Source organism: Nelusetta ayraudi, unplaced genomic scaffold (assembly GCF_046127955.1).
Source record: "Nelusetta ayraudi isolate G7.1 ecotype Tasmania unplaced genomic scaffold, CSIRO-AGI_Nayr_v1 ptg000135l, whole genome shotgun sequence".
Classification (NCBI taxonomy): Eukaryota; Metazoa; Chordata; class Actinopteri; order Tetraodontiformes; family Monacanthidae; genus Nelusetta; species Nelusetta ayraudi.
Genome location: NW_027466185.1, coordinates 16378086 through 16502362, shown reverse-complemented (window position 1 = coordinate 16502362; position 124277 = coordinate 16378086). Strand labels below are relative to the sequence as shown.

The window sequence follows — 124277 nt, the reverse complement described above, 5'->3', positions numbered from 1 at the left end:
TGGGGGGGGGGGTTTGATCTCCCAATGATTTCTGGGTGCGGTGCCACTGCTACCCACCGCTCCCTCGAGGGAAAAACTTGTCAAAGGCAGGTAAAAAAAAAAGGACTGATTTTTTTTTTTTTTTTTTTTTTTATGTATGTAGGTGCCTCACTTTTTAAGTTTGATTTTAAGGTTGGGATTTCTCTGCAGAAATCCCAACCTTAAAATCTTAGTCAAACGACATACTAGAATACAGCTGAACAATCAGTTTGGAACTTTTGTTCTGGAGGTTTCTTTGGGTTGCGCAAAAGTAAGGCCATCATTTGATGCAAAACGTATAAACAAACAAATAAACAAACACATCTAAATCTGATTTTTTTTTTTTTTTGGGGCGGGGGGGGATTGTTTATTCATTCTAAAATCCAGAAACACTTTAGTGCCGCCCCCTACAGCACAATGGTTTTATTTTTTAACGCTTGTTTTTGGGGTGTACATTTTTGTCAAGTCATTTGTGTAATAAACAATCGTACTGAACTTGTCTGATATTTATGAATGATTAAATAATGTCCTGGAAAACAACACCTCCAGTTTCTGTCTCCAACAGTTGTCAAGAGTAGTGGGGGGGGGGAAAAAGTTTTTGCACACCCATACTGAGTTTAGCCAAAGCAAAGTTTCAACAAAATCAGTGTCTTAGAAGCCCCAAAGTATTGAAGTCTTTATTGAAATGACTCGGGAAAACAATGAAAAAAAAGGATGAATTAAAGCTATTTTATTACATACATACCATTAAAATAATTTCTTAAAATTCGGTGGGCCGGTATAAAAAGCTTAACTGACTGCATATGGCCCCGAGGCCGTAGTTTGCCCATGCCTGGTATATCCATGACCTTCACGACCTTTGTATCAATTGAAAAGAAAAAAATCAGCAACGGTGAGACAGCCAAAAATATAAAAAATATTTATTTTCATTTCATCAAAATTGAAAAAAGTTCACAGTAAAGGATGAATCACTCCTCTGTAGGAAAAAAAGAAGTCAGAACAATAACACGGTTTGAGAAAACAAGCCTCTCAAAAACACACAACTCTTAAAAAAAAAAAAAAGAGAACTTGACAGCGTCACTTTAAAAGAAGTGGCGCTCTGCTCTGCTTAGGCTGTTGAGGCTCAACAGGTCAAACTGCCTGCGCAGCAAACTGGGAAACACTGCGGTGAAAACAAAGCCTAATTCAACAACTCAAGAGGATCCTGAATGCAACAGTGCTTGGGAAAATAGGGGGGACAAATTGATCAGCGTGTGTGTGTGTGTGTGTGTGTGTGTTTAATGTTTTAACCTAGAAAAAGAACATGAAGTAACAAACCAACAAAATAATTTGTTTACTCTCTCAACAGGTTTTCCTCATTAAATAATGAAAAGGAAAAAGTTGGTCCATTGGTCTGAGCAGGTCACAGCAGCTCAACACAACATCCCTCTTGAACTCTATATACACACACACGCTATAGACTGTTGTACCTGTTGTACCATCTGGCACCGAGTTGAGATACGAGTTTTGTTTTTCCCATCGAGAGTCAAGCGACATCGGCCAAAGACAAACTGATCTCACGCCCACAAACATCCTCACACAAGCAGAAGAAACTTGCAATTATTCACAAGGGGATTTCAGGGCACAAACGACTGAGATTTGAAGAGATCTGCGGAGTCTCCATTGAAAAGAGAAGAAGAATATCGTACAACCAACTCCATATTGAGAATATGTCAGACATTAGAGTAAGAAACACATGATGGGACAATGATACGACAACGCAACTGCGATGATAAATGTAACATAATTCGTGTTGCAAAGGCCCAGTGTGTAACATTTGCAAGGCATCCGCTGGGAGAAAAAGAAATAAAGGTACAATAACAATATTAATGACAATGATAAAAACATAATTTCTTTCCATAACTACTTTGCTTGCCTTCATTTTCTAACCAATAGATGCTCCACAATATGACACACTAGGCCTTTAGAAGCAGGTGTGTGAGCTTTGCACACACACACACACACACACACACACACACACACACACACACACACACACACACACACACACACACACACACACACACACACACACACACACACACACACACACACACACACACACACACACACGAGCTAAGCAGCAGACAAGTGAACAAGTTGCTCCAAACGACACATTGGGTGGCTTATAATGCAGCACTACACTGTGGATCCCTTTAGGAGGAAACACACAGAGACACATGGAAACATTATTGACTGTGTGTGTGAGTGTGTGCGTGTGTGTCGGTGGGTTGGTTTTAATCTATCAGGCCAGGACTCAGCTTTCAAGCAGCAAAGATGTGTTGGTATGGAAGAAATCAGTTGACTTTAAAATAATTTCTTCTGGAGGGGCAGAAAGAAACGCGTTCCAGTTCATGATTTCTCATTAGCAGACGCTAGCAGAGCTAGCAGCAGAGAGCTCTCCAATTCAGTGAATCATTGGCAGAAAAAAAAAAAAAAAAAAAAACTCACACCAACAAAAAGAAAAACACACAGAAACAACATCCCAACAACCGATAGAAAAAATATTCTACATTACAAAAGTCTCCCTGCCCTTTTTTGAAAAAGAAAAAATGAAACAGGTGAAATTGGAAAAATGTAAACAAAGTGTCAGTGAGCCGCCCCTGCACCAGTGGGCAGCCGCTCAACCAATCAACACGTCCGTGGAAAAACAACAACACAACACAAAAAAACCCTCCATGTTGAAACAACATGGATGGTTTTGGAGGCACTGGGTCTCTGCACCACTCCAGTTCCGAGTCGCCGCGCCAAACTTCCCCTCGTCAGTGTGTGGTGGTGGTGGTGGTGGTGGTGGTGAGAGCAGCGGGGGAAATCAAATCAAATCAAATAGAAATCAGTGTTGTCACCAACTGTGGACAAAACGTGGCGAAGAGCATTTTTACTGCTGGGATCCACGGCGTTCCCACAATGCAAATGTCAAACGTGCTTCCGTATTGAGTAACAAGCTTCACCGCCACCTGGTGGACAGAAATCGCACCGCGCTGAAAGCAGTCGTCAACTGAATCCTGAAAAAAAGTGTTTTTTAATAAACTTTGAAACAAAAAAGCACAAAAATATTTATCCTTGAGCCTGGTATTTGGTGGTGGTGGTGGTGGTGAAGGTGGGCAGAGACGCTACTCAGAGTCTGAGAGGACGATGACCTCCAGAGGGTCGCACTGGGTGGCCACGTTCACCTGCAACACAAACCGTGTTGTGTGTGTGTGTGTGTTAGAAAAGATGAAGAGCAAACGCTTGTTCACGCCTCCGCTAGAACCTGCTCGTCTCCACTAGGTGGCACTGGACATTAGCCCAGGGGCTAGGGATGATAACGATTAATCACTTGATTAATCGTCGATTAAGAATTTAATCGATTCAATTCAATTAGTGGCAGTTAATTGAGCATTTTTTCCCACAGGGATTTTTTTTTTTGTTAAATGGTGTGGTGTATACCTGTACACCTGAACGTTAGAGGTTACTTTTAAACAACTTTAAAAAAAACTTTAAAAAAAACAAACAGTTGAAATGCGACCCATTAGAAGTCAACTTAAAGGAGAAATGTTGCGGGAGGTATTATTGCTCTCTAATGTAAAAATGGGTACAAGTGTAGAATATCTTGAATATCTACAATCTTTTTTCGTTTAATCTTATTTACTATCCTACTTCTTACATATATTTTTACTCCAAGGTCTTAAAGCTTTGTGATTTTTTTATTCATTTATCTTACTTATTTATTTATTTTTCTACCTTTACTGTATTGTTTTTAGCCCCAGTGCTTCCCCGCAGGGGGGCGCAGGGTTTGAAAGGTGCTTTGCAAACAAAATTTGATTTGATTTGATTTGAAAAAGTTGTATATTTCTATCTAAAATATATTTCTATTTTTTTTTTTTTTTTTTGTCAAGTCATTTCAGAAAGTGAGCCAGCTATTTTGTATAGAATTGTTATACAGAGTGAATGAAACATTTCAAGCTTTATTTCTTGTGATTTTGGTAATGAGAAAATCAAATTCAGTGTCTCGGAAAATTCGTATATTAAAAAGAGGTGTTTTCCTGCAAAACGAGGCCCAGATGAGTATTGAGTGCAGAGAAATGTTCACACGTTTCTCAGACACTGAACTATCTGTACTATCATTATCTATAAGCCATAATCATCAACATTACAAGAAATAAAAACTGGAAATATTTCACTCAGTGTAATAAAAGCTATATAAAATCTGTATAAAAGTTTAAACTGACAAAAAAATAATTAACTTTTTCATGACATTCAAATTTTTTTGATGTGCCTGTCAGTACTTGGAGTACGCAACAGCATGATTATAATTTCATTCAGTATAACAGCAGCAATGCCATTGGCTGTTTACCAGCATGTTGCGGCACTCGCAGGTAGTTGAGCTCACCTTGTTTTTCTTGGGAGGCGGAGTCAGCTGCGTGCTGCTGACCAGCTCCTCCGCCGGCGTCGACTCCACCTCTGGAGAGCTGCAGGTGAAAACCCCCATGTCCAGAGGGATGTTCACTTCACTGAGGAGGACACACACACACACACACACACACACACACACACACACACACACACACACACACACACACACACACACACACACACACACACACACACACACACACACACACACGGTTAATGTCTACATGATATTGACAATGAATGAAGACTGAGTTTTTTCTAATCAAAAGAAGCACGTTGAACTTTTCAAGCAGTTATGCAGTAGAATTCTTGGCTTCATCATTTTGATAGCAAAAACACAGTTATTACTTGTTGCATTGATTATGCATCAAATAAATGTCATTAGTGAAGCGTTAGTGAATTATTTTGTTCATTGATCCCAGTCGGTCAATTGGTGAACGCCGTGACTCAAGTTTTTGTTTGCAGTTTTGTTTGTAGTTGGACGTTACTGAGAGCATCTGTTGGTCGACTGGTTGCCTATTCACACTTCACCACTAAGGAGAAGGGTTGGGGTAGATCTGAGGTGGTCACAGTGGGTTCTACAGTGTGCCAGAGGGGGGTAGCGGAGCAGCAGCAGATGGATGCAGTGTGTTGCTGAGCCCCCTCATAGGAGGAGACAATCTATCATGGGATATGTAGAAAACAATCAGTGTCTTTGAAGCCCCACGGTGTTCAGCACTTTATTCAAACGACCATTCTGGTTCCCTGGGGGATCCAATATGGCAAGAGAGTCATTGCATTGTCTATAATGCCACAGTCATCTAAATTACAGGACAGAAAAGCTTTAACATATATAGATATTTTTAACTATGTGTAATGAATCAATGTAAAATGACAGTTTCACTTCCTGAAACAACTGTCAGAAAATATGCAACTTTTTCTACCATATTGTAATTTTTTTTTGTTGATGTACGTGAAGGTACTTGCGTCCCTGCTTGGCTCGGGTTCTGCTCCTTCTCTAAAGCCAAAACGCCCCACTTGAAGATTTCTTTTTTTTTTACACTTTCGGATACTGAAAAGGCGCGAGACGAAACGACACGCTAAAGAGAAAAAGCTTCAGGGCGTCACTCTGGGTGTCACTCTGGGCGTCACTAACACAGTGTAAAACAGCAGCAGCTGGATTCTTTTCTGTTATTATCATGTTATTACAGTGTTGGTTGAGTCTCCACTGGTCTGGATCAAAAGAAAACCCAGTCCGTCCAGTCCCAGATTGAGACCAGACCCAGTTAAAATGCCTCCGAGTCCGAGACCCAGACCCAGACCCTTGGAAAGTGGTCTGGAGACCAGGACCAACCTCCAGTACTGACACTCTGGCAAGCAGTGGAACGGTTGAGTGTTGTGTACCTGTCGCTGATGACCGTGAGCTTCTGAGAAGTCTTCTCCTCCTTCTCCTCCCTCTTCCTCTTCTGGCTGCTTTTAGTGCAGGGTGGTGGCGACGTGCCGCTGGACTTCACTCTGCGTGTCGAGGACGAGGAAGCCACACTGGTGGCTACTGCCACGCTGCTGCTGCTGCTGCTGCTGCTGCTGCTTCTGGCCGCCGCTGCAGCCGAGCCCCTGCTGGAGGGATTGACGGGCTTCTCTTCGGACTCTGCCAGTTTCCCATTGGCGAGCGGCGCCGCCTGCTGCTGCTGCTGCTCCTGCTGCTGCTGCTGCTCCTGCTGCTGCTGCTCCTGCTCTCTCCCGTCAGACGGGCTGTCGGACGGCGGCGGCGGCGTGCTCTCCGTGTTGCTTCCGACAGACAGCGGGCTGAATCCTCGGCCGCTCCCCTCCCCTCCGTTCCTCGCCCAGTCTGCCTCCCCGTGGCGGGCGCTCGCTGGCGCCCCCTCTCTCCCATCCTTGTGATCAGCGACGCCTCCCGCGCTGTGTTCGGCCTCTTCGTTGTCGTCATCGTCTGAAGCGGAGAAAAGAAAAATAGTCGTACACACCCGTTTCTTCCTGATATCTCCTACTTTCTACACTTTGAGTGACAATTTACAATGTCAATAGTCCGGGAAAAAGCAGGGGTGAATAGCTACCGTAAAGAGTAAATTAAATCAATTTCAAACTGTACGGGGAAAAATAATGCAAGCATGAAGTTTATAAAAACATGACGGCGTGGCCTTCTCTATTTTTGGGAAACCTAAGCCAAGCATAATTCATGAGAACAAGGTGGGAGTTGTCGAAACCTACGAGTACTTGGGTACGCTGTTTGACTCCCAGCGGAAGTTCCATAAAAATACTGAGTCCACTGTCAAACAAGGCCAGCAAAGAATCCACCAACTAAGAACTAAACTCTTAACGTCTGGAACAAAACGTCGTGGATGTTTCATCAGACTTTCGCCGAGAGTACTTTCACTTCTTTTTTTTTTCTTCCTCTGGTTTGGTGGCCTGTCTGGAAAAGACAAAAACGGCCTTTTCGGTATTGTAAATGTTTGATCCAAAACCGCTGGTGTCCAGCAGGGGGCCCTCACTTCTCTGTGGGGGAGGCAGGTGGTTGAGAGCAGACGGAAGAGTTTCCCAGTGCAGCCACATGCTGTCCCCTGAGGTCACCTTGACGCCTTCAGGCCGAGCTGTCCCAGCAGCTGCCAGGACGATGCCTGCATCTCCTCCTCCTCCACCACCACCGACTGCCTGTCCTCTCTCACTACCTGACTACAAGTCATTTTAAACCAAACCGCTGACCTGGACCCGCCTGCTGGATGCTGGCTTGGATCTCCTCCTCGATGTCGGGATCTGATGAGTTGTCTTCCTCTTCCTCCTCCTCCTCCTCTTCTTCCTCCACCACCACTTTTTCCTCATTTACTCCGTTCACATTTTCATTTTCATTTTCGTTTTTGAACTTTACTCCCTGAAAAAAAAAAAAAAGCATGCAGTTGAACTTTTTTTTTGGTTTATGTCAATTTTAACACAGGTGTCCATCATAATAATTTGATTCAAAAATGACTCGCTAATGTAAACTTGCCCTCCCTCCCCAGAGCGACAGGTGCGAAACGTCTTCGTCCTCTTACCGCTTTCTGCTGTCGTTTTCTTCTCTCCTGCTCCTCCGTGTCGTCCTGCTTGACGGTGAACTTGGTAATGACCTCCTCCAAGCGAGAGAGCGACTCTTCCCTGTTGGCCTTCAGCTTCCGCAGCAGCGAGGGGTCCGACAGCGCCGGATCTTCGGCTGCAAGAGGCAAAAGCAGGGAAGGGGAGACGTGAATGAAGAACGACTTCAGCTCTGATTTTGGTTTACTTACTAATATATTTCATTCTACCAGATTATATAAGTTACTTATAACTGCACAGCCACTCTTGATCACCGTCTAACAAATGGCTGCTGCAGGCACTCAGGCTTCTTGTAACAAAACACAAGAAACTTCTAATTACCATTATTACTTAATTTCTCAATGGTACTACGCTTTCTCCAGATGAGAAAGCACTGCCATGGCTTGAAAACTAAACAGGTCAGCAGGTGCAAAGAGCGCCCCCTTGTGGGGAACCTGCAAATGGCAACCAATCAACTATTTAAAGGTCCAGTGTGTAATATTTGCCTTGATTTATGGTTTTTATATTGGTAAAAGCTTAATATGCAGTGCTTCAATACATTAAGAAAAGTGAATAACCAAAGTACAATAAAAGTCATTTGGTTTTCCAATCCGTACAATGGTTCTCATATATATAAGAACATGCATAGAACAATAAGGCTCTTGTTCCTAGTGAACTTCCATCTTGCAGCACCGTTCTTTAAGGAAGTCTGTCTGACAGTGGCCTAAACTTCCATGAATATCAGGCTTCCTTGAAAGTTAGAAGAAAGCCAGAATCCTGGGATTTACTGAATCCAGAATAAAGAAAAACATGAATATAAAGGAAGGTTAAGAACATAAAAAAAAAATAATAAAAAAAGTGAAACAACCGTTGTAGAGGGGTTTGTAAAACACAGAAGTCAGTGAGTGCTAAAGGCTGAGACGACCCAGCTTTGCAGCATTTACTCAATAGTGGCACTGCATCAGCTGCAATACACGGCGTCCATGAAGAGACTTCCACGCCGAGCTCAGATCTCACCGGGCTTGTAGGCGTCAGTGAGGTGCGAGCCGAAGTTGTACACCAGGTCCAGGTGGCGTCTCTCCTGGATGCGAGTGCCAATGTCCCTGAACGCCTCCTTGGCCAGCTGGTTCAGTTGCTTTCTGTTCAGGCCCAGTTTGTGTCGTTCGTTGGCGCGGGAGACCTGCCTGTGGATGTCCGGGTAGTCGGGAGGGTTTTCCCTCGCTTCCGGACTGTTGATGAAGCGCTCGATCTGATTGGAGGACAGAAGGGCACAGGAAAGTATGGCTTATTCAGGCTGATGCACGTCTAGGTTTTATTTTCAGTGCCTCCTATGGAGCACAGTGGCTTCAGTCAAAACATGAAAGACTTGACCTCAGGAGTAAACCTGTATTCTGTGTATGGTTGATTTGATGCTTATACAGCAGTGGAATAAAGTTTTCACACCTAAACTTTTACTCCATCTCAATTCTTCTTGTCATTGATTAAGTTGCCAGAGACGTTTTGTGTGTTTCAAAAGGTTTGGCTGAGAAAATCAGAGAAACACAAACTACATACTCTGGTAGTGCACGTACAGCGTGTGGGTAAATGTTGACGACGTCACCGACATAAACTAGAGGCTGATTCTTAGTGCAATATGGTGCATCACAGATGCGTGATGCTGACATGGATCTAAGCTGAGAGCTGCAGCAGCAGCTGGTCAGCTCACTTTGAACTTGAAGCACATGAGGACTTCAGGAAAAGATAAAAAGCTGTGACCTGCTGATGAACTGTAATATATTTGAACCACTGCGGTGGTCCTGAAGGTCTCGGATGACGCTTCTTACTCAAACCTCTCCATTTGTAATCTCCTCTGAACACATCACAACACATCTGCCGTCCCTTCAGCTCTAATACATCTGAGCCCAAGCAGGCGCACGAGGCCCCTGGTGTGCTGTGGAGTCAGGCTCAGTCTGTCTGTGTACGATTCCTGATTTTATTACCATTCCAGTTAGTTTTACAGTAGTTTAGCTGCAGCGAGACCTGCTCACTCGCTATGTTGACGTGTGCAAAACATCTTAATTAGATGGATTGGATATTTAGAATCCAACGTTTACATGGACACTAAGTGAAATGGTCCGATCATGATGTGCATATACATGCACCGAGTGTTTCACCAGGAGAAGTCGTCTTCGTCAGCAGAGTTGTCTCATTTTCCAGAAACAGAAAAAGATGCTGCACTTCCACTTGCACTCGTTAACAATTATTTAACTTGAATTTATTTTTTGATACTGTATAAAATAGTTCGTCATCGTGTCTTCCTTTTGCTGCGTGCGATAGTTTCACTACAGGCCCAGTGATCCAGCGATCCTGGAGGATTTGTTGACAAGTTCATCACTCCAGGCACAACAAACTGCAGTGCCTTCACTTTGATGGCACCACCGGGGTTTGGTGCAAGATTATTTTAACTTGCGCACGCGTTCGACACCTTGGTAAGCTTTCCAAGACGGGTGGGGGTGCCAGGCCAACAAGGCTGCACACTCCTGGTGCCTTTAATGTGGGCAACGCAGTCCCCAACGCACTGAGGACGCGACTCAAAATGGGATCCGGACCTTCCAGTGACTGTGTTTAATGAGGCCTTTTAAATCTGATTGAATTGACATCATAGAACAGTAGTAGTGGTAGGCCTACAAATCAGGATAAAATAAAATAAAATAAAGTGCCTCACCTTCTTGTTGATCTCCGGGTAGCGAGTGGCTGAGTAGCGGATCCTTTGCTCAATGACTCGGCCTGTCAGGGTGTTGCAGGACTTCAGTTCGCACAGCTTTTCATAAATCTTTATCATCTAATGGGGTGGAAGAGAAACATTGACGGTCGTCATTGTCAGACACTTCCAGATTGCAGAGCTGCTGCCGAGTTGCAGGCGACTGCCGCGCGCGCGGACCTTGCGCTTGAGCTTGTGCTCCTGGATGTGCAGAGAGTCCTCGGACGCCAGGTCGTCCAAGCTGAGCTCCGTCAGCTGGAGGCGGTGGATCTCTTCGTTGTAGAGCCTCAGCAGGTTCTCCAGGTAGGCAATCTGAGAACATCAAGACACCAGCAGTGAGGGGCAGCTTGTGCTTGCCTGGAAGACACTGGCGGCAAAAGTTTGGACACTCCTGATGGATTGAATGTCTTTTCTTCCAGTCTCATGACTATTGACGTTGCAGTTTCTCACTGAAGGCATCAAAACTACGCATGAACACGCATGGAATTATGGAGGAAATAATTAAAGTGTCAAATAACTCAAACACCTTTTATATTTAAATTCTTCAAAATAGCCACCTTTCATAAAAAGCATATTTAGAGTTATTGAATGTGTTTTTCCGAGCTGCATAATGACATATATCTTGCTCATATATTTGATGTCTTCAGTATCTGCGGTGGAGAAAGTTGTAAAGATTAAAAAAAAAACAACCCATGAGACATTGTGTCCAAACTTTTAGTGTGTTTTCAACGACTGAAACAGCAACAAAAGTTGGCCCCTCCTTCCAACCCTGCAACTCGATACTATTAGCATGTGAATGATATCGCACAAGGTCTTTATCAGTGTTGGAATCATATATTTAGTTTAGATGTTTGTGTTGAATAATATAACTAGTTTAGACGTTTGTTTATAATAACATGATTATTAATATAGAACTGTTTAATCATTTGGCTGACCTACTCATAGGAAAAAGGCATTGTTGCAGGAGGCTCAAGAAAGAACAAAGGGAAGAACATTCCTCACAAACTGGTGACCCTGGGGGACTTTGCGACCATCATAAAACTTTATAACCCGGTCATTTACAGGGGGGAGAACTCATGATCAATCGGAGGCACGGGGGAGAGAAACCTGTGACCTCAGGCATGTCGTGCACTGTATTATATCAACAGGTCACGCTGGAACCAATGATGGAATCATTTGGCTCCCTGCCAGATAAGGACTTGTTTACTGTTGCAATCAGTAATCAGAGACTTGGATCAAAGGCTGCCCCAACATCCAATGAGGCTGGGGTCTGGAGAACATCTGGGAGCATCTGCATGTTTTCTTTTTTGTATAAGAAGACTGGGTCAAGGGACAGATAGCAGTCAGACTTCATGCCCTGACAATACTTTGTTGTTGCTAGGGTTTTGAACTCGGCCCAGAGCTCTGTATATTTGTATCCTGAATTGATTTCTTTACTAAAGACATATTTAAATTGGCATTCTTCTCCTGAGACTTCATTCAACGAACACGCGGATCAGCAGCACGACACAAGGAAATATATCCGATCCAACATCAGTCAAAAAGGTAAAACCAGCAAAGTTCAGCCTGACCTGTTTCAGGGACGCCCTCCTCTTCTTTTTCTCCGCTTCCTCCGCTTCCTTCTTTGCGTGCACTCCGGCCTCTTGACCGCTCGAGGTGGACGGCTCGTGGTCGCCTGCGATCTGGGCTCCGCCGCTGCCCTCGCCGTCCACCTCCGCCGCTGCCCGGACGTCGCCCGCCGCCACGCCAGAGATAGACTGGCGAGCGCCCGCCAGGTTGCACGGCCCAGACTCGACTTTGACGGCGGTTTGCTTCCTCTTGGCCGAATGCTGCTTCAGCACAGTGCACAGCTCGTTGATATAAACGTAAATCTTGGAGTTCTTTTTCTTTGCACGAGAAAAACAGCGGCCCAAGGTGTTTCTGAACTCCACCGATGACAGGAAGTCGGGCGAGGCCTTGGCGTGCTGGCTCCGGAGATATGTCAAGACCTCCGGGTGCTCCTGAATTATGGCTGAGCAGTGTTCCACAAACTGGGAGGACAGAGAGAGAGAGCACAAGGGATGAGAAGGTGCCGCAGGACGTGGACGCGGGCCACTCGGGCGTCGGCCGGCGCTCACCTCAGTGAAGCGCCTGTCGTTCTCCGCCTGCAGGCGTCCGGCCTTCTGCGGAGGCGGAGCTCCACTCGCTGAGCTCGACGGAGCATGTTTGGCTTCCGGCTGGGAGGGCGAGGCGGAGCAGGAGGGCTGCGGGCTGGCCTCGTCGTCACCACCATCAAGCACTATTATAGTGTCTGCCATTGAGGCAGAAGACACCGCCGTCCAAACTGTCTGCTATTTCTGCCCTTACAAGGAACAAAAAAGGAAGAAAAGAAGAAAAGAATACATCAAGGAAACCAAAGCACATCAAGCTGAAACATTCCGCTGTCAAAATTGGAACTGTATTGGCGATGCACAAAGGAGGTAAAAACAAATTGGAGGAAATGTTGTTGAAGCACCCAGTGAGCAACACAACACAGTGTGGAAATGATCACAGACGGATAGGCAACATTGTAGAGGAGGAGAAGCTTAAATTTGACTCGATGCGTTTTACTTTCACATTTCCTCCTTCAGCCTTCTGGCGGCCAATTCCAGACCTGGAATTCCAGGTCTGTGTAAAAATTGAGTGTGAGACAGTCACATAAAACTCAACTAGAACACAAAATGACATAGTTAATGAGATTTTGACGCGTTCTTATTCGAGGATTGTGCCATTAAATGTTAATACCGGGGGCATAAACGAAACTTAAAGACACCTGGCAGCAAGTTTCGCACGGGACAGTGAGTGTATTAATTACACACCCCGAGGCTCAAGCACACGGATGTTAAAACTGCACATTCAGGGATGAAGCTATGATTAATGGGCACATTTGGGGACCAAAGGGGGGGACGCGACAACAAGAAACACTTGTAGAAACTTGGGCGACGCTGAGCGATCGGAGCTTGATAACAACAATGAGACAAACGGGAAGTACAGCAAAAAGAATCGCACAGACAGGATTGTGTCAACAATTTCAGAGGGTGTCATACTCACACATACCGATCTCCTGTGTTCTTCGGGTTAATGCAAAGTACCAAGGTAGCATGACGCATTGGATAATTCTGTGTTCCACTTAGCATTCCATTAGCACTGGGCAGCTAGTTAGCGGCAAGACATAAATCGTGTTTGGTTCAGTCAGAGAAACAGCAAAGCCCGATGAAATCCACGCGGTTTTTTATATGAGGTCGCGTGGAAAACTCGAAAAAGTCCCGATTCCTATTAAACAAACAATTTAAAATTCTAAGCAACTAAAAGAACGGTGGTTAACTTGACTGTGCTGTGTCGACAACTGAAGAACACGCGCTAAAGTCACGTCAGCATCAAGCCTTCTGAATGGTCAGCCGATGGTTCAAATTCAGCAAGGCTATTTTTCATTGGTAGGTTTCTCTCTACGGCGACTTCCGTCTCGCTTTCTCTCTGACACACACACACACACACACACACACACACACACACACACACACACACACACACACACACACACACACACTGGACCTTGAAGGAAAAAAGAGGGTATTATACTTACAAAACATTTATTTGTTTGTTTGTTACAAATTAAGGATTTATGAAGCGTCCCAAATTCTCACTTTGAATTTTTATGTTTGAAGATGAAAAAAAAAAAAAAATAGCGTAATATAACATTGATAACAAAGTCTAAAGCGCCATCTTGTGGAAAACCAGAAAAAGTTCTGAAATCTATATCCCTCGTTCTATTTTTTTTTTTTTATTGTGAACCATTTTCTTCAGCAGACAGAACTTGGATTTTTCACTACCAGTAATAATACAAGAGTACAGATTCTATTAAAGTCATTGTGTGAAAAACTAACAACTCACTATAAAAATAAAAAAAAAGGGTAAATCGACAGCATTTATATTGCGCTTCTTCCAGCACCTTTACGGTAACCCGAAGTACTTCACAAAGGCCTCTCATTCACCCACAAAAAAAGGAACGACAAACTACGTTTCCCCACTTTATTTAAAGAATAACAAATAATAGACATGAAAGAGCACAATGATTTTTAAATAATTCTTGAGGTCATTTTAAAGATGCAGATATCTACAGTTCATTTTAAATTATACACCACCATTGAGTCATATACATTATCTGCTTATTCTTTCAGAGATGTGCTTCAGTTCTATTTTAGCCAAGAGCATCAAATCCTGTTTATATTTAGCCTTTGAGAGCATCAGCTGTAATGTTTATTACCAGATACACAATGTTCTATTTCTGACTCCTTTGCACTTTTAGAAGCTCTCGTTATGAATGCATTGTTACTGCTACTGCGTAATCTGAAAAAGCGAAAGAAACTAGAGAGAAAGTGAAAGAAAATCATCACTAGTTCTCACTCACAAATGGTTTGTCTAGTCCTACATTTAATTTTCTTCTGTAAAAACAGCTGTTGCGTGGCATCTGTTAGGTTTGCTTCAGCATGAACAAAACCTCCTTTTTTGTTTAAAAAATGCATTCTCATCGCAGAACCAAGACGCAGTGTCCCGTCACCATGGCAGTTGAAGGGTGCTCCTTACTTGGTTTTCTGTTAGTGTAACAAATAAATACATTTTGGGTAAATACAAACATGTACATACACTAGGGGCAGCTGCATAATATTACAAATATTACATGACAAATAATACAATGATGTAAAGATAGGAATTGTGTGTGTGTTTTTGTGGCATTATGAAATTATTACCTTTTCTGGTTCATCTGAGTCTATGTGCAGAGAGAGAGAGATAGAGAGAGAGAGAGAGAGAGAGAGAGAGAGAGAGAGAGATATGGAAAAAAGGGTCATATGCATGAATCATAATATGATACAATTTCCTTCTTGCATACAATTTATTTCATTAGGTTTGCGCTTTAGATTTATCTCAATAGTGCACTTCACCTTGCAGCCACATTGATTGACGATGTAAAATATTCTTATAAATATTAAATTTTTTTGGCACATTGACTTTTGGATGATCTATTACCTGAGCTGGTGAAGGTCCAAGAGACAAACTTGATAAGTCCGTAAAGCACAAGCGCAACGCCAACCATTGCCATGGAGTCCTCAATGGAAGGAGAGCTGAAGCCTGAACAGACAAGACACTGACTTTAAGTCACATTCAACTCTTTGTTGACCTGCTTTTCATTTAAGAATTTTACGTTTAAAATAAAGTTACACACAACACACAACTGAATTACACACAACTGAAACCTATTAAGGTGCAGAGTCACACAGAGAGTGGGACTTAGTGTCAGCTTTACAAAAATCCTGGATTCTCACCATAGAGAAAATGGGAGAGCAGAGTGACTGCAAGCAAAGCATGACTGTAGCCTCAGAACTGGTACCAGGACTGAAGACTGTCACAGCAGGTAAGAACTGTTGTCTGTGATGCTCGGGTTCTATTGGGTCACTTGGCCCAGTGAAACGTTTGGACACAGCCTATGAATTGAATGTCTTTTCTTTCATTCTCATGACTATTGCCATTGCAGTTTCTCACTGAAGGCATCAAAACTACGTATGAACACACATGGAATTATGTAGGAAACAATAAAAGTGGAAAATAACTCAAACACGTTTTATAGTTCAATTGTTCAAAATAGTCACCTTTCATAAAAAGCATATTTAGAGTTATTGAACATGTCTTTGCTTTATAATTGCACATATCTTGCTCATATCTTTGATTTCTTCAGTATTTATCTGCAGTGTAGAAAGTTATAAAGATAAAAACAATTGCAAAAGAAGGTGCGTCCAAACTTGACTGGCAGTGTGACTGTGTACTTTGTCTTGTTCTCATTGTTTGCTTGTTTAAGGTGTTTTCCACTCTATGACAAAAATGTACTTTCACTTTCCAGTCATTAAAGGCCTCATGACGAGTGGCTTTGAATTCAGTTACTGGCGTCTGCAACCTGGTGATTATCTGTGGTGTCCTGTATTTTCCAAGTGTTTTGCGCGAAGTTAATGCCTGCCTTTCCAAGGTGCTATAAAAAGATGCAATACCCGCCATCAGGTTCAGCTTTGGTTAATCACACTGCGTGGACTAAATAATCTATGTCCTTCCCATATGCCCAGTGTTTGTGTCAGAAACAGCCAAATCTGCATAATCATTAAGCCAAACTTGCTACATGGAGTGCTTGTGTTATTTTGAAACTCCACATGGTGAAGCAGCATCGAGCTGCGGTGCTGCTCACTAATGGAAGAAGCTGAAGAAGTCAGAGTGAATGTGTTGAAATCCAGGTTAAAGACTCTTCTTTTCTCTTATTCTTATAATTGAGTGCTTTTGTTCCTCTTATATTTTATTAGCAGCTTTTTATTTCTATCATCCTTTATTTCTGCTCTATTTATGCATTTTATTATTTTTTTCTCTGCATTTTGTCTTTGAAGACTCTGTTCTTTCTTTTTTAAATGCTTTTAAGATGTTTGAACTTTTAATCATGTAAAGCACATTGAGTTGCCTTGTACTGTATAAATGAAACTGCCTTGCCTTGCCTATGTGGCGCCCTAGTAGACCTGCTTTTCCTTTGCGCATACAATGACGCTTACCAACGCAAAAGAATCGGGCCCAAAGGAGGAAAAAACAAAGATTCAAGGCGTCCATGAAAGAACACGACACAGTCGGTGACATTACCAACGACGGTGACGGTGGTGCTGGCCATTCTTGTGCCGCCTGCATGGACTGCCACACAAGTGAGCTCCCCTCCGCTGCCCAGCTCCACGGTGGTGGTATCAATGTCCAGCCTGGAGCTCTGGCTGTACGTCCCGTCCCAGGCCTGTCGGTGGCCCGTTACACTGCCCGACCCGAGAGGTCTGGTCTGTCCGTTGGCGCCTTTGAACTGCCAGCTCAGCTCCAGGGAGAGGGGGGAGAAGCCTGCCGCCTCGCACTGAACTGTTAAAATCTGTCCAGGAACAGCCGGCGGCAGAGGGGAGGGATGGAGAGAGAGGGATGGAGGTTCTAGAGGAGAGCAGGGAGGAAGAGCGGAGAGGGAGGGAGGAAACACTCGTTCATGATGGTGACATCAGAATACTACATATATAATAATAATATTACATAGTTAATAAGTAGTTTCAAATAGAAAATGTCATCATATTTGTAGTTATTTCAGTGCTGTCTGACTTTTGCCTGAGGCTGCTTTCCAAGCAGTACAAGCTGATTGATTATCAGAGCAACTGAGCCCCATCATTACATTAAAAAACTGCTCTAATATTAAGGAAAATGTGTAAATACAATACAAAGAAAATCATAGAACTCCGTCTCAGGGTATCAGCAGCTGCGTTTCCATGACAGTTTGTGCAAAAATAAAAGTGATGTTTCTACAATTTCAACAAAGTACAATTGCGATTTGCAGGTGTTTCCATTGAATGGTGTGAAGCGCATAAGCTGTAATTCTCGTTTTACGTTTGCTTACGCTTGTTTGCTGTCCAGAATGGTTGTTCTATTTTTCTCTTTGATGACTTGTTAAAAATATTCCTTCTCCTCCTCCGTCCAATCATAACGCGCCATTTTTACTGGTCAGTGAACTGGTCACGTGACCCCGTACGTCACGTCCGCTGACGTGTAAATGCCAAAAAAGTGTTTCCATGACACTTTTGTGATATACCTCTATATGGTGTGAAAAACCACCTCATGAGAGCGACAAAGCCTTTTAGTCATATTTGAGAGGTTTTTCCAAGTTGAGCTGCTTCCATCATCGGTTTTTATTGCCATATTTAGGCTTTGCACAGTTCTAGGGGTCATGGAAACGCAGCTAGTGACTTTGACGCTTCTATCAGAATATCTACACCAACAACTTATATCAATAATAAAGGTGACTTTGACTGAAATATTTCTGATATTTGATGGGCTGAAAAGCAACCATGGCTAATGTTATTACTTAAAACTTTTGACTTTTTAAAAATTCAAACACAGACCAAATATAAAGTGTATCGATGCCTCACCTATGACCTCTAGCTCCATGATCACTTGGGCCACAAGGTACGGCAGATACACCGTGCATATGTACATCCCAGAGTGCCGCACTTCCGCTTTTTGCAGCGTGAGGGAAGCGTCGCCCCTCTCGTGCACAGCATCAAAGTCAAGTGTGGCCCCTTCCTCCTGAATATCAGCCAAGCGATCAGTCTTGCCATTATAAGCCAGCACCAGTCGGCCCTCTCCTCTGAACTGGTAGCGCCACTCGACGGCGAAGCCAGACCTGGAGAGAGGCGAGGAGCGGTCAACCCAGAAGCCACAGTCCAGCGTCACTGGCTCTCCAAGTTTGGACTGCGCCAGTGGTGTTTTACTGGTCACACTCAAGATCACTGGAGAAAGGAAGAACAGGAAAAGCGACGTGTACACACACACGAGATAAACTTCATGTCCAAATAGACTGTTTGCACTGGGATGAGGTCAGACTTTACCGCTGTGCTCTCTGCTTGCCGTCGGAGCGCGCATGATACTGGCAACCGTGAGCTCTTTGTTCAGCCCCTGATGCATGGAGGAGAGCCATTCAGCCTGCAGGTAAATGGGGCTTCTCAAGGAGTCTGTCAGCGGTGACACCCACTTGAGGGTGGACGGTTGAGGCAGGAAGGGGTTGACTTCGCACAGCGGCTTCCTGATGGAGCCTTTTGGTGGGTTCAGGTCCTGCTGGCAGAGGGTCCCTGCTGGGTCTACACTCAACACGTGTATATGGAGTAAGTAGACGAGTCATCCATCGGTGAAACACAAGAACAACATTTAGGTTGATCAAATAACTGAGGAACACAATGAACTCTTTGTTTTGGTAACACTTTGTTCTGGTGGAATCATTATTGCACCCAATAACGTCACACAATGCATTGACTATTTTTTCTACTGGTTTGTATGCAGGTCCATCAAATTGACAAACTCACAATTCAAATCGAAAGCATTTAATGTACAGTACAGTGCCTGTACTTCAAAACCACTGTACTTCAGTACCTTCAAAACATATTCACCATAACATAGGAGGGTAACAGACATAATGACCAAACACAATGGCAAGTTAAACTCTCACCGGTAACATAGAAGACCTTCTCGGGATTGATGTCAGAGGGAATCCCACTGGGCTCGACACTCTGGCTGCTTTTCCTGATGTGAAGCAGGGATTTTTCCTGAGTTGTGGGTGCAGTCAGACCTCCGCCTCGACCCACCCTCTCTTCCACAAACCAGCAATCCAACACTGGACAGCTGCTGCTGCAGGCTTCACAACACAGGAGCAACAAAAAACAATGAAGTCATAAAACGACGTCAACCAAGAATATCATTGTTTCTATCATTTATAGCATTGCATTTCTAAATGTACCTTTTTTTTAAAAAATCTTTAGTATTGTAACAATTTCTGAGTGCTCTGACTTGTCATCTTCAGTTTTTGTACTAAATTTAATTGTCTTTTAGCAGCTTCAAGGTCAATTACATTAGTTGAAGATAAAGTTGTTGTTGTTTTTTTTTTTTAAGTCTGTGCCATATGTAGTTTAATATTCCACTGTGTGCATCCACCTTATCATTTGCTCTTTTTTGCTCTGTTTTCTGTGGGCTGAGCTTACACATTAATAGTGCTGTTAGTATTAGTCCAATATGAATATAACGTAACAAAATAATTGGATAAAGTGTTTTAACTGAAGTAAGATAAACACAACTAAATGGATAGTCTTTATATACAAAAGCTAACTGAAATGTTGTACATTAAAATGTTGCGGATGAGTTTAACGACAGTATTTCACATTAACTACAGCAAATGAAGGGAACAGCTATTCCATTTATGATAATAAACTGTATCATTACACGACCCGTTTTGGGATCAAGGTGAAATAGATTTAACTGTATTGATGATGATATGGAGGGAAATTGAAAGTACTCGCCATCACATAGAAGCATAAAATTACAGATTACATTAAAACATTCCCAAATTGCATCTTGTGCGCAAGACACTGTTGAAAATGTATTGGTGTTACTCTCCAAACACATTGTACTTTCTGCAGTAATAGAAAGAAATGTGATTTATGAGGCAGTTTTGACTTATGACGGTGGTTTATGAAGTTTAGAGTCTCGATGCACAGCTAGTTTGGGCTTTGAAATGATCATCGTTGCTCTTTCAATAAATATTTCACCGTGGAATGAGGCGCTTCATTATTACGGTGATCAAGGATGAAACTGAAAGTAAGTGTGTCGCATTCTTATTCTTCTCTATATTATTTTCTTATGTAAAATTCTCCTTAAGACAGCTGTATTGCACATCGTTTCAAATATCTTAAGATATACAGTTTAGGGTGTACAGTAAATCGTTTTGTTACGACGGGAGCGCTTCCTTAGAGGAAACATGCTGCTTCAATCTCAATTTCTTTACAATATGTCCACCACAGTAGCAAAGACATACTGACACGTTGACGGTTTCGGCTAAAACATCCGAAAGACGTCGCAGACTGTAGAATCTCGATGCATACACAAAATACACACGCTACATTTCCCGACGCAGCGCCGTGGCAAACAAGCATTACCTTGTGCGAGGCACATAAGTGCAACCAAGCTCAGTTTGTAGATAGTGGAGAAGTCTGTCATGATTATTATTCCGTCTTTCTGCCGTTTGGTCTTGCAGTCCTCCGAGAGAAATGATTCCCTGGTCGCTGGTTTTCCCCTTTAATCGCGGGCTTCGTTTTAGTTTCACTTTCACTTACAGCGAGTTTAAGGACGTTCCGAGAAACGAAGGGCCAATCAGAAAACACACTGTTGTTTAAAGCAAAACCAGCGCTGCGATTTAATAATGGTCTCGATTTAAAAGAGATGAAAAGCAATTACTTGGAAGTAAACATTTTTTTTTTTTAAGTGTGCGGCTTAGACGCCTGAGCGGGGACGTTGTTTATTTTCACCAGTAGATGGCACCCACCGACAAGACCATGCCTCAATGCACGACACCGACAGATGCAGTTATGTTGCCGCATTTAGGTGGTGTCAGACAAACAGCGCAGAGCAAACCGGATGTCATTTACTCACTGATTAAAATGGCACCCATCGAAGTGCGCAAGAGCAGGAGGGCTGAACTTGGGCGAAGTCGGCAGAAATTTCCGTCGACTGCACTGGTACACAGCCAGATGTTAAATATTTTAACTTTTACTTCAAGTCGACAAACTAATTCACAACTGCTGTACTGAAACAATTGAGAAGAATTTCGAGTGAGTCAAACTGAACAATGAATTCGCCTCCGAGATTAAAGTGTTCAAACGCATTTTATCCAATGGGATGTAAACAAAACAGCACATATTGGAGCACTGATTATTATTATTATTATTATTATTATTATTATTATTATTATTATTATTATTATTATTATTATTATTATTGTTATTATTATTATTATTATTATTATTATTATTATTATTATTATTATTATTACATGTTATTCAGCTTTTTTGAGTCACGGCACATTTCTTTTTACATTGAAAAAATCCCACACCACAAACCAAAATTATTAAAAAGACAATGTAGTCACCTAATTTATTTATATTCACTCAGAGTTAAACCTGGGCCTGATTAGATGCACACAAAGCTGATATTTTATTATTTAAATTTTTATTGATTTTCAAGGAACATATAAAATAAAAGGAAAAAAAAGAGGAAAAAAGAAAAAAAAAGTGCAGGTTCATAATGCATACATCGTTTTTTTTTATGTACATCCATAACATGTCATAAAAAAAATTAAAAAAAATCATACCATGTATGGCAAGGCGCAGAGGGCCCGGGCGGGCTTCAAACCCTAGAATCCCGGGTAATAGCCATGTGCACTTAACCATTCGGCCAAAGGGATATCCCAAGTAGCCATGGATTCCTCATTTGTGTGGCAGCCTGTGTGGAGCACGAGGACCTGTGAAAAGAGAGGGAGAGATGTGACAGTGGCGGTCCTGTCACAATGCCTCCAATTGATCATGCGCCCTGGCAACTTGGCAAAAGGGCGAATGGTTAAGCGCACATGGCTGTTACCCGGGAGTCTGGGGTTCGAAGCCCGCCCGGGCCCTCTGTGCCTTGCCACACATGCAAACAAATGTAAGAGTCCAAAAAAAAAAGAAAAAAGAAATCTGGTCCAGAAATAAAATAAATAAAGTGTTGCATTCAGTTTCTGGTTTGCCTTGTATAGCTCAAAAAAAAAAAAAAAGTCTCATGAGGTCGCTCTTTCTTCTTCTTTCCTTTTCAATTTATGAAGCATAGCTTCATAGGATGCTGTCTCCACCATAGCATCCAACCATTCCCTGAGATTAGGGGTTACGTTCATTTTCCACTTTCTTAACAGTACTCTGGAGGCAGTCGTCAGACCCACCATGATAACAGAGAATTTTTTTTTTGTTGACACATTTGGTAATTGAGACCTGTCCCCCAATAGACACTTAAATGGAGTCAGGGGAATAGTTAAACCAGACCATCCACTCAGAAAATCCACAACTTCGACCCAAAATTGAGCTACCAATGTACACTCCCACATACAGTGCAAAAAAATTCCCACTCTTGTTTTACACTTACAACACTTATTGTCCTTTAACAGTTTCATTCTGTGTAATCTTACAGGGGTGTGGTAATATCTATGTATGTAGAATTTTACATTGAGTTAACTTTCCCCGTGCTTCTCTTACATATTTCCCACAACCTGCTACTATATCCAGCCATTTATCGAGAGGGGGTTGTAGCCAATTCAGTGGTCTGGCACGGCCCAGTGGTCTCTACCACTAGGGGCGCTAAAGATACTGGTCGTGACCAGCGCTACAGTGGTCTGTGCTGGGCTGCTTGTTGTCTGTCTGTTGTCTGGGTCAGTTAATAAGTGGTCCGTGAAACTGTTTTGTCGAAGCAACTGTCAATGACTGTGACCTATGTACATCGCTTCATAAGTAAAATCATAAATGATGAGAACCAAAAAGTGAGGATTCTGGACTTTATTCAAGCAACTTAAAATCAATGACAAATTAATTACACAACCTTTAAATGATCACCTGCCAAACCAATCAGACACAATATTTCCCGTTTAATATGTCTCTTTCTATAGAACTAAGAACACATCCTATAAACTAAATGACTGCATGAAATGCAAAATCTAGAAGAAACTTGATTTAAAAAAAATCACTTATATATTGACTAATAAACAGAAACTATAGATGTGATGTGAGTGAGGAGAGGAGCAGGTAGACACAGGTACAGCCTTGACATCATGTCACATGGTGGTGTTTAGAAATGACCAGAGATGTAGCTGCTAAAGTTTAGACTCTATCACATATTAACAAAGAAAAACCAGAACCTCCAAATGACAGCGAGGACAGTGAGAGAACAGAGGACAAAATATCTTCAGCGCAATGTTAATTAAAAAAAAGATGAAAGGTCTAAAGTCTTAACTTCAATGGTTAAAAATGGTGATGATAATGATTTTTGCTTTGAGAAGCCTCTGGTTGTGATTTACCACTGCAAATAAAAGGTGATTAAAGTTGAATGGTGAAAATTAGACTGATGCTATTATAATGTTTTGTTTCCTCACAGGAAGTGACACCCAAATGTCTCATGAACGACAAAACAATAAACCTACATTTTCCCATTTATTACTTCCCACAGATGATTTTGTGAGTGTGTTTGTATTGATGAGCATCAGCTTGTTGTCTTGGTTGTGAGAATGACAGCAGTAGTTTAGAGGGCAAAGTGCTCTTGATCCAGAGACGCCTGCAGAGACAAACAGGAGAAGGAAAGATGAGATGATTTCAGGCTGGACCTGCTGATGTGCAACAACTGGCTGTCAGACGCTTCAGCCACTCACCACCGTCACCATGTTGTGTTTGTGGTTTAAGCCTTGGGATTCAGTTCCTCCAGAACCTCTCTGCTCGGCACAGCTGGAAGTTTAGACAGAGACTGTTAACTCACAACTGAACCAAAATACAAAAGGGCAAAGAAAATATACTGGAACAACAAAGAACATTTTTAGTCAGTGTGAGCAGAGTTTAGTTTGAGAAAATCAGATAGTGACAACTTTCACTTACGAGATGGTTGATGTTTGGCTGGAGAGAAAGACAGAAAAGTCAGCAGTTATCCTTTAATCAACCAACTGGACAGCAGAATCACAATCATGTCAACAGCTTCATTCACTGAGTTGAGACAAGATCTAAAATTAGAATGAAAGAAGCTCACCTTTCTTCAGTCTGTAAATGACGACTGCAATGACACCAAGGATGAGAGCCAGGACACACGCTGCAGCGATGGCGATGGTGACAGTCTTGTCCATGGACGCCTCTGCCGAGCAGAAAACAATGACGTTAAAAACAATAAATTAATATAAGAGTAAAGCTCAGATGAAGAAGCAGAAAGATGAAAAAAATCAATTTTCCACAGTTTGTTCTCTGCTCGTCTCGCAAAATAGAAGCAAAAATACTCTGACGATGAGCTGATGACATCATCAGTCCTCCAAAATGGATGTGTGCTTCAGTCTAACACTATCCTAGCCTTAAAAAGACTGAATACAATACACAACAACAGGAAGCAAAACTTGACACTGAGGCATCAAAACAAAGAACACTGAGTGCAGCAGTATTCTGCTGTATTCACATTGAACGCGTTTTTGCCGCTGTCTGCAGCGCAGTATGGTGCAGACGAGCGCAGAGCCCTGTGAAGACATCTTGGTGAGTCCAATAGGAGAGCAGCCGGTTCACAGCCAGTTCTGGGGGGGGGGGGAGTGCCCAGATGCAGAGCACAGCACCAGTGTTTTAAATATGTGTTAAAACTTCTCTACATCAAACTGTGCCTGACAATATATGAACATAAAGTTGTTGTTTTCTCATATATCTGAGTGTCGGGACGTTATCGCCTTGATTCACATTCTATTTTATACTCTAAACACGGAACGGACTTTGCACGAGTTTACGGCAAAATGGAGAGCAACACACTGAGTAGCAAAGCAGGAGGATGACAGCGCTGTTGTGTGCAAACGGTGGCACAATGAGTTTTCGTTCCTCCGCAGTTATTCAAGCCTCAGGTGCCACCTCAGTGCAAAACACGTAGCAGCTATTAGCTAGTACGAGCACCCGAGCTAACAAGAACGTCAGAGCGCCGAAACCAAGCAGAGTCGCCAACCAGATGCATATCTTTAAGCTAGTCTTGAGTCCCAGAGCTCGGTGTCATATCAGATGTTACACTGGGGACACTGCGAGACACAAGATTTCCCTTAGTTGTTCTCACTCCTGCTCTCTTCCTAACTGGCGCCCTGCGCTGCATCTGGCCACTTTTTTCAGAACCGGCTGCTCTCCTATTGGCCGCGCCAAGATGTCGTCACAGTGCGCTGCGCCCGGATTATATATTTTTTTAAATCAGGCGCAAGGCGTAGCGGCGGCAGGCGCCCACCTTGCGCACCGCTCAGGTCGTTGCACGGCGTTGCACTCTTGCGCCATGGCAGCACGCACACAATGAATGGCTGCGCTGCTGCCACCCTGCGCTGGCCGCGTTCAATGTGAATTCAACATTACTCTCAGGTAACTGTGATACCCATCTTCACCACCAGGGTTCCCAGCCTTACCCCAGTTGGTCAGGATCTTGTCTTTGTGCAGTTTGGTGACCATGTCCTTCTTCTCACCAGCCAGCTGAAACACACACTGGTACCCCCTCCAGTCTCCAGCTTGGTCTGATTCAAGCTTGAGCTCAGCACTCATCTGGAAGCTTCCGTCCTGGTTGGGGAGGATCTCTCCACGCTCCACCCCCTCATGGAGCTCCACCCCGTCTTTGGTCCACGTGAGTGCAGCTCTGCCAGGGTAGAAACCTGTAGCGTGGCAGCTGACTGGAGAGGACGGAGTCTTCTGGAGGAAAGACACTGAGGGGAGCTCTGCACAGTGAAGACAAGGACAATTCACAGGTCACTACCATTCTACTGTCCTACTGTCCCCTTCATCATCATGTGTTTGACTGCACATGAAGACGACTGGAGCGCAGCTGAAAGAAGAGAAAGGAGGAGGAGGAGGAGAGGACGAGAGAGAGAAAGAGAGAGAGAGAGCATGAGAGAGGGAGGGAGAGAGCGAGGGAGAGAGAGAAGAGAGAGGGAGAGAGAAGAGAGTGAGTAGGAGAGAGAGAGGGAGAGAGAGGGAAAGAGAGAGAGAGAGAGAGGAAGACAGAGAGAGGGAGGGAGGGAGAGAGAGAGAGAGAGAGAGAGAGAGAGAGAGAGAGAGAGAGAGAGAGAGACATCAGGTGATCACACTGTTGCGTCCAATCAGCAGCATCAGGTCATGTGACTCTACCTGTTCTCAGCAGAGAGCTCCTCCCCAGTTCCAAGTACTTCTTCACCCAGTCAGGACACTCTGTGGTGTAATAGTGTTTCCATCTTGCTATCTCATCATTGTCATCCCACTTCTGTTTGGTTCTGAAAGCCTGCTGTCTTGCAGCGACCCACGACTGAGTCTTCAGGTCAAATGATATGAAGTCTTCTCCATCATAACCGAACTGGTAAAAACCATCAACCTCTCCAGTCTCATCGTCCCACTCACAGCCGTACATCCACTGAAAAAGATGAACACCTGAGAGGGAGAGAGAGAGAGAGAGAGAGAGAGAGAGAGAGAGAGAGAGAGAGAAAATTAGATTTTTTTTAAAAGTGATTTTCATGTCAATAAAAACAGTTTCAACATTAAAAAAAAACATCTCAACCAACCAAAGACAAAAGTGTCTCCCACAAAAAGCTCTCAGCTCAACTTGATGATGCAAAGAGGTTGAGAACCAACTTCCCTTCAACAGCACAGCATCAGTGAAACACCAGTGAGCCACAAAGCCTCCAACATCATTCAGGAGAGAATCAAGAGGAAAATCAACTGGGACTCTGGACTCCAGCTGAGAAACAAACATGGAGCTCAGTCCCTCACAGCAACATTGTCCACCTGATGGTTCCTGCTGCTGGAGATGCACCACGGCTCCTTGCACCACAAACTTTCACACCTGACACTTTTTTCACATCTTCTCTCCTTTCTAAGCTGCACCAAAGCAAAAGTGCTTCCACACCAGACTTGGTGACATTTGAGGAAAAGACTTTGTGCTTGTGGACAGAAGAGACACTGAGCAGAAACAACAAGTGTGTTTCCAGCCAGGACTCCTCCCATCAGCTCACCTCCTGTTGAAAGGTGCATTCTGGGAAATCTCCCCCCCCCCCCCTCTCTCTCTGCCTTCAGCACAACCTCCATTTCCTGTTGGACTCTGCAACAGCAACGTTGTGCTTCCACTATTTCACCTCTGGATCTCTGATAGCTTTGATGTCAGCAGAGACACTGAGAGGATCCTGCTGACAAAGCTGCTTCATTTCCACTGGAGCACAATCCACCACTGGCTGTTGGCTCACTTTCAACACCTTCCAAAAGGTTCAAGGGCCAGTGTGCAGAATGAAAACACTGCAAGTCGCCACAGAATGTGGTGAGCAGCCGACAGCTCCCATGTTGCACTTGTTCAAACGCTCTTGAAAGCAGTCAAATCCATGCAATCTGCCCACACAAAGAAAAGCCTTGTGTCTGCTCTGATCAAGGCTTTCTCTCCACACATCACTTCAACTGACTGTGTTCACCTCATGTGTGCAAGTCAGGTGAGGCTGCAGCTCTGTGTCCACATGATCCTTGTGTGTGCACTTCAAATCACCTCCTGGACATCCAAAGACTCCTGCTGACTCCAGAGTCACTGATTCCATTCACACACTCAGAGACTGGACTTTGCTGTGACCACCATCAGTCGGCCCTGTTCTACTTCCTGCACCATCACACTCTGCTGGGAGGCTTCTAGAGGAGAGCAGCTCTCACCCCCCCCCCCCTCATTCACACCATCACTGATGTTGCATTAACACTCTTCAAACAAGCGTCACATCTCTGGCTCTGTTTCCACTCAGCCTGGAGACTCTCAGTTGCAACTCTCACTGAAGCTGATGTGAGGAAAGAGAAAGTTGGAGCCTCTTCCTTCATCACTATTCACTTGTTTCTGTCCAACATGCAAACATCTCCTGCTCTCTTCCACTTGAGTCCTCTTTGTTTGTAGGAAAATCCTCCTCCACTTTAACTCCCTTCATGTTTTTGTCTCCTGGAGAAAAGAGGTTCAACTTTCAGCAGTCAAGCTTTTCTCTCCTGACCAGCAGTGACTTGAATGGGAGACACATCAGTGCTGTCAGTCACACTGTCTGTGTGTGTGTGCACTCGCTCTGCTGACCTTGGCTGCTCACATTGTGACCTTGACTAGTTTCAGTGGCAGCATCTTCTGCCTGTTCAGCCCACACTTGACCAAGTTTCCATTTTTCCTCTTTAAAGACAAGGGTTTTTCTTTCTTACCTTGACATGTTTGGGCAGAAGTGCTTCCAAACATGTCAAGGTAAGAAAGAACCCTTGTCTTTAAAGAGGAAAAATGGAAACTCTGAGGAAAGAAGACATCATGGACATAATTGATCCACACTTGACCTGTTTGACCTTCCTCACTGCCTCCTCTGCTTGTGTCTCCTGCAGCCACTTCACCTGTTTCCTGTCCACCTCTGGCCTCACCGTCATCCTCACCATCATCTCCTCTGGACCGCCTCAAACTGCTCTCTTTGGCCCAGGACCGCTCTTGACAACATGTCCCTCTTGACCGCAGCCAAAACACTTCACCAGTCAAGAGTCCTGGGAATGTGTGAGCACTGAACACATCATCTCATCTCATCTGGAACCTCCTCCTGATTTTCAGCCTGAGGCTCATTTTTCTTTCACCGCCGACGATGTTAGAAACAAACTCAGGACTCGGGTGGAATCTTCTCACTGCTTCTGTTGTGAGAGCAACACTGAGCACCACCTGGTTTCTCACCAGACTAAAGAGAGAACATGGATGATTGTTGAGGCTCAGACACACTGTGGCAAAGTGGATCCACTAAGAGGATATTATGGGATGGTGTGACTGAGTGATGTCAGCCAGCTGGACTGCAACGTGGTGCTGAGGAGGCGGCAGAAGCAGCTGCAGTCAACTGACAGTCCTGCACTGCAGCTTCCTGCTCCTCCATCAGCTGAGCTGCATAAACAGTCATTCAGTGTTCTATCCAGGAGGGGGCGCCATCGAGACACATCATCTACGTTCATCAAATACACTGAGAGGTGAAGAGTGGCTGTGTTTCAGTGTGTTGAAGACATTTCATCAGAAGAAAGAGAAACAGAAACAAACCTCCAGTTTGGTTGAAGCGCCCCTTTACATTCTCAATGCTGTCTTTAAACCCCTGCTGGGCACCCTGGAGACCATTATTCTGTGTCCCCCAGTACTGAGGATCAACTTCTAGAACTCTCTTCATCCAGTCCTGTTTGGGTTCCAATTTCTCAGTGTTACTGTCGTAGTGGACAAACTGAGTCTCATCCACCATCCCAACAGCCACAAACTCTGGGAAGTTTTGGACTCCAGAAGACCCAGTGTAGAAATACTGCATGGAGTGTCTCACTGGAGAGAGAGAGAGAGAGAGAGAGAGAGAGAGAGAGAGAGGGAGAGAGAGAGAGAGAGAGAGAGAGAGAGAGAGAGAGAGAGAGAGAGAGAGAGAGAGCATTAGAAACCACACAACAGTGTCATTTTCCAACTCACCCAATGAGGGAGCAGCACGAGCTTCAGCTTCCTGACAATGTTTGTACTCAATATTTGTGATGATTTTGTGACGCTCAGATAAAATATCCAACAAACGCATTTTATTGGATATACATTGAGCTTGAAACCTCACAGCAAATCAGAAATGCTGCAGGTGACACCAGTGGGATTGTTCCACCATGGAGGCAAAACAACTTTATCCACTTCGTCCATAAACGCCACATTCTGGTCTTTATGTTTGAAACTACTACCACTCAACTTGTTTTTCCTTAGAAATGCTGTTTGCTCAGTTTGGTTCCCATCAGCAGCGCCTCATTTTAGCCAAACATCACTTTTATCGGTCTGACTTGAAACCGGTAGTGTAGCGGGAGCTCCCTCGAGTGGCTACAAGGTGTATTGCAGCCATGACTCTAAATATTATGTCATTTCTCAAATTTATGGCGACCAAAATAAAACCTCGACTGGGTCTCAGGGAATAACTGCTCCAAAGGTAGAAATGAGTGGTAAAATAAAAGACCATAAAACTAATAAGAAGCTAATTTGGATGAATATTCCTCCGAGGAAAGACAGAACAGGAATAAAGACGCCACATTAGAGCTGAACTACACTCACCGAATAAACATCAACTCATGGACAAATATTGTTGGATACAATTAAATAATTTGTTCCAATAGTTGATGGAGACATTCTAACAGAGAAGTAAAACCGAACAACATTTTTCTCTCCATACTTTCGCTTTAGACAGAAACGATCTACATATCAAAGTGTACTAAAAGTTGCCGATGATGAAGAAGTTTGTGTTGCTTACCAGCGGAGGCACGATGGCAGAGGAAGAGCAGGACAATAACCCTCATTTTCAACGAGTCACAATGTTTTTGTTTATTTGTTTGGTTAAGTCCATCGACACACGGCCGCGATCTCCGTCGTTCAGAAATAAAAGTGATTGTGCGCAGGCGCAGCGTTTTGACAGCCACTAGGAAGGCAGTATTTGATGCGTCATTAATAACGAGGCAGAGTTGAATGAAACAGGTTTGCACAAGAAAGTGAAACTCAGGACGGGGGCCAGTCGTAACAGTAACTGCAGTCCATGGTCTGTGTTTTTAGTGTCATAATCTGACATTCAGAACCAAGACGCAGTATGCTTCTGAACTTATTTGGACATTGTTATTGATTTTTGATATTGTTACTGATTTCTTGTTACAAGATATCTATTAATTATATTTTTGAGGCCCATGTTTCACCCCACATGATTTAAATAAAATAAAATAAAGTAAAGACTAGGACAAATGTAAAACAAAGAAGTATAACAGTAAAAGGTGTAAACCTGTGGAATGATTTAAAAATAGAAATGAAACTATGTATAACACGTATAACATGTTCAAAGTAATATTTAGAAATAGTATCATTAGTAAATACAACACAAAATTATGAACATAAGTACTATTATTATTAGTAGTACTACTACTATTGTTGTTGTTGTGCAACTGTTGTTTGTTGATGTTACAAATGATAGATTATCATTATTACTTTTAATTATCTTATTTGGTTATCATCATGTCTTTTTGTCTTTCTCCTACTTTATGAATGTAAGAAGGGTAGGAAAAATAAGCAAAGCCTTCAGCCTACACCTTTTCGGTCGATGTATATTATTATAATTATTGTTTAGTTTACTGTATAATAATGCATGTACAGTATTGAAAACTGGCCGAAATAAACTCACTAAACTAAACTAAACAATACACTTAGGCAGTAAATCAATATAAAGTTCATAAAGAACAAGGAAACATGATACAGAGCAGCACCACTGAGTGACCTGTCGTTTGAACTTTGTTGCACATTTATTAGCCTTAAGACGGTAAATCATATTCACATTGTTTTGTTCCCTACTGCCCTGTTCTGTGCTTGTTTTTGAACATACACCTTTAAATGCAATTTTGTGAATTCATTATCACAATAACCTTTTAAACTGTTTCTTCTGTTGTCCTCTATATTTCTTTGAATTTGCATCATTCTGAGCTTTTGTGTCAATATTTAAGTAAACTACATGTCAATTGATGTGTTTGCATTAGAGCTGTCAGTCGATTAAAAAAAATTAATCCGATTAATCGCAAGGTTTTGTCTGCATCTTTAGTCTCTCTTTTGAACGGCAGTTTTTCCCTCTTGGACTGCAGCAATGATTAACTGGCTCCTGTCCTCTACTGCTTAGTGTTTTTTCTTTTTCATCTTTCTATAATTAAAATAGAAAAACAGTAGAGGCCCAAGTCTACTGTACCTCCTGAGCATTGCTGCATCTTGCACCTCTGACTGTCACGTGTGGGGTAGCTGCAGCCCAAAGCTATAATTCACTGACGTTTACTCCGCTAGTTGAAGCTACCCTGCTCTGCCTCATCATCACTCATAGACCATGTTGACATGCACAGCTTAATAGAGTATATATGTTAACATAGTCAGTCATATTTCTGGCCTTCTGGGCCTCTAGAGTTTGGGCCTGGTGACATCATGCTTTGGAGGAAGCGGTGGGTGGATGCTCCCAAGACTCCCATGTGGCTGACTTCCACTTTGAAGGTGAATATCTACAAATGTATACTGTAAATAGGAACTAAAATCATAGGATGTGTGACACGACGCCAGTGTGTCTTTTGGTAGCAGTAAAAGTGTTGGAGCAGAAACAAAACGGAGGACAGCTACACAGGCACAGGCACAGTCACAATAACCTACATCCAGGGATAACTGAACCCATAAGCCATTAAAAAAAGAATAAGCAATACAGTGAAACCAACACACAAACTATGGCAAATTACTAGTACATCCCAATCATAAGATTTTTCCAAAACAAGGAATGCAAAACAATTTATGCGTAGGTCATGTTGTGATACACCGTGGACATGGGAAAGAAAGAAAGAACACCAAAAGGACTGCAAGAAAGAGACATCAGGACGACTTACAACAGGCGTGGGCAAACTACGGCCCGGGGGCCATATGTTGCCCATTAAGTTTTTTAATCCAGCTTGCAGAATTTGAAGAAATGATATTAATCCAATGAATTTTTTTTTTTTTTAATCCTCCTATGTGGTGGCTCACGTAAACATTCCATCCATCTGCTGCTGCTCCAGCCCCCTCTGTCACATTTTAGAACCCACTATTGCCCATGAGTCAAAAAGTTTGCTCACTCCTGTCTTAGGTGAACACTCTAAATCCTAAAGTTAGCAGTGTCAGACCACTGTAGAAGAAATGACCACAAGCCAATATCACAGGATCAGAGATTTTAAAACAAAAACATGAGAAGGCCAGAGAAATTTGAAAACGGACGAAGTGCACCATCAGTGTGATGGTCAATAGGCTCATCAATGGGATGAAGGAGAAGCAATCATGCTCTCACATTCTTTGATAAAGGCATTCTATTCTATTCTATTCTCCAGGAGACGCTGGACGGGCACGGACGACCTGTCATAAACCCATCTGGTCTTTCGGGCTGACAGTGTGGACGCAAACCAGCTGTTGGCCCGGCAGCAGCAGTCAGTGAACGGATCTGAGGCAGACCGCAGTCGAGACTCGACGCTCTACCGATATAGACGTAAAAGACGGGCAACAAAGTTCAAGCTGACTTTTCGGCGCAGTTGAATCTCCGAATGAGACTGCGAGAATTTAGCGCGATCTCTTAGCCAACGGTTTCTGACAGATCAGACACCTATGGCGACGAAAGTTGTATTTGTGACGTGAAATGATGTGAAACTGACCTGCGTCACCGCGGTGTTGACAGGCGAGCGCCAGAAGAGACACAAACACCAGGATCTTCATGGCGCATTGAGGTCGATGAGGCGTCACAACAAGAGTAATTCTAAGCATTCGCTGGAGAAACCTAAGAAAATTAAGTTGGCGCTTTCATCTCTACCGTCAGCAGTGAAGGACTGAAGGAGTAGGAAGCGACAGAAGTTGATGTTATCGTCCACCTGAGCCAATGAGAATTCAGTGCGATATCTGACGTCACTCATTACTCGGTAAAATAGAGCCGTAGAGGTTGTTGACGAAAGTGAAGTCGAGGCAAAGTGTTTGAGCCAGTAGTGACGCCTGAGTGAGGACACGTTTCAGCGGAAACGGAGAGTGAAAATCTGCTGCTGACGTCTTGGGTGATTTAAGGCTGATTCGATGTAAAATGAGGAAGAGTTTTCATTGTCTGTGAGCGTCGACTGAGATCTGATGATCCAGAAGAGTCGTTCTGATCTATTCCTTTACTTTTGAGCGAAGTTACATTTGAAAAGGTGACAAGGAGCTCCCACTACTGGACAAAACAATGAGTTGCAGTTTTCTCCAAAATAGTCAGTGTGAAGAACCTCGGAATAATTCTATGTATAATATTACCTCCCGTTCATTAAAACGAGCTGTGCATCTTTTTTTTTTTATGTTGTTACATTAAAAAAAAAAAAAAAAAAAAAAAAAAAAAAAAGTGCAATGAAGGTTTGACTTTTTTTTGTTGTTGTTACATCACAAATTAGTTGAAATGTAGATTGATTACGCAGAAGAGATGACTCTTCTGGGGGCTCGCCTGGATGGTAAGATATGGTTTTTAACACAACTCAATTTTGTGATGCGCTGTGTTTTGTGTGAGTCCCAAGTGTTGTGTTGTGTTGCCCAAGTTGCTAGAAGCTGGAGCTAGCATTTAAATCTCCCTGCAAGTCTTCCGTGTCTGCACTTCCCCTCTGTGTGTGTTAAAGAGCAGCTAGTGGTTACTACGGCATTGGTCTAGTTTGTGATGAGGTCGCTAAAGTGTTATAAATGCCAATTGCAACGGGATATTCCACATTGTGTCGGGTTTAAAATTGCTTTTTGAGGTTTTTCAAGTTGCACTTTCAAATATTGGGTCGGGCTTTGGGCGGACCGAGATCTCCCGATGAACGCACAGACGAAATTTGGAGTCCAAGTAAACATCGTTTTTGGTTGAGATGTGTTTTCAATATAAATGTCGAGATTTCTTAATATTTTCAGCACCATACCAACTCGCAGCGCTAGAACTTTACGGGCTCGCTCAGAACAGTAAGTAGTTTAGTTGCGTTTATTTATTCATCAGTTACTACATCAATACAAACAAGTTATGTCGTTATGCCTCCGAATAATCAAACGGTATTGATTTACTCCGATCAAAAGTGGATTTGAAGTCAACAATGCTTATTAACTGAAACTTCAAATTAATGTTGTTATCTGTTCACATAAAAAACAACAACATTTAAATTACATGACGGTGGCAGACGCTGTTTCTAGTTTCTCATATGAAAAACAACTGTCCACTGATCACCTCCTGGTGGTGGATTAGATGCGATCAAAGGGGAAACGGGGTCAAGGAACCAGTGAACCCAAACAGGTAGTTGTGCAGGTAAAGTTGGAAATGCTTGATGACCGTCTGTCAAATCTTTAACCGCCACCTTCCAGAAGAGCTTTTCATCGGATCTGAGTGAATGTTGGAGACACTGAGTCAAAATGGAATGGACTGTTCAAGCTGAGGTCAACAGAAGGTCATGGATGCCTGTCAGGGTTGCACCTTTAATAAGGCCAATTTTAGTGATTTTCACACTGGACAGTTCAAATATCACTTGCACAATAACTGTACTTACATTGAACTATTTTTTACATTCAGATTTTTAAGATGGTTATCCTTCCATTCAGGTCTTTGCATCTGTTTTCCTGGGCATCATGGTTCACCTGGAACTCCAGGGACCGCTGGGTCAGCAGGTTTTCCAGGTTGTGACAGATTTCTAATTGTTTTGTGTGCACTTTATAAATGAACAGGACCTCCAGGCCCAGAGGGGACAGATGGTCTTCGTGGGTTGAGAGTGGATGATCCTCCAGGCAAAGTTGTCTATACTGGTGATACTGGAGCAGGTCAACTGGGACCACACGGCACTGCTCGGCAGCCGGGGAAGACAAGTGAGCCATGGCGCACTCACACATGTTTTGGTTCATGTCTGACATATGAAGAGAGGAAGGAAAGGAGAGCCACACCCACACCATCTAATGGGGTTTGTTAAATTTTACTTTCCTTGTGCTGGTGAAAACATAGCTTGGCAAACAACATGGGAGTGCAGTCAGACACCAAGAGCCTCAGAGTTCAGCTGGAGTTGAAGTGGTTTCATTAAGGACAATGCGTGGCTGACCTGAGTTGTTTCACTCATTCACGGTTTCACTGGCTGCATTTCCATGACAGTTTTTCACAAAATAAATGCGGTATTTCTATAATTTTGACAAAATACAACTGTGATTTGCAGGTGTTTGCACTAAGTGGTGTGAAGCACATAAGCCGCAATTCTCGTCAAATCTTGCGGGACAGGATTATATGAGATGGTTGATGTTTGGCTGGAGAGAAAGACAGAAAAGTCAGCAGTTATCCTTTAATCAACCAACTGGACAGCAGAATCACAATCATGTCAACAGCTTCATTCACTGAGTTGAGACAAGATCTAAAATTAGAATGAAAGAAGCTCACCTTTCTTCAGTCTGTAAATGACGACTGCAATGACACCAAGGATGAGAACCAGGACACACACTGCAGCGATGGCGATGGTGACAGTCTTGTCCATGGACGCCTCTGCCGAGCAGAAAACAATGACGTTAAAAACAATAAATTAATATAAGAGTAAAGCTCAGATGAAGAAGCAGAAAGATGAAAAAAATCAATTTTCCACAGTTTGTTCTCTGCTCGTCTCGCAAAATAGAAGCAAAAATACTCTGACGATGAGCTGATGACATCATCAGTCCTCCAAAATGGATGTGTGCTTCAGTCTAACACTATCCTAGCCTTAAAAAGACTGAATACAATACACAACAACAGGAAGCAAAACTTGACACTGAGGCATCAAAACAAAGAACACTGAGTGCAGCAGTATTCTGCTGTATTCACATTGAACGCGTTTTTGCCGCTGTCTGCAGCGCAGTATGGTGCAGACGAGCGCAGAGCCCTGTGAAGACATCTTGGTGAGTCCAATAGGAGAGCAGCCGGTTCACAGCCAGTTCTGGGGGGGGGGGGGGAGTGCCCAGATGCAGAGCACAGCACCAGTGTTTTAAATATGTGTTAAAACTTCTCTACATCAAACTGTGCCTGACAATATATGAACATAAAGTTGTTGTTTTCTCATATATCTGAGTGTCGGGACGTTATCGCCTTGATTCACATTCTATTTTATACTCTAAACACGGAACGGACTTTGCACGAGTTTACGGCAAAATGGAGAGCAACACACTGAGTAGCAAAGCGGGAGGATGACAGCGCTGTTGTGTGCAAACGGTGGCACAACGAGTTTTCGTTCCTCCGCAGTTATTCAAGCCTCAGGTGCCACCTCAGTGCAAAACACGTAGCAGCTATTAGCTAGTATGAGCACCCGAGCTAACAAGAACGTCAGAGCGCCGAAACCAAGCAGAGTCGCCAACCAGATGCATATCTTTAAGCTAGTCTTGAGTCCCAGAGCTCGGTGTCATATCAGATGTTACACTGGGGACACTGCGAGACACAAGATTTCCCTCAGTTGTTCTCACTCCTGCTCTCTCGCTAACTGACGCCCTGCGCTGCATCTGGCCACTTTTTTCAGAACCGGCTGCTCTCCTATTGGCCGCGCCAAGATGTCGTCACAGTGCGCTGCGCCCGGATTATATATTTTTTTAAATCAGGCGCAAGGCGTAGCGGCGGCAGGCGCCCACCTTGCGCACCGCTCAGGTCGTTGCACGGCGTTGCACTCTTGCGCCATGGCAGCACGCACACAATGAATGGCTGCGCTGCTGCCACCCTGCGCTGGCCGCGTTCAATGTGAATTCAACATTACTCTCAGGTAACTGTGATACCCATCTTCACCACCAGGGTTCCCAGCCTTACCCCAGTTGGTCAGGATCTTGTCTTTGTGCAGTGTGGTGGCCATGTCCTTCTTCTCACCAGCCAGCTGAAACACACACTGGTACCCCCTCCAGTCTCCAGCTTGGTCTGATTCAAGCTTGAGCTCAGCACTCATCTGGAAGCTTCCGTCCTGGTTGGGGAGGATCTCTCCACGCTCCACCCCCTCATGGAGCTCCACCCCGTCTTTGGTCCACGTGAGTGCAGCTCTGCCAGGGTAGAAACCTGTAGCGTGGCAGCTGACTGGAGAGGACGGAGTCTTCTGGAGGAAAGACACTGAGGGGAGCTCTGCACAGTGAAGACAAGGACAATTCACAGGTCACTACCATTCTACTGTCCTACTGTCCCCTTCATCATCATGTGTTTGACTGCACATGAAGACGACTGGAGCGCAGCTGAAAGAAGAGAAAGGAGGAGGAGGAGGAGAGGACGAGAGAGAGAAAGAGAGAGAGAGAGCATGAGAGAGGGAGGGAGAGAGCGAGGGAGAGAGAGAAGAGAGAGGGAGAGAGAAGAGAGTGAGTAGGAGAGAGAGAGGGAGAGAGAGGGAAAGAGAGAGAGAGAGAGAGGAAGACAGAGAGAGGGAGGGAGGGAGAGAGAGAGAGAGAGAGAGAGAGAGAGAGAGAGAGAGAGAGAGAGAGAGAGAGACATCAGGTGATCACACTGTTGCGTCCAATCAGCAGCATCAGGTCATGTGACTCTACCTGTTCTCAGCAGAGAGCTCCTCCCCAGTTCCAAGTACTTCTTCACCCAGTCAGGACACTCTGTGGTGTAATAGTGTTTCCATCTTGCTATATAATCATTGTTATCCCAATTCTGTTTGGTTCTGAAAGCCTGCGGTCTTGCAGCGACCCACGACTGAGTCTTCAGGTCAAATGATATGAAGTCTTCTCCATCATAACCGTACTGGTAAAAACCATCAACCTCTCCAGTCTCATCGTCCCACTCACAGCCGTACATCCACTGAAAAAGATGAACACCTGAGAGGGAGAGCGAGAGAGAGAGAGAGAGAGAGAGAGAGAGAGAGAGAGAAAATTAGATTTTTTTTAAAAGTGATTTTCATGTCAATAAAAACAGTTTCAACATTAAAAAAAAACATCTCAACCAACCAAAGACAAAAGTGTCTCCCACAAAAAGCTCTCAGCTCAACTTGATGATGCAAAGAGGTTGAGAACCAACTTCCCTTCAACAGCACAGCATCAGTGAAACACCAGTGAGCCACAAAGCCTCCAACATCATTCAGGAGAGAATCAAGAGGAAAATCAACTGGGACTCTGGACTCCAGCTGAGAAACAAACATGGAGCTCAGTCCCTCACAGCAACATTGTCCACCTGATGGTTCCTGCTGCTGGAGATGCACCACGGCTCCTTGCACCACAAACTTTCACACCTGACACTTTTTTCACATCTTCTCTCCTTTCTAAGCTGCACCAAAGCAAAAGTGCTTCCACACCAGACTTGGTGACATTTGAGGAAAAGACTTTGTGCTTGTGGACAGAAGAGACACTGAGCAGAAACAACAAGTGTGTTTCCAGCCAGGACTCCTCCCATCAGCTCACCTCCTGTTGAAAGGTGCATTCTGGGAAATCCCCCCCCCCCCCTCTCTCTCTGCCTTCAGCACAACCTCCATTTCCTGTTGGACTCTGCAACAGCAACGTTGTGCTTCCACTATTTCACCTCTGGATCTCTGATAGCTTTGATGTCAGCAGAGACACTGAGAGGATCCTGCTGACAAAGCTGCTTCATTTCCACTGGAGCACAATCCACCACTGGCTGTTGGCTCACTTTCAACACCTTCCAAAAGGTTCAAGGGCCAGTGTGCAGAATGAAAACACTGCAAGTCGCCACAGAATGTGGTGAGCAGCCGACAGCTCCCATGTTGCACTTGTTCAAACGCTCTTGAAAGCAGTCAAATCCATGCAATCTGCCCACACAAAGAAAAGCCTTGTGTCTGCTCTGATCAAGGCTTTCTCTCCACACATCACTTCAACTGACTGTGTTCACCTCATGTGTGCAAGTCAGGTGAGGCTGCAGCTCTGTGTCCACATGATCCTTGTGTGTGCACTTCAAATCACCTCCTGGACATCCAAAGACTCCTGCTGACTCCAGAGTCACTGATTCCATTCACACACTCAGAGACTGGACTTTGCTGTGACCACCATCAGTCGGCCCTGTTCTACTTCCTGCACCATCACACTCTGCTGGGAGGCTTCTAGAGGAGAGCAGCTCTCACCCCCCCCCCCCCCTCATTCACACCATCACTGATGTTGCATTAACACTCTTCAAACAAGCGTCACATCTCTGGCTCTGTTTCCACTCAGCCTGGAGACTCTCAGTTGCAACTCTCACTGAAGCTCATGTGAGGAAAGAGAAAGTTGGAGCCTCTTCCTTCATCACTATTCACTTGTTTCTGTCCAACATGCAAACATCTCCTGCTCTCTTCCACTTGATTCCTCTTTGTTTGTAGGAAAATCCTCCTCCACTTTAACTCCCTTCATGTTTTTGTCTCCTGGAGAAAAGAGGTTCAACTTTCAGCAGTCAAGCTTTTCTCTCCTGACCAGCAGTGACTTGAATGGGAGACACATCAGTGCTGTCAGTCACACTGTCTGTGTGTGTGTGCACTCGCTCTGCTGACCTTGGCTGCTCACATTGTGACCTTGACTAGTTTCAGTGGCAGCATCTTCTGCCTGTTCAGCCCACACTTGACCAAGTTTCCATTTTTCCTCTTTAAAGACAAGGGTTTTTCTTTCTTACCTTGACATGTTTGGGCAGAAGTGCTTCCAAATATGTCAAGGTAAGAAAGAAGAACCCTTGTCTTTAAAGAGGAAAAATGGAAACTCTGAGGAAAGAAGACATCATGGACATAATTGATCCACACTTGACCTGTTTGACCTTCCTCACTGCCTCCTCTGCTTGTGTCTCCTGCAGCCACTTCACCTGTTTCCTGTCCACCTCTGGCCTCACCGTCATCCTCACCATCATCTCCTCTGGACCGCCTCAAACTGCTCTCTTTGGCCCAGGACCGCTCTTGACAACATGTCCCTCTTGACCGCAGCCAAAACACTTCACCAGTCAAGAGTCCTGGGAATGTGTGAGCACTGAACACATCATCTCATCTCATCTGGAACCTCCTCCTGATTTTCAGCCTGAGGCTCATTTTTCTTTCACCGCCGACGATGTTAGAAACAAACTCAGGACTCGGGTGGAATCTTCTCACTGCTTCTGTTGTGAGAGCAACACTGAGCACCACCTGGTTTCTCACCAGACTAAAGAGAGAACATGGATGATTGTTGAGGCTCAGACACACTGTGGCAAAGTGGATCCACTAAGAGGATATTATGGGATGGTGTGACTGAGTGATGTCAGCCAGCTGGACTGCAACGTGGTGCTGAGGAGGCGGCAGAAGCAGCTGCAGTCAACTGACAGTCCTGCACTGCAGCTTCCTGCTCCTCCATCAGCTGAGCTGCATAAACAGTCATTCAGTGTTCTATCCAGGAGGGGGCGCCATCGAGACACATCATCTACGTTCATCAAATACACTGAGAGGTGAAGAGTGGCTGTGTTTCAGTGTGTTGAAGACATTTCATCAGAAGAAAGAGAAACAGAAACAAACCTCCAGTTTGGTTGAAGCGCCCCTTTACATTCTCAATGCTGTCTTTAAACCCCTGCTGGGCACCCTGGAGACCATTATTCTGTCTCCCCCAGTACTGAGGATCAACTTCTAGAACTCTCTTCATCCAGTCCTGTTTGGGTTCCAATTTCTCAGTGTTACTGTCGTAGTGGACAAACTGAGTCTCATCCACCATCCCAACAGCCACAAACTCTGGGAAGTTTTGGACTCCAGAAGACCCAGTGTAGAAATACTGCATGGAGTGTCTCACTGGAGAGAGAGAGAGAGAGAGAGAGAGAGAGAGAGAGAGAGAGAGAGAGAGAGAGAGAGAGAGAGAGCATTAGAAACCACACAACAGTGTCATTTTCCAACTCACCCAATGAGGGAGCAGCACGAGCTTCAGCTTCCTGACAATGTTTGTACTCAATATTTGTGATGATTTTGTGACGCTCAGATAAAATATCCAACAAACGCATTTTATTGGATATACATTGAGCTTGAAACCTCACAGCAAATCAGAAATGCTGCAGGTGACACCAGTGGGATTGTTCCACCATGGAGGCAAAACAACTTTATCCACTTCGTCCATAAACGCCACATTCTGGTCTTTATGTTTGAAACTACTACCACTCAACTTGTTTTTCCTTAGAAATGCTGTTTGCTCAGTTTGGTTCCCATCAGCAGCGCCTCATTTTAGCCAAACATCACTTTTATCGGTCTGACTTGAAACCGGTAGTGTAGCGGGAGCTCCCTCGAGTGGCTACAAGGTGTATTGCAGCCATGACTCTAAATATTATGTCATTTCTCAAATTTATGGCGACCAAAATAAAACCTCGACTGGGTCTCAGGGAATAACTGCTCCAAAGGTAGAAATGAGTGGTAAAATAAAAGACCATAAAACTAATAAGAAGCTAATTTGGATGAATATTCCTCCGAGGAAAGACAGAACAGGAATAAAGACGCCACATTAGAGCTGAACTACACTCACCGAATAAACATCAACTCATGGACAAATATTGTTGGATACAATTAAATAATTTGTTCCAATAGTTGATGGAGACATTCTAACAGAGAAGTAAAACCGAACAACATTTTTCTCTCCATACTTTCGCTTTAGACAGAAACGATCTACATATCAAAGTGTACTAAAAGTTGCCGATGATGAAGAAGTTTGTGTTGCTTACCAGCGGAGGCACGATGGCAGAGGAAGAGCAGGACAATAACCCTCATTTTCAACGAGTCACAATGTTTTTGTTTATTTGTTTGGTGAAGTCCATCGACACACGGCCGCGATCTCCGTCGTTCAGAAATAAAAGTGATTGTGCGCAGGCGCAGCGTTTTGACAGCCACTAGGAAGGCAGTATTTGATGCGTCATTAATAACGAGGCAGAGTTGAATGAAACAGGTTTGCACAAGAAAGTGAAACTCAGGACGGGGGCCAGTCGTAACAGTAACTGCAGTACATGGTCTGTGTTTTTAGTGTCATAATCTGACATTCAGAACCAAGACGCAGTATGCTTCTGAACTTATTTGGACATTGTTATTGATTTTTGATATTGTTACTGATTTCTTGTTACAAGATATCTATTAATTATATTTTTGAGGCCCATGTTTCACCCCACATGATTTAATTAAAATAAAATAAAGTAAAGACTAGGACAAATGTAAAACAAAGAAGTATAACAGTAAAAGGTGTAAACCTGTGGAATGATTTAAAAATAGAAATGAAACTATGTATAACACGTATAACATGTTCAAAGTAATATTTAGAAATAGTATCATTAGTAAATACAACACAAAATTATGAACATAAGTACTATTATTATTAGTAGTACTACTACTATTGTTGTTGTTGTGCAACTGTTGTTTGTTGATGTTACAAATGATAAATTATCATTATTACTTTTAATTATCTTATTTGGTTATCATCATGTCTTTTTGTCTTTCTCCTACTTTATGAATGTAAGAAGGGTAGGAAAAATAAGCAAAGCCTTCAGCCTACACCTTTTCGGTCGATGTATATTATTATAATTATTGTTTAGTTTACTGTATAATAATGCATGTACAGTATTGAAAACTGGCCGAAATAAACTCACTAAACTAAACTAAACAATACACTTAGGCAGTAAATCAATATAAAGTTCATAAAGAACAAGGAAACATGATACAGAGCAGCACCACTGAGTGACCTGTCGTTTGAACTTTGTTGCACATTTATTAGCCTTAAGACGGTAAATCATATTCACATTGTTTTGTTCCCTACTGCCCTGTTCTGTGCTTGTTTTTGAACATACACCTTTAAATGCAATTTTGTGAATTCATTATCACAATAACCTTTTAAACTGTTTCTTCTGTTGTCCTCTATATTTCTTTGAATTTGCATCATTCTGAGCTTTTGTGTCAATATTTAAGTAAACTACATGTCAATTGATGTGTTTGCATTAGAGCTGTCAGTCGATTAAAAAAAATTAATCCGATTAATCGCAAGGTTTTGTCTGCATCTTTAGTCTCTCTTTTGAACGGCAGTTTTTCCCTCTTGGACTGCAGCAATGATTAACTGGCTCCTGTCCTCTACTGCTTAGTATTTTTTCTTTTTCATCTTTCTATAATTAAAATAGAAAAACAGTAGAGGCCCAAGTCTACTGTACCTCCTGAGCATTGCTGCATCTTGCACCTCTGACTGTCACGTGTGGGGTAGCTGCAGCCCAAAGCTATAATTCACTGACGTTTACTCCGCTAGTTGAAGCTACCCTGCTCTGCCTCATCATCACTCATAGACCATGTTGACATGCACAGCTTAATAGAGTATATATGTTAACATAGTCAGTCATATTTCTGGCCTTCTGGGCCTCTAGAGTTTGGGCCTGGTGACATCATGCTTTGGAGGAAGCGGTGGGTGGATGCTCCCAAGACTCCCATGTGGCTGACTTCCACTTTGAAGGTGAATATCTACAAATGTATACTGTAAATAGGAACTAAAATCATAGGATGTGTGACACGACGCCAGTGTGTCTTTTGGTAGCAGTAAAAGTGTTGGAGCAGAAACAAAACGGAGGACAGCTACACAGGCACAGGCACAGTCACAATAACCTACATCCAGGGATAACTGAACCCATAAGCCATTAAAAAAAGAATAAGCAATACAGTGAAACCAACACACAAACTATGGCAAATTACTAGTACATCCCAATCATAAGATTTTTCCAAAACAAGGAATGCAAAACAATTTATGCGTAGGTCATGTTGTGATACACCGCGGACATGGGAAAGAAAGAAAGAACACCAAAAGGACTGCAAGAAAGAGACATCAGGACGACTTACAACAGGCGTGGGCAAACTACGGCCCGGGGGCCATATGTTGCCCATTAAGTTTTTTAATCCAGCTTGCAGAATTTGAAGAAATGATATTAATCCAATGAATTTTTTTTTTTTTTAATCCTCCTATGTGGTGGCTCACGTTCCATTCCATCCATCTGCTGCTGCTCCAGCCCCCTCTGTCACATTTTAGAACCCACTATTGCCCATGAGTCAAAAAGTTTGCTCACTCCTGTCTTAGGTGAACACTCTAAATCCTAAAGTTAGCAGTGTCAGACCACTGTAGAAGAAATGACCACAAGCCAATATCACAGGATCAGAGATTTTAAAACAAAAACATGAGAAGGCCAGAGAAATTTGAAAACGGACGAAGTGCACCATCAGTGTGATGGTCAATAGGCTCATCAATGGGATGAAGGAGAAGCAATCATGCTCTCACATTCTTTGATAAAGGCATTCTATTCTATTCTATTCTCCAGGAGACGCTGGACGGGCACGGACGACCTGTCATAAACCCATCTGGTCTTTCGGGCTGACAGTGTGGACGCAAACCAGCTGTTGGCCCGGCAGCAGCAGTCAGTGAACGGATCTGAGGCAGACCGCAGTCGAGACTCGACGCTCTACCGATATAGACGTAAAAGACGGGCAACAAAGTTCAAGCTGACTTTTCGGCGCAGTTGAATCTCCGAATGAGACTGCGAGAATTTAGCGCGATCTCTTAGCCAACGGTTTCTGACAGATCAGACACCTATGGCGACGAAAGTTGTATTTGTGACGTGAAATGATGTGAAACTGACCTGCGTCACCGCGGTGTTGACAGGCGAGCGCCAGAAGAGACACAAACACCAGGATCTTCATGGCGCATTGAGGTCGATGAGGCGTCACAACAAGAGTAATTCTAAGCATTCGCTGGAGAAACCTAAGAAAATTAAGTTGGCGCTTTCATCTCTACCGTCAGCAGTGAAGGACTGAAGGAGTAGGAAGCGACAGAAGTTGATGTTATCGTCCACCTGAGCCAATGAGAATTCAGTGCGATATCTGACGTCACTCATTACTCGGTAAAATAGAGCCGTAGAGGTTGTTGACGAAAGTGAAGTCGAGGCAAAGTGTTTGAGCCAGTAGTGACGCCTGAGTGAGGACACGTTTCAGCGGAAACGGAGAGTGAAAATCTGCTGCTGACGTCTTGGGTGATTTAAGGCTGATTCGATGTAAAATGAGGAAGAGTTTTCATTGTCTGTGAGCGTCGACTGAGATCTGATGATCCAGAAGAGTCGTTCTGATCTATTCCTTTACTTTTGAGCGAAGTTACATTTGAAAAGGTGACAAGGAGCTCCCACTACTGGACAAAACAATGAGTTGCAGTTTTCTCCAAAATAGTCAGTGTGAAGAACCTCGGAATAATTCTATGTATAATATTACCTCCCGTTCATTAAAACGAGCTGTGCATCTTTTTTTTTATGTTGTTACATTAAAAAAAAAAAAAAAAAAAAAAAAAAGTGCAATGAAGGTTTGACTTTTTTTTGTTGTTGTTACATCACAAATTAGTTGAAATGTAGATTGATTACGCAGAAGAGATGACTCTTCTGGGGGCTCGCCTGGATGGTAAGATATGGTTTTTAACACAACTCAATTTTGTGATGCGCTGTGTTTTGTGTGAGTCCCAAGTGTTGTGTTGTGTTGCCCAAGTTGCTAGAAGCTGGAGCTAGCATTTAAATCTCCCTGCAAGTCTTCCGTGTCTGCACTTCCCCTCTGTGTGTGTTAAAGAGCAGCTAGTGGTTACTACGGCATTGGTCTAGTTTGTGATGAGGTCGCTAAAGTGTTATAAATGCCAATTGCAACGGGATATTCCACATTGTGTCGGGTTTAAAATTGCTTTTTGAGGTTTTTCAAGTTGCACTTTCAAATATTGGGTCGGGCTTTGGGCGGACCGAGATCTCCCGATGAACGCACAGACGAAATTTGGAGTCCAAGTAAACATCGTTTTTGGTTGAGATGTGTTTTCAATATAAATGTCGAGATTTCTTAATGTTTTCAGCACCATACCAACTCGCAGCGCTAGAACTTTACGGGCTCGCTCAGAACAGTAAGTAGTTTAGTTGCGTTTATTTATTCATCAGTTACTATATCAATACAAACAAGTTATGTCGTTATGCCTCCGAATAATCAAACGGTATTGATTTACTCCGATCAAAAATGGATTTGAAGTTGTAAGACAGTCAAATCCACATCCTGAAGTGTTTTCTCTAACAATGGAAGTTCTTCAAAGACAGGGGTTACAACTGTATCAATCTCACCTATTGTAATTAACTTACATGATTTACATGTCGCGGGAAAGGAACCCCCGAGGGCCAAAAGGTATCTCCTTGTGTTTGTTGGATTTGCATTCAGGGACTGTCTCTGCCTTTTGTTTAGAACTTTCCTTTGAAATGTTGTGAGTGTCAGTGTGAGAGGTGTGAAGGTCTTGGTGATCTATTGTTGCTGTGGAAAATTACCCCTGATGACCCAAAAGGTTCCCGAGTAGGAAGAGTTGATCTGATCTGAATCTTTTAAATATGCATTTTAGCAGTGTCTCTGTTCTGGGAGGATATTTAAGGGAAGGAACAAGAATCTGAGGGCGTCTTTCTTTTCTCTCCTTTTCTGGGACCGACTCTCTCTCTCTCTCTCTCTCTCTCTCTCTCTCTCTCTCTCTTCTTCTTCTTCTTTTTCTTTGACTTCTTGATTTTTTCTACCATCATTTTTACACAACCGGTCTGTTACATTTTTGCTGCATTTTTACTCTGGACATCGCAATAAACTGGTATGTTATCCATTCCCCTTCAATATTAACTTGTTGAGACTTTTGTTTCTATGTGGAGAGCAATCTGACATCAGATATTGATTTAGTCTTCAGTTATATGGTAAATTCATTTGAGTAATGCTTGTACTCTTTACCTCTGAGTTGAATAGAAAAGATTGAGTGTCATGTTTTTCTAACTATTGAGTTGGAAGATATAAACCTCTGAACATCTCAACCTAGATGTCTGGGCTGTTCTTCTATGTTAAGAAGGTCACTGAATGCTTTGTCTATATCTGCCATCACTGAACTAAGATAGGGATTAATCAGAATCCCAAAGCCCTTAGTTATATGGTAAGTTTCACTGGACATTATTCAAACCCTTAACCTCTGAGTTGGACAGATAAGATTGGGTATCATGTTCAATAACCTCTGAATACTCCAACCAAGACATCAGGCTATTCTTCCATGTTTAATGAACAAACTGAATAGTTTTGTTAATTTATAGAAGCCATCCCTGAACTGAAGACTAATGTCAGATCACGAGAAGTTTATTATTATTGAGTCTATATTCTTAATTGTTAATCAAGTCTTTCTCTCAATCAATGTATAAAAGTAGAGTTATTATTATCAAATGGAGTCAGATTAAATTAATTATTATGTATTTTACTTTGAAATCCTCACCTTGACACCGGAACGACGGAATACGTATTGGGGAGATATTACTATTTGTGTCTAGATATTTCCTCCCCTACAAAGTCAACAATGCTTATTAACTGAAACTTCAAATTAATGTTGTTATCTGTTCACATAAAAAACAACAACATTTAAATTACATGACGGTGGCAGACGCTGTTTCTAGTTTCTCATATGAAAAACAACTGTCCACTGATCACCTCCTGGTGGTGGATTAGATGCGATCAAAGGGGAAACGGGGTCAAGGAACCAGTGAACCCAAACAGGTAGTTGTGCAGGTAAAGTTGGAAATGCTTGATGACCGTCTGTCAAATCTTTAACCGCCACCTTCCAGAAGAGCTTTTCATCAGATCTGAGTGAATGTTGGAGACACCGAGTCAAAATGGAATGGACTGTTCAAGCTGAGGTCAACAGAAGGTCATGGATGCCTGTCAGGGGTGCACCTTTAATAAGGCCATTTTTTTGTGATTTTCACACTGGACAGTTCAAATATCACTTGCACAATAACTGTACTTACATTGAACTATTTTTTACATTCAGATTTTTAAGATGGTTATCCTTCCATTCAGGTCTTTGCATCTGTTTTCCTGGGCATCATGGTTCACCTGGAACTCCAGGGACCGCTGGGTCAGCAGGTTTTCCAGGTTGTGACAGATTTCTAATTGTTTTGTGTGCACTTTATAAATGAACAGGACCTCCAGGCCCAGAGGGGACAGATGGTCTTCGTGGGTTGAGAGTGGATGATCCTCCAATCACAACACAACATTTTCACTGGTCAGTGAACTGGTCGCGTGACCTCGTATGTCATGTCCGCTGACATGTCAATGTGAAAAAAGCGTATCCATGACACTTTTGTGATATCCCCCTGTATGGATACGTGTGGAAACTCAACCTCATGAGAGCGTCAACACATTTTAGCCATATTTGGGAGGTTTTTCCAAGTTGAGCTGTTTCCATCACCAGTTTTTATAGCCATATTTAGGTTTTGCACAATTCTAGGGGTCATGGAAACGCAGCTTTTTTTTCTGTATGTGCCAGCTAATGTCGTTTGTAGTGCTTGTGGTGTTTCATAGGATGTTTTTATTATGAATTGATTATTAGTCACATGCAGGGATATGCGTCATGTGGTGTAGGTGGGACGTCTTCACCTGGCGGGTTGTTTGAATGAACTGAGAGGGTCCTTTTTTGCTTTTGCTGACTGCTTTTGCTTTGCTTCACTTCATTTTGCTTTGAACTACATTTTTTGATGCTCAAACAAGATGCAAGGAATTATTCAAGATGAAGTCAGCCCACTGTTTGTGTTTGAGCTGCAATAAATCTACAAGGTAATTTGTTTCCAGAGCCGTGACTTATCAACCACTAGCGCGTCCGGCAGGTAATTTTTTCCCTCACTTAGCTTCTGTGCGACTATAGATATTTGGTCCTACGGATAGACGCTCAAAAGTTTCACTGATTTTTCCTTCTAGAAAAAAATAAACACAAATATATAAGGCTTAACTCAGCATGGTTAAATTCAATTCCAAACAAAACAAATATGACAGTTTAGATGAATGCATGAAGCAAGAACTCACAAATAGCAGTGCCAAACATCGCTGGTCTGGTGGACGACTGCAGGTGCAGTGAGAGGAAGACTCACCTGCAGCCACTCACATTTATGCCTTCCAGCAGGAGGGATCAGATCTTCCTCTTCCTCCTCCTTCTTCCTCCTCATCTTCCTCTTCTTCCTCCACTTCATCCCACTTTCCCTTCTCGTCCTCCTCCTCTTCTTCTTCTTCCACCACCTCTTCCTCCTCTTCTTCCTCCACCTCCTCCTCTTTCTCCACCTTTTCCTCTTTTTCCTCCTCCTCCTCTTCTTCTTCCTCCACGTCTTCCTCTTCTTCATCCTTCTCTTCTTCCTCCTCCTCTTCATCCATCTTTTCCTTTTCTTACTCCACTTCTCCCTGTTCTTCTTCCTCCTCTTCCCTTGACTCTTCACTACAGTGTTCGTCAGGTTCCCAGGAGTTTACAGTGAGGATGGAGTCATTAGAGAACGTGGCCGATGTGTTACAGAACAAATGACTTGCAGCCAACGTCACTTTTACTTTTTTGTCATTCTTAAAATCTTTCTCTTCTCTCTGTTCAACAGTCCAGTTACATCCAGGGGAGATTTCACAGCCTGGATATTTGCCATTTTACTGCTGCCACTGAGCTTAATGAGAATGATGCACATCAACCTTGTATGGCATCTCAATATCTATTATCCTTTCAACTTGTTGATGCCATCTGAGTTTTTCTTTTTTTTATTTCTTTTTTAAAAAGCAGGATGTTATCAATAAAGCTAATTGCTCATTTGCTTAGAAAATAAAAAACAAGTGAATCCATGCAGCATAGTTTATTTATTTATTTATTTTTACTTTTTGTGACAAAAAATATTTTTCCTCCACCGTATTTCAAATCAGCCGGTAAAATCACACGTGTTTATGAAACAGTGAATCCAAACACACAGTAACGTCTCAAAGTCTATTATCCTTTCAACTTGCTGATGTTGTTTTTCTTTTTTCTTTCTTTAAGAAAACATTTTATCAATAAAGCTAATTGTTTATTTGCTTAAAAAAAATAAGTGTAGCTTGAATGCATGTAGTGCATTTTATCTGTTTTTATTTTTTGCTTTTTGTGACAAAAAATTAGCTGCCTATTAGCTGGTAAAATCCATAGTACACCAAAAGTAGCGTTTTATTTTTTTATTTTTTTATTCATTTTTTTTTATCAATTTATCAATCCCCCAGAGGGGGAGCTTTGTGTGTTCAGTTGCCAACGTACATACAAGGTCATACAAAAACACAGAGTCATAAAACACAGAGTAAAAGTTATCAACAATGGTAATAATAATAATAACAAAAGTGCACAAATACAGCAAATATCAAAGTGCACACTTGCTAGGGTCATCAACCTTTTGCATGGCTGCAGTACAACCAATGCGCCAGCAGATGACCTCCACGTTCTTAATGAATGAAGCTTCGAGTAATGAACCAATTTTCAACACAATAGTCCAAAAGGGTTTAAAGCCTCATGAAGCCTCGTTTGGACATCACTAATCAGGACAATAACCCTCATTTTCAACGAGTCTAACTCAAAATCGTTTTGTTTATTTGTTTGGTTAAGTCCATCGACACACGGCCGCGATCTCCGTCGTTCAGAAATAAAAGTGATTTTGCGCAGGCGCAGCGTTTTGACAGCCACTAGGAAGGCAGTATTTGATGCGTCATTAATAACGAGGCAGAGTTGAATAAAACAGGTTTGCACAAGAAAGTGAAACTCAGGACGGGGGTCAGTCGTAACAGTAACTGCAGTCCACGGTCAGTTTTCGGTGTCATAATCTGACATTCATAACAAAACCAAGACATAGTATAATTATTTGGACATTGTTATTGATTTCTGATATTCTTACTTATTTGTTGTCACAATTCCCGGTGTCGTTTAATAAGTTATTTTTAAGACCATGTTTCACCCAACATGATTTAACCACTAAACTAAAGCAGTAAATCAATATAAAGTTCATAAAGAACAAGGAAACATGACAGAACACCACTGAGTGATCCGTTGGTTGAACTTTGTTGCACATTTATTAGCCTTACAAATTGTTGTTGTTTGCTATTGCCCTGTTCTGTGTTCCACTTTATACATCTTTATACATATATATCTTTATATGTGATTTTGTGAATTCATTATAGGAATAATACCTAAAACTGTTGCTTCTATTGTCCTCTATAACCATGTCGAATTTGCGTCTTTCTGAGCATTTGTGTAAATATTTAAGAAAACGACATGTCGATTGATGTGTTTGCATCTAATATTTGGGGACTGTGACGACATGTCATTGCATTTTCACAAACATTTCCAAAGTTTCATTCACGGCACATCTCACTCTTGATCTAGAATGAGGTTGGTTCCTATTGACAGTGTTCGTGCTTGCAGCATTTTATGTGTTGTATCAGACCCAACTAATGAATAAGGAACTTGTGGTTACAACTGGCTTCTGTTTAATCAATTTAAAGGTCACACTGCTACAATTTAATGAGGACAAAGAGTAATCTAAAGGAAATCAAAGGTCAATGATAACACAACCAAGTTTTATGCTTTACAAAACGCAATGCATTATTTACCATTAGGCTCCAGGCAGATGGTGGAAAAATATAATTTTGTATCTAAGAAGAAAAACAGATCCATTTTAGGTTGAAGGTGTGGTTTATTGGTGGGCCACTCACAGAGACAGACATACACAGGTGGCAAAGGTATTCACATTCTGTTCTGAAATAAAAGTACAGATACTTGTGTAAAAAAAAAAAAAAAAATCTGGTAAAAGTAAAGATACTTTATTTTTTAATCCATCCATTTTCAATAACCACTTAATCCTGAGTTTAGGGCCATTGGGTTTATTTATTAAATAATTTATACTTATATCAATCCAATTATGCAGCTGGATTTAACCAACTGCAGAACTTGGGTGAATTCCAATTCGTCCCTTAACCCTCAATCTCAAAAATGCGCGCTCCCGCAAGGTGCAAGTGCTGTCCCGATTCTAAGGACGTCAAGTTGAGGGACGGAGCTCAGAGAGCTCCTCCCCAGTTCCAAGTACTTCTTCCTCCAGGCAGGACACTCTGTGGTGAGATAGTTTTTCTGACCTCCTGTAAAAGCTTCATTGTTATCCCACTTGTGTTTGGTGATGACAGCCTGCGGTCTTGCAGCGACCCACGACTCTGTCTTCAGGTCCAATGATATGAAGTCTTCTCCATCAAACCCAAACTGGTCAAAAGCATCAACCTCTCCAGTCTCATCGTCCCACTCACAGCCGTACATCCTCTGGAAAAGATGAACACCTGAAAGAGAGAGGGGGCGGGGTTAGATTTGGTTTGAAGTGATTTTCATGTCAATAAAAACAGTTTCAACAAGAAAAACATCTCAGAATGAGCCGAAGACAAAAGTGTCTCCACAAAAAGCTGCCAGCTCAACTTGATGATGCAACAGTCGGCCCTACTGTTCTACTTCTAGAGGAGAGCAGATCGCGCGACAACCCATGTAGTTTTCGCGTGTTTTCAAAGAAAACAACAATGAAACAAAACATCGATACTTCGAGAATCGATGTGTGTAAAAAAAAGAAAAATAATAATAAAGCGAACTGCTGGCATCATACAAAATGCAGGTATTTAAAGTATAGATGCATTTTGTTCATCATAGTTTGAGATTCTAAGTGAAATCTGTTTTTGTTTGACGGCCGACCTGAACAGCGTTGAAGCCGATGCGTCACGTTGATGTTTCACAGTAAAGTACAGCACACATAAATACAAAATACAGCACATTGTGTGTTATGATGAAAATCAACCGGATCCACCGTGTTTTTACACCAATGACTTCCTGTCGGAACGATCCTACCTGCTGCGATTGACGCAGGAGGGACGCGGCAAGCGTCAAAGAATGAATTCTGGCGTTCTTTTCCAGCGGTTCGCGTTTTACTGCTTCTGGGACGCTTCTGAAACGCGGACGCTCTGCGCCTGGTGTAAACCTGCTCGTTGACTTTAGTGGCCGCGTTTCACTGCGTCAACGCGGACTGGGGGCAGTAAAGCGCAAAACCACGGCTACCGAATGAATCAACTTCCTGTCTGCGGACCATATTTAAACGATTCTCACTGTTTCGGGCAACCAGAAAGTGGATCAACATGTATAGGTCACTCGTTTTAATGCTATTGCAGCTCGCCCGTATGGTCGGAAGTCGTGGACAAAACCGGTTAATGTTCCTAGAGCGACGACTAAAGAGAAGAGCAGCATGGAGAAGAAAGAGGGCTGCAGCATTTGTTTCTGCTCTGATAGCCGCGGAACCAGAGAGAAGCGTATGGATCCGAACAAGGAGCAACGACTGGTGGGACAGAGTGGCGATGACTTCTTTTTCGGACCAACAGTGGCTGGCAAATTTTCGGATGCAACGTCGGACATTTAATCTCTTGTGTGGGAAACTGCGACCATTGCTTGAACGAAAAAACACGCTAATGCGTGCGGCCATACCACTGCAGAAGAGGATTGCTGTGGCAGTTTGCTACCTTGCTTCGGGTACTGATTTTAAAACTCTGTCCGAGTTGTTTGGCATGGGCAAAACAACAGTGTCCATTTGTGTGTGGGAGGTCTGCTGCGCTATATGCACAATCCAGAACCACTTCGTGAGTTTGCCCCGAGGAAACAGGCTGCGGGAGATTGTGGATGGATTCGAGGATAGATGGGGGTTTCCACAATGCGGGGGAGCAATACATGGCTCCCATATTCCAATAACTGCACCCTCCACCAGCGCGAAGGATTACTTCAACCGCAAAGGGAGTCATTCCATCATCCTTCAAGCTGTTGTGGATCACCTTTCTAGGTGAGTAAACAAACAAACACACACACACAAATGTACATTTTTGAATTACATGGAGTTTTCAATTACATAATGAGTTGTATGAATATAATGTGTAGGTCAGCAAAGCTAATCTACTTGCATGTTTTCAATCAACAGATTCACCAATTTCACTGTTGGATGGCCTGGCAGTGTACACGATGCAAGAGTGCTAAGGAACTCCACATTGTTTGAACTTGCTGAGAGTGGCAACCTTTTCCCACCGGTAAGGCATACAATTGTGAATTTATTGTAGAATATCTCAAAATAGCAAAATTGTAGTTATGACAGCACACTAGCGAAATGCACTGTATGTGCTTTATCTTACTGTTTTCACCACATGTGAAAAACATTACGTTAATGTGAAAAATGTTTTCTTTCTAATTCTTCCCCTTCAGGACACACGAGAAATTGGAGGCGTACAGGTGCCACTGATGCTGTTGGGAGACCCTGCTTACCCTCTAATGAGCTGGCTGATGAAGGGATATGCAGACGACGGACATCTCACAAGAGAGCAGAGACACTTCAACTACAGACTGAGCCGTGCACGCAGGACAGTTGAATGTGCTTTTGGGAGACTGAAGGGTAGATTTCGGTGTCTACTGAAAAAGATGGACATCAGCGTCGCAAAGGTCCCTACAGTTGTCATCAGCTGTGTTGTCTTGCACAACTTGTGTGAGTCACAGGGTGATGCCTTTCTCGATGAATGGAGGAACGAAATGGATGAGGCAGCTGAATTGGGAGAACAAGACTCAGAGTTTCAGATGCATCCCGAGGAAAATGAAGAGCCACATAATACTAGACGTGCTCTCTCCGCATATTTTACTGAGAACCCGATTGTGAGAATAACATAGGAAGTTCTGTTTGTGTTTCAATAAAAACTTACTAAACTTTTACTTGTGCAGAAATTATTTTACTTATTACAGTTATTACACTACACCTTACACCAGGGGTCACCCAAAGACCTCATGCAGACCCGTTTGAGAAATTGCACAGCTCGTTGAGCTGTGTCTAAAATTCAATTTTATCCAACCTTGTTAAGTCATTTTTGATAATTATTGAGAACTCATGAGCTTGACAAGTGTCTTCACATAGAAGAGTATCATTAATAATAATATATTACACAGTTTGTTATTTCAGGAGAATCTAGCAAACTGGTAGCCCTTCATACGGCTCAGGACCCATGAAGTAGCTCTCAGATTGTTTGGGTGACGCCCATGAACATTCAAATGGAAACAATACATGAGTATGTCTTTTCACATTGTTGCTGCCACCCTTTTTTTAAATAAAAAATGCAGATGTCTTGGTTTGTGCAGACGACTTTCCTATTCAAAGGGCTCTGGCAAAGGGTGTGCCAATTCCAGATGCAGACCAAAGAACTATTGGGGAAACACCCATGCTCATTGTAATTCAAACAACTGTTGTTATGCTGTTGTTATGAACAATGCAGATGCAGAGCTAACCAGTGCAGATGATTGACTTGGATGTAACGCCAATTTATAGATAGTTTGGGTGACGCCCATGCACATTCAAATGGAAACAATACCTGTTATAATGGCATTGTAACAGGTATGTGAGCAGATACTGGACAACACATTAAGTTTTTGAGAGGCAATAAAATGTTGAGACAAAATAAGAGATTAAAAAACTTTATTATAAAAGGTGCAAACACGCAAAAAAAAACAAAAAAAACAAAAAACACTCCACAACATGCAATGTGTAGGAAAAAAAATTTAAACTTAAGAGGACACACAACACAACACACAACAGAGTTTCTCTCCCATTACAAGTGGGTCCATGTTCGGAGGAAGTTTCCTCATCCATTTGGGGGATGGTGGGTTGGAAGTTGGATGCTGACGTGGGTGGGCATACAGGGGCATTTTGCTCATGCCCAGTGTTGGGTCTCTGTGACACAGCAAACCAAGGAATTGGGGTGCTCAGCGCAGCTGGATGTGGATGTGGTGCAAATTGTTGTATCATACAGCCTATGGAAACGTTAAAAAAAAAAACCATTTAATATTAATTAATTAATGCATTAAAAAAAAGTAACAATAATAATTTAATATAAAAAATATGAGGATAGAGAAATTATGTCACTTCCGCTTTCGGTGATTGCTGAGACGCAGCACCTGGCGACGCTGCAGCAGAGACAGATGAGAAGAGAATGACCAATTAAGCAAGAGTGGATTTTGACTCAGGAAAAAGCATCAACCTGTTATCATTACTCTTTTTCTTTCATGACGAAGGGTAACACGTCGCTGTCTGCGGTTGAATTATTTGTTATTATTTTGTTATTATTGTTATCAAGTTATTATTTTGTTGTTTATGACTGAGTGATACTGTGAATATCGTATGAATGTTGTGTATTATGTGGTTTTGTCTGAGACGGAGCGAGTTGGAGGAGATCGCTCCGCCGCCAAGTTGAGCTAAAAAAAAATAATCCTGTAGCTAGTTTTAGTCTAAAGCAGAGACACATAGTTAAAGACATTTATCTATATACTTTGAAGATTTATTGACGTTTATTTTGTTTCTGACCTGCTAATAAGCAGGTCAGGTTTTTTTCTTGGTCGGGAACTTGGATTTTGGACGTGACGAGTAGCAGCAACGGTGTGCAGGCGTGCACACACGTGAAAGAAGGACAAGATGGCGAGCCAGACCCAAGATTTCACATGGTAACTTCTTACCAAAAGGGGTAGGAGTACCAGACTTTTGAGCTGAGATTATTGTTTTGTTTTGAGCTGAACCGGGAACGGAGATTATTATTTTTTGAATCGAACTGAGAACTTTGAATTTTGACTAGTTGCAACATTCTTTTTTTTTCTTCTTCTTCTTCCTTGAACCAAATCGGACTGAGTTTTTTTTTTTATTGAACTGTTGAACCTACATTTTCAGTTGAGCAATTGATTTAAGGTGGAAAACTTTTCTTTACTTTTGTTCATCTCTGAGTGTTCTTTGAATTGTAGTGGTCCACTGTTATTTTCCTTTTAAATTTAAATTTTCTTTACCGTGCAGGGAAAGAAATTAAATGTAACTACTAAATAGAATAAATAGAAATAAAATAGGAGTCCTAAATAGTTCTGATCTAGAAAGGTCAAACAACCTAATTTACTTTAAATTAGTTCCCAAAATAGCTAAAAAGAGGGAAAGTGACTAAATTACTTTCATTTATTTTTTCTGCTTTGTGTCTTATTACTTTTCTTTTCTTTTTAATATAGAACCTGCAGGAAATGTTCTTTGTGTAATGTGGTTTTTCCATGCTTAATTTTTCTGTAGTAAACAGCCGGCTGTTTGCCGGCTGAATGTCCCTGGGTCGTCAATCTTACTCCTACTCCTCCGACCCTAGAACTGGTCCAGTAGCATAGACAGTGTTGCAACACTTGGGCTACACCTGCCTTCGCTCTAAGACAGCTGGGATAGGCTCCAGCAGACCCCCGTGACCCTGAGCTCGGAACTAAGCGGGTATGGAAAATGAATGAATGAATTCCTCCGAGAAAAAAACAGAACAGGAATAAAGACGCCACATTAGAGCTGAACTACACTCACCGAATAAACATCAACTCATGGACAAATAGTGTTGGATACAATTAAATAATTTGTTCCAATAGTTGATGGAGACATTCTAACAGAGAAGTAAAACCGAACATTTTCTCTCCATACTTTCGCTTTAGACAGAAACGATCTACATATCAGTGTATTAAAAGCTGCAGAAGATGAAGAAGTTTGTGTTGCTTACCAGCGGAGTCACAATGGCAGAGGAAGAGCAGGACAATAAGCCTCATTTTCAACAAATCAAAGTCAAAATGTTTTTGTGTATTTGTTTCGTGAAGTCCATAGGTCGCGATCTCCGTCGTCCAGAAATAACAGTGGATGATTTAAAAATAGAAATGAAACTATGTATAACACTCCATATGTTTAAGTAATATTTAGAAATATTATCAATAGTAAATACAACACAAAATTATGAACATAAGTACAATTATTATTATTATTAATAGTACTACTACTATTGTTGTTGTTGTGCAACTGTTGATGTTACAAATTATAAATTATCATTGCTACTTTTAATTATCTTATTTGTTTATCATCTTGTTTTTTCTCTTTCTACTACTTTATGAATGTAAGAAGGTTAGGCAAAATAAGTAAACCCTTCAGCCTACACGTTTTTAGTCGATGTATATTATTATAATTATTGTTTATTGCATGTACAATATTGAAAACTGGCCAAGGTAAACTCACTAAACTAAACTAAACAATACACTAAAGCAGTAAATCAATATAAAGTTCATAAAGAACAAGGAAACATGATACAGAGCAGCACCACTGAGTGACCTGTAGTTTGAACTTCGTTGCACATTTATTAACCTTAAGACGGTAAATCATATTCATATTGTTTTGTTTCCTACTGCCCTGTTCTGTGCTTGTTTTTGAACATACACCTTTAAATGCAATTTTGTGAATTCATTATCACAATAACCACTTAAACTGTTGCTTCTGTTGTCCTCTATATTTCTTTGAATTTGCATCATTCTGAGCTTTTATGTGAACATTTAAGTAAACTACATGTCAATTGATATGTTTGCATCTAATATTTGGGGACTGCTGAGACATGTCATTGCATTTTCACAAACATTTCCAAGGTTTAACTCAGGCTAGGCCACCACGGCAGACTTCCTAACATCTCACTCTTGATCTGGAATGAGGTTGGTTACTATTGACAATATTTATTTAGAAATATTCACCTGCACAGTCCTCACCAAAATACAGCTTGCTGAACATTGACTTTTTCTCAAATAAAATAAAATCCCCCCCATTCACTGAATTGCTATCACTGCTTCTCCTGCACTTTCACCATAATGTTTATTTGAGGTGCTGGGAACAAACAACCATTTGCAACTCACAACTTTGGCCAATGTAGCCAATTTGAGCAAGGAGACTTTTCAGTGAAAACGGAGAGTGAAAATCTGCTGATTACGTCATGGGTGATTTAAGGCTGATTCGATGTAAAAATGAGGAAGACTTTTTATTGTCTGTGAGCGTGGACTGAGATTTGATGATCCAGAAGAGTCGTTCTGATCTATTCCTTTACTTTTGCGCCAAATTACATTTGAAAAGGTGACAAGGAGCTCCCACTACTGGACAAAACATTGAGTTGCAGTTTTCTCCAAGTCAGTCAGTGTGAAGAACCTCGGAATAATTCTATGTATAATATTACCTCCCGTTCATTAAAACGAGCTGTGCGTCTTTTTTATGTTGTTACATTAAAAAAAAAAGTGATGAATGTTTGACTTTTTCTGTTGGTGTTTCATCACAAATTAGTTGAAATGTAGATTGATTACGCAGAAGAGATCATTTAGAAAAATGCTTGACAGTTCCTCCGGCTGGTCTGGTGGGGTCGCTGTCAACTGATCACCTCCTGGTGGTGGATTAGATGCGATCAAAGGGGAAACGGGGTCAAGGAACCAGTGAACCCAAACAGGTAGTTGTGCAGGTAAAGTTGGAAATGCTTGATGACCGTCTGTCAAATCTTTAACCGCCACCTTCCAGAAGAGCTTTTCATCAGATCTGAGTGAATGTTGGAGACACTGAGTCAAAATGGAATGGACTGTTCAAGCTGAGGTCAACAGAAGGTCATGGATGCCTGTCAGGGGTGCACCTTTAATAAGGCCATTTTTTTGTGATTTTCACACTGGACAGTTCAAATATCACTTGCACAATAACTGTACTTACATTGAACTATTTTTTACATTCAGATTTTTAAGATGGTTATCCTTCCATTCAGGTCTTTGCATCTGTTTTCCTGGGCATCATGGTTCACCTGGAACTCCAGGGACCGCTGGGTCAGCAGGTTTTCCAGGTTGTGACAGATTTCTAATTGTTTTGTGTGCACTTTATAAATGAACAGGACCTCCAGGCCCAGAGGGGACAGGTGGTCTTCGTGGGTTGAGAGTGGATGATCCTCCAGGCAAAGTTGTCTATACTGGTGATACTGGAGCAGGTCAACTGGGACCACACGGCACTGCTCGGCAGCCGGGGAAGACAAGTGAGCCATGGCGCACTCACACATGTTTTGGTTCATGTCTGACATATGAAGAGAGGAAGGAAAGGAGAGCCACACCCACACCATCTGATGGGGTTTGTTAAATTTTACTTTGCTTGGCAAACAACATGGGAGTGCAGTCAGACACCAAAAGCCTCAGAATTCAGTGGTTTAATTCAGGAGAATGTGTGGCTGACCTGAGTTGTTTCACTCATTTACGGTTTCACTGCATTTCCATGATAGTTTTTCACATAACAAAAGCAAAAGTTCTATAATTTCAACCTTTTCACCTTTTCCTTTTCTTCCTCCACCTCTTCCTGTTCTTCCTCTTCCTCCTCTTCCCTTGACTCTTCACTACAGTGCTAGTCAGGTTCCCAGGAGCATACTGTACAGTGAGGATGGAGTCATTAGAGAACATGGCCCACAGGTGACCCAGAACAGCCAGGTGTGGAGGGACACTCAGGACTTGGAATGGAGACTCTGTCGAAATAATTATCAATGATCCTAAATATTAATAACAAACCTCAGCTGTGTATTTGAGCAGTTTTGGTTACACTTTTTTCTAATAGTGTTGCTTCTTTACTTCTACAGTATAAGTCCATTATCAGGTTCAAAGGGTGCCCCTGCATTTCAGGCTTTGAGGGAATGAGGGGCAACAAAGGGCTGAAGAGCTTCGCTGGGCTGAAAGGAGAAACTGGAGTTATTGGCCAAACACTGTAAATCCTGCAACTTGGCTGCACTGCAACTCCATAGTCACTGGCGAGAGTTCCTCACCCCAACACACTCCTCGCATCTACACAACCATGCGCTGATGGAAACTGCAGCTGACAGCTCAGACCTCCCGGACAATGAAATCTGTTCCTCATTTTTCATCACGTCAGCCTTAAAATCATCCATGACGTGAGCAGCAGAATTTCATTCCTCGTTTCAGCTCTCCCTGCTCAGGAGACACTGGCTCATGTGTTTTGGTTCTTGGTTTTCTTTCATCAACAACCTGAAGTTTGAGCGAATTATAGGTGATGTGTGATGTATGTGATCACAGTGAATTCTCGTTCTGATTGCCTCACTCGGATGACAACCATCAGCTTCTGCTGTGTTTTGTGACGGGACGGGATAATTGGAAGCATCAACTATTAATTTCTCCAGTCAATCTTGATTTTTCCTGTTGTGTTGCCTAAGCAGTCTGACGGAACGTTGGACAACCCCAAGTGCAGAATCAGCAGCAATGCTGGTTTGCCTTCAAAATATCAACTTACTTTAAACTCGGCACTTAAAGACTTTTGCTTTCTCTTCCACCTGCCCAGGGAAAATGATGTGTTGCATTTTGAAAAGGACTAAAACAGTCAAATTAGAGAGGTTTTTTGTGAAATATGTATAATAAGAACATTCATTGTTTAACAAAGAAAGATTTGTAAACTCAGGAAGGAGTTCAGTGTTGAGCATCATTGGGAACATTGACGTTTGTGGAATCGCTGTGACTCTGCAGCATTCACAGCTTGTCGTGTCGTATTGAGGAGAAGATACAAAGCCAAGCTTCATATGAGATCGTCCATCTGTCTGTCCTTTCATCAAACTGTCCATCTGTCTGTCCAAATTAGAGCAATTCCACCTTTCATAAGGATGCAAAGCAAAACAAAGGACGTCAATCAAACATCATTGTTACTTGTTGCCTCGTTCTTCAAATCTCTCTGTTCCACAATTCAGGTACAGAAAATAGCACAACCTGGATATTTGCCATTTTACTGCTGCTGCTGCTGAGCCTAAAAAGAATGATGCACATGACCACTCCACATCTTGTATGTTGTGTGAAATATTTCTTTTTAACTTGTTTTTCTTTGTTCCTGAGTTTTTCTTCTTGCTTTCTTTTCAGCATAGGGTTTCATCAATAAAGCGTATGACTCACTTGCTTTGAAAAGTAGATTGAATCCAAGCAGTGACTTGTAGGAGAGCCGAGGACACTTTACAGTGAAAACACTTGAAATAAAGGCGAACAATCAGGATGAAGCAAGAAGGCTCACTGCCGACGGCCTGAGTCTCCATTTGACAAAAGTATTTCTCAAATCTCTGAGGTTAAATCTTAGAACAGTTAGTCGGTGTGATTGACCACATTAGAATTTTTCAATCACTCAAGCAAACTATATATTTCTGGCACATGTGGACGAAATCATTTAATTCTCCATTAATCTGCAAAAAGTCACTTGTTTATGAAACACGGCTGACAGGTGATGAGTTGGTTCTTAGGAATATCAACATTTTACAACAATTTGACAAAAAAAATCAATTATTGACAAAACTTGCTGAGTACCTCCATGTAACTGCAACAAAGTGCTTTGTTACAGAGGAAGGGTTGGGTGGAAAACCTTGATTTTCTCCTCTTCAAACAGTTTCAGTAGCTACAGGTTCAGTTCAGATTTGTTTTTACTGAATTTACAGAGCAGAGCTGGTCTGATGCTTCTCACTCTGTTGTTGCTTAGGTTTTATTGCTCTTCCTTGAATACATGTCAAACACAGATGGCAACTATTGAGCGTTTCCTTGCGTCATCTGTCCTGAATATCAACAGAAAAATGACTTCTCTTAGTTTGCTGTCACAAAAACCTCTTGAGACGTTTCCTCCAACTATTCTAAAATCAGCATGTAGTAGTGTTTGAAACTGAATCCAAACACTCAAATCCGGTCGCACTGCAACTGTATATTTTGGCCAGTAGAGGGAGGACTTGACCATATTTTCTATTAAGGTATGACGGAAAATCCCCGTGGCGCTGCGCTGATGTCTTTCTTTTCTTGGGATTTAGGGCCGGGGTGTCTATGTACCTATTCCTACATCAAAACAACTGACACAACTACTAATGGAAGCTGCAGCTGACAGCTTAGACCTCACAGACAATGAACAAAGGAAAGCAAAAGGAAAACTTTTCCTCATTTTGAATTAAATCACTCATAAAATCGGCCACCACATGAGCAGAAGAATTTCATAGTTTCCACTGAAAAGTCTCCTCACTCAGGCAACACTGGCTCAAATGTTTTGCCCTGACCTTGATTCTTTATTTTCTATTCAGCAACAACCTGAACGACTCAGTGTGACAAAAGTCTCCTCGCTCAGGCGACACTGCCTCAAACACTTTGCCTCGGCTTCACTTTCGGCAACAACCTGAACGACTCAATTTGACCGAGTAATGAGTGACGTCAGAGATCGCGCTGAATTTTCATTGGCTCGGGTGGATGACAACCGTCAGCTTCCGTCGGGTTTTTTGGTTTATTTCGCTGCTGACGGTAGAAGTGAAAACATCCATTCTGAATTTCTCCAGAGAATCAACAACAATTTTCTCCTCGCGACGCTCCATCGACGAGAATCCGCCATGAAGACCCTGGTGTTTGTGTCTCTTCTGGCGCTCACCGTCCTGCACCGCGGTGACGCAGGTCAGTTTCACATTATTTCATGTCACAAATATAACTTTAGTTGTCTATCAGGTGTCTGATCAGTTAGAAACTGTTGGCTAACACAGGGTTGAAAAGGTCCGAGAGATCGCGATAAAGTTGTTCCGATTTTTTTTTTTTCCTCATTCGTTGTTCACATGTAGGCCAGAAACTGATTCATCTGCGTGAAGAGGAGATTAAAGAAGAAAACTGCTTAAAATAGTTATAAAATGTTCACTAACTAAACGCAATATTTTTGCTTGTGTTACATCCTGTGTAGTAGCTCATTTTGTTTGACTTTTTTTTTCTTTCTTGGAGGAAAATACTGCCGAAAACCAATGCAGATTGATTCTGCATTGGTTTGACCGTTTTAATCTTTAGGCTCCTCAAAACTCCTCAAAATCGGTTAATACGTGGCCTTGAAACATCAATAAATCCTCGGATATTGAGCTGGTTTACTCCAGTTCGGGTCGGAACCGGACCGCAGTGATTGTTGTGACAGAACCTCCTCCTGAGTTTCACTTTCTCCTGCAAACCTGTTTCATCCCAGTCTGCCTAGTTACATCCAATACTGCTTTCTTAGTGGGCGATTAACGCTGCGCCTGCGCACAACCTCTTTTATTACTGCGCGGTATAAAGCGCAGCCCTGTGCCGCTCGCGGACAGTCAGTCACTGCTGCCCTGGCGCCGACACAACAAACGCTCTTTGACTTTAACTCGTTCAAAATGAAGCTCGTTGTCCTGCTCTTCCTCTGCCATTGTGCCTCCGCTGGTAAGCAACACAAACTTCTTCATCCATCGGCAGCTTTTAATACATTTTGGCATTTAGAGACTAAAGCGAAAGTGCGCAGAAAAAATGTTGTCATGTTTGCACTTCGACAACTATTGGAATAAATAATTTAACTTTAACCAACAGTATTTATCCACGAGTTGATGTTTATCCGGTGAGTGTAGTTCATTGAGGTTCAGCTCTGGTGTTTATTTTTTCCTGTTCTGCCTTTTTTCTCGGAGGATTTTTCATCCAAATGACTGTTTTATTAGTTTTATGTTGTTTAATATAAATCATCCATCCGTCTCCTTGAAATAGTAATTCCGAAGGACCCGGCCGAGGTTATATTTTGGTCCCCTTGAGCTTGAAAAGTGACTTGTAATATTTTATTTAAGAGTCATAGCTGCAGTACACCTTGCAGCCACATGAGGGCGCTCCCGTCACACTCACGGGTTCCCACCGTAGCAACTGGGAGTTTTTCCAAGTCAATAAACATGAAATGGAAGTTTGGCTAAAAGGAAGCGCTGCTAATGTTAACTAAGCTAGCACCGCTGTATAAGCAGCTACATGTTTTACATTAGGAAGAGAGTACAATGAATATTTACAGTGGTATTGGGAGGTAGGCCTGAAAAGATCATATTCGCGGTCAGTAAATGGGCCTAATGAGATCTGACTTTAAAATACCAGAAGCTCTTATTTGTTGTTGACTGATTGCTTTTTCTTTTTCTTTTTTTGATAGTAATATATATATAATAATAATATAATAATTTGCAGCGAAAAACAAGACTGCTTATTCTAATAAAAAAAAGTCGTCAAAATTTCAAAAGGACATTTCTTTTTTACTGAATATTAATTTGTTCTAATAGTTGCTCTTATAATATTCAGACAAATATGAAAATCTAATGTAAATCCAGTTTGTTTTACTGATGAAGGAAAACACTGCTGAAATACACAAAAGTTTTGCTGCTGTGTACAAAGGAAATATCAGCAACTCACCTAATACACCTGTTCTTGTGATTTCAAATTATTTAAAAGGACCCTTTCATGTCAATTTCCAGATATAACAAATTAATGTAAGTGTTTTACTGTTTAGAAAATAAAAATGATTTGTTTTCCTGACAAACAAGTCTTTCTCTCACTCATTGTGTCGAAAGAGGCTGTTTTGTCTCTTCCTCCCTCCCCTACCTGCTCCATCATGGCTCCGCCCTGGAACAGCCCACTTCCTTGTATCTTATAACTCTCTGGTATTGACGCCTCGCCCGCATTTAGAAAATGTCTGCAGACGTGTTACTATGATAATGGACTTCTCTTGTAGAAGGTCTCAAAGTCTGAACGACTTCAGCCCAGTTACATAGAAAAAGTCAACCCATGTATAAATAAGTGTTTATTTTTCATACTTGGCGTGTGGGGCAAAAAGACATTGTACATTGTACAAAGAACTGTAAATTAATTAATCCCACCACCTGAATTTCCTTTGGGATTAATAAAGTGTTTATCTATCAATCTTAAACATGAACCTCTTTTCAATAACACATGCATGAAACAAAATGACTGGTTTGCTGAAATTTACAGGAAAAACTGTCAGAAATTTTAATTTTAAAAGTAAATTGATTATTTACATGCAAATGTAAATGTGGAGCTTTTAGAGAATTTGCAATGGTTTGTCATTTAAAAAATATTCACCAGAAAAAAAATAGTTTGTAACCTTCAAAGTACATCTGTTTATTTAGAAGAACAAAATCTGCCAAATCAGTTTTCAGGATGGAAACAGCAGAGATTTTAATGTTTTCAGTGAAACTCACAGATTATCTGGACTCATCAGTAGGGATGAAAACATACAATATCATCTTGATTTGTTGGGACACTGATACAATATTTTCTGATGTCACAAACGTTCATGATTTGTGCTAATTAATGCTGTGCTGTGGCTCCTCTCACACGTGTCAATCATAAAGACTTTTACTGCAGAAAAACTCTCAGTGGTCAAAGTCAAAACTCCAGAACTCAGCAAGAGAAAATGGCAAGTTTATTTTCAAACCAGGACCAGAATGTGCCATTTAAGGACAACGTGGAGTTGTTTTGTCTCCACGGTGGGAAAAAAAAGTGGAGCAGCAGTGAAAGTGGAGATGACTGACGATGGATTTGTTGGATATTTTATCTGAGCGTCACAAATATTGAGGTCAAACATTGTCAAGAAACTCAAGGTGCTGAATGCTCTCTCTCTCTCTCTCTCTCTCTCTCTCTCTTTCCAGTGAGACACTCCATGCAGTATTTCTACACTGGGTCTTCTGGAGTCCAAAACTTCCCAGAGTTTGTGGCTGTTGGGATGGTGGATGAGACTCAGTTTGTCCACTACGACAGTAACACTGAGAAATTGGAACCCAAACAGGACTGGATGAAGAGAGTTCTAGAAGTTGATCCTCAGTACCGGGAGAGAAACCATGGGAATTTCTTGGGTGCCCAGCAGGGGTTTAAAGTCGACATTGAGACTGTAAAGGGGCGCTTCAACCAAACTGGAGGTTTGTTTCTGTTTCTCTTTCTTCTGATGAAATGTCTTCAACACACTGAAACACAGCCACTCTTCACCTCTCAGTGTATTTGATGAACGTAGATGACGTGTCTCGATGGCGCCCCCTCCTGGATAGAACACTGAATGACTGTTTATGCAGCTCAGCTGATGGAGGAGCAGGAAGCTGCAGTGCAGGACTGTCAGTTGACTGCAGCTGCTTCTGCCGCCTCCTCAGCACCACGTTGCAGTCCAGGTGGCTGACATCACTCAGTCACACCATCCCATAATATCCTCTTAGTGGATCCACTTTGCCACAGTGTGTCTGAGCCTCAACAATCATCCATGTTCTCTCTTTAGTCTGGTGAGAAACCAGGTGGTGCTCAGTGTTGCTCTCACAACAGAAGCAGTGAGAAGATTCCACCCGAGTCCTGAGTTTGTTTCTAACATCGTCGGCGGTGAAAGAAAAATGAGCCTCAGGCTGAAAATCAGGAGGAGGTTCCAGATGAGATGAGATGATGTGTTCAGTGCTCACACATTCCCAGGACTCTTGACTGGTGAAGTGTTTTGGCTGCGGTCAAGAGGGACATGTTGTCAAGAGCGGTCCTGGGCCAAAGAGAGCAGTTTGAGGCGGTCCAGAGGAGATGATGGTGAGGATGACGGTGAGGCCAGAGGTGGACAGGAAACAGGTGAAGTGGCTGCAGGAGACACAAGCAGAGGAGGCAGTGAGGAAGGTCAAACAGGTCAAGTGTGGATCAATTATGTCCATGATGTCTTCTTTCCTCAGAGTTTCCATTTTTCCTCTTTAAAGACAAGGGTTCTTCTTTCTTACCTTGACATGTTTGGAAGCACTTCTGCCCAAACATGTCAAGGTAAGAAAGAAAAACCCTTGTCTTTAAAGAGGAAAAATGGAAACTTGGTCAAGTGTGGGCTGAACAGGCTGAAGATGCTGCCACTGAAACTAGTCAAGGTCACAATGTGAGCAGCCAAGGTCAGCAGAGCGAGTGCACACACACACACACACACACACACAGACAGTGTGACTGACAGCACTGATGTGTCTCTCATTCAAGTCACTGCTGGTCAGGAGAGAAAAGCTTGACTGCTGAAAGTTGAACCTCTTTTCTCCAGGAGACAAAAACATGAAGGGAGTTAAAGTGGAGGAGGATTTTCCTACAAACAAAGAGGAATCAAGTGGAAGAGAGCAGGAGATGTTTGCATGTTGGACAGAAACAAGTGAATAGTGATGAAGGAAGAGGCTCCAACTTTCTCTTTCCTCACATGAGCTTCAGTGAGAGTTGCAACTGAGAGTCTCCAGGCTGAGTGGAAACAGAGCCAGAGATGTGACGCTTGTTTGAAGAGTGTTAATGCAACATCAGTGATGGTGTGAATGAGGGGGGGTGGCGGGGGGGGTGAGAGCTGCTCTCCTCTAGAAGCCTCCCAGCAGAGTGTGATGGTGCAGGAAGTAGAACAGGGCCGACTGATGGTGGTCACAGCAAAGTCCAGTCTCTGAGTGTGTGGATGGAATCAGTGACTCTGGAGTCAGCAGGAGTCTTTGGATGTCCAGGAGGTGATTTGAAGTGCACACACAAGGATCATGTGGACACAGAGCTGCAGCCTCACCTGACTTGCACACATGAGGTGAACACAGTCAGTTGAAGTGATGTGTGGAGAGAAAGCCTTGATCAGAGCAGACACAAGGCTTTTCTTTGTGTGGGCAGATTGCATGGATTTGACTGCTTTCAAGAGCGTTTGAACAAGTGCAACATGGGAGCTGTCGGCTGCTCACCACATTCTGTGGCGACTTGCAGTGTTTTCATTCTGCACACTGGCCCTTGAACCTTTTGGAAGGTGTTGAAAGTGAGCCAACAGCCAGTGGTGGATTGTGCTCCAGTGGAAATGAAGCAGCTTTGTCAGCAGGATCCTCTCAGTGTCTCTGCTGACATCAAAGCTATCAGAGATCCAGAGGTGAAATAGTGGAAGCACAACGTTGCTGTTGCAGAGTCCAACGGGAAATGGAGGTTGTGCTGGAGAGAGAGAGAGAGAGAGAGAGAGAGAGGGAGAGAGGGAGAGAGGGAGAGAGAGAGATTTCCCAGAATGCACCTTTCAACAGGAGGTGAGCTGATGGGAGTCCTGGCTGGAAACACACTTGTTGTTTCTTCTCAGTGTCTCTTCTGTCCACAAGCACAAAGTCTTTTCCTCAAATGTCACCAAGTCTGGTGTGGAAGCACTTTTGCTTTGGTGCAGCTTAGAAAGGAGAGAAGATGTGGAAAAAGTGTCAGGTGTGAAAGTTTGTGGTGCAAGGAGCCGTGGTGCATCTCCAGCAGCAGGAACCATCAGGTGGACAATGTTGCTGTGAGGGACTGAGCTCCATGTTTGTTTCTCAGCTGGAGTCCAGAGTCCCAGTTGATTTTCCTCTTGATTCTCTCCTGAATGATGTTGGAGGCTTTGTGGCTCACTGGTGTTCCACTGATGCTGTGCTGTTGAAGGGACGTTGGTTCTCAACCTCTTTGCATCATCAAGTTGAGCTGGCAGCTTTTTGTGGGAGACACTTTTGTCTTTGGTTGGTTGAGATGTTTTTTTTTTAATGTTGAAACTGTTTTTATTGACATGAAAATCACTTTTTAAAAAAAAAATCTAATTTTCTCTCTCTCTCTCTCACTCTCTTTCTCTCTCTCTCGCTCTCTCGCTCTCCCTTTCAGGTGTTCATCTTTTGCAGTGGATGTGCGGCTGTGAGTGGGACGATGAGACTGGAGAGGTTGATGGTTTTGACCAGTTAGGTTATGATGGAGAAGACTTCATATCATTGGACCTGAAGACTCAGTCGTGGGTCGCTGCAAGACCGCAGGCTGTCATCACCAAACAGAAGTGGGATAACAATGATGAGATAGCAAGAAGGAAACACTATCTCAGCACAGTGTGTCCTGACTGGGTGAAGAAGTACTTGGAACTGGGGAGGAGCTCTCTGCTGAGAACAGGTAGAGTCACATGACCTGATGCTGCTGATTGGACGCAACAGTGTGATCACCTGATGTCTCTCTCTCTCTCTCTCTCCCTCTCTCTCTCTTCCTCTCTCTCTCTGTCTTCCTCTCTCTCTCTCTCTGTCTTCCTCTCTCTTCTCTCGCTCTTTTTCTCTCTTTATCTTCCTCCTGTCTCTCTCTCTTCTCTCCCTCTCTCTCTTCTCTCTCTCCCTCTCTCTCTCCTACTCACTCTCTCTCTCCCTCTCTCTTCTCTCTCTCCCTCTCTCTCTCCTACTCACTCTCTCCCTCCCTCTCTCATGCTCTCTCTCTCTCTCTCTCTCTCTCTCTCTCGTTCTCTCTCTCGTCCTCTCCTCCTCCTCCTCCTTTCTCGTCTTTCAGCTGCGCTCCAGTCGTCTTCATGTGCAGTCAAACACATGATGATGAAGGGGACAGTAGGACAGTAGAATGGTAGTGACCTGTGAATTGTCCTTGTCTTCACTGTGCAGAGCTCCCCTCAGTGTCTTTCCTCCAGAAGACTCCGTCCTCTCCAGTCAGCTGCCACGCTACAGGTTTCTACCCTGGCAGAGCTGCACTCACGTGGACCAAAGACGGGGTGGAGCTCCATGAGGGGGTGGAGCGTGGAGAGATCCTCCCCAACCAGGACGGAAGCTTCCAGATGAGTGCTGAGCTCAAGCTTGAATCAGACCAAGCTGGAGACTGGGGGAGGTACCAGTGTGTGTTTCAGCTGGCTGGTGAGAAGAAGGACATGGCCACCAAACTGCACAAAGACAAGATCCTGACCAACTGGGGTAAGGCTGGGAACCCTGGTGGTGAAGATGGGTATCACAGTTACCTGAGAGTAATGTTGAATTCACATTGAACGCGGCCAGCGCAGGGTGGCAGCAGCGCAGCCATTCATTGTGTGCGTGCTGCCATGGCGCAAGAGTGCAACGCCGTGCAACGACCTGAGCGGTGCGCAAGGTGGGCGCCTGCCGCCGCTACGCCTTGCGCCTGATTTAAAAAAATATATAATCCGGGCGCAGTGCACTGTGACGACATCTTGGCGCGGCCAATAGGAGAGCAGCCGGTTCTGAAAAAAGTGGCCAGATGCAGCGCAGGGCGTCAGTTAGCGAGAGAGCAGGAGTGAGAACAACTGAGGGAAATCTTGTGTCTCGCAGTGTCCCCAGTGTAACATCTGATATGACACCGAGCTCTGGGACTCAAGACTAGCTTAAAGATATGCATCTGGTTGGCGACTCTGCTTGGTTTCGGCGCTCTGACGTTCTTGTTAGCTCGGGTGCTCGTACTAGCTAATAGCTGCTACGTGTTTTGCACTGAGGTGGCACCTGAGGCTTGAATAACTGCGGAGGAACGAAAACTCGTTGTGCCACCGTTTGCACACAACAGCGCTGTCATCCTCCCGCTTTGCTACTCAGTGTGTTGCTCTCCATTTTGCCGTAAACTCGTGCAAAGTCCGTTCCGTGTTTAGAGTGTAAAATAGAATGTGAATCAAGGCGATAACGTCCCGACACTCAGATATATGAGAAAACAACAACTTTATGTTCATATATTGTCAGGCACAGTTTGATGTAGAGAAGTTTTAACACATATTTAAAACACTGGTGCTGTGCTCTGCATCTGGGCACTCCCCCCCCCCCCCCCCAGAACTGGCTGTGAACCGGCTGCTCTCCTATTGGACTCACCAAGATGTCTTCACAGGGCTCTGCGCTCACAGCGGCAAAAACGCGTTCAATGTGAATACAGCAGAATACTGCTGCACTCAGTGTTCTTTGTTTTGATGCCTCAGTGTCAAGTTTTGCTTCCTGTTGTTGTGTATTGTATTCAGTCTTTTTAAGGCTAGGATAGTGTTAGACTGAAGCACACATCCATTTTGGAGGACTGATGATGTCATCAGCTCATCGTCAGAGTATTTTTGCTTCTATTTTGCGAGACGAGCAGAGAACAAACTGTGGAAAATTGATTTTTTTCATCTTTCTGCTTCTTCATCTGAGCTTTACTCTTATATTAATTTATTGTTTTTAACGTCATTGTTTTCTGCTCGGCAGAGGCGTCCATGGACAAGACTGTCACCATCGCCATCGCTGCAGCGTGTGTCCTGGTTCTCATCCTTGGTGTCATTGCAGTCGTCATTTACAGACTGAAGAAAGGTGAGCTTCTTTCATTCTAATTTTAGATCTTGTCTCAACTCAGTGAATGAAGCTGTTGACATGATTGTGATTCTGCTGTCCAGTTGGTTGATTAAAGGATAACTGCTGACTTTTCTGTCTTTCTCTCCAGCCAAACATCAACCATCTCGTAAGTGAAAGTTGTCACTATCTGATTTTCTCAAACTAAACTCTGCTCACACTGACTAAAAATGTTCTTTGTTGTTCCAGTATATTTTCTTTGCCCTTTTGTATTTTGGTTCAGTTGTGAGTTAACAGTCTCTGTCTAAACTTCCAGCTGTGCCGAGCAGAGAGGTTCTGGAGGAACTGAATCCCAAGGCTTAAACCACAAACACAACATGGTGACGGTGGTGAGTGGCTGAAGCGTCTGACAGCCAGTTGTTGCACATCAGCAGGTCCAGCCTGAAATCATCTCATCTTTCCTTCTCCTGTTTGTCTCTGCAGGCGTCTCTGGATCAAGAGCACTTTGCTCTCTAAACTACTGCTGTCATTCTCACAACCAAGACAACAAGCTGATGCTCATCAATACAAACACACTCACAAAATCATCTGTGGGAAGTAATAAATGGGAAAATGTAGGTTTATTGTTTTTAATTTATGTCGTTCATGAGACATTTGGGTGTCACTTCCTGTGAGGAAACAAAACATTATAATAGCATCAGTCTAATTTTCACCATTCAACTTTAATCACATTTTATTTGCAGTGGTAAATCACAACCAGAGGCTTCTCAAAGCAAAAATCATTATCATCACCATTTTTAACCATTGAAGTTAAGACTTTAGACCTTTCATCTTTTTTTTAATTAACATTGCGCTGAAGATATTTGTCCTCTGTTCTCTCACTGTCCTCGCTGTCATTTGGAGGTTCTGGTTTTTCTTTGTTAATATGTGATAGAGTCTAAACTTTAGCAGCTACATCTCTGGTCATTTCTAAACACCACCATGTGACATGTAAACTTAAGAGGACACACAACACAACACACAACAGAGTTTCTCTCCCATTACAAGTGGGTCCATGTTCGGAGGAAGTTTCCTCATCCATTTGGGGGATGGTGGGTTGGAAGTTGGATGCTGACGTGGGTGGGCATACAGGGGCATTTTGCTCATGCCCAGTGTTGGGTCTCTGTGACACAGCAAACCAAGGAATTGGGGTGCTCAGCGCAGCTGGATGTGGATGTGGTGCAAATTGTTGTATCATACAGCCTATGGAAACGTTAAAAAAAAACATTTAATATTAATTAATTAATGCATTAAAAAAAGTAACAATAATAATTTAATATAAAAAATATGAGGATAGAGAATTGATGTCACTTCTGCTTTCGGTGATTGCTGAGACGCAGCACCTGGCGACGCTGCAGCAGAGACAGATGAGAAGAGAATGACCAATTAAGCAAGAGTGGATTTTGACTCAGGAAAAAGCATCTACCTGTTATCATTACTCTTTTTCTTTCATGACGAAGGGTAACACGTAGCTGTCTGCGGTTGAATTATTTGTTATTATTTTGTTATTATTGTTATCAAGTTATTATTTTGTTGTTTATGACTGAGTCATACTGTGAATATCGTATGAATGTTGTGTATTATGTGGTTTTGTCTGAGACGGAGCGAGTTGGAGGAGATCGCTCCGCCGCCAAGTTGAGCTAAAAAAAAATAATCCTGTAGCTAGTTTTAGTCTAAAGCAGAGACACATAGTTAAAGACATTTATCTATATACTTTGAAGATTTATTGACGTTTATTTTGTTTCTGACCTGCTAATAAGCAGGTCAGGTTTTTTTCTTGGTCGGGAACTTGGATTTTGGACGTGACGAGTAGCAGCAACGGTGTGCAGGCGTGCACACACGTGAAAGAAGGACAAGATGGCGAGCCAGACCCAAGATTTCACATGGTAACTTCTTACCAAAAGGGGTAGGAGTACCAGACTTTTGAGCTGAGATTATTGTTTTGTTTTGAGCTGAACCGGGAACGGAGATTATTATTTTTTGAATCGAACTGAGAACTTTGAATTTTGACTAGTTGCAACATTCTTTTTTTTTTCTTCTTCTTCTTCCTTGAACCAAATCGGACTGAGTTTTTTTTTATTGAACTGTTGAACCTACATTTTCAGTTGAGCAATTGATTTAAGGTGGAAAACTTTTCTTTACTTTTGTTCATCTCTGAGTGTTCTTTGAATTGTAGTGGTCCACTGTTATTTTCCTTTTAAATTTAAATTTTCTTTACCGTGCAGGGAAAGAAATTAAATGTAACTACTAAATAGAATAAATAGAAATAAAATAGGAGTCCTAAATAGTTCTGATCTAGAAAGGTCAAACAACCTAATTTACTTTAAATTAGTTCCCAAAATAGCTAAAAAGAGGGAAAGTGACTAAATTACTTTCATTTATTTTTTCTGCTTTGTGTCTTATTACTTTTCTTTTTTTTTATATATAGAACCTGCAGGAAATGTTCTTTGTGTAATGTGGTTTTTCCATGCTTAATTTTTCTGTAGTAAACAGCCGGCTGTTTGCCGGCTGAATGTCCCTGGGTCGTCAATCTTACTCCTACTCCTCCGACCCTAGAACTGGTCCAGTAGCATAGACAGTGTTGCAACACTTGGGCTACACCTGCCTTCGCTCTAAGACAGCTGGGATAGGCTCCAGCAGACCCCCGTGACCCTGAGCTCGGAACTAAGCGGGTATGGAAAATGAATGAATGAATTCCTCCGAGAAAAAAACAGAACAGGAATAAAGACGCGACATTAGAGCTGAACTACACTCACCGAATAAACATGAACTCATGGACAAATAGTGTTGGATACAATTAAATAATTTGTTCCAATAGTTGATGGAGACATTCTAACAGAGAAGTAAAACCGAACATTTTCTCTCCATACTTTCGCTTTAGACAGAAACGATCTACATATCAGTGTATTAAAAGCTGCAGAAGATGAAGAAGTTTGTGTTGCTTACCAGCGGAGTCACAATGGCAGAGGAAGAGCAGGACAATAAGCCTCATTTTCAACAAATCAAAGTCAAAATGTTTTTGTGTATTTGTTTCGTGAAGTCCATAGGTCGCGATCTCCGTCGTCCAGAAATAACAGTGGATGATTTAAAAATAGAAATGAAACTATGTATAACACTCCATATGTTTAAGTAATATTTAGAAATATTATCAATAGTAAATACAACACAAAATTATGAACATAAGTACAATTATTATTATTAATAGTACTACTACTATTGTTGTTGTTGTTGTGCAACTGTTGATGTTACAAATTATAAATTATCATTGCTACTTTTAATTATCTTATTTGTTTATCATCTTGTTTTTTCTCTTTCTACTACTTTATGAATGTAAGAAGGTTAGGAGGCAAAATAAGTAAACCCTTCAGCCTACACGTTTTTAGTTGATGTATATTATTATAATTATTGTTTATTGCATGTACAATATTGAAAACTGGCCAAGGTAAACTCACTAAACTAAACTAAACAATACACTAAAGCAGTAAATCAATATAAAGTTAATAAAGAACAAGGAAACATGATACAGAGCAGCACCACTGAGTGACCTGTAGTTTGAACTTCGTTGCACATTTATTAACCTTAAGACGGTAAATCATATTCATATTGTTTCGTTTCCTACTGCCCTGTTCTGTGCTTGTTTTTGAACATACACCTTTAAATGCAATTTTGTGAATTCATTATCACAATAACCACTTAAACTGTTGCTTCTGTTGTCCTCTATATTTCTTTGAATTTGCATCATTCTGAGCTTTTATGTGAACATTTAAGTAAACTACATGTCAATTGATGTGTTTGCATCTAATATTTGGGGACTGCTGAGACATGTCATTGCATTTTCACAAACATTTCCAAGGTTTAACTCAGGCTAGGCCACCACGGCAGACTTCCTAACATCTCACTCTTGATCTGGAATGAGGTTGGTTACTATTGACAATATTTATTTAGAAATATTCACCTGCACAGTCCTCACCAAAATACAGCTTGCTGAACATTGACTTTTTCTCAAATAAAATAAAATCCCCCCCATTCACTGAATTGCTATCACTGCTTCTCCTGCACTTTCACCATAATGTTTATTTGAGGTGCTGGGAACAAACAACCATTTGCAACTCACAACTTTGGCCAATGTAGCCAATTTGAGCAAGGAGACTTTTCAGTGAAAACGGAGAGTGAAAATCTGCTGATTACGTCATGGGTGATTTAAGGCTGATTCGATGTAAAATGAGGAAGACTTTTTATTGTCTGTGAGCGTGGACTGAGATTTGATGATCCAGAAGAGTCGTTCTGATCTATTCCTTTACTTTTGCGCCAAGTTACATTTGAAAAGGTGACAAGGCGCTCCCACTACTGGACAAAACATTGAGTTGCAGTTTTCTCCAAGTCAGTCAGTGTGAAGAACCTCGGAATAATTCTATGTATAATATTACCTCCCGTTCATTAAAACGAGCTGTGCGTCTTTTTTATGTTGTTACATTAAAAAAAAAAGTGTGATGAATGTTTGACTTTTTCTGTTGGTGTTTCATCACAAATTAGTTGAAATGTAGATTGATTACGCAGAAGAGATCATTTAGAAAAATGCTTGACAGTTCCTCCGGCTGGTCTGGTGGGGTCGCTGTCAACTGATCACCTCCTGGTGGTGGATTAGATGCGATCAAAGGGGAAACGGGGTCAAGGAACCAGTGAACCCAAACAGGTAGTTGTGCAGGTAAAGTTGGAAATGCTTGATGACCGTCTGTCAAATCTTTAACCGCCACCTTCCAGAAGAGCTTTTCATCAGATCTGAGTGAATGTTGGAGACACTGAGTCAAAATGGAATGGACTGTTCAAGCTGAGGTCAACAGAAGGTCATGGATGCCTGTCAGGGGTGCACCTTTAATAAGGCCAATTTTAGTGATTTTCACACTCGACAGTTCAAATATCACTTGCACAATAACTGTACTTACATTGAACTATTTTTTACATTCAGATTTTTAAGATGGTTATCCTTCCATTCAGGTCTTTGCATCTGTTTTCCTGGGCATCATGGTTCACCTGGAACTCCAGGGACCGCTGGGTCAGCAGGTTTTCCAGGTTGTGACAGATTTCTAATTGTTTTGTGTGCACTTTATAAATGAACAGGACCTCCAGGCCCAGAGGGGACAGATGGTCTTCGTGGGTTGAGAGTGGATGATCCTCCAGGCAAAGTTGTCTATACTGGTGATACTGGAGCAGGTCAACTGGGACCACACGGCACTGCTCGGCAGCCGGGGAAGACAAGTGAGCCATGGCGCACTCACACATGTTTTGGTTCATGTCTGACATATGAAGAGAGGAAGGAAAGGAGAGCCACACCCACACCATCTGATGGGGTTTGTTAAATTTTACTTTGCTTGGCAAACAACATGGGAGTGCAGTCAGACACCAAAAGCCTCAGAATTCAGTGGTTTAATTCAGGAGAATGTGTGGCTGACCTGAGTTGTTTCACTCATTTACGGTTTCACTGCATTTCCATGATAGTTTTTCACATAACAAAAGCAAAAGTTCTATAATTTCAACCTTTTCACCTTTTCCTTTTCTTCCTCCACCTCTTCCTGTTCTTCCTCTTCCTCCTCTTCCCTTGACTCTTCACTACAGTGCTAGTCAGGTTCCCAGGAGCATACTGTACAGTGAGGATGGAGTCATTAGAGAACATGGCCCACAGGTGACCCAGAACAGCCAGGTGTGGAGGGACACTCAGGACTTGGAATGGAGACTCTGTCGAAATAATTATCAATGATCCTAAATATTAATAACAAACCTCAGCTGTGTATTTTAGCAGTTTTGGTTACACTTTTTTCTAATAGTGTTGCTTCTTTACTTCTACAGTATAAGTCCATTATCAGGTTCAAAGGGTGCCCCTGCATTTCAGGCTTTGAGGGAAAGAGGGGCAACAAAGGGCTGAAGAGCTTTGCTGGGCTGAAAGGAGAAACTGGAGTTATTGGCCAAACACTGTAAATCCTGCAACTTGGCTGCACTGCAACTCCATAGTCACTGGCGAGAGTTCCTCACCCCAACACACTCCTCGCATCTACACAACCATGCGCTGATGGAAGCTGCAGCTGACAGCTCAGACCTCCCGGACAATGAAATCTGTTCCTCATTTTTCATCACGTCAGCCTTAAAATCATCCATGACGTGAGCAGCAGAATTTCATTCCTCGTTTCAGCTCTCCCTGCTCAGGAGACACTGGCTCATGTGTTTTGGTTCTTGGTTTTCTTTCATCAACAACCTGAAGTTTGAGCGAATTATAGGTGATGTGTGATGTATGTGATCACAGTGAATTCTCGTTCTGATTGCCTCACTCGGATGACAACCATCAGCTTCTGCTGTGTTTTGTGACGGGACGGGATAATTGGAAGCATCAACTATTAATTTCTCCAGTCAATCTTGATTTTTCCTGTTGTGTTGCCTAAGCAGTGTGACGGAACGTTGGACAACCCCAAGTGCAGAATCAGCAGCAATGCTGGTTTGCCTTCAAAATATCAACTTACTTTAAACTCGGCACTTAAAGACTTTTGCTTTCTCTTCCACCTGCCCAGGGAAAATGATGTGTTGCATTTTGAAAAGGACTAAAACAGTCAAATTAGAGAGGTTTTTTGTGAAATATGTATAATAAGAACATTCATTGTTTAACAAAGAAAGATTTGTAAACTCAGGAAGGAGTTCAGTGTTGAGCATCATTGGGAACATTGACGTTTGTGGAATCGCTGTGACTCTGCAGCATTCACAGCTTGTCGTGTCGTATTGAGGAGAAGATACAAAGCCAAGCTTCATATGAGATCGTCCATCTGTCTGTCCTTTCATCAAACTGTCCATCTGTCTGTCCAAATTAGAGCAATTCCACCTTTCATAAGGATGCAAAGCAAAACAAAGGACGTCAATCAAACATCATTGTTACTTGTTGCCTCGTTCTTCAAATCTCTCTGTTCCACAATTCAGGTACAGAAAATAGCACAACCTGGATATTTGCCATTTTACTGCTGCTGCTGCTGAGCCTAAAAAGAATGATGCACATGACCACTCCACATCTTGTATGTTGTGTGAAATATTTCTTTTTAACTTGTTTTTCTTTGTTCCTGAGTTTTTCTTCTTGCTTTCTTTTCAGCATAGGGTTTCATCAATAAAGCGTATGACTCACTTGCTTTGAAAAGTAGATTGAATCCAAGCAGTGACTTGTAGGAGAGCCGAGGACACTTTACAGTGAAAACACTTGAAATAAAGGCGAACAATCAGGATGAAGCAAGAAGGCTCACTGCCGACGGCCTGAGTCTCCATTTGACAAAAGTATTTCTCAAATCTCTGAGGTTAAATCTTAGAACAGTTAGTCGGTGTGATTGACCACATTAGAATTTTTCAATCACTCAAGCAAACTATATATTTCTGGCACATGTGGACGAAATCATTTAATTCTCCATTAATCTGCAAAAAGTCACTTGTTTATGAAACACGGCTGACAGGTGATGAGTTGGTTCTTAGGAATATCAACATTTTACAACAATTTGACAAAAAAAAAATCAATTATTGACAAAACTTGCTGAGTACCTCCATGTAACTGCAACAAAGTGCTTTGTTAGAGAGGAAGGGTTGGGTGGAAAACCTTGATTTTCTCCTCTTCAAACAGTTTCAGTAGCTACAGGTTCAGTTCAGATTTGTTTTTACTGAATTTACAGAGCAGAGCTGGTCTGATGCTTCTCACTCTGTTGTTGCTTAGGTTTTATTGCTCTTCCTTGAATACATGTCAAACACAGATGGCAACTATTGAGCGTTTCCTTGCGTCATCTGTCCTGAATATCAACAGAAAAATGACTTCTCTTAGTTTGCTGTCACAAAAACCTCTTGAGACGTTTCCTCCAACTATTCTAAAATCAGCATGTAGTAGTGTTTGAAACTGAATCCAAACACTCAAATCCGGTCGCACTGCAACTGTATATTTTGGCCAGTAGAGGGAGGACTTGACCATATTTTCTATTAAGGTATGACGGAAAATCCCCGTGGCGCTGCGCTGATGTCTTTCTTTTCTTGGGATTTAGGGCCGGGGTGTCTATGTACCTATTCCTACATCAAAACAACTGACACAACTACTAATGGAAGCTGCAGCTGACAGCTTAGACCTCACAGACAATGAACAAAGGAAAGCAAAAGGAAAACTTTTCCTCATTTTGAATTAAATCACTCATAAAATCGGCCACCACATGAGCAGAAGAATTTCATAGTTTCCACTGAAAAGTCTCCTCACTCAGGCAACACTGGCTCAAATGTTTTGCCCTGACCTTGATTCTTTATTTTCTATTCAGCAACAACCTGAACGACTCAGTGTGACAAAAGTCTCCTCGCTCAGGCGACACTGCCTCAAACACTTTGCCTCGGCTTCACTTTCGGCAACAACCTGAACGACTCAATTTGACCGAGTAATGAGTGACGTCAGAGATCGCGCTGAATTTTCATTGGCTCGGGTGGATGACAACCGTCAGCTTCCGTCGGGTTTTTTGGTTTATTTCGCTGCTGACGGTAGAAGTGAAAACATCCATTCTGAATTTCTCCAGAGAATCAACAACAATTTTCTCCTCGCGACGCTCCATCGACGAGAATCCGCCATGAAGACCCTGGTGTTTGTGTCTCTTCTGGCGCTCACCGTCCTGCACCGCGGTGACGCAGGTCAGTTTCACATTATTTCATGTCACAAATATAACTTTAGTTGTCTATCAGGTGTCTGATCAGTTAGAAACTGTTGGCTAACACAGGGTTGAAAAGGTCCGAGAGATCGCGATAAAGTTGTTCCGATTTTTTTTTTTTTTTTTTCTCATTCGTTGTTCACATGTAGGCCAGAAACTGATTCATCTGCGTGAAGAGGAGATTAAAGAAGAAAACTGCTTAAAATAGTTATAAAATGTTCACTAACTAAACGCAATATTTTTGCTTGTGTTACATCCTGTGTAGTAGCTCATTTTGTTTGACTTTTTTTTTCTTTCTTGGAGGAAAATACTGCCGAAAACCAATGCAGATTGATTCTGCATTGGTTTGACCGTTTTAATCTTTAGGCTCCTCAAAACTCCTCAAAATCGGTTAATACGTGGCCTTGAAACATCAATAAATCCTCGGATATTGAGCTGGTTTACTCCAGTTCGGGTCGGAACCGGACCGCAGTGATTGTTGTGACAGAACCTCCTCCTGAGTTTCACTTTCTCCTGCAAACCTGTTTCATCCCAGTCTGCCTAGTTACATCCAATACTGCTTTCTTAGTGGGCGATTAACGCTGCGCCTGCGCACAACCTCTTTTATTACTGCGCGGTATAAAGCGCAGCCCTGTGCCGCTCGCGGACAGTCAGTCACTGCTGCCCTGGCGCCGACACAACAAACGCTCTTTGACTTTAACTCGTTCAAAATGAAGCTCGTTGTCCTGCTCTTCCTCTGCCATTGTGCCTCCGCTGGTAAGCAACACAAACTTCTTCATCCATCGGCAGCTTTTAATACATTTTGGCATTTAGAGACTAAAGCGAAAGTGCGCAGAAAAAATGTTGTCATGTTTGCACTTCGACAACTATTGGAATAAATAATTTAACTTTAACCAACAGTATTTATCCACGAGTTGATGTTTATCCGGTGAGTGTAGTTCATTGAGGTTCAGCTCTGGTGTTTATTTTTTCCTGTTCTGCCTTTTTTCTCGGAGGATTTTTCATCCAAATGACTGTTTTATTAGTTTTATGTTGTTTAATATAAATCATCCATCCGTCTCCTTGAAATAGTAATTCCGAAGGACCCGGCCGAGGTTATATTTTGGTCCCCTTGAGCTTGAAAAGTGACTTGTAATATTTTATTTAAGAGTCATAGCTGCAGTACACCTTGCAGCCACATGAGGGCGCTCCCGTCACACTCACGGGTTCCCACCGTAGCAACTGGGAGTTTTTCCAAGTCAATAAACATGAAATGGAAGTTTGGCTAAAAGGAAGCGCTGCTAATGTTAACTAAGCTAGCACCGCTGTATAAGCAGCTACATGTTTTACATTAGGAAGAGAGTACAATGAATATTTACAGTGGTATTGGGAGGTAGGCCTGAAAAGATCATATTCGCGGTCAGTAAATGGGCCTAATGAGATCTGACTTTAAAATACCAGAAGCTCTTATTTGTTGTTGACTGATTGCTTTTTCTTTTTCTTTTTTTGATAGTAATATATATATAATAATAATATAATAATTTGCAGCGAAAAACAAGACTGCTTATTCTAATAAAAAAAAGTCGTCAAAATTTCAAAAGGACATTTCTTTTTTACTGAATATTAATTTGTTCTAATAGTTGCTCTTATAATATTCAGACAAATATGAAAATCTAATGTAAATCCAGTTTGTTTTACTGATGAAGGAAAACACTGCTGAAATACACAAAAGTTTTGCTGCTGTGTACAAAGGAAATATCAGCAACTCACCTAATACACCTGTTCTTGTGATTTCAAATTATTTAAAAGGACCCTTTCATGTCAATTTCCAGATATAACAAATTAATGTAAGTGTTTTACTGTTTAGAAAATAAAAATGATTTGTTTTCCTGACAAACAAGTCTTTCTCTCACTCATTGTGTCGAAAGAGGCTGTTTTGTCTCTTCCTCCCTCCCCTACCTGCTCCATCATGGCTCCGCCCTGGAACAGCCCACTTCCTTGTATCTTATAACTCTCTGGTATTGACGCCTCGCCCGCATTTAGAAAATGTCTGCAGACGTGTTACTATGATAATGGACTTCTCTTGTAGAAGGTCTCAAAGTCTGAACGACTTCAGCCCAGTTACATAGAAAAAGTCAACCCATGTATAAATAAGTGTTTATTTTTCATACTTGGCGTGTGGGGCAAAAAGACATTGTACATTGTACAAAGAACTGTAAATTAATTAATCCCACCACCTGAATTTCCTTTGGGATTAATAAAGTGTTTATCTATCAATCTTAAACATGAACCTCTTTTCAATAACACATGCATGAAACAAAATGACTGGTTTGCTGAAATTTACAGGAAAAACTGTCAGAAATTTTAATTTTAAAAGTAAATTGATTATTTACATGCAAATGTAAATGTGGAGCTTTTAGAGAATTTGCAATGGTTTGTCATTTAAAAAATATTCACCAGAAAAAAAATAGTTTGTAACCTTCAAAGTACATCTGTTTATTTAGAAGAACAAAATCTGCCAAATCAGTTTTCAGGATGGAAACAGCAGAGATTTTAATGTTTTCAGTGAAACTCACAGATTATCTGGACTCATCAGTAGGGATGAAAACATACAATATCATCTTGATTTGTTGGGACACTGATACAATATTTTCTGATGTCACAAACGTTCATGATTTGTGCTAATTAATGCTGTGCTGTGGCTCCTCTCACACGTGTCAATCATAAAGACTTTTACTGCAGAAAAACTCTCAGTGGTCAAAGTCAAAACTCCAGAACTCAGCAAGAGAAAATGGCAAGTTTATTTTCAAACCAGGACCAGAATGTGCCATTTAAGGACAACGTGGAGTTGTTTTGTCTCCACGGTGGGAAAAAAAAGTGGAGCAGCAGTGAAAGTGGAGATGACTGACGATGGATTTGTTGGATATTTTATCTGAGCGTCACAAATATTGAGGTCAAACATTGTCAAGAAACTCAAGGTGCTGAATGCTCTCTCTCTCTCTCTCTCTCTCTCTCTCTCTTTCCAGTGAGACACTCCATGCAGTATTTCTACACTGCGTCTTCTGGAGTCCCAAACTTCCCAGAGTTTGTGGCTGTTGGGATGGTGGATGAGACTCAGTTTGTCCACTACGACAGTAACACTGAGAAATTGGAACCCAAACAGGACTGGATGAAGAGAGTTCTAGAAGTTGATCCTCAGTACCGGGAGAGAAACCATGGGAATTTCTTGGGTGCCCAGCAGGGGTTTAAAGTCGACATTGAGACTGCAAAGGGGCGCTTCAACCAAACTGGAGGTTTGTTTCTGTTTCTCTTTCTTCTGATGAAATGTCTTCAACACACTGAAACACAGCCACTCTTCACCTCTCAGTGTATTTGATGAACGTAGATGACGTGTCTCGATGGCGCCCCCTCCTGGATAGAACACTGAATGACTGTTTATGCAGCTCAGCTGATGGAGGAGCAGGAAGCTGCAGTGCAGGACTGTCAGTTGACTGCAGCTGCTTCTGCCGCCTCCTCAGCACCACGTTGCAGTCCAGGTGGCTGACATCACTCAGTCACACCATCCCATAATATCCTCTTAGTGGATCCACTTTGCCACAGTGTGTCTGAGCCTCAACAATCATCCATGTTCTCTCTTTAGTCTGGTGAGAAACCAGGTGGTGCTCAGTGTTGCTCTCACAACAGAAGCAGTGAGAAGATTCCACCCGAGTCCTGAGTTTGTTTCTAACATCGTCGGCGGTGAAAGAAAAATGAGCCTCAGGCTGAAAATCAGGAGGAGGTTCCAGATGAGATGAGATGATGTGTTCAGTGCTCACACATTCCCAGGACTCTTGACTGGTGAAGTGTTTTGGCTGCGGTCAAGAGGGACATGTTGTCAAGAGCGGTCCTGGGCCAAAGAGAGCAGTTTGAGGCGGTCCAGAGGAGATGATGGTGAGGATGACGGTGAGGCCAGAGGTGGACAGGAAACAGGTGAAGTGGCTGCAGGAGACACAAGCAGAGGAGGCAGTGAGGAAGGTCAAACAGGTCAAGTGTGGATCAATTATGTCCATGATGTCTTCTTTCCTCAGAGTTTCCATTTTTCCTCTTTAAAGACAAGGGTTCTTCTTTCTTACCTTGACATGTTTGGAAGCACTTCTGCCCAAACATGTCAAGGTAAGAAAGAAAAACCCTTGTCTTTAAAGAGGAAAAATGGAAACTTGGTCAAGTGTGGGCTGAACAGGCTGAAGATGCTGCCACTGAAACTAGTCAAGGTCACAATGTGAGCAGCCAAGGTCAGCAGAGCGAGTGCACACACACACACACACACACACACAGACAGTGTGACTGACAGCACTGATGTGTCTCTCATTCAAGTCACTGCTGGTCAGGAGAGAAAAGCTTGACTGCTGAAAGTTGAACCTCTTTTCTCCAGGAGACAAAAACATGAAGGGAGTTAAAGTGGAGGAGGATTTTCCTACAAACAAAGAGGAATCAAGTGGAAGAGAGCAGGAGATGTTTGCATGTTGGACAGAAACAAGTGAATAGTGATGAAGGAAGAGGCTCCAACTTTCTCTTTCCTCACATGAGCTTCAGTGAGAGTTGCAACTGAGAGTCTCCAGGCTGAGTGGAAACAGAGCCAGAGATGTGACGCTTGTTTGAAGAGTGTTAATGCAACATCAGTGATGGTGTGAATGAGGGGGGGTGGCGGGGGGGGTGAGAGCTGCTCTCCTCTAGAAGCCTCCCAGCAGAGTGTGATGGTGCAGGAAGTAGAACAGGGCCGACTGATGGTGGTCACAGCAAAGTCCAGTCTCTGAGTGTGTGGATGGAATCAGTGACTCTGGAGTCAGCAGGAGTCTTTGGATGTCCAGGAGGTGATTTGAAGTGCACACACAAGGATCATGTGGACACAGAGCTGCAGCCTCACCTGACTTGCACACATGAGGTGAACACAGTCAGTTGAAGTGATGTGTGGAGAGAAAGCCTTGATCAGAGCAGACACAAGGCTTTTCTTTGTGTGGGCAGATTGCATGGATTTGACTGCTTTCAAGAGCGTTTGAACAAGTGCAACATGGGAGCTGTCGGCTGCTCACCACATTCTGTGGCGACTTGCAGTGTTTTCATTCTGCACACTGGCCCTTGAACCTTTTGGAAGGTGTTGAAAGTGAGCCAACAGCCAGTGGTGGATTGTGCTCCAGTGGAAATGAAGCAGCTTTGTCAGCAGGATCCTCTCAGTGTCTCTGCTGACATCAAAGCTATCAGAGATCCAGAGGTGAAATAGTGGAAGCACAACGTTGCTGTTGCAGAGTCCAACGGGAAATGGAGGTTGTGCTGGAGAGAGAGAGAGAGAGAGAGAGAGAGAGGGAGAGAGGGAGAGAGGGAGAGAGAGAGATTTCCCAGAATGCACCTTTCAACAGGAGGTGAGCTGATGGGAGTCCTGGCTGGAAACACACTTGTTGTTTCTTCTCAGTGTCTCTTCTGTCCACAAGCACAAAGTCTTTTCCTCAAATGTCACCAAGTCTGGTGTGGAAGCACTTTTGCTTTGGTGCAGCTTAGAAAGGAGAGAAGATGTGGAAAAAGTGTCAGGTGTGAAAGTTTGTGGTGCAAGGAGCCGTGGTGCATCTCCAGCAGCAGGAACCATCAGGTGGACAATGTTGCTGTGAGGGACTGAGCTCCATGTTTGTTTCTCAGCTGGAGTCCAGAGTCCCAGTTGATTTTCCTCTTGATTCTCTCCTGAATGATGTTGGAGGCTTTGTGGCTCACTGGTGTTCCACTGATGCTGTGCTGTTGAAGGGACGTTGGTTCTCAACCTCTTTGCATCATCAAGTTGAGCTGGCAGCTTTTTGTGGGAGACACTTTTGTCTTTGGTTGGTTGAGATGTTTTTTTTTTAATGTTGAAACTGTTTTTATTGACATGAAAATCACTTTTTAAAAAAAAAATCTAATTTTCTCTCTCTCTCTCTCACTCTCTTTCTCTCTCTCTCGCTCTCTCGCTCTCCCTTTCAGGTGTTCATCTTTTGCAGTGGATGTGCGGCTGTGAGTGGGACGATGAGACTGGAGAGGTTGATGGTTTTGACCAGTTAGGTTATGATGGAGAAGACTTCATATCATTGGACCTGAAGACTCAGTCGTGGGTCGCTGCAAGACCGCAGGCTGTCATCACCAAACAGAAGTGGGATAACAATGATGAGATAGCAAGAAGGAAACACTATCTCAGCACAGTGTGTCCTGACTGGGTGAAGAAGTACTTGGAACTGGGGAGGAGCTCTCTGCTGAGAACAGGTAGAGTCACATGACCTGATGCTGCTGATTGGACGCAACAGTGTGATCACCTGATGTCTCTCTCTCTCTCTCTCTCCCTCTCTCTCTCTTCCTCTCTCTCTCTGTCTTCCTCTCTCTCTCTCTCTGTCTTCCTCTCTCTTCTCTCGCTCTTTTTCTCTCTTTATCTTCCTCCTGTCTCTCTCTCTTCTCTCCCTCTCTCTCTTCTCTCTCTCCCTCTCTCTCTCCTACTCACTCTCTCTCTCCCTCTCTCTTCTCTCTCTCCCTCTCTCTCTCCTACTCACTCTCTCCCTCCCTCTCTCATGCTCTCTCTCTCTCTCTCTCTCTCTCTCTCTCGTTCTCTCTCTCGTCCTCTCCTCCTCCTCCTCCTTTCTCGTCTTTCAGCTGCGCTCCAGTCGTCTTCATGTGCAGTCAAACACATGATGATGAAGGGGACAGTAGGACAGTAGAATGGTAGTGACCTGTGAATTGTCCTTGTCTTCACTGTGCAGAGCTCCCCTCAGTGTCTTTCCTCCAGAAGACTCCGTCCTCTCCAGTCAGCTGCCACGCTACAGGTTTCTACCCTGGCAGAGCTGCACTCACGTGGACCAAAGACGGGGTGGAGCTCCATGAGGGGGTGGAGCGTGGAGAGATCCTCCCCAACCAGGACGGAAGCTTCCAGATGAGTGCTGAGCTCAAGCTTGAATCAGACCAAGCTGGAGACTGGGGGAGGTACCAGTGTGTGTTTCAGCTGGCTGGTGAGAAGAAGGACATGGCCACCACACTGCACAAAGACAAGCTCCTGACCAACTGGGGTAAGGCTGGGAACCCTGGTGGTGAAGATGGGTATCACAGTTACCTGAGAGTAATGTTGAATTCACATTGAACGCGGCCAGCGCAGGGTGGCAGCAGCGCAGCCATTCATTGTGTGCGTGCTGCCATGGCGCAAGAGTGCAACGCCGTGCAACGACCTGAGCGGTGCGCAAGGTGGGCGCCTGCCGCCGCTACGCCTTGCGCCTGATTTAAAAAAATATATAATCCGGGCGCAGCGCACTGTGACGACATCTTAGCGCGGCCAATAGGAGAGCAGCCGGTTCTGAAAAAAGTGGCCAGATGTAGCGCAGGGCGCCAGTTAGCGAGAGAGCAGGAGTGAGAACAACTGAGGGAAATCTTGTGTCTCGCAGTGTCCCCAGTGTAACATCTGATATGACACCGAGCTCTGGGACTCAAGACTAGCTTAAAGATATGCATCTGGTTGGCGACTCTGCTTGGTTTCGGCGCTCTGACGTTCTTGTTAGCTCGGGTGCTCGTACTAGCTAATAGCTGCTACGTGTTTTGCACTGAGGTGGCACCTGAGGCTTGAATAACTGCGGAGGAACGAAAACTCGTTGTGCCACCGTTTGCACACAACAGCGCTGTCATCCTCCCGCTTTGCTACTCAGTGTGTTGCTCTCCATTTTGCCGTAAACTCGTGCAAAGTCCGTTCCGTGTTTAGAGTATAAAATAGAATGTGAATCAAGGCGATAACGTCCCGACACTCAGATATATGAGAAAACAACAACTTTATGTTCATATATTGTCAGGCACAGTTTGATGTAGAGAAGTTTTAACACATATTTAAAACACTGGTGCTGTGCTCTGCATCTGGGCACTCCCCCCCCCCCCCCCACCCCACCCCAGAACTGGCTGTGAACCGGCTGCTCTCCTATTGGACTCACCAAGATGTCTTCACAGGGCTCTGCGCTCGTCTGCGTCAGACAGCGGCAAAAACACGTTCAATGTGAATACAGCAGAATACTGCTGCACTCAGTGTTCTTTGTTTTGATGCCTCAGTGTCAAGTTTTGCTTCCTGTTGTTGTGTATTGTATTCAGTCTTTTTAAGGCTAGGATAGTGTTAGACTGAAGCACACATCCATTTTGGAGGACTGATGATGTCATCAGCTCATCGTCAGAGTATTTTTGCTTCTATTTTGCGAGACGAACAGAGAACAAACTGTGGAAAATTGATTTTTTTTCATCTTTCTGCTTCTTCATCTGAGCTTTACTCTTATATTAATTTATTGTTTTTAACGTCATTGTTTTCTGCTCGGCAGAGGCGTCCATGGACAAGACTGTCACCATCGCCATCGCTGCAGCGTGTGTCCTGGTTCTCATCCTTGGTGTCATTGCAGTCGTCATTTACAGACGGAAGAAAGGTGAGCTTCTTTCATTCTAATTTTAGATCTTGTCTCAACTCAGTGAATGAAGCTGTTGACATGATTGTGATTCTGCTGTCCAGTTGGTTGATTAAAGGATAACTGCTGACTTTTCTGTCTTTCTCTCCAGCCAAACATCAACCATCTCGTAAGTGAAAGTTGTCACTATCTGATTTTCTCAAACTAAACTCTGCTCACACTGACTAAAAATGTTCTTTGTTGTTCCAGTATATTTTCTTTGCCCTTTTGTATTTTGGTTCAGTTGTGAGTTAACAGTCTCTGTCTAAACTTCCAGCTGTGCCGAGCAGAGAGGTTCTGGAGGAACTGAATCCCAAGGCTTAAACCACAAACACAACATGGTGACGGTGGTGAGTGGCTGAAGCGTCTGACAGCCAGTTGTTGCACATCAGCAGGTCCAGCCTGAAATCATCTCATCTTTCCTTCTCCTGTTTGTCTCTGCAGGCGTCTCTGGATCAAGAGCACTTTGCTCTCTAAACTACTGCTGTCATTCTCACAACCAAGACAACAAGCTGATGCTCATCAATACAAACACACTCACAAAATCATCTGTGGGAAGTAATAAATGGGAAAATGTAGGTTTATTGTTTTTAATTTATGTCGTTCATGAGACATTTGGGTGTCACTTCCTGTGAGGAAACAAAACATTATAATAGCATCAGTCTAATTTTCACCATTCAACTTTAATCACATTTTATTTGCAGTGGTAAATCACAACCAGAGGCTTCTCAAAGCAAAAATCATTATCATCACCATTTTTAACCATTGAAGTTAAGACTTTAGACCTTTCATCTTTTTTTTAATTAACATTGCGCTGAAGATATTTTGTCCTCTGTTCTCTCACTGTCCTCGCTGTCATTTGGAGGTTCTGGTTTTTCTTTGTTAATATGTGATAGAGTCTAAACTTTAGCAGCGACATCTCTGGTCATTTCTAAACACCACCATGTGACATGATGTCAAGGCTGTACCTGTGTCTACCTGCTCCTCTCCTCACTCACATCACATCTATAGTTTCTGTTTATTAGTCAATATATAAGTGATTTTTTTTTAATCAAGTTTCTTCTAGATTTTGCATTTCATGCAGTCATTTAGTTTATAGGATGTGTTCTTAGTTCTATAGAAAGAGACATATTAAACGGGAAATATTGTGTCTGATTGGTTTGGCAGGTGATCATTTAAAGGTTGTGTAATTAATTTGTCATTGATTTTAAGTTGCTTGAATAAAGTCCAGAATCCTCACTTTTTGGGTCTCACTGTTTCTGATTTTACTTATAAAGTGATTGTAAATGCACAAAGGTCAGAAAGTTAATTAGAGTTTTTGGGCTGGGAAACTCCCTGGACACCTCCTCCAGCTCTACCAGGGGAATCCTGAGACTTCCCAGACCAGCTGAGAGACACAGGACAGATCCTCAAAGATAATATAAAGGTTGGAGGCCAGCAGTAAATAACTGCAGGTTTTTTGAGTAGAGTTGCTCCCTCAATCTCCGCCACCCTCACTTCGTATCTGCAAAGGCTTTTTTCTCTTAAAGATATGCATGCACTAAAATAGCCAGAAATACGGCAGCTGAGGAGTCAGAGGTCTAAACTGCAGCCAGGTTACCCCACTGCAGTTTGCACCCCAGACCACAGGTGTCAAACTGTGGCCTGCAGGCAAACTGTGGCCTGCAGTGTCAATATATTTGGCCCATGAGACCAATACAAAATCACAACTAGAGCTAACCAGCACATGTAGCGCTGATACCATAAATCCCAGAATGCTCTGTCGGAATTTTGGCCCGTTGATCAAGACAGGACATTTATAGAAGGATATTATTACTTGATTGGTTTATTGTTATTTTATTTTTTAATTTGTTATCAGCCCAGTGGGAAAAAAGGTCACTGTAACACACATAAAAACATTTAGCGCATGATTTTTATTTACATTTTATTTTTTGATGATTTGTTTAATTTGAAATTCGATTTAGCATGTATGCAATATGAAGTTATTTATTGTATAGTATTAAGCTCTGCTTGTTCCATATTCAGGTAAAAGCAAAACTTGTTTGGCTCTATGTAAAAAGGTTCAATGTTCTATCCGGAGGAAGGTTTGTCTGACCCTTCATCGAGGACCAAGTTGCACAGACGGACACCCTACCAGGGGCAGAATGCTCCTTTGAAAATGATCCATGGGCCAATCAAACTCCTCCATCACAAGGTGGCAGTTCTGCCTCGCAACACATTTGTCTTTTTTTCCCCCTTAATTATGCAGATAAAGACAACAGCAACATCAGTGTATCACTCTATAAATGTGGTGTGTGTTTAATTATAAATAATAATGAATGTGGACTTGGTGATTGGATGCTAGCTTAATTTCATGGGACGGCCAACAGCTTTACTGACAGAGATTGCTGTGACAGCAGGTGTGGTGGGAACACACGAGGCCAAGCAGTGGCAAAGCACTGAAGGTGGATGACAGGCGGCCGTGACAGAGGCTTTCATTCCAGCTACTGCGTGCCTGTGTTGAAGCCGTCCTCACTGACAACTTGAACACAGAATGTTAAAGTTGTTCAACTTTAGCTGTTAAAGCACCAACAGGCAGATTCCACATGATGCCCTGACTTTCTCTATATAAATTCTATAATATAAGTTCTCACTATAAATGTGTTTGTCCTGAACTGCTGCTACTCTTATGATTGTTTTTGCTGTTAAGTTTTGCCCGGGCCCCCTGCGCCTTGCCACACTTTGGATAACTGTTCTTGCACTTTCAGTTTCTCTACACTCGCAGCAGCTTGGAATGAATGTCTTTTCTTTCATTCTCATGACGACTGACATTGCAGTTTCTCACTGAAGGCATCAAAACTATGTATGAACAAACATGGAATTATGTAGGAAACAATAAAAGTGCCAAATAACTCAAACAGGTCTTATAATTAAAGTCTTAAAAATTGCTATATAATGACACCATTTAGACCAGGCATGGCCAAACTACGGCCCGCGGGCCACATCCGGCCAGCTGCGTGTCTCTGTATGGCCCGCGTGAAGGCAGTCATAAACATAAATACAGTATCTGCTAACTACAGGCACTACACTAGTTATTACCAACTAGATACACTGTCTGCTACTATAACCAACAGTCCCTACTATTGATTAGTGCCAGTGTCACTCCCTGAGATAATTGTGCAAGCACGAGTACAGCTAAACAGCTAAAATTAACCCATCCATCCATCCATCCATCCATTTTAAATACCCGCTTCTTCCTGAGCTCAGGGTCACAGGGGTCTCCCAGCTGTCGCTAAAATTGACTTTATAAAAAATTCAATAACAAAATTGGTTCTTCAATTGTAAAGAATCTGAAATTTGTAATTTTGAGATATATAATTATAAGAGTTTGCTAATCTAGAAATTGCAGACCGATGAGAGGGTATTTAAAGATTAGAACTTTGCAACACAGATTCATGTACCACTGTTGTTTTTCTCACAATCACATATTAAATCATACAATAGTTAAAAAGAGAGAAACATACTTCCTCTTTTCTTTTTTTTAATCAACCACATTTGGACATAATTACAGTCTATTCATTCTTCTTTACCGTGACTGTGAGTCAAACGTCTTGAAATGAGAAATTAATTAATTACTCAGGAATGAAACACGGAGTGAAAAACTAAAGACATTTTTAGATTATGTTAACCAATTGTCTTCAACAAAGAAATATATCACCCAATGCAGACCAATACAAAGACCAATAGAACTCCATGATTAAGTGCATCAATCTGAACAAATTGTCTGAGTAAGTCTTGTTATTGTGAAGATTGGTGGGCCGTCCTGAAGCTGCTGAGGTTCTGTGGTGACAGTTGAGACTCAGAACATCCCCTTCTTGTAGCGGTGGATCAGCTCTGACACGTCCTCCTGACACACCTTGATCCAGCCATCCTCCTTCATGTGGTACACTGGACACACACAACAAGACTGACTGGAGCACACTGGTCACTTATCAGTCATTAGTCCTACGGTAAACATGTCAGGTGTGGCAATGGACAATATTGCTGTTACCCTTCTGGTAAAGAAAGAAGTGCAAAAGTGAAGATTTGAGTTTTAATTTAAGCCAAAACGTTTCATTCAAATCCAAACTATGGTCGGACATTCATTGAAGGACATTATTATTAGTTAATTGGTTTATTATTGTTATTGTTTTAACATTTATTATCAGCCCGTAGAAAGATATCATTTTTATTTACATTTTATTTGTTATGATGTTTCTTTTATTTGAAATTTGATTGCATGAGTGTAATATGAAGTTATTTATTGTATATTATTATGCTTTTGCTTGTTCTACATTCTGATTGAAGCAAAACTCGTTTGGGTGCATGAAAAAAAGGTTCACTGTTCTATCAGGAGGAAGTCCAAGGTTTACATTTTGGCCGGCAGTGTATTTGAGTTTGGCACCCCTGTCTTGGATTAATCTACTTGATTCTCAACCATCTGATCAAATCCCAAATAACTGGAAGAAAGATTAGGTTAAACTCTTGCACTTCACTTGTTCACCATTAAGACTTTACAAGTGAACAGATTGAGAAAAGACATCATCATACTCACTGTTGACCACCCCGCCAGAGTAGGCGTCCCTGTGCGTGGCATGAACAATGCCCCGGCGGCCCAGTTCGTAGGCTTCCTCCACCGTCATGTCTTCCTTGTAGCCGCTGTCCACCACACCATAGGCGTAGCTGTTCCCAGAGCCGGTAGAGAACATCCAGCCAGCCAGACGAGTGCCATTGTCATCCACATAGTACAGACCTGGTCCCTGGAGGTGTGCAGTAAACACAAGGCAACTTTGAATTTCATGGAACTTTTTCACAAGCTTAGGAAGCTGATGATGCTGTATTTGTAAAACCACGTCACACAATAGCCAGAGCAAGTTTCCATGTTACTAAATATTTTGAAATATACCTGAGAAGACCTTCAGCTTGTTTAGCTTCATAAAACAAGCTGAAGGTTTAATGAGGTTTAACAAGTTTCTTCCGTATTCAAACCCATGTTTATCTCTCTAAGGTTTTAAAATGTAGATATCTCTGCACGAATGGGCACTAAATGTATTGAATATAGTCATAAAAAATTAGTTTTTCTGTTTTATCCCTAATTTCTTGCATGTGCAAGTACAAATAAATATATATGATGAAAAAAGATTTTTTTTTTTTACAAACTTGAAAAATTAAATGTTACTAACTGGGGCTGCTTTTAGCATGTACACACGCACTGATGAACGCGTGCGCGCGCACACACACACACACACACACACACACACACACACACACACACACTCAGCTCACCTCTTTGTCCCAGCCACAGACCATGCTCCCGATAGACAAGCCCATCCCTCTGTAACCCTGCATCATGTTGGACAGAAGCTTGGAGGCTGCAGCCACTGAGATGCGGTGGTTGTTCCTCAGTCTATAAAGTCTGAAAAAGTCACAGGACAGGACTTCATTGATTTACCATAAAGTCAATCTGTAAATCAACATAGATATATATGGTTAATATCTATATATCTATATCTATATCTATATTATATATTATATATAAAATATAATATATATATATATATATATAAAGTATAATATTATATATATATGAATGTGTACACCAGCTTCCTCCCACAGTCCAAAAACGTGCATGTGAGATGAATTGGTAACTCTAAATTGTGAATTGTGTGTGTGTGTGTGTGTGTGTGTGTGTGTGTGTGTGTGTGTGAGAGAGAGAGAGAGAGAGAGAGAGAGAGAGAGAGAGAGTATGAATGGTTGTTTGTCTCTATGTGGCCCAGTGATTAATTGGCCACTGGCCCAGGGTGTCAGCTGGGAGAGGCTCCAGCAGACCCCCCTGTTGAAAATGATATGGATGGATATATGTATGTGTACGTACAGTATGTATATGTATACATACATACATACAAATATGTATGTATGTATGTATATACTTATATACAGACTTTGTGTGTGTGTGTGTGTGTGTGTGTGTGTGTGTGTGTGTGTGTGTGTGCAGACCTGCACTCCTTGGCCAGCAGTCTCTCCCAGTAATTGCAGTCAGCGGCGCTGCCCGACATGGTGCCCAGCAGGTAGGAGTTGATCTCGATCACCTTGTTGAACGAGTTGGACGCTGCGAGAGCAGTGACGCGTTACAGGAGAAACACCTTGGAGTCAGCGAGTCGCCGTCGGCTCACTCACACACATAGCGACCAGACGAAGCCCGAGCGTCCACAGCCACGATGACCCCGTGGCGGAACTTGAAGGCCAGGGTGGTGGTGCCGTGATCCAGCTCGATGCGCACACCGCCGTCATCGTTGCACGACTTGATGAACTGTGAGGGCTAGAAATGAAATCAAAAGTTACATCTCACATCTCACTCGGGAGCCCCGAGTCCCCAGTGAAAAAAATGACTCATGAAAGCATCGCGTCCCTTTACAAGCGCGATATTTTAGGCTCCGAGCGCCGAGACGCGGTGACGCGTAAAAAGTAAAGTTTCCGCACCGCTGGATGGACGCGCTGTATCGATCACATTTCTGAAGAGATATTTAAGACTCACGTCGACACCCAGGGGCACTGCGAACTCCTGGGTCTGCGTCCCAAAGCTGTAGTGGTTGGTTCGGTCAAACAAACGCGTCCTCGCTCCCGGTAGAACGGATCCACGGAGCTCTGCGTCAGGCTGACGACCAATGACGTCGAAGAGAGCCATTGCGCCAACTAAAAACAAGTGACTAAAAACTGTCTTATCTTTCAGTTAACACAAAGTGTTTGCGTTTATGACAAATTTGAAGCTGGCTAGCAGGAAAGAGGTGTGAGAGGCGCCCTCATTTCCTCCAACAAGAAAGTCGAAAGTGAAAGGGTTCTGGAAACGTTTTCTGCGCCACAAATGAGGGGGGTGGACGGGATAATTTAAAAAATGATTAAGATATTCAAACTTGGTATAGAGAGTTTCTACATTTATCTTTATTTTAAATGTACATTGCATTTTTATTTATTCTTAATATATATTATACCTGGATGGGCAAGTCCGACGAGTTTGAGTGAAAATAAAGCTTAAGAGGAATGAACCAATAGGAGAGCATGATATTTGTTCGTCATCAGTTTCTAGCCGGAAAGAAAATAGTCAGGTTTGGAAGGTTTCGCGCAACCCAGAACTTATTTCAAGGAAGGAGTTCAGGGCAGCCTAAAAGACTATCTGTTATCAGAAGAATGTCCTCTGTAAAAGACTACGAAAAAGAAAGTGGTCTGTTTTAACAATGTATAATATATAATAAAATATTTTATATATTTTTAAATAGACAATGCAATAATCTCACATCCTCTGACAAAATCACATTTTATTTATGACAATGAGAGATGATATTTCTTATCAATTCAATAACAATATTGAATTAATTGTAAATGTATTATAAAATAATCATTCATTCATTCATCTTCTATACCTGCTTATTCCTATTCAGGGTCACGGGGGTCTGCTGGAGCCTATCCAAAGGTGTCTTAGGGCGAAGGCAGGGTGACACCCTGGACAAGTCGCCAGTTCATCGCAGGGCCACATAGAAACAGACAACCATTCACACTCACATGCACACCTACGGACAATTTAGAGTGTTCAATTGACCTCACGTGCATGTTTTTGGCCTGTGGGAGGAAGCCGGAGAACCCGGAGAGAACCCACGCAGACACAGGGAGAACATGCAAACTCCACACAGAAAGGTCCCAGGCCCAGGCCCCGGAATCGAACCCACGATCTTCTTGCTGTGAGGCGGCAGCGCTAACCACTGCGCCACCGTGTAGTCCCTATAGAATAATCGTATTAATTAAAAAATAAAACAAAATGAGTGTATGATTGCAGACAATTTTTTTTATGCAACAGTTAACAGATGATTATTTTTATTAGATTTTTCACACGTTCAGTGTGAAGTATGAAGGAAGAGTCGATATCAGTGAATCATTGCACATTTAAATTTTCAACCTAAGAAGAAAAAGAAAGTCATTTATTTAATTGCTGTGAAAACAAAACTTGCAGCCAAATACAATGACTGATTTTCAGCATAATAATGTTTTTTCCTATACATCCCTCAGTCATGACAGAGAAAGTTCCCTACTGAAAGAACCACAGACCAGCAATATAAAAAAAACATTGAAAAAATTCAAAGCAGGAGTCAGATATTTCTATTCTGATATCTAAACAGCGTAACTAAAATTGAATTGTTGTGGCTGCATCATGTTGTGTTCTGAGAGAACAGAGGGACTCAGGCCGTGTCCATCTTCTGGACGGTCTCTTGAACAACCTCCAGTTTCAACGGCACCACTTTCTCTGTCAGCACAGGTGTTGTGCCAGGTCGGTACCTGTATTTCATTGTCCTAGAAGAGAAAATAAGGCAGAATTAACTTCACCTCTCACCCTTTAAACTTCTCCAGAAAACAAATAGACAAATCCTTTATTCACCTTAAAAACTGGTATTTGGGATTCGGTAAAAACACTGAAAATATGCTTAGAGATTCACTTCCAACAGGAAACAATAAGAAACATTGGTAGACAGGACTCAGTTGTCCGCTTTCAAATGTGGTACCACAACCTCTCCCATTAAAAAAGGATTACTCCTAGACACATTACTGTCGCACAGCGTACCGATTGTCTTTGAACTGGGACTCCTGGTACGGTCTTAAATAATCAACTCCTTCTTTGGTGATGACACAGATGTCGATGTTGTTGCCCGAGCCGAGGTCGTCCATGATTCCGGCCTGGATGGCCGCACACACCAGATCCTTGGCCCTCTCCATCTGAAGGAAGTGAGACATTCAGATCACAGATCAGAATGGTAACCAACCAGTGAGATAACAGAGTGTAGTGCAAGGCTGTGGATTCACTGTTACCTCCATGTTGGGTTTGAAACCGTCTTCAAGAATCCCAAGAGCCGCTAGATCGCCAGATCCTGCATGGACATGCACACAGTATCAGTCAAGGAGTGAAGGATAAAAAAACACAAATCAATTTAATCTAATTTAATCTTTCTGTAAATTGCAAGTTCAAAAGCTGAAACTACTTGAGGCAATAAACAATGGAAGAGAGCTTAACAAAAACTGCGTCAACAAAAATACTGAAAAGAAAATGTTAGAATGCAGAGAGGTGCTTGTGGAGAAGAGCTTTTCCAACATACCCATAGCAAGGTAGGGCATGGTGTTCACACTCCCATAAGGCCCAACTGTGTACAGGTGGTTTCCAGTACAGTCCACTCCACCCAGTATAAGGCTGGCACCAATTTGGCCACGATACCTTTGAGCCAATCAGATCAGAACAGAATGCAACATGTAAAGTGAGCGGTGTTATTGATCAGATGTGATGGTGACTTCAATATTACTTGTGTTGATTGAAGCTAAATTAAGTTTCACAGTCAGAAAGTGTTCCAGCATCTCTTGAAACAGTCGGAAAATCAGGAGGCTTTATTTAAACAACTAAACAAAAAAAACGAATAACTTGAAGTCAATAAGTCATTGTTGATAAGTTGTTAACCAGTCAATCAATACTTATAAACAAGCTATATATACTGTATAACGAGGAGTCCCTGTGATATCAATTTTATTTTTGACAAATGCTGTTTTATTGTTTTAACAAAACCTGTGTTGCCCTTCAGATGAGAATCGTGTTCAGCAGCTCAGGGAAGGCCTCCACTCTAACCAACCTGTACAGCATGTCCTGCAGAATGTTGACTGCCATGATGACGCGAGGCTTCCTCCCACTGTTCAGGGAGAAGATGGTGAGGTTGGACGAGAGCATATCGGTGGTCTTTTCGGTATCCGCAGCCGTGCCTGCGCCACAGCAACTGCAGACAGCGAAGAGGAAGAGAGGAAGACGAGGGACACTGCTGCTTATCAAAGTAACAGAAATTACATGATGTGAGTTAAACCCTCAGAAATGGGGTGTAAGATTCCGACACACAAAACAGTGTGAAAATAAAGTTACAATAAACAATTCCACCAGCCCAATTTTGAGATCATTTACCGTAGTTAACCATCAGCCGCCTCCTTTGCATCGACTTCCACTGGCTCCACACAGTGACTAACCTTACTAACACATTTTTTACTAAGCAATCTGATTGCTTATCCACACAGACTGGATGAGCATTTCAAACAAATACGTCGCCACTGATCTAATGTATACTACATACTTACTATATATTTGGAGCAATGTAATGTATCTTTGAACACATCTTGTCGGCCACCACTTCACTGGACGTGGCCCTTGTGTCCGCTCCTAGCACCACGCCATCCTGCATTCAGAGAGGTCATACACGTTATATGAATGTGCTTGCCAAACAAAAACTACCCTATCAACTATATTAAAATACAATAAAGCTCAGTAGCCCTGTGTCCACTGGGTGCCATTGACGAGGAAACTAAATCTAATAAACTGTGAAAATGTGTGCACTTGCATTCAGTTCTGCGATATAAACACACAAAAAAGAAGTTGTAGAGGAGGACACGCGGCTGTTCGTCCATGACGCTCGTCCTTGTGTGGTGGTGACATGGTGGAATACAGCTCTGTTCAAAGTACTGCTCAAGGTCAGCGTTTGAATGAACGCTTCTTGACCATTGACTGCTTAGTGAGAGATGCACAAAACTTAACATTTGCACTTAGATATTTAAGCAATATAATGAAAATGGCAACGTGTGTGTTACATGCATTAACAGACAAGTTACAGCACTAGTCATTTGCTTCAGGAAATGATGGAATAAAGAAATGAGACGGCAGAGGGAGAATAGTTTGTGGACTTGTGTTGTACTTGCCTTGAACACCACTCCTGCTATGGTGGTGCCTGTTTTCAGAGGCTTGGGTGCTTGTCGCCTCTCAAAATGACCCGCTAAAGTTGTATTCCTGTGGAAACACACGATAAAGGAGTCACAGACAGAAAGCATACGAATTCATTCACCCGAAAGTTTGGGCGACATCGCCACATCGCTTCATTTTTTATTTTTTTTTTGCAAGGACTCCACCGAGAAAACAGAGCAGTTACTTTCACTTTTGATCCCAGCCAAAAAAAGAAATAAAAAAAGACTCAGCCCAACCGACAGAATTGTTACATTTCCTTCATTTTGATACCGCACTGCGACTCATAAGACAAAGCAGGACATCATACCTCGCTGTGTTGTCGAAATTAAACCCCGCGGCAGGAGTTTGGTGGATATTCGATAGCGCCATACTGGATCCGTCTGCGCCTGCGGTGCGTCGGTGCGTCGGTGCGCCTGAGGTCGCCGCTGGCTGCGTCGCCCTCCTTCCTCCTTTCGATTTCACAGTGAAAAAATGGAGACGCGCGGCGCCTACTCTGCCGTCAACGGTGTCAGCACAGGGGTGAGTCGGTGTCATTTCAACGGCTACTTTATACCAACAAACACCATCAAGCGTTAAACCGATCGACGGGCTTTTCTTCGTAACCGTAGTTGAGTTCGTGACGCTTTTGATCGCTGAATGTTTGGCACGAAGTGAAACTGCATCGTGTGCTATTGCATCGCCACTGACACTTGACTTCGTTTTGTTGTTGATTCGAACTTTTCTTGAGTGACATAAGAGTGTAATTGCCGAGGTTTCACGTAGTCGTATATCTACGTCGAGTCCCACTTGAACGTATCTTGCCCCCCCCCCCCAGACCACCATCCTGGCTGCCACCTTTGACGGAGGGGTCGTGATTGGATCAGACTCCAGGGCTTCTATTGGAGGGTGGGTGATGCTGCTGAGGACCACACATAATGCTTTCCCTGAATTCCAACTGACACATATCACGGCTCAGTCAGCAGTGGATAGTTGTAATGTATATTCTCACATATAGTCTTACACACACACACACACACACACACACACACACACACACACACACACACACACAGCATTTAAACTGCACTGATATTTCCACTCATGTCAGCAACATATACACACAACTGTTGCTTCTTCACTAAAGCAACTATCTGTCTGACTGACTGTCATTCCAATCAGTTTGATGCAACTACGAGTCGTTGGCTAGTTCAGATTTCTTTCACGTAAAACTACATCATCTGCCGTAATGCCACACAATTAATTAACTGAATTTATAAAATTGAGAGATGATTTGCTGCTAACATTGTATTGTCACTATTTTTTGTTTAAGTGGCATATTAAGCAACTAATAGGGTCGGATTTGTATTTGAGTGCAGAGCTGGTCAACATAATCCACCTACCTTGCTGTGAACATTTGATGTACTTTATGTCTGTGTCACCACTTTATCAACTATTCATGAGTCTAACAAAGCCAGTAAACATTTAACCCAGCTGGAATAGTTTTACCGTGTCTAAAAAGACCATTGTTACTGGATGCTTGTGTCCTTCCCTCCTCAGAGAATATGTATCGTCTAAGACCATCAACAAGGTGGTTCAGGTGCACGATCGGATCTTCTGCTGTATGTCTGGCTCACTCGCTGATGCTCAGGCTGTCACCAAGGCTGCAAAATTCCAACTTTCATTTCACAGGTACAGAACTGACACATCAGATGGAGTGTTTCACAAGACAGCTGGACAGCCTTCATGTGATTCCTGTAAAAGTCTAATTGTTACCAAAACACACAGAAAACTCATCATATCAGACACGTGTCAGTTACTTTTGAGGCCTCCTTCAGTCCTGATCAGGGCCCAATACATGATGTAAACACATAATTAGTAGACAGCTTGTTAAATTCAGCACAATAGCTTTTAAATATTTCTAGATGAATCAGAGCAAACATTTAAAATGTGACTTTCATTGTTTTCAATTCTCTATGGACAACAGTATCCAGATGGAGTCCCCTCCTTTGGTGGTGTCAGCAGCAAGTGTGCTGAAGGACTTATGCTTTAAAAACAGAGAGGAGCTGCAGGCTGGATTCATCACAGCAGGCTGGGATTGCAAGAAAGGACCGCAGGTGAGATGAGCTCGTCAACACTCACATTGCAGAGTGAAGGGATGACAGGAACAACTCCAACTCACTTCATGAGTGGTGTGGTCCTACTGATATTTGCCGTCCTCCTGCAGGTGTACGTGGTGGCCCTTGGCGGGATGCTACTCAGGCAACCTATTTCTATTGGGGGTTCAGGCAGCACCTACATCTACGGCTACGTCGATGCCAAATACAGAGCCAACATGAGCAGAGAGGAATGCCTACAGTTTGCCACAAATGGTATTTTTATGCTACTTGTTTATTAGTCACACAACAGAACTTGAAGAATTTGCTAAGTTAAAAAAAAAAATCATTAGTGATATTTAGCTTTTTGCTGATGACAGACAGCAAATAGAGCAAGATTTCTAATGTTGACTTTAACTGTAGTCACAGTTCAACAAAGTTCCATTTCTTTAATATTGTAATTTTCACTCTCATAAAGTGTTTGGCAACTCAACACTGAGACACACATCTGTACGTGCGCACAGAGATTGCTCTGATCTTTATTGATATTCCCCTCCCTTTCTTTACCCCTTGTTCCTGCTCTTCTAGCTCTTGCCCTGGCAATGGGCAGAGACAACGTCAGTGGAGGCGTGGCACACCTGGTGGTGATCACTAAAACTGGGGTGGAGCATGTGGTTGTGCCTGGGGACAAACTGCCAAAGTTCGACGACGCGTGATGCCTTCAAAGATTATTAAAAATCTCTCTTTCCAAAAAAATTTGTTTTATCTGTTTTTTTTTCTTTGCAGGGTATTTATCTAAAAAAAATAAAATAAAATGGCCAGCAACACTCAAGTGTTCCTTAGTCAGAAACATTTTGAACAAGTCTTCTTCAGTGTTGCGTGGGAATTGTTTGGGTCTTGCACCTCTTTAATATTCTTATTGGAGAGTGTGTGTTGCTATCTATTTTTTTTTAGAGTATTTATCTCAAACACAACACAACCCCTCACAACTAAAGACAATTCACAGAAAGTCAATGAGTTCCAAATCACTGACCACAGATGGCCAAATGTTGCAAGGGGAGCAGTGATTCTCCCGCTTCAACCGAAACCTTCAGGATAAACATGCATTCAAACATTCCAACAGCTTTCAACTGTTACACTGTGGTGAGGTTTGTCTTGTCTTGGTTTTTTTTTAGTCCTGTCATTTCCTCTTTTATTTTGAAAAGAAACTAAATCTCCTCTGGTTTCAGAGCACTTGCCCTTCCCCATTACCCTCCATGTGCTTCAATAGTCTGAAGTGTGTCTCCCTTGTCTGGTGCCAGAGTGTCTTTGTCTGTAGGTCAGGTCACCTGGGCCTGTTCTCAGTCCATCAGTCCACAGTCACAGAGATGCTGTACATCAGCCTTTGTTCCTCGAGTTAAGTGATTTTTTAAAATTTTTTTTTGTAACTTTCATGACTTTGTTTAGAATTCTAGTTCTAGTTTCTGTTCACATGTGTTTTGTTTTTTCCTCTTTTAGAGTGATTTTTATGTTGTTAATAAAGTTACATAGTTTTTCTTAGATCCTTTGTTTTTAGACGTGAGCTGTTTTATGTTTTGGGTATTTTTCTATCAGGTCTGATTTTCCTCCTGTCGGAACCGACATTATTAGTCTTTTTTAGGGTCAAGGAAAAATCTCCACCTAGCTTGCTTTTAGTGGTTTGTAGCTTCCCATGATACAAAAGTTCACAATGATGTCATTTTTAAATGTAATGAAAAAAATCTCCCTTAAGAAAAAAACTAACCAAATGACCAAAATCCCAGAAATGCAGTTATGTTCTTGTTTTACGGACTGTTTATTTATTTTATTCCAGGCACTGGGAAAACTGCTGTTGACACAACTGTAAATTCTTGATGTCTATATTTTAACTTTAGTATTTTTAATAAACAAAATACCTAGAAGTGTACGAGTATTTAAGGCCCTCTATGTTCATTAGAAAAGACTATCCATTCAGTAGTAGTAGATCTTTGAAAGGGAAAATAATTCACTTGTACATCCTTAGTGAACAACTCACCCCTGTATTGGGGAGGTTGTTCAGTTAGAGCCTTTGAAGAGGGAGGCTACGCTGTTGCAATTTGTTAAAAACAAATCTTTGCAGCTGACATTAATTTACATAGTCGTGGTGATGTAGTAGAAGCCCAAACGTGTTATTTATTGCTTATTAATATGGGTAGCACCGCGTATCAATAATTAAGATCTCTGAGTTAAATTACTAAAACAAAAGGTGCTTCTCTCATCCCCCAGTCTCTCCAACTCTGTGGTGTCTCAAACTAAAAGCCAGGAAATACACAGCAGGCAGGGTCATGGGACCTTCATTTTTTACTGGAAGTCCTCTCAGTTAACACATACGGCACTCCTTTGTAAACCATATACACCAATACACATACACATGTGTTAACTGTACTCTCTTGCTTTTAGCTTTATGTCTTGTTATATTGTGTTGTCATTAACTTGTGAAACTTGAAAGCATACCAAAGCACATTCCTATCAACTGTATTATTATTTTACTGTTGAAATGGCTCATAAACCTGAACCTGAACCATATCCTCTGTTGAGCTGCTGAACTCCTCTGACACAGACCATTTTCACCGACTTCTCTCCCCCACAATGTGAGCCGTGCGCTCGGTTAACTTTCACTTTCCATTTGTCGCAGGAAAACACGGAGGTCGCATGATGTGGGACAATTGAATCGACGACCTTCTGAACTCGGCTGACCCCAGAAAACGACATTTCAACCGGACGGAACATTAAGTTGTGCCGCTAAGTCAACAAATCGTTGTCGTTTTCTCAAGAGTGAGTTAGGATGTTGACGGAAGCCGAGCCGGAATGGCTGACGGAGGAGGTGAAAACTGGGGTAAGTCCGCCAACAAGCGCTTCACGTCTGCGTCTAATAAGTAAGTTGTGCAGTCCTTACTTTTAGACACACACTGTCTTGCTTGCGGTTGCAGACCACTATCCTCGCCATCGAGTTCGACGGAGGTGTCGTGCTGGGATCCGACTCCCGAGTCTCTGCGGGGTGAGTCCGTGCACGCGCAGGCACATGCACGTTGCACCGCACGTACGTTAATATGTTTATATGTGTGTTTTATACAGTACAAATATATAAAGTTTCGTACATGATTGTACATAAATTAAAATTTCGATGGCGTTTGGTCCAACAGTACCAGGAAGCGAACACCTGGTAACAGTCAGGGCCGTTTCGAGAGACTATGCGGGCGCCCAGGCGCTCGTGGCGTGAGAGACAGAAAATACTTGGACTCATTTATACTCAACTGTAGTCGCCCAAATGTTCTGTGTCCAGACAAGATCATGAAAATAACACAATGCAAAGGTAGTCATGTGTTGTTGCAGGGCCGGCTTCACCTATCAATCACCTGTCAATCTCTCGCTGGTGCTGAAATAATGGGGGGCAGTCAAGCAAGTATTAGCATCGAAAATAGACATTGTGCAGCTCATGTCAAAGTCAACATAAAGTTAGGCAGTGGCGGTTTTGACACTGTAGTGTTTCATAAGGAGGACAACCTTGTCACACTTTGTCACATTTTTTTGTGTTTTAGTGGTCATTGATCTCGTGAGGTAAAGCAAAGTTGTTGTTTTTTTTTGTGTTTTTTTTTTTTTTTTGAAGGAATTTCCCTCATGACACTGACATACCACTGACAGCTTTTGCACATCTGTGAAGTCACAATGCCAAATATTGCCCGCCCTGCCCCTCCTCCAACTTCACAGCTCATTAACCGAACACTTGTCTTTCTTTTCACCCCACTCTACCCCCCCCCCCCCCCCCGCCTCCCCCTCCCCACCACCATGCAGGGAGTCAGTGATGAACAGGGTAATGAACAAGCTCTCACCTCTTCATGACAAAATCTACTGCGCTCTCTCTGGATCTGCTGCAGACGCTCAGACCATCGCTGAGATGGTCAACTACCAGCTAGATGTTCACAGGTACAGATGATAAGAAAGTTTTACTTAATTTCCACTCAATATTTCCCTGTTATCCACACCTTTGTACTCTTTAAGTGCTGAGTTACAGTCAAATGGACTTCTCTGTTCATTCACGATATCGTTCATCGGACACAATCACCCAAAATAGAACAAAATACACAATTCTGACCAAACTTTATTAAATAAGTCAGCAGAACCACACAAATATATCGGGATGTACATTAATCAGGGTGTCTTTGTATACCAAAATCACAGTTCAGCATGTTTTAAAGGTCACAGTTGTGTTGTCCTTCATCGGTACAGTAATGGAACAAAATGCAAAACATAACACTGCTTGTCTTTGGACAGAAAATTGCTTTAATTTAATTTAAACATGAAACACAAAGACCTGTAAAATACTATCTAACTGTGTTATTAATATTATTCTCAGATACACACTTGCTCACACCATATAAAATAGCAAAAATTTAATTTTAATGTTTCTTAAGCCAAGTAGTTCTTGTCGAGCTGCAACAAAGACCGCCTCTGTCCATTGTGTTTTTTACACCTGTTTAACTGCACATTAAAATCGATATCTAATCAGCCAATCACATGGAAGGTACTTTATGCATTTAGGCATGCAGACGCGGTGAAGTCGACCTGCTAAAGTTCGAAGTTCAACTTCAAATATGGCATGCTGTTGGTGCCAGACAGGTGTGGCAAAGACTATCTCTGAATGTTGAAAGGGGAAGTATTCATGTTGGTCAGGCCTGAGATAGTTGGGTAGGTGGCCCAGGTGAAAGTGGTAGAACTGATTAGATCAGAATGGTGAGGTGTACCAGTTCAACAGGGCAGAGGAACATAAATGGAAAAGTACTGGCAACAAAACAGGTGAAAACAGTGACAGACTGTGACGATCTAAGTCGAGTAGAACACCTTAAAGTGGGACAGGAGACTAACCATGGATTATATGTAGAGTTCTGTATGTGAATATTATGTATTTTATTTTGGGTTTTTTTATATTGAAATTTCATATCAGAAACTAAGATAGTTTGTTTTATTTCTTCGAACAATTTTATTGCCAGATTTTATGGCAAGAACAAAGTTCACCTAAACTCTACAATGTAGAGACATTAGTGTAGAGCCTACATTAATCTCAAAAATGTTACACAATTGATGATTGCTTAACATAGAAATAGATTTCACAACCAATCCTACATCCAAGTTAAAATGATTAAAACTAAATATCTTGTCCTGATTGGAAAATATTTCATTTGCAAACAAAGTGTTTTTGGTATGGAGGGCAGCCTGAGATAGCTTAGACATTTCAGAAGGAATGAGGAATGATTAACCCGCTTGTCACATATTGTATTGCAGGAAAATAGTAGTATAGTTTCAAATTATTATACACTTTTTCTATCTTGTCCCAAATCTATGTTGTCAATCATACATGTTTCTTGTATTAGCATTGAGATTGGTGAGGACCCCCAGGTGCAATCAGCTGCCAGTCTAGTGAGGAACATCTCCTACAAGTACAAGGAGGAGTTGTCCGCGCATCTGATTGTGGCCGGCTGGGACAGAAGAGACAAAGGACAGGTCAGTGACTGCACTAATACAAGCTGTTGACGAAGGCAGATGAAATGCCATGCGCAAAGAGACGTTTCTTCTACATCTGAGCTGATGTTGAAGTTTACTTTAATGGTTTAAAAGTCAAATAACAAACTTGGGGCCTGATTTACTAAGATCTAAAATAGGAGACACGACACTGCTTGTGCACGCTTATGAAGTGCGTGTCTTGTTGGTTTACATGTTGAGGGTGATCTACGTACTAAGATTGTATGCTTATTTGCCAGCATGTGCAAATGTGGGCAAGACTGCCGATTTAAATGCGGAAATGGCAGCCACTCTGCTGTCCGCCAGAGAGTAGGGGACAACAGAGTGACTGCAAGCGACACAATTGCAGCCACACAACTGTAACCAGGACTGTACAGTGTGACATGAGGTGAGAGCCGTTGCCTTTGATGCGCACGTTCTATCGGGATACCACCGAGGATCTTTTCAACCACCTCAGTGACTTCAGCTTGGGTCATGGACGAGTCCACCTCTGAGTCCTTCTGCTTCCTCAGTGGAAGACATGACCGTGGGATTGAGGAGATCCTCCAAATATTCCTTCCACTGCCCGACGACATCCCCAGTCGAGGTTGACAGCTCCCACCCGCACCGTAAACGGTGTTGGTGAAGCACTGCTTCCTCCTTCTGAGGCACCAGGTGGTTTGTCAGAACTACTTTGCGGCCGACCAATAGTCCTCCTCCATGGCCTCCCCGAAATCCTCCAGACCCAAGTTTTTTGCCTCCACTACTGCCAGAGCTGCAGCATGGTTGGCTTACCAGTGTCCATCAGCTGCTTTGGGGGTCCCACAAGTAGGGCTGGTTGATATGACAATATATATCGTCTGGACGATAGAAAATGCCTATTGTTTACTATGAAGCTGTATTATTTATATCGTAGTGTCACAAAACACGCTTTACGGCAGTATTTTACGCCACCGACAGCCATACGGCAAGCCAAGGCACGCTGCTAAAACATAACCATGGAGTTGGAGGTAGTGGACGCGATTCAGACCAGGGTACTAATTCTCAATCTCAACAACATCAACAAGATGACCAGCCAACACAAACCGAGGAGCTCGTACCTAAAAGAGGGGGACCTTCTGTCACATGGAAGTGGTTTGAATTTAGAAAGACCAACAGGGACCAAACCACAGTAGTTTGTAAAGTATGCCGCTGCCCGGTCCCAACAACGGACTCCAGCACGACCAAATTATTTTATCACCTGAGAAAGAAACATGACAAAAAATACAGAGAGAGTCAATGAGAAAAAGCATCCAACGCAGGGTTGAGTGACGTTGACGTGGAGAAGAAGAAGAAACTCCAGACGCAGACGTTGCAACAGGCTTTTACCTGTGGCGCACCATATAGCCATACCTCCCGCAGATGGAAGGAGGTAACTACAGCCGTTGCTAAAAACACATCTGGAAAGATATGGCTCCAATCTACACGGTTGAGAAACAGGGGTTTTGTGAGTTGGTGCAAACACTCGATCCTAGATCCTAAATGTTTGGATGTTTTCATGATTCACATCCATGCTACTTGAAGTAGTTTTGTTTACTTTTATATATTATGCAATTGTATGATATACTGTGATCCTTTTGCAGATACACTTTAACTTGGAAGGGCTCCATGTTTGCATTTGGTATTTTGTAACATTTATTTTAGGGGCTTGGCCAGTAGGCCTGTATTCTTTTTGTTTGCTGCTACCGTTCAAACTTGAAGGAGGGATTTTCTTTTTTCATTGGTTACATTTTGTATAATTATATTGTGGGCCTGATTTTGTTGCTGCACTTTAAACTTGGAAGTTTACATTTGTTATTTGGCCCTGGCCTGCACCATGTTCTTTAAAACTCAGAAGTGTTTGATTTGTTAGTTATACCCAATAAGCCAATACCAATATTTGTTACTGTTAGGCAAATATTCACAATATTCACCACATAGTGTTTTCTATTGCCTAGAATGCCTGCTCTAGAGAACAAAGAATACATGATGCTGAGATGTCTGGGTGGTGTTACTGTTTACGAAGCAGGCTACTGCTACATGTTGAATACATTTAATGGCAAGTGTTAACATAACCAACAAATATTTTGCATAAATACGTCCTTGGAGAAAAGGTTCTCCCCCAGCAAGGTGGCATGCTAGTGACAAGTGGCTTTGAATCAGATCGCTCATGTCTGCATCCCGGTCAGCATCGGTTCTCCCTTCTGTAACCAGTGTGCTGCTCAAACTTAATGCCTGCCTTTCAAAGTTGCTAAAAAAAACAAAAAAAAACCCTGCATGCCCACAATCAGTTTCAGTTTTGCTAAATCACGTGCACCCACTCAATAATTTATTTGCATCCTCTCCCAATATTTTGCGTGTTCTGTCAGAAACGCCTGTATCTACATGTTGATTAAGACAAAAGCGCTAAAGGGGCTCCATGTGTAGTTTTTGTCTGAGTGATGGTCACAACCTGCATTGTGCCCCCCTTAGCAAATCAGCTATGTCATTAGTTAGCGTGTCTAATGACGTTTTTGGACATTGTTCCGCATGCAAACCTTTGGTAAATCAGGCCTTTGATGTCACTGCGTCCATACCGTCTAACACTGCGATCTGTCTTACCTCCACCAGGTGTTTGCAACACTGAACGGACTCCTGACAAGGCAGCCTTTTGCAGTTGGAGGATCAGGAAGCTTCTACGTTTATGGCTTTGTTGACGCTGAGTATCGCAAGGGAATGACAAAGGAGGAGTGCCAAAAGTTTGTTGTCAACAGTACGTCATTATTATTTTTTTAAATTTGGTTCTATACAATATAATAAATCATGTTCTGGATATGCTCTATTTTTGTTGTCAAATCCTGTGTTGTTTTAAGTAAATTATCCTCTTATTGTCTAACTCCCTTGTAGCCCTGTCTTTGGCGATGAACCGCGACGGTTCCAGTGGGGGCGTGGCCTATATCGTCACCATTGACGAGCACGGAACAGAAGAGAAAGTCGTCCTGGGAAATGATTTACCGACTTTTTTTGATCAGTGAACAGTACATTGTCACAGTCTGCCACTATTGGAAATGAATGCTGGTTGAATTAAATCAAATAATTAATACAGAATTGTGTCCCGTAAATGGTCACCTGAAGGTGTTGTACTCATTGATATAATAAAATATCAGTTTTCCATCATGATCTTTTTCTGGTTTTATCTCATTCATTTGTCAGCCACATTCTTCCCAGCCTTCTCTATCAACAGGGCCTTTTCTTTGTTGCTAGTTTTTTGCTAGGGTTTTAAGTTTTCTAATTCACATGCAGTAATAATGCGCTGCGTGCGTCTTTGTGATAGTTCACAAACAATCAGCTGAGGACGGTAGCACATTTTTGTTGAATAGCACCTGTGGGTCCGAAGTTAAGGTCAAGGTTAGTTGACAGAAAAAGATGCAAAATTGTGGACAAAATTGAGGGAACATTCCCATGACTTGAATAAAGCATCCCAAAGGATGTGAATGATATTATTATTATCATTATTATCATTATAATTATTATTATTATTATCATTATAATTATTATTATTATTGTTGATAATAATATTATTATTATTATTACTAAAAAGAAAAAATGTTTCTAACATTATATAATAATAATAATAATAATAATAATAATAATAATAATAATAATAATAATAATAATAATAATCATTATTATTGTTATTATTATTATTATTATTATTATTATTATTATTATCACTAAAAAGAAAAACGATGTCTCTGAGATTATATCTTGAGCTAGTATCCACTTACTCTTTTGGATTTGAGCTTTTGTGCATTTCTTATAAACACCCTGCCTTTTTTAAAAACGAAAGTGAAAGCGCCAAACGGTACTTCCCCCAAAACACCGGGTCGGCTGAGCAGCACTCTGAGCAAAAGATGGCAGGTACTAGCGGGACAGCTATCCGCAGCGTTGTGGCTCTGATAGTGTCAGTTGCCGTCGACATTTCTTTGTTTTACGCGTCGGGATGCTTCGTGTCTCTCGGCGCCTTCGGGCGTCTTGCGTGTGTCTGGCTGTTTGCGGCTCTCCGCTGCTTGGCGCCATGCGTTGTGACGCGGCTGTGCCTCGGACGTCTCAAACCGAACCTGATCCGTTTCACCGTGACCCACGGTTTGCTGCCCGCCGTGTTCGAGAGCGGCAGCAGAGCGCTGCACCACCAGGAGACGCAGTGCGCGCTGGCGGCGGATGCGCGCTGCTGGCTGATGTGCGCCGGGGCCTCGCTGGCTGCCGCGCTGTTCTGGGAGATCACCATCCCGGACAAGGACGGCGAGGCTGCCGACAAGGACACGAGGCAGAGATCCAGGGAGCTGTTTGTGAGAGTGCTGCTCTTGTACAAGCCCCACTACCACCTGCTGCTCGGAGGGCTGCTCTTCCTGTCGCTGGCTGTCATCTGTAAGTAGTTCCAGTTGGCTCAAGTCGTCTCCTCACGACTTTATTAGCAGCACCGGGGTAGAGATGGAGATAAAATTAGAGAGATAAAAGTTGTCATCAATAATGTCAGCACAATTATGTTTTAGAGAGTTATTGACATTAATGTTGATTTTCAAAATTGATAATTGTTCTTGAAGTTTCCATGTAGTTTAATTACACACACACACACACACACACACACACACACACACACACACACACACACACACACACACACACACACACACACACATGCACACACAGTGACTGTAGTTATTCACAAACTAAAGATCAGAAGATAAAATAATTAGCTGCACCATTGAACGATGGTAAGGAGACAAAAACAAGGTTACTGGTGGTCTGGGCTTTAGGGGGTGGGGTGAATGCCTTGCTGATGCTGTTGCTGCTAACCTGGAGAGACATCAAACCATGCGTTGTTCTTTTTTGGATGGTTACCAAGCCAAGCCAGTGATGCAGATTATTGTCAAAAAGAAAAAAAAAATGGTATAAAGAATTTGGTAGTTTTATATAATTGGTGATCTTCTTCCACACAATACCTGACTAGATTACTTGATTATTACTTTAAACAGTCTTAATAAACAAGTTGAATTATCCCAACGACTGTAGTACATATTTAAATAGCTTCATTAGATGAGAGCAATGATGTTGCTGCTGCTGCTGCTGCTGATGATGATTGTCAAAGAAAATAATCAAACAAAGATCAATTATTCATATTATCACCAAAAATATATCATGGTCATCGGCAATAATTTAAAAGAAATAATGGAAGAAAACAGTTTGGTTGGAAGGGAGACCCAAGATGAGACAACAATTGATTATAGGTGTTTGTTAATTGGAAGATTGCTCATACAGTATGTCCAATTTATAGTGAATCCCATTTTCTCTGATTAGTCAGTTGAGTAAATATTTAACTTTTTTTTTCAGTTTCAGAATCTAATATATACTTTCCTGACAAATGTATTTGTGCCTGTTTTATTCAGTTGACACGTTTATCCCCTTCTATACTGGGAAGATCATCGACATCCTTGGTCAACACTACCAAGCCACTGAATTCCTGTCTGCTGTCCTCTTCATGGCTATGTACTCTATTGGAAGGTACGAGGGGAGGGAATGTTCTCTGTCCACTCTCCTGCATCAACATTTGTGTCACTTAAAAGCTCATTCAGATTGACGTTTCTTCTTTATGATTGGTTGATCAGCTCCGTGAGTGCAGGCTGCAGAGGAGGTTTCCTGTTGTGTGCCATCTCTGCCTTCACATGCAGAATCAAAGTCAAGGTGTTTGGAGCTTTGACAAAGCAGGAAATTGCATTCTTTGAGAAAGTCAAGACTGGTAAGACCCACTGACATGAAACATAAAGTGTCAAATCATTTCAAATCCAGGCACTGGATGAGTGTCAATTTTTAGAATTGGAAGTGATGACATAAAGGCAGTTTTCAACTCGAAATGCTTCTAGAACACATCACCATTTATCTGCCATGTTTAGTAATCACTCCACTGTGACATTCCCAGAAATGAGAGATCTAAAAGACACCCACCCATGTGAAAAAAAATAAAAATGTGGTGGTCAGGGTTGCCAGTGTACAGGCACCTGTGTTGTTGCCATAGTTGAACAAGTTGTTTGATATATAGCTTTGACTCAATGAGTAGTTGTAAAACAATAATACTAAAAAATGAATATTGGGAATAATTGTGCCCAGAATTTGTCTTAAAATCTTCACATGTGGCTAGCGTGAGCATGTACAGTACATACCCTTTATCAATACAATATTAATATCATTAAGTGAGCGGGATAGAAACAGCAATCTTCTATCCATCTTCTACTATTCTATCGGCCTTTCCTATGTGCAGGTGAAATCACATCGAGGTTGTCAAAAGACACAGACTTGATGGCAAAGACGGTGTGTCTGAACGTGAATGTGATGCTGAGGACGCTCATTAAAACACTGGGTGTGATCTACTTCATGCTGAATCTTTCGTGGAAGCTCACCTTTCTGGTATTGATGGAGGTGCCTATCACAGGTCTAATCCAGAACATCTACAACACACACTACCAGGTAATAAGTGATGGTGATGTGTATGTTCATTTTTACAAGCTACGATCACGCTTGGAGATACTTTAGGGCACAAGGCTATTTTGCTTGACACCACAATGTCAAGCAGAAAGAGAAAACACAGAAGCATGAAAAGTATAACATAAAGCGAATGAGATTGAAGAAACAATGTGTGGTTTATCAAGACTCAGATTAGTGAGTGCAGTTGTTGCTGCAAAGGATAATCCAATTAGTTAATTTGAACTCAGCGCCAAAAAAGACAGTCACAATTGAAAAGCTAGATTTTGTGTTGAATCGGAGTTATTTGTTTAAATTAGGGCTGTTATCTGAACAAGTTGACTTCAATCTTACATCAGAGCATGAAAAATGGAATAAAAATAGCTAATATTTTTTACTAAGCACTGTGCAATGTCTTTTCAACTGATGTGTAAAACACCAAAGCTTGATTATACACAATGAAAATAACTTGAATCATTTTTCAAGACCCCTCACAACATCAAATCTATTTTCATATCTAAGAAAAGACAAGCTGAGATGATGTTGTTTTGCCCTCAGAGGCTGACCCTTGCTATACAGGACACCATGGCTCTGGCCAGCGATGCAGTGAATGAGGCAGTGTCTGGTATTCGTGTTGTACGTAGCTTCAACGCCGAAAAGCACGAGGCCCGGCGCTATGACGACCGCTTGATGGACATCATTGCCCTCAAGAGCTCACGGGACACAGTCCGAACAATCTATCTTCTCATATACAGAGTAAGAGAGGTCACTTTTTTTTTTAACTTGTTTTGTCAAATTATTTTTCTAATTTTCTCCGAATAATAGGCAATGTTCCTTCATTCATCAAGCTTACAGGCCTGAGCATGCAGGTGCTGATGTTGTACTACGGCAGGCTGTTTATCCAGAATGGACAGATGACGACTGGCAACCTGGTTTCCTTCATTCTCTACCAGTCAGAACTTGGATACTGCATAAGGGTATCCCTTAAATATCTTACTTACTTTTGAGAAAAGGATATGTAAAGTGACAACTTTTAAACTTCCAATGTAAATAATTTAGTGTTAATAGAGCTTAATATGATTTGTATTATTTTTTTCTTCTCAGTACACCAATGCCAAAATGTATTATATGTGAAGATGATGTCTAGATGGATTTGCAAGATACTTGTCAAAAAAAAATCGATAAATGAAGAAACTGAATTTGCCTTTAGATGGGAACGTGCCAATCAACTAATCAAGTACAGTGTGAAATGTTTCCAGTAAAGAATAAATAAATGTTTTCATCTGTGATCCATTTTGCTTCTCTTTTAGGGACTTGTCGCAAACTTTGGCAACATGATGAACTCAGTGGGGGCTGCTGGGAAGGTTTTTGAATTCCTTGACAGAGAACCTCTGATCACCACAGCGGGAAAACTCAGGCCTGACCAGTTGAGAGGGCACGTCAGCTTCCAGCGTCTCAACTTTGCGTATCCCTCATGCCCCAACAAAACTGTTCTGCAGGTGAGATCTGAGCTGCACACTGACTGTGCCACATTCTCCAGAATAAGAGACAAAGAGTCTGCCACTTTATCGTGGTGGGGGAGTTTGAGTGCCCGAATGATCCCAGGAGCTATGTTGCCCGGGGCTTTATGCCCCTGGTAGGGTCTCCCAAGGTGCTGGGTGACGGGACAGACTAAGAGCAGCTCAACAAACCCCTATGAATACAACCAAAAAGAGGACCGTGACGTCGCCCGGTATGGTGCAACCGGGGCCCCACCCTGGAGCCAGGCCCGGGGGTGGGGCTCGTATGCGAGCGCCTGGTGGCCGGGCCTTCGCCTGCGGGGCCCGGCCGGGTCCAGCCCGAAGGAGCGACGCGGGTCCCACCTCCTGTGGGCTCACCACCGGCAGAGGAAGCCGTAGGGGTCGGGTGCATTGTGGTTTGGGTGGCGGTCGAGGCGGAGGGCCTCGACAGCCCAGGCCTCGGAAGCAGCCTCTGGCTGTAGGGACATGGAATGTCACCTCGCTGGGGGGGAAGGAGCTCGAGCTGGTGCAGGAGGTTGAGAGGTACCGGCTAGATATAGTCGGGCTCACCTACACGCACAGCATGAGCTCTGGAACCCAGCTCCTCGAGAGGGGCTGGACTCTCCATTTTTCTGGCGTTGCCCGCAGTGAGCGGCGGTGGGCTGGGGTGGGCGTGCTTATTGCCCCACAGCTTAGCCGTCACGTGTTGGAGTTCACCCCGGTGAACGAGAGGGTCGCGTCCCTACACCTTCGGGTTGGGGACAGGTCTCTCACTGTCATTTCGGCCTATGGCCCGAATGGCAGTGTTGAGTACCCGGCCTTCTTGGAGTCCTTGGGAGGGGTGCTGGATGGTGCTCCGACTGGGGACTCCGTTGTTCTGCTGGGGGACTTCGACGCACATGTGGGCAGCGACAGTATGACCTGGAGAGGCGTGATTGGGAGGAACGGCCTCCCCGATCTGAACCCGAACGGTGTTTTGTTGCTGGACTTCTGTGCTAGTCACAGTTTGTCCGTGACGAACACCATGTTCGAACACAGGGGTGTCCACCGGTGCACTTGGCATCAGGATGCCCTGGGGCGGAGATCGATGATCGACTTTGTTGTCATGTTGTCTGACCTCCGTCCCTGTGTCTTGGACACTCGGGTGAAGAGAGGGGCTGAGCTGTCAACTGATCACTACCTGGTGGTGAGCAGGATCTGCTGGCGGGGGAGTAGACCGGAAAGACCCGGCAGGCCCAAACGTATTGTGAGGGTCTGCTGGGAACGTCTGGTTGAGCCCTCTGTCAGTACGGTCTTCAACTCCCACCTCCGGGAGAGCTTCTCCCAGATCCCGGGGGAGGTCGGAGACATTGAGTCCGAATGGACCATGTTCTCCACCTCTATTGTTAACGCGGCTGCTCGCAGTTGTGGTCGTAAGGTCTCCGGTGCCTGTCGTGGCGGTAACCCCCGAACCCGGTGGTGGACACCGGAAGTAAGGGATGCCGTCAAGCTGAAGAAGGAGTCCTATCGAGCCATGTTGGCTCGTGGGACCCCGCAAGCAGCTGACAGGTACCGGCAGGCCAAGCGTGCTGCAGCTTGGGCGGTAGCGGAGGCAAAAACTCGGGCTTGGGAGGAGTTCGGGGAGGCCATGGAGGAGGACTTTCGGTCGGCCTCGAAGAAGTTCTGGCAAACCGTTCGGCGCCTCAGGAGGGGGAAGCAGTTCGCCACCGACACTGTTTATGGTGCGGGTGTGGAGCTGTTGACTTCGACTGGGGATGTTGTCCAGCGGTGGAAGGAATACTTCGAGGATCTCCTCAATCCTGCCGTCACGTCTTCCGCAGAGGAAGCAGAGGCGGGGGACCCGGGGGAGGACTTGTCCATTACCCGAGCCGAAGTCACCGAGGCCGTCAGGAAACTCCTTGGTGGCAGGGCTCTGGGGGTGGATGAGATCCGCCCCGAGTACCTCAAGTCTCTGGATGTGCAGGGACTGTCGTGGCTGACACGTCTCTGTAACATCGCGTGGTGGTCGGGGACAGTGCCTGTGGACTGGCAGACCGGGGTGGTGGTTCCTCTTTTTAAAAAGGGGGACCGGAGGGTGTGCTCTAATTACAGAGGGATCACACTCCTCAGCCTCCCCGGTAAAGTCTATTCCAGGGTGCTGGAGAGAAGATACGGCCGATAGTCGAACCTCGGATCCAGGAGGAACAGTGCAGGTTCCGTCCGGGTCGTGGAACACTGGATCAGCTCCATACTCTCCGCCGGGTGCTCGAGGGTTCATGGGAGTTCGCCCAACCAGTCTACATGTGCTTTGTGGATTTGGAGAAGGCATTCGACCGTGTCCCTCGACGCATCTTGTGGGGGGTGCTCCAGGAGTATGGGGTCCGGGGCCCTCTGTTAAGGGCCGTGCGGTCCCTGTATGATCGGAGCAGGAGTCAGGTTCGCATTGCCGGCAGTAAGTCACACTTGTTCCCAGTGCGTGTTGGACTCCAGCAAGGCTGCCCTTTGTCACTGGTTCTGTTCATTGTTTTTATGGACAGAATTTCTAGGCGCAGCCAAGGGGCCGGAGGGAGTCTGGTTCGGGAACCACATGATTGCGTCTCTGCTGTTTGCAGATGATGTGGTCATGTTGGCTTCATCGAGCCAGGACCTCCAACGTGCGCTGGGGCGGTTTGCAGCCAAGTGTGAAGCGGCTGGGATGAGAATCAGCACCTCCAAGTCCGAGGCCATGGTTCTCGACCGGAAAAAGGTGGTTTGTCCTCTCCGGGTTGGTGGGGAGATCCTGCCTCAGGTGGAGGAGTTCAAGTATCTCGGGGTCTTGTTGACGAGTGAGGGGAGGATGGAGCGTGAGATCGTCCATCGTGGTGAAGAAGGAGCTAAGCCGAAAGGCGAAGCTCTCGATTTACCGGTCGATCTACGTTCCCACCCTCACCTATGGTCACGAGCTTTGGGTAGTGACCGAAAGAACAAGATCGCGAATACAAGCGGCCGAAATGAGTTTCCTCCGCAGGGTGGCCGGGCGTACCCTGAGGGATAGGGTGAGAAGCTCGGCCACCCGGGAGGAGCTCGGAGTAGAGCCGCTGCTCCTCCGCATCGAGAGGGGCCAGCTGAGGTGGCTCAGGCATCTGTTCCGGATGTCTCCTGGACGCCTCCCTGGGGACGTGTTCCGGGCATGTCCCACCGGGAGGAGGCCTCGGGGAAGACCCAGGACACGCTGGAGGGACTATGTCTCCCGGCTGACCTGGGAACGCCTTGGGGTCCCACCGGATGAGCTGGAGGAGGTGACTGGGGCCAGGGAGGTCTGGGCATCTCTTCTAAGGCTGCTGCCCCCGCGACCCGACCCCGGATAAGCGGTAGAAGAAGATGAAGAAGAAGAGAAGAGTCCGAAGTAAATGAAACATGTGATAACTGAAGGTTTTTTGGTGGACATTTTGACACCATCCCTGTATGTCTGAATTAACATGTACATGTTCAAGTTGAGTTGTATGCAACTGGACTTCTATTTCAAGATGTTTTACCTCCATCCTAAAGCCTTTGGCGGTTCTTAAAGTGCACCAATTTTCTTGTTCAGGACTTCTCTTTGGAGCTGAGGCCAGGTCAGATGACGGCCCTTGTGGGTCCGTCTGGAGAAGGAAAGACTACCTGTGTGAGTCTGCTGGAGCGATTGTATGAGCCGCAGGAAGGAGAGATCCTACTGGACAATGAACCACTGAAATCCTACGACCACCGTTTCCTCCATCAGAAGGTCTGCTCGTCCTCTATTCTTCTTATCATGCAAAACTGTATGTTCCATTTTGTCTGCTGTCTTCGAAAGTACTCTATGTTCTTCATTAACTCAGCTTAACAACACTGTATAAATACAGACCAATAAGAAAGAAAACATACCTCTTATTCTGACATGTTCAGTTCATAGAGACTCTACTTGCTCCTCGTGGAGCTACTGCTGTTAAGCTTATCTTTCTATCCTATCCGAGTTTTAAATTGTAGACTTTATCATCATTAGGTTTGTAGTTCTGTAACCGAACTGTGTTCAACAGATAGCACTGGTGAACCAGGACCCGGTGCTTTTCTCTGGCTCCATCAGAGACAACATCGCCTACGGGCTTTCGCACTGCTCAATGGATGAGATCCAGGAAGCCGCACGAAAAGCCAATGCCCACGACTTCATCCTCAAATTAAAGGAAGGATATAACACAGGTAAAAATGTCAGACTTAGGAATGCAGGAACAAAAAAAATAGACGGTCCAGTGGAATATCTATGGCTAGATAAAACATGAAGATAAACATACAAATATGTATTTAAAGGCTGGTGTTGGCTAGGCTTTTATTTGTCTATCATCTCGATTGATTGTTGAGATGCATATTGCTTTGATTTTACGCCGGTGTCCGTATTTCAGAGCTGGGTGAGGGGGATGGCCTGTTGTCCAAGAGTGAGAGGCAGCGAATTGCAATTGCACGAGCGCTGGTCAGACAACCACAAGTCCTCATTCTGGATGAAATAACCAGCTGTCTGGATGCTGAGAGTGAACATAAGGTGACTCGCATGTTCTCATTCCTGGCAGGCTTCTCTCAAAGCCAAAACATTCAAAGGTTTCTGAATTTCTTTTTAGCTTGAGTTGCTAATTGGAGCATTTCTGCAAATTGAGCGTTATGGTAAAATATTAGCAGTCTTTAAAGTTCTCAGAGCATCTCAGGACTTGGTTGGAGAATGGTGCTGTTTTTCTGTTGTGAAGCTTCATCAACACTTACCCGAGTGAAAAACTGCATGGAGTTGAATTTCCTGCTTGGGAAACTTATTGATGAAGAAGCATCAAGATCATCTTTTAGCTCACTTCACCGTTAAATAAGCTTATCTGTCCCCCTACAGGTTCAGCAATCCCTGGCCAATAGTCCCAACCAAACCCTGCTGGTGATCGCTCACCGTCTGAAGACGATTGAGAGGGCTGATCAGATTGTTGTGGTCATGGAGGGCAGAGTTCAGGAACAAGGGACTCACCAGGAACTGATGGACAGGAAGGGCAGCTACTATAAACTCAAAGAGGAGATCTTCTCAAAGGAAGATGCATCCGAGGCAAACTGAACATCTTGGGGTAGCAGATGTGATGGTTGACATATACTGCTGTAGTTGTGAAAACAACAATGTCAATACCTATTGACAAAAAAATATCTGTATATAGCTAAAGCATTATATCCGTCTTGGCAAATGTCTCTTCTTGTTTGTTTTTCATATAATGTATTTATGTGGCTGGCACTCCATCGACTGATTTTATTTCTCCACAAGATCCACAAATCTCACAAACCTGCACATATAGTACAAAAAAAGCCTGCAATCCACCAAAAGCACACAAAATCAAAAGGCGGGGAAAATGTGACAATGAGCGAGTAGCATCCCAGCTGAGCTTGACTTATTTAAATACATTTTAATTCATAATTTTCATGTGTTTCACGCAAAATGATCCTCTCTTCTATGCAAATACGCCTCATTAAAAAAAAAGCCATAAAGTCTTTGTGCCGACTTCCACATGCAGTTTGACTGCAGTTTGACAGTCACCATAAACCCGTTTTTAAAAAGAATGAATGTTTCTTTCCCAGCTTATCTTGAATAAAAGCCTAAAAAGTGAAGAACAGCGTCTGTATTTTTGATCACTATTAACAGCTCATTTACACACTGATTGAAATACACTGGATGTTTTTGTGTATGAAGCTTTGCAGTAAAATATTAGGATTATTTTTAGTAAATAAAGCATCTTGGACACTGCTTCTTTGTAATGATGCTCCAGCAATACTTTGTCTCATAAAAAAAATAGTTGAATTTTGGGCATTTTGGTGTTTTAATAACGTTGTCTGTTCCCTGTGTTGGTAAATGCTGCATTGTTTTTGTCTGTTGTATCTCTTTGGCCGGCTGGTTTAACTGCTTGACCTGATTTGGAAAGTCCCCTCATCTCAACATGTTATTATTTTATAATGGCTGTTCGGTTTCTCCAGAGGTTTATTGGTAATTTGTGTATCAGTACCAAAGATAGAAGGAAGAGATGAGAACAATGGCAGCAAAACACCAACACCCTCTGTTAACACCATGACGTCTTGTCTGCCTACAAACTTGGCACTACAGTGAAAATTGGGGTCAGGCATTTCTCAAAGGATTTTCAAGATTGCTCAAGATTCACGTTTTTACGTCATTTTTATTTTTCGTTTAACTTGGGAGCCGTGAAATAACTTGCTCTACGTTCGTTCCACCTGACAGTATAGACGCCAGCTTTAAACAGACACAGTGACTGAGCACACTTGGCTGCGTCCCATTAGATGATGAGTGGGAGTGACCAAAACAAAGGAAACCGACGACAAAAGTCGCCACCATTTTAGGTTGATGAAACGCTGAGTGTAAAATGGCCGGCCGGGCGGGCGGGCAGGAACCCCATTTCAGCGTTCACTCCAGGTCAACGCCCATGTGCCCTCATTTTGCCCAAGTAGACCGTAGTGTTTCTAATCCAGATGTATGACAGGCTTTTCTTCGCTGTGAAAACGTCACACTGCAAGCGTGTCATTTCTAAAGTGTGTATTTCAAGCATGTAGGGGTGCCGCAGCAGAGTTGGGACACACCTTTTCTTATTTGTCTGGAAGGTTAATATACAGTGAATGCATCCGGGTGCCATTTGATTGTCTGTTTTCATTTCTCCACATCTCGACACATTCCTGTGTTTCCATGAGCCGAGTCTTTTTGCCAAACCGGTTCTTCGCTGTGAAAACAACATGCTGGAAAGCCCCTTCTGTCTTTTACTTTCTGTTTTCTCCTCAGTGGCTGTTTGACGCCGAGCCAAACCTTAACCAAGCCTTAATGAATAATGGCAATATATATATATAAAAAAAAAGAGTTCCACCTCTAACACTGCAATGTGTGGTGCTTCCTTTTCCACGGGGTTATTCAGTCTTTTCAGTAAAACCATGGATGTCTCAAAAAATGAGCTGAACATGTGTTTTTCTTCATGTCTCTATGCCATCAGAACATTTGGCTTACTGTTACAATCTTAACTCTCAATTTCATACCAACAACAAAACTCAATGCAGTGCCATTGGAGACTCAGCAGACTCGTCCCCAGAATGGCTGCAAATAAAAATGTGTTTCCAGGCTTGTCAATAAAAAAAACAGGTGAATGAAGAACAGGCTTGTTGAACGTAATTCTGCGACTTCTGATGAACTAAGTACAGTCTGTACTGTGTGTTTTAGTCTTCACAATCTGCTGTTGGACATTCTGTGTGTGTCTTCACACATGAACTGAGGGGGGACGACTTCTTGCCTTCGGGTAAAACCCCTCTGCCTCTCAGTGAAGTCCCAAATATCCCCGAGAGGAGCACGGCAAATGTACGTTCGGCTGCATGACGTGTTTTCACACATGATTTGATTATTTGAAAATACGTAGATTATGTTTGTCTTAATAATGCCTAATGTCTATGCTATTAATATGAGATCCATCCCACTCTACAAAAGCAGTCAAGCGAAGTCCTGCTGGTTCATCAGAGGAGGCTGGTTAAAATGCTGATATCTGTCTCTCCATGGATGACTAATATTTGGGGCACAGAAACTGATCTCAAATGACCTCCTTTATGGGAGATAAATGATTTAAAGCAGCGTCACAAGCCTTTGTCTGCGTCTGTTTGGTGTCAGCAGCCTCCTGACTTCCTGGAAACTGAAGGCCAGGTGAAGGCTCCCGACTGCCATCTGGGGAGAAGCAGTCAACTAACAGCGTACTGCACACACTCATTTTGACACCGGCATGGTTAAAAAACACCAGTATGTGCAGTAATGTTTTCATAAGGTGCGCATCATAGTTGTGTATCCACGGAGCCACATGTGTGTGTATATATATCTATATATACACACACACAGACACACATATGTACATATACATATGTGTGTGTGTGTGTGTGTGTGTGTGTGTGTGTGTGTGTGTGTGTGTGTGTGTGTGTGTGTATAGATATATAGAGGGCAGAGGCAGAGGGTTCATATGTATATATACATATGTGTGTGTGTGTGTGTGTGTGTGTGTGTGTGTGTGTGTGTGTGTGTGTGTGTGTGTGTATAAATATATAATATATATATGTTGGACAAATTGTGACAGTTCCGTTCTTCCTGTCCTATCTCTGGAAAGTCCCGTACTCTCAGCATGAGATTCTTTTATAATAGCCGTGAGGTTTCTTCGATGCTTTATTGCTGATTTATGACATCAGCTCCAAAGGTAGAAGGAAGAAAGAAAAGAAATGAGAAGAACATCAACCCCCTCTATTGACATAATTAAGACTGACACCATGATGTGACGTCAGTCCACAAATAGTCGGACAGTTGATGAATTTCTGAAAGATTTTCAGACTACAGTATTGCT

At 42.8% G+C, this 124277-nt stretch overlaps 12 protein-coding genes and 4 long non-coding RNA genes across 22 annotated transcripts; 9 read left to right on the top strand and 7 right to left on the bottom strand.

Annotated features, from left to right (window-relative positions):
* Positions 1-3034: 3034 nt before the first annotated feature.
* On the bottom strand, positions 3035-13649 carry daxx (death-domain associated protein). Of its 3 annotated transcripts, none has more exons than XM_076011251.1 (11): positions 13304-13649; positions 12352-12570; positions 11806-12264; positions 10415-10546; positions 10199-10315; positions 8512-8743; positions 7479-7633; positions 7153-7318; positions 5836-6382; positions 4430-4550; positions 3035-3230 (listed from the first exon to the last, which is right to left on the bottom strand). In XM_076011251.1, the coding sequence occupies exons 2-11, from the start codon at positions 12529-12531 to the stop codon at positions 3171-3173; spliced, it is 2169 nt and encodes a 722-aa protein (XP_075867366.1). In that variant the 5' UTR covers positions 12532-12570; positions 13304-13649; the 3' UTR covers positions 3035-3170. The 3 variants fall into 3 exon arrangements, with proteins under 3 accessions (XP_075867366.1, XP_075867365.1, XP_075867364.1); XM_076011250.1 differs by having other exon boundaries at positions 12352-12575; positions 13310-13648; XM_076011249.1 differs by having other exon boundaries at positions 13310-13648.
* Positions 13650-14267: 618 nt separating this feature from the next.
* tapbp.1 (TAP binding protein (tapasin), tandem duplicate 1) lies at positions 14268-20943 on the bottom strand. The gene is made up of 8 exons (XM_076051550.1): positions 20779-20943; positions 19299-19484; positions 18685-18933; positions 18226-18585; positions 16919-17242; positions 15278-15379; positions 15001-15020; positions 14268-14844 (listed from the first exon to the last, which is right to left on the bottom strand). Exons 1-8 carry the CDS (start codon positions 20837-20839, stop codon positions 14833-14835), a joined length of 1314 nt encoding a protein of 437 aa, XP_075907665.1. The 5' UTR covers positions 20840-20943; the 3' UTR covers positions 14268-14832.
* A 2238-nt stretch (positions 20944-23181) lies between these two features.
* Positions 23182-33744, bottom strand: LOC142905063 (class I histocompatibility antigen, F10 alpha chain-like). 2 transcript variants are annotated; one of them, XM_076051557.1, is made up of 8 exons: positions 33571-33744; positions 29429-29695; positions 26521-26796; positions 25809-26111; positions 24431-24532; positions 24283-24300; positions 24063-24135; positions 23182-23968 (listed from the first exon to the last, which is right to left on the bottom strand). In XM_076051557.1, the coding sequence occupies exons 1-7, from the start codon at positions 33677-33679 to the stop codon at positions 24089-24091; spliced, it is 1122 nt and encodes a 373-aa protein (XP_075907672.1). In that variant the 5' UTR covers positions 33680-33744; the 3' UTR covers positions 23182-23968; positions 24063-24088. The 2 variants fall into 2 exon arrangements, with proteins under 2 accessions (XP_075907672.1, XP_075907673.1); XM_076051558.1 differs by lacking the exon at positions 33571-33744 and adding an exon at positions 30642-30771.
* Positions 33745-34869: 1125 nt separating this feature from the next.
* Positions 34870-35581, bottom strand: LOC142905078 (uncharacterized). The gene is made up of 2 exons (XR_012929497.1): positions 35440-35581; positions 34870-35275 (listed from the first exon to the last, which is right to left on the bottom strand). It is a non-coding gene; the product is annotated as an uncharacterized LOC142905078 (long non-coding RNA).
* Positions 35239-35832, top strand: LOC142905076 (uncharacterized). The gene is made up of 2 exons (XR_012929495.1): positions 35239-35376; positions 35463-35832. It is a non-coding gene; the product is annotated as an uncharacterized LOC142905076 (long non-coding RNA).
* Positions 35833-36026: 194 nt separating this feature from the next.
* Positions 36027-45595, bottom strand: LOC142905064 (major histocompatibility complex class I-related protein 1-like). The gene is made up of 6 exons (XM_076051559.1): positions 45423-45595; positions 41314-41580; positions 38405-38680; positions 37689-37991; positions 36309-36410; positions 36027-36178 (listed from the first exon to the last, which is right to left on the bottom strand). Exons 1-6 carry the CDS (start codon positions 45529-45531, stop codon positions 36135-36137), a joined length of 1101 nt encoding a protein of 366 aa, XP_075907674.1. The 5' UTR covers positions 45532-45595; the 3' UTR covers positions 36027-36134.
* A 7685-nt stretch (positions 45596-53280) lies between these two features.
* LOC142905075 (uncharacterized) lies at positions 53281-55390 on the top strand. Its single transcript, XR_012929494.1, has 3 exons — positions 53281-54479; positions 54615-54720; positions 54893-55390. It is a non-coding gene; the product is annotated as an uncharacterized LOC142905075 (long non-coding RNA).
* An 8381-nt stretch (positions 55391-63771) lies between these two features.
* On the top strand, positions 63772-73024 carry LOC142905060 (BOLA class I histocompatibility antigen, alpha chain BL3-6-like). 2 transcript variants are annotated; one of them, XM_076051553.1, is made up of 8 exons: positions 63772-63949; positions 66967-67233; positions 69923-70198; positions 70687-70989; positions 72247-72348; positions 72479-72496; positions 72644-72716; positions 72811-73024. In XM_076051553.1, exons 1-7 carry the CDS (start codon positions 63889-63891, stop codon positions 72688-72690), a joined length of 1074 nt encoding a protein of 357 aa, XP_075907668.1. In that variant the 5' UTR covers positions 63772-63888; the 3' UTR covers positions 72691-72716; positions 72811-73024. The 2 variants fall into 2 exon arrangements, with proteins under 2 accessions (XP_075907668.1, XP_075907669.1); XM_076051554.1 differs by lacking the exon at positions 63772-63949 and adding an exon at positions 64560-64717.
* Positions 73025-76259: 3235 nt separating this feature from the next.
* On the top strand, positions 76260-77702 carry LOC142905077 (uncharacterized). The gene is made up of 2 exons (XR_012929496.1): positions 76260-77071; positions 77151-77702. It is a non-coding gene; the product is annotated as an uncharacterized LOC142905077 (long non-coding RNA).
* Positions 77703-80861: 3159 nt separating this feature from the next.
* LOC142905061 (DLA class I histocompatibility antigen, A9/A9 alpha chain-like) lies at positions 80862-90721 on the top strand. Of its 2 annotated transcripts, none has more exons than XM_076051555.1 (8): positions 80862-81039; positions 84062-84328; positions 87018-87293; positions 87782-88084; positions 89363-89464; positions 89595-89612; positions 89760-89832; positions 89927-90721. In XM_076051555.1, exons 1-7 carry the CDS (start codon positions 80979-80981, stop codon positions 89804-89806), a joined length of 1074 nt encoding a protein of 357 aa, XP_075907670.1. In that variant the 5' UTR covers positions 80862-80978; the 3' UTR covers positions 89807-89832; positions 89927-90721. The 2 variants fall into 2 exon arrangements, with proteins under 2 accessions (XP_075907670.1, XP_075907671.1); XM_076051556.1 differs by lacking the exon at positions 80862-81039 and adding an exon at positions 81654-81812.
* Positions 90722-93046: 2325 nt separating this feature from the next.
* psmb8a (proteasome 20S subunit beta 8A) lies at positions 93047-96338 on the bottom strand. The gene is made up of 6 exons (XM_076051563.1): positions 96036-96338; positions 95678-95819; positions 95498-95609; positions 94787-94916; positions 94056-94260; positions 93047-93409 (listed from the first exon to the last, which is right to left on the bottom strand). Exons 1-6 carry the CDS (start codon positions 96183-96185, stop codon positions 93321-93323), a joined length of 828 nt encoding a protein of 275 aa, XP_075907678.1. The 5' UTR covers positions 96186-96338; the 3' UTR covers positions 93047-93320.
* A 1122-nt stretch (positions 96339-97460) lies between these two features.
* Positions 97461-100745, bottom strand: psmb13a (proteasome 20S subunit beta 13a). The gene is made up of 8 exons (XM_076051562.1): positions 100615-100745; positions 100265-100352; positions 99650-99747; positions 99160-99300; positions 98638-98753; positions 98354-98412; positions 98109-98260; positions 97461-97840 (listed from the first exon to the last, which is right to left on the bottom strand). The coding sequence occupies exons 1-8, from the start codon at positions 100674-100676 to the stop codon at positions 97729-97731; spliced, it is 828 nt and encodes a 275-aa protein (XP_075907677.1). The 5' UTR covers positions 100677-100745; the 3' UTR covers positions 97461-97728.
* Positions 100679-103135, top strand: psmb12 (proteasome 20S subunit beta 12). The gene is made up of 6 exons (XM_076051564.1): positions 100679-100826; positions 101122-101192; positions 101844-101975; positions 102271-102400; positions 102511-102655; positions 102968-103135. Exons 1-6 carry the CDS (start codon positions 100779-100781, stop codon positions 103093-103095), a joined length of 654 nt encoding a protein of 217 aa, XP_075907679.1. The 5' UTR covers positions 100679-100778; the 3' UTR covers positions 103096-103135.
* A 1854-nt stretch (positions 103136-104989) lies between these two features.
* On the top strand, positions 104990-111085 carry psmb9a (proteasome 20S subunit beta 9a). Its single transcript, XM_076051565.1, has 6 exons — positions 104990-105251; positions 105346-105413; positions 106208-106339; positions 107785-107914; positions 110540-110681; positions 110816-111085. The coding sequence occupies exons 1-6, from the start codon at positions 105201-105203 to the stop codon at positions 110941-110943; spliced, it is 651 nt and encodes a 216-aa protein (XP_075907680.1). The 5' UTR covers positions 104990-105200; the 3' UTR covers positions 110944-111085.
* Positions 111086-111776: 691 nt separating this feature from the next.
* Positions 111777-121524, top strand: tap2a (transporter associated with antigen processing, subunit type a). Of its 2 annotated transcripts, none has more exons than XM_076011232.1 (11): positions 111777-112336; positions 113356-113470; positions 113575-113705; positions 114225-114430; positions 114983-115180; positions 115273-115401; positions 115735-115923; positions 119471-119644; positions 119937-120096; positions 120297-120493; positions 120737-120757. In XM_076011232.1, exons 1-11 carry the CDS (start codon positions 111823-111825, stop codon positions 120740-120742), a joined length of 2019 nt encoding a protein of 672 aa, XP_075867347.1. In that variant the 5' UTR covers positions 111777-111822; the 3' UTR covers positions 120743-120757. The 2 variants fall into 2 exon arrangements, with proteins under 2 accessions (XP_075867347.1, XP_075867346.1); XM_076011231.1 differs by lacking the exon at positions 120737-120757 and adding an exon at positions 120767-121524 and having other exon boundaries at positions 111778-112336; positions 120297-120433.
* LOC142876949 (uncharacterized) lies at positions 115938-118994 on the top strand. Its single transcript, XM_076011234.1, has 2 exons — positions 115938-117937; positions 118067-118994. The coding sequence occupies exons 1-2, from the start codon at positions 116120-116122 to the stop codon at positions 118082-118084; spliced, it is 1836 nt and encodes a 611-aa protein (XP_075867349.1). The 5' UTR covers positions 115938-116119; the 3' UTR covers positions 118085-118994.
* Positions 121525-124277: the final 2753 nt, after the last annotated feature.

Excerpts from the sequence above, each read along its gene's own strand:
- psmb12 (XM_076051564.1), top strand. The coding sequence starts at position 100,779 with ATGGAGACGCGCGGCGCCTACTCTGCCGTCAACGGTGTCAGCACAGGG. Across the intron at positions 101,193-101,843 it reads TCCAGGGCTTCTATTGGAGG|AGAATATGTATCGTCTAAGA; the intron begins GTGGGTGATGCT and ends TTCCCTCCTCAG. Across the intron at positions 102,401-102,510 it reads ATTGCAAGAAAGGACCGCAG|GTGTACGTGGTGGCCCTTGG; the intron begins GTGAGATGAGCT and ends GTCCTCCTGCAG.
- daxx (XM_076011251.1), bottom strand. The coding sequence starts at position 12,531 with ATGGCAGACACTATAATAGTGCTTGATGGTGGTGACGACGAGGCCAGC. Across the intron at positions 8,744-10,198 it reads ACCCGGAGATCAACAAGAAG|ATCGAGCGCTTCATCAACAG; the intron begins GTGAGGCACTTT and ends TCCTCCAATCAG. Across the intron at positions 7,319-7,478 it reads GAAAACGACAGCAGAAAGCG|GGAGTAAAGTTCAAAAACGA; the intron begins GTAAGAGGACGA and ends TTTTTTTTTCAG.
- psmb9a (XM_076051565.1), top strand. The coding sequence starts at position 105,201 with ATGTTGACGGAAGCCGAGCCGGAATGGCTGACGGAGGAGGTGAAAACT. Across the intron at positions 105,414-106,207 it reads GACTCCCGAGTCTCTGCGGG|GGAGTCAGTGATGAACAGGG; the intron begins GTGAGTCCGTGC and ends ACCACCATGCAG. Across the intron at positions 106,340-107,784 it reads TACCAGCTAGATGTTCACAG|CATTGAGATTGGTGAGGACC; the intron begins GTACAGATGATA and ends TTCTTGTATTAG.
- tapbp.1 (XM_076051550.1), bottom strand. The coding sequence starts at position 20,839 with ATGACAGACTTCTCCACTATCTACAAACTGAGCTTGGTTGCACTTATG. Across the intron at positions 19,485-20,778 it reads ACTTATGTGCCTCGCACAAG|CCTGCAGCAGCAGCTGTCCA; the intron begins GTAATGCTTGTT and ends TGTGTTGTGAAG. Across the intron at positions 15,380-16,918 it reads CACCACCGTCACCGTCGTTG|GCTTCAGCTCTCCTTCCATT; the intron begins GTAATGTCACCG and ends TTGTCTGTTCAG.
- LOC142876949 (XM_076011234.1), top strand. The coding sequence starts at position 116,120 with ATGAATACAACCAAAAAGAGGACCGTGACGTCGCCCGGTATGGTGCAA.
- LOC142905064 (XM_076051559.1), bottom strand. The coding sequence starts at position 45,531 with ATGCTTAGAATTACTCTTGTTGTGACGCCTCATCGACCTCAATGCGCC. Across the intron at positions 38,681-41,313 it reads GCGCTTCAACCAAACTGGAG|GTGTTCATCTTTTTCAGTGG; the intron begins GTTTGTTTCTGT and ends TCTCCCTCTCAG. Across the intron at positions 36,411-37,688 it reads CAAGATCCTGACCAACTGGG|AGGCGTCCATGGACAAGACT; the intron begins GTAAGGCTGGGA and ends TCTGCTCGGCAG.
- LOC142905060 (XM_076051553.1), top strand. The coding sequence starts at position 63,889 with ATGAAGACCCTGGTGTTTGTGTCTCTTCTGGCGCTCACCGTCCTGCAC. Across the intron at positions 63,950-66,966 it reads CCTGCACCGCGGTGACGCAG|TGAGACACTCCATGCAGTAT; the intron begins GTCAGTTTCACA and ends CTCTCTTTCCAG. Across the intron at positions 67,234-69,922 it reads GCGCTTCAACCAAACTGGAG|GTGTTCATCTTTTGCAGTGG; the intron begins GTTTGTTTCTGT and ends TCTCCCTTTCAG.
- psmb8a (XM_076051563.1), bottom strand. The coding sequence starts at position 96,185 with ATGGCTCTCTTCGACGTCATTGGTCGTCAGCCTGACGCAGAGCTCCGT. Across the intron at positions 95,610-95,677 it reads TTCGTCTGGTCGCTATGTGT|CGTCCAACTCGTTCAACAAG; the intron begins GTGAGTGAGCCG and ends CTGCTCTCGCAG. Across the intron at positions 94,261-94,786 it reads TCTGTGGCTGGGACAAAGAG|GGACCAGGTCTGTACTATGT; the intron begins GTGAGCTGAGTG and ends GCACACCTCCAG.
- LOC142905061 (XM_076051555.1), top strand. The coding sequence starts at position 80,979 with ATGAAGACCCTGGTGTTTGTGTCTCTTCTGGCGCTCACCGTCCTGCAC. Across the intron at positions 87,294-87,781 it reads GAGCTCTCTGCTGAGAACAG|AGCTCCCCTCAGTGTCTTTC; the intron begins GTAGAGTCACAT and ends TTCACTGTGCAG. Across the intron at positions 88,085-89,362 it reads CAAGCTCCTGACCAACTGGG|AGGCGTCCATGGACAAGACT; the intron begins GTAAGGCTGGGA and ends TCTGCTCGGCAG.
- LOC142905063 (XM_076051557.1), bottom strand. The coding sequence starts at position 33,679 with ATGCTTAGAATTACTCTTGTTGTGACGCCTCATCGACCTCAATGCGCC. Across the intron at positions 26,797-29,428 it reads GCGCTTCAACCAAACTGGAG|GTGTTCATCTTTTTCAGTGG; the intron begins GTTTGTTTCTGT and ends TCTCCCTCTCAG. Across the intron at positions 26,112-26,520 it reads GAGCTCTCTGCTGAGAACAG|AGCTCCCCTCAGTGTCTTTC; the intron begins GTAGAGTCACAT and ends TTCACTGTGCAG.
- psmb13a (XM_076051562.1), bottom strand. The coding sequence starts at position 100,676 with ATGGCGCTATCGAATATCCACCAAACTCCTGCCGCGGGGTTTAATTTC. Across the intron at positions 100,353-100,614 it reads AATTTCGACAACACAGCGAG|GAATACAACTTTAGCGGGTC; the intron begins GTATGATGTCCT and ends GTGTTTCCACAG. Across the intron at positions 98,754-99,159 it reads CTGCAGGACATGCTGTACAG|GTATCGTGGCCAAATTGGTG; the intron begins GTTGGTTAGAGT and ends ATTGGCTCAAAG.
- tap2a (XM_076011231.1), top strand. The coding sequence starts at position 111,823 with ATGGCAGGTACTAGCGGGACAGCTATCCGCAGCGTTGTGGCTCTGATA. Across the intron at positions 113,471-113,574 it reads GCTATGTACTCTATTGGAAG|CTCCGTGAGTGCAGGCTGCA; the intron begins GTACGAGGGGAG and ends TTGGTTGATCAG. Across the intron at positions 114,431-114,982 it reads TCTACAACACACACTACCAG|AGGCTGACCCTTGCTATACA; the intron begins GTAATAAGTGAT and ends TTTTGCCCTCAG.